A 144,179-nucleotide genomic window follows, 5' to 3' on the forward strand; every position below is an offset into this window, starting at 1 on the left:
AGGGGGCAGATGACCCCCTGACTACTAATCTGCAGTCCAACATTCATGCTGTTATGGTTTTCCTGTGTACCCTGAATATCTCTGCATTGTTTGTTTCATAAGTTTGTCCATTTGTCTGCTAGAGTCTGACACTACAGAACCTATTCAAACAATCAGTACTTGGCCATAAGTTTTGAAGGAACCCCAATACCAATAGGTGAATATTATAGGGGGAATACATTAGTTAGTATGTATAGATAAACAAAGGCTATTCAAAACAATCAAAACATAAAAGTATGAATAATACACAACTGATGGTCACCGAGTAGTATTTTAGAAGACAAAAGTTCAAAGTAGTTAAGGGATTGCTATAAATATTACTGTAGAGAGTCTTTATTAAAATTGCATCTAAGTGCAAATGTTTTAAACCTGGTGCTGTTCATGTACATTAGTGAAAGCTATTTTGCTAGTAAATGAGTCCCAGATGGCTGTACATTGAACTAATATTTTTTCCTTTTTGCATAAATCTGCATTTAATTCATGACTAGAATGTCTGCTGAAATACTTGAAAATGCTGCATTGCGCGTGCACCTAAATAAGTGATGTGTGTGATAAAGTAGATGCAATTGAATTTTAGCAACTGCACTTTTTGTCTAGCATGCAAATGACCATAATGACTGTAATACTATTTAAAATGCACTTTTCTTTCATTGCACTCAAAGTGCCTTATAAAATATATATCTTGCTAAAATAATAAAGAGTTATCATCCAGTATGGTATTGTGATGATGGACAGCCTTTATAAAGTGCTCATTTTAGCATTTTATGAATTGATTTTAGGATTTGTGTTTTGCTATTTTTTATGTTTTACACATTTCTGACTCCCTTATTGAATAATGTAAAGTATATTTAATAGCAGACGGCCATAAACGATGTCTCACTGCCTCATACATCTTAAATACTGACCAAGCCACGCCCCTTTTGTATTCTCCACCAAACTGCTGTTCGGGATCCCGCCTCTTCCATTTGATTGACAGCTGGAGGACCTGTACTATACCATAGAGACTTTCTTTCAGCCAATGAACAACTGGCGTAGGCATGTTCACAGTTAGGTTGTTGTATGTTGCTACCATGGAGTTGTAGTGTATCCGACTTTTGTATGTAACATTGTGTCAGTTACAGTTCATTCGCTGCTGCCACTCCGGCCCGTACACCCGCGGGCACAGGGTGCTTCATTCCCCGAGCGAGAACAACTGAGGAGGTTGGTACAAATTATTTTTATCATCATCACGAACTAATACTTGCACATCGACGGTCATACACCCAGAAATGTCAGGGCAGAGGGAGATCACAATATCAAATAGCACCCTGCAACTTGGCAAACCCTGGCATCTGAAGCAGAGAAGCCAGACAGGACATAGTATGGCACCAGTGCCATGGGTGTGAGCCTTGCACACACTGAGCAACTGCTAGTTGAGTCTCACACACTAGACAGAAGCTGGTACATCTAGTCAGCTAGTTGAGTCTCACACACTAGACAGAAGCTGGTACATCTAGTCACAATGGACACAAGCTAGCACTTCCACGCAGAGTGCTGAGCTTTTATCACACTGGGCACAATCTTGCACCTCCACAAAGGAGGCTGAGCCTCTCATACACCTAGCATTGCCAGGTACCTTTCCACAGGAGAGTGAGCTTTGGGCACAGCCTTGAACCTCTAGCCAGAAGACTGAGCCTATCACTATCACACACTGGTCACAGCCTGGCTCCTCCACCCTGGGGGCTGAGGATTTCACACATCATCATTTATTTATATAGCGCTAATTCGTCAGCGCTGTACAGAAACTCACTCACATCAGTCCCTGCCCCATTGGAGCTTACAGTCTAAATTCCCTAACACAGACTCACACAAACTTGGGTTAATTTGACAGCTGCCAATTAACCTTCCAGTATGTTTTTGGAGTGTGGGAGGAAATCGGAGCACCCGAAGGAAACCCGCGCAAATATGGGGGAACATACAAACTCCACACAGATAAGGCCATGGTCGGGATTTGAACTCATGACTCCAGTGCTGTGAGGCAGAAGTGCTAACCACTAAGCCACCGTGCTACTCACACACTGGGTATAGCCTAGTACCGCTCACCAGGAGATTGTGTCATAGCACATAGCCTGTTACCTCTCACCAAGTGCATGCACGTACTGGGCTTACTCTGGTAATTTTTATCAGGAGGCTGAGCTTCTTGCACACTTGGCATAAACCTGGTATCGGTTCTCACACTGAGTATAGCCTGGTACTTCTTCCCAGGAGGCTGAGCATCACACACACTGGGTATAGCTTGGTACTTCTTCCCTGCATCAAACACACTGGGCATAGCCTGCTATTTCTTCCCTGCTCAGGGTTTCACACACTGGGTATAGTTATGTACCTCTTCCCAGGAGGCTGAGCCTCTCCCATACTTGAGCATATACTGATACTTCTTTCCAAGAGGCTAAGCCTTTCACACACTGGGCACAAACTTCTATGTGTACTCTGGAGGCTGAGCCTCACATACTAGGCCCACAGCATGGCACCTCTTCATGTGGCTTTTGCTCCATCTCCCTTATGTATAGTATAAAGACTGCTAGACCTTTGTCCCTTTATTGTGGCATGGACTGATTAAGATTTCCATACTTCTGGATTTATGTGCACTTCTCATATTACTGAAACATGTAAACAGGTAAGCACAGTTACAGCTTTTCACATCGCTTGTGTCCTGATTTTTTTCAGGACAGTGGTCCCCTTTTTCACCAAAAGTCTTTAAGACACAAAATTATATTCTTAAAATTTAACAGTCTAATGAATAAAATTGGATAGGTTGGAATTGGCTTCTATCATCATCATCAACATTTATTTATATAGCGCCAGCAAATTCCGTAGCGCTTTACAATTGGGAACAAACATTAATAAAACAATACTGGGTAATACATACAGACAGAGAGGTAAGAGAACCCTGCTCGCAAGCTTACAATCTATAGGATAACTGTTTAGCTTATTTTGAACCTGAAAACAAGTATGTGCTTTATGGCCAGAGCAAACATTAGATCAAATGGATGTCTCACTTTTTCATTTCAAAATTATGGGAGCCCTACATAAGAGTTGGTGGGTAATCTGTGAACAAATGTTAGCTACATATTTATCCAATACTCAGTGCTTTTTTTGTAAGAAAAAATGTGCCGTAACTCACATCATGTAGTCAATCACTATACACACACCCACACTCGTCAGTTGTGTAACGAAACATAACGGTCACCGCCCGCAGTGAGCACTCAGCGCACGACCGCACGACCACACGACCAATCACAAGCTGAGCAGCGCCACAAGCCGACCATTGCCATCACAACCAGTTCGGACGAAGCACGTATGCATCACACTCGACACACAAACAAGTCCGCGTGCACCGTTTTAATGTTTTTGCCACGTTACTCTTAAAACTTGGAAAATCCGTTGAAAAAAGGTGCCCGAACTCTGTTCCGGTGAGTTCTATGACATATAAAGCACTGCCAATACTCAAGACAGAGGTGTAAAATGCAGAAAATACATGTAATTTGTCACATGCGCCCTTTCTTTAGTCTTCTCTTGTCTTACATTGTGTTTACATTGCATAAGATACAACAAAATGCGACCATTTCATATGCGTGAAAGAGATTTGTCACATGTAACAGGTCTAATAAGACAAAGTTGTATCACAATACAAATACATGACCGTTTGCAAGACAGCTGCATGTGGAGCAGGTCCCATTGGTTGATGACATTTGTTATACAGCATCATGCAGTAAAAATAAAATATCACATTATACATAATAATTTATAGTCGTATGTTAGATAGCACATCATTTCCTCAAATAACATAAATAATAAAATATGTATTTGTCAAAATGTTGCAAGGAATAACAACAGATGATCATACCATTAATTATAACCTTAATTGCACACATGGTACTTTTCTACCTTAAAGGTGTTTAAAGCACTGTTGTGGTCATAAACCTCTAGTTGTTTTGAGAGCTGGCAAATGTTAAAAGTTTTGCCAGATTTTCATGTTATGTCATGAAAGGTAATGTGCAATTTAGAAGCATTGTAATAGAAGTATAATTATAATATTGATATTAAAATGATTCACAAGGCTAAATTGTTTCAGATCTTATAGGTTACATTTAGAACCCTAAAGGGGTTGTCGTTGTTGGTAAAAGTTTACATTCCACAATCCCAGGAGTGAATGGACAATTGAACTTATATAAACACTGTTTCAAGCCATGTGACCCTTTACTACATCATTGGGCAGCTGTTATGTCTTAAAACTTCTGCTACCCTCATATAGTCCTTGGTTATTTATTGGGAGTTTGACGAATATATTTTTTGCAATTTAACAGCAACCTGTAAACTGCATTGTGCCTGTGTCTTTAAATTTCTCTTTGTTTAATTTCTAGGAGGTAACATTTATGTCTGTAGAGGATTAAGAAATAAATGCACAAAAATATATACTCCCATTCTCCTTTCTAAAATGCTACCTATTGTTGAAAGGAAACTATTCCTGTTGATGAAAGTGTTAGAGGAGTATTCTTTTTGTGTAATGTTTGAAGAAGTCTTTGATGAAACAGATGGTTATGTAACTGTGGTGTATGGTCAGTAATACTTTTTGTGTAGTGCCAATGTTACTATTAGCCTGCTATCTATCCTCAGTAATAGATTTGTAGCTGTGAGCTTTTCATATCTTTTTGTCACCAGCTAATATTATTTCAGACCCAAGTAGGCCATGTGCATATTATGTAGTGAACAGTGTTTTAAAATGTATTGTTCATGCACTTGTTCCAGGGTGTATTGTTTCCTAGGTTATTAAAACCTTAGTTACATGGTTTGTATGTTGAATCTCTATTTTAGTCTTTTAATTCTATGTTGTCTGTGTTTATGATCATGTTCTTAATGGACTAGTTGGTTGGTCTGCTTCCTTTTGTGTCCTTTTGCAGTGGAGAGGAATATGACTTGTTTGTAAAGATATGCATTCACTGCTGTCAAAAGAACTATCATACCCATAGTTGGGTCTTTGAAATATCAAACAATGTTTTGTCTAGTAGAATTCTAAACAAAAATCCTGTCAGCGGAGACAGATAACATCACATAAGTCCCTGTTTTATGTCTGTGTGTGTATATATGTATGTATGTGTGTGTATGTGTGAATATATATATATTTTATTATAATACATTTTACAGTGGTTAAAAATGTAACTGAAATAGATGATTGCAAAGGAGAGTAGTGTCACACTAATCATAGATGAAGACTACTTACTGATATCAGCGCTGCTGAAACTGGAGACGCGGAGTCTAACGTGCCCCTGGTCTTCAACAGGGACCAGGAGAAAGTTTGCATTTAGCTGTGACGGACGTGCAGGACGCAGTTCTCCAGTACAGCCACGAGTGAAGCAAAAACAAAATGGTTAGGCAATCTGGGTCAGAACTGAACAGGCAGAAACCATACCAAATCAGGATCTGAGGGGAGCATCTAGGACAGGCCAAAGGTTAGGTCTAACGAAGATAATAGAGATAATTCTCCAATGGCGGTGAGAGTCATTTTACCGATACTGGAAACGCTGACAGTTACTATACTGACCAAAAAATACCGATCATTACATGTCCTACAATTAATAAATCTCGACTGACCTTAAAAATGACAAGTAACGTAACAGATGGTGTTGTGGAACAATCCGAAGAGAAGAAATCGTGATACGTCATTTTAAAAGCGCTAATAGGACAGTCGCCATTTTAAAGTGCAATACTGTGTCCTGCCGATTAATTAATTTAAAAGCGCTAATAGAACAATCACCATTGGAAGTGATATGTAATGATTGGTATTTTTTGGTCGGTGTAGTAAATGTCAGCATTTCCACTATCACAATTCCGTACCCAACCCATCCAATGGATGGTCAGAGGGTAGCTGAAGTCAGAACCAAAAGCAAGAGGGTAATCTCCACACTGGAACGCTGGAGCACTGGTTGGGACAAATACTTTGGCAGCCTAAGGGTGCCAGAGGCTTCCTTAAATAGAGAGGGGCCACTGCTAATTACCATACTTCCGGCTGGCCAGCCGGAAGTATGGCATCTGGATGCCAAGAAATCAGAAGCAGGAGGAGAAGCATCAGGCGTCCGTCCTGAAGTGGATGCAGAGGGACGGCGCCTGACAAGTACCTTACACACTAGTGTAGGATGTTTAATATATAAAGTCCTTTAAATTTGCCCTGTATGTAACAAATTTACCTCCGCACACAATCTCTTCCTCTCAAACAACCTCAACCTTCTGGCAATAACGGATACCTGGCTTACACAATCAGACACTGCCTCACCTGCAGTCCTTTCACATGGTGGGCTCTATTTCGCCAACACCCCCAGACCTGGAGACCGGCAAGGAGGTGGGGTTGGACTACTTCTTTCCCCACATTGCACATTCACAGTGTACCATCACTTTGAAGTACATGCTACTCAAATTTGTAAGAAATTCTCTATGCATGGTGCTGTGGTGTGTCGCCCCCCTGAAGCGCACAAACAATTTCTTGAGATGAGAATTTCTCTGCATGGTTCACTTCTTAGCTTCTGACATCCCCATCATCATCTTGGATGATTTGAACATACCCATTGCTAATCCACATTCCATTGCTGCTTCCAAACTACTCTCTCTAACCTCCTACCTTGACCTCTCCCTGTGGGTTGTATCCTTTACTCATTGAGATGTCCATTGCCTTGATCTTGTTTTCTCTAGACTATGTTCAGTTTCCAATTTCCTTAACACACCTTTATACTTCTCAGATCATCACCTTATCATCATTTATTTATATAGCGCCAACATATTCCATAGCGCTTTACCTTATCGTCTTCATGCTGACCCCCATTATTTTAACCTCTCTGCTGTCAAACTCAAGCCTCCTCGTACCCGCAGAAACCTTAACTCTATTCATTTCTACAGTTTTCCACCTCTCTTCAACACCTTCTCTCCCCAATAGCTACATTATCCTCACCTGATATGGCAGTACCTCACCATAATCTAGCAACAGCCCTTGATCAAGTGGCTCCTTCAAATATTCATACTTCATGTCGACTTCGATGTCAGCCATGGCACACTAAAGTAACACAAAATCTTCCAAAACTTTCCCGTAAAGCAGAACTTCACTGGCGTAAATCTCGTACCTCTAATGATTTCATGACATATTCTTCTATCTACCTCTCCTATTGAAATGCTGTGGATACTGCAAAACAAACATACTACCAATGTCTCATCTATGCTCAGGCTTGTAATCCCAAATGCCCTCTCTCCATTAGATATCACAAGTGAAAATGAAATATCTACTCTCTTCTTATCTTCCTACTCTACCTCCTGACCTCTTGATCCTATACCCTCATAAATTGGTAGATTCCTGTCTCGTGTGCTCATTCCAATTCTAACTAAAATCTGTAACCTCAGTGATTACTCTAATTCTGAAAAAAAAATGTTTTGACCCAAACACTCTTTCAAATTACCATCCCATCTCTCAGTTCTCATGCCCCTCCAAACTTCTAGAGCAGGCCTGTCCAACCTGCGGCCCTCCAGATGTTGTGAAACTACAAGTCCCAGCATGCACTTCCAGCTATCAACAGGTTGTCTACTGGCAAAGCATGCTGGGGTTTGTAGTTCCATAACACCTGGAGGGCCGCAGGTTGGACAGGCCTGTTCTAGAGAGACTTGCCTACACTAGCCTCACATGCTTCTTTTCTGCATGGATCCTCTTCAGTCAGGCTTGCGCTCTCAACACTCCATAGAAACTATGTTGACTAAGGTTGTCAGTGACTTGATCACTGCTAAAACCAAAGGCTATTACTCTCTGCTAATTCTCCTGGTTCTCTCTACTGCATTTGACACACTGTTGACCACTCTCTTCTTATACAAACATTACAATCCCTAGGTTTTCAAGACATTGTCCTATCCTATCCTGGTTTTCATCCTACTTTTCTACTCACTTTTTTAGTGTTTAATTTCTCTGGATCCAACTCTGCTTCACTTCTCTTATCGTTTGGAGTACCACAAGACTCGGTACTAGGTCCTCTGCTGTTCTCTATATATACCACTTCTCTTAGAAAACTAATAAGCCCCTTTGGATTTCAGTATCATCTCTCTGCGGATGATTCCCAAATTTTTCTATCCTCTCCTGATCCCTCACCATCTGTATTGTCCCGCGTTACTGCTGTCTTTCTGCCATTTCATCTTGGATGTTCTCTCATCAACTCAAACTTATTATTTCAAAAACAGAGTTAATAATATTCTCATCTGCCAACAGGAGTTACCTTCCTCACATTTCTATTTCTGTTTACATGACCTTAAATCCCAACCAGCAAGCTCGCTGCCTGGGTGACTCAGAACTATCGTTTGTTCCCCACATAGACTCTATATCTAAATCATGTTACATACATCGAAAAATGAATACGCACATATCTTACACAAGACACTGCAAAAACTCTCCTAAACAGACTCTCACCCCTACGATCTATTTTGCATGTAGCGGCTTTGCAAATCGTACTTCTTCTGCTGAGCCACTCCTCTGTCAGTCTCTACATTGGTTGCTTATTTTTTACCGAATCCAATATAAAATACTTCTACATACCTACAAAGCCATCAACAGAACTGCTCCTACATACATCTACTCACTTGTCTCAAAATATCTCCCAACTCGACAACTCTATTCTGCACAAGATCTGCATCTCTCTCCAACTCTCATTTCATCCTCATATTCCTGTTTACAGGACTTTTTTTGAGCTGCACCCACTCTGTTAATTTCCCTCCTTCACACAATAAGACTTTCTTCTGGTCTACAAACCTTCAACGTTCTCTGAAAACCTACCTCTTCAGGCAAGCTTATAATATTCCTTAAGCACCCTCTTAACTTCACTAGGTTAACCTATTATCACCCTTTACACAGTTCACACAAGACTACAACACTGACCCCTGACCAACATTGCTGTGTGACCGGATCATATAGCATACTAAGCACTTTTTACCTTTGCAATCTGGCTGGACCGAAATGCAATATCATCATCAACATTTATTTATATAGAGCCAGCAAATTCCGTAGCGCTTTATAATTGGGAACAAACATTAATAAGACAATACTGGGTAATACAGACAGAAAGGTAAGATGTAGATTTAACCTCATGTTTCTGACCCCAGTGACCCATATATTGTAAGCTTGTGAGCGGGGCCTTTTCACCTTTGTCTGTTTGAACCTAGTATTGTTTATTTCTGTATTTGTCCCCAATTGTAATGCACTATGGAATTTTCTAGTGCTATATAAATAAATGTTGATGATGATATGTAAATATTTGCAGTTAGGACCATTTGCAACTACAAATATGAAACATTGTATTCAGAAATGATCATCTACTATGTTAGGTTTAGTGGCCATATAGTATGACAGATTTGCGAGCAGTCATATGGAATTTGTCCAGTTTTCTGTCTGACAATCTTTTGTATGCACAACATGCTTTCAGCCATCCTAGACACTGATTACTGATGGGCAGGCTGGTGTGCATAGAAAAATACCTCCCCCACAAAGCTCCATCTCAAAAACATTTAGTTCTGAAACTTTTGGTAAAATTTTGAGATAAGTTGAGCTTGTGCTGCACAAGCTACAAAATGCTAGCATGTGAGACAAGAAACCAGGAACGTATATAAATTATAATGGGCAGGGGAAGTGATAAAACACTGGAGGGGCCTGAGTCATTAAGGCATACTGAACGCATTCTAGTACTCTCGAAGTCAACAAGGAACGGATCTAAAGATACATGTGGTGTTGACTACGGGTGTAGGTTTACTTTGCTCTACTGGACCAGACACTGCAGGATATGTACAATACCTATGTGGAATATAAAATCTCTAAAGAACCCACAGAAAAAAATTATTAAGCAATTAATGTTACCTGTCAATAATATAGGAAGTTATGATTATAAATTTTAAAATAATTCTTGTTTTCTTTTTATATTTTATTTTCCCTTGGAAAAACATTTATTAGGCAGTCTTTAATGTCTCCTGTACATAAAATATATATTTATAGTTGCTCCTGGTATTGACAAACCATAAACATGTGTGCGTTCCTGGAAAGAGTTTGCTTAGACACCATCTTAGGAACTGGAGTTCAAATACACCTACAACTTATTGGAAAATGATTATCCACCATTTGGGTTTTTACAGGGTTTGATCACAAATACATACTCCATACTTGCCTGCTCTCCCGGAATTTCGGGGAGTCCTCCCGGAAGAGTAGGCAAACCTCCCGGACCCTGTAAAATGCCGAAATTCATGGCTGTCACGGGCACTAGGAGTTGCTTACCCGAGTTTCACCAGATGGAACTCTGTTAGAGAGGCGGGGTTATGGCACGCACCTCAAAGCAGGCAGGTGAATGATTGGAGCGACACAACAGCAGGAGAGTAGAAATAGTCTGAGGAAGTCAGCGACTTGCAGCTATGGTTAGAGGAAAGTTAACGACTTGGAGCAGTAAACTGGAGGCTGAAGATAATGTAGACACGAGGAGTGGACGTGGATAGGTGATGGTAGGTAGAGGAGGAGTCAGTGGTCTGCGTACAGCAAGTTGTACCACTGCAGTGATGGGAAGAAGAGTACTGGTGCAGGTAGGAAGCAGGGTAGTCGGTGGTCTGCGTTCAGCAAGTTGTATCACCGCTATGGTGAGGAGTCTGGTCCAGGTGTAGGTAGGTAATAGGAGAGTCAGTGGTCTGCGTATAGCAAGTTGTACCACCGCTGTGATAGGAGGACTTGTCCTGGTGCGGGTAGGTAGCAGGGAAGTCAGTGGTCTGCGTGCAGCAAGTTGTACCACTGCTGTGAGAAGGAATGAGGACTTGTCCAGGTGCAGGAGAGTGAAGTTGAAAGGCAAACTGTGGCTGTATGGAAACAGCGCGAGTAGAGCAATGTCTTGTGAGGCAGAGATGAAAGGTACAATGAATAGTCTGTATGGAGTAGATGCCTTGCAGGGAGGAGACGCTGGTCACAGCAGATATGCACAATAACGCTAAGTAGTAGCGTGAGGAGATATCGTAGCTTGAGTGAAAGCTTGTCCTAAATGAAGCAATGCAGTAACACAGTCTATATGGGTACTTGTACCCTGTGCAGTAAACAACAATGGATACAACTGGTATGCGAGCAATAGGCAATAGTCAGTAGAGCATACCCAGTTGTGTAGATCCGGAATCAGCTGAGAAGTGAAGCGTTGTAGCGGTATGGGAACCGCCGCTGAGTTGAGCAGGGAGCAGCGTGGAAGCTGAAGCACGAGTAGAGCTGGAAGCAGTTTGGAAACTGCACACAGGAGTAGAGCTGGAAGCAGTTTGGAAACTGCACACAGGAGTAGAGCTGGAAGCAGTTTGGAAACTGCACACAGGAGTAGAGCTGGAAGCAGTTTGGAAACTGAACACAGGAGTAGAGCTGGAAGCAGTTTGGAAACTGCACACAGGAGTAGAGCTGGAAGCAGTTTGGAAACTGCACACAGGAGTAGAGCTGGAAGCAGTTTGGAAACTGCACACACCTATAGAAGTTCACTGGGAGTGAGACTTCAAGATCAGGCCACTACCTAAGGCTGCAGGTGCCTTAACTAGGGAGGGGTGATTGATCCATCAATCACATTAGTGGTCAGTTGTAGTTGTTAAAGGGACCTGCGCATGCCCAGTGCGACAGGATGGCGGACGGCCGCGGTTCCACACAGGTGTGAGCGGGAAAGATGGAGAACCACGTACCAGAGTGGAGGCACTCACACTCTGGTGAGTGACGATGGCATTGATTAGCGGGCGAGGGGGGGGGGCTTAATCGCCCCACTATTCAATGTCGTGAATTTTTGTATTTTATGGTAGGGGTTGGGCTATAGTATAGTGACGTAATGACGTTGGCGAGCCCCCTCCTACCCTCTGTCACATGATCTGTACTCCGATCTCCCGGAGTACAGATTTAAAAAGTAGGCAAGTATGACATACTCCTAATTGAGGGAGAAATTTGCCACAATGTCCATCCCTACACTAGAAAACTAGTGTTAAAGTTGAATCAAACCTGTTCATGTAAGAGGCATTCGTCTATACCTGTAAGATTCACAATTTGCTGATTGAGAGACAGAGATGGAGCATCTTTCATTATTTTGGTTCTAAAAAAAATGGGTAACTTAACTTTATTACAGTGTGCCTCTATTACTGAGTTATATCCGGTCATTCCACATAAAATCAACAAAGGGTTTCACACTGAGTCAGATTGTAATGAAATTTGGTATAATAAATGCTGCCATGGGTGTAAAGAAAACCCCCAAATCTTAGGCTGATATGTACACTGGTTTTGATGTTATATGCCTTTTAAAGCAGCAACTTTGTTATGATAATTTAGCTTTTAATGATTTTTTTCAAATTGCATTTGTAGCTACCCTCATTGAACTAGAGGGTTGGGCAATGTCTCATTTTAAATCTATTTTTATAGGATTTCATATGATATATAACATAGCAATATGTTTTTTAATAAAAAAATAAATTTAAATTTTCAAAATAAAAATGTTTGATTTCCTCAAAAAGCCATATTTTTGAATGCCTCGCCGTGACCATTAAAATAGATGGGGGACTGAATACTAATTTATGAAGGGAGATAGAAGCTTTATGTAGGATTTGCCATCCTGTAATGCGAACTCAATATTGCTTCATTGCCAAGTAGCTCAGTTAGACAGAGAACTTGTAATTATTATATTCAAACCATCTCTTATACTCCTAGCATTAGCAATGTCTCTTTTGGCTCGTATACTCTCCCAAGTGAATTTCAGCCTAAACCCTATGTATTACCACCAGTCAAAAAATACAGTTGATGTTTTGAATTTAACAACAATCTTGGACTAATTAGGTGGTTTAGACATCTCTATTTGTGTTAATATGTCGGTCATAGCCTAAGGACTTTACAGATATATATTAAGAAGCTACATATTGTTTATTATACAAAATAATATATTGACCAATCATGAACACAGCGCGGCTTGGTGGTATATCTTCCATGTTATGCCTATTCTTTTATCAGTCTATCTCTTTTTAACACTTATTTTTAATATTTCACTACAAGTTATAATCGGGCTAATTCTTGGGAACATTACACTTATAATTATTTTAATTGATTTAATAAAGTTTATGTTTTAATATGAAACTAACTATTATCAATCACAGAGTGCCCCAATAAAACATGCTCTTCTTTCTCTGCACTTTTTGTTGTTCATACTAATTATACATGCATTGGGTGCACCACCCGAGATCTGATACTACTATATGATGAGTAGATAAAATTTAGATCAGTAATGTGAATACCTTGTTTGTGGTAATTATTTTCAGTATTCATTTGAGTAACCAACATGTCCTTTTTATTCTAAATGCACAGGAGGTCATTACTGTTCTTTCTGAGTGGCCTTTTGTCCACTGTTTGAACATTGTAAACTAGCACTAGTAAATGACGCAACTCTCTTTTTGCTGCTGTTAATGGGGTAGCTGGCGGCAGCTGTACAATATACATGCATTTGTCAAACAATATTTTACATCCGCCACCTGCTTCTATTAACCCCTTAACAACAGCAATAAGAGAGTAGCGTCACAGAGTGACGTAATTTCCTCGTGCCGGGATCTTCACTGATCGCAATACTTTCATGTCAGTTTGGCAAACAGTAGGAATTCTGAGTAGGAAATGACAGCATCACCTTCAAGTAGTCAGGGTAAGTCTTGTCAAGTGTTCCGGTCATCGGGAAAGGGTACCCAACCCTTTACCCCCTGCTAGGCTGTGTCCAAAACTGTATAAAACAGCACTAGATGGTACTGAAATGTATCATTATTGATCCATTTGACTTTCTGATCACTGGTACCTTCAACTAGTGTGAACTGCCCTTGTCAGGACAATGGAGCTAATACACATCACTTGCTTCAAGATCCTGCATTAACAACTTATTCCCTGCTGTATTACCTGTGACCTACAGATTAGACCCAAATCTAATGCATTTCGCTCTGTTTTGAGGTTTGCACTCAGCTTTCCAGTACCATCGCTCTGCCCGCTACCCATCAGCTCTGGCCAGTGTGATAGGCCAGTGGGGATCCATCCACAGCAGTCCTGATCTATAGAAAGAGGTCAGGGATACCAGCCTAAGTGCACCAACAAGGGGGTACACTAGCAGCGACAGTTACCCAGAGGGAATGCGGTTCTGGATTCCGTTAAGGAGTCCAGTGATGGCAGCATTGTAAGCCTCTCCTGCTACGGAGAGGACGCAATTGGAATTAATAAAGGGAACAGTGGCAAAGTAAGCCCAGCCGGTTCCCAGCAACAACAGACAGGGTGGCATAGGTGGTCCATCCTGTCACACACATCAATTGTGTTGGATAGGCCCGTCTTTTTACATTTCCCTGGATCACTACAAGTGGTCAGGTTAAGTTTGGGTGGTGTGACTGGATCACATATAAACAACTTATGGTATAAATTTATTTAAAGTAAATAGCGCAGGGCGCATATTTATATAAATTGCCAATGCGCTTATTTTTAATATTGTGTATATTTTGTGTAAGGGAAATCTTTAATTTCTGAGACTATGGTAGAAAATTAGTTTTTTCTCTTTAACCTTTCTAAAGCAAATGCCTTTTCTGATGTATATATCTGATACAATGAGTATTTATTTACGAAGCCTTTGTGTATTGTGATGTGAGGAAATGGCTTGTTTTGAAGTTTGTACTTTTTCTTTTGGAATGAGTATTCGGCAGCTGTCTGAAGTATTCATGCCAGTTAGACCTTTTGACTTGCTATTGGGTCTCCTGCCTCTGAAATAAGATGCAGGATATCACAGCAAGGTTTTTAAGAATTTCATACAAGTGTAAATATTATTGGCTTTGCAATGCATGTAAATCCATGTTTGGTTAAACAGGTTATAGCCTGATGCTAAAAACTGTATAAAAGGCACTAGCTTGTATTGGAAACTTATTATTCAAATAAACATCTTGCTTCAAAGACCTGCTTGGAAACATCTTCAATATTGCTGTATTCCTGCGACCTGCAGATTAGACCCTAAATCTAATCCGTTCTCCGGCTGTTTCTGAGGTTGGACCCAGCTTTTCCGATACCACCGCTCTGCCTGCTACCCTACAGCTCTGGTCAGTGTGATAGGCCAGGGGGGATCCATCCACAGCTTCCCTGATCCATAGTAAGAGATCAGGAGTACCAGCCCATGAACACCAGTAACGGGGTACACTCGCAGCGTCATTTACCCAGAAGAAACCCGGTACTGGCTGCTGGTAAGAAGTCCAGTGGTGGCAGCACGTGTAAGCCTCTCCTACTGCGGCAAAAGGGCGCATTTGGTATAATGAAAGGGAATGGTGGCAAAGTTAGCCCAGCCGGTTCCCAGCAACAATAGACAGGGTGGCATAGGTGGTCCACCCTGTCACATGTGGCCTTTAATTAGTGAAGAAAAGCCACTTGGTCACTAATTTAAGCCCACCCAAATCTAACCTGACCCTGGACCATTTATGTTACATTTGAAAAAGTGATGTGTTTAATTATAGTGGAGTATCATACTGGGAGAATGTGTGCTGGGAGTAGGGAGGAATAGCAACTTGGTGAAGGGCTGCTGGGAGGGAGAGACACAACAGACTCGGAGCAATACTGTACTCACAAAAGGAAGCCTCAGTCACCCAACCAGGCAGAGAAGAGAAGGCACAGCCCATGAGGCTGCTGCTGATCTCCACGGATCGGAGGAGCTCGTCCAATCAGAGCTCAGCACATGCTCCTCTCATCCCTCAGCAGAGGCTTATGGGAATTATTTATCCAACTATGTGGCAGCCTAGTCCAAGCCTAGTTTGTTGTTTAAATTGGTTTTAAGCAGTGTTTGCACTTGTTTGTGTTTAAATAGGTTTAGAGAAGTAAAGAAGAATAAAGATGGAGTAAAGTGATGGGTACCTCAAGTTGCATTGTTTCAATCCATTTAAAAAGGCTACTCATACTTCTAATACGAAGGGGTTGAGAACTGTTTCAGAATAGATGCGTAAATTATTTTCTGAAATGCCAAAAGTTGTAAAAGTTTGTGCCAGCTGAAGAAAACAACTTGTGACTTTTCGATAAGAGCAATAGGGTCATTGTTCAGTTTCTCAAGATAATGTACTATCAGCTCCCACTTGCTGACATCAGAGGACATGTAACTGCTGTCGATGAAAACAAGTGGTGGCTCGCATTTATTCTGGAGAAAGATGAAAACATTGATGAAGTGAAAGTGACATTCCTCCATCCAGCTGGTCCATCCTCATCTTTTTCATACCCAAGGAAGCCAAAGATAATCTAACCACTTTGTCTGGTACCAACAATCATTCCACGGTCAAAGTCACATTGATCACATTTCTTTCCCTTCCGGTGTTTGATCTGAACAACAACTGAACCTCTTCACCATGTCTGTATTGTATTGAGTTGCTGGCACATGATTGGCTGACTAGATATTTGCATTAATTATTTACATTATTTATTTCTGTGGCACCAGATACAGAAGCAAGTAACAAATTGATGAGGTAATACGCATAAGTAGCACTGATGAGTGTGCGTAATGCTATGGGGACTTACACAGAATGCAGCAAAAGACATGACAGAACATATGAGGGAGTCAAACAGTAGACTGACATGGGACAATAGGTGGAGAGGACCCTGCCCATAAGTTATTACACTCTAGACAGGGGGGGGGGGGTGGTGGTAAGAAATAGTAGTACAGAATGGAAGAAAATGGAGATGACAGGCAAAGGAAGAGGAGGTGATGGATAAGATGGTCAGGAGGTAGTAGCATAGGCAAGCACAAAAATGAGAGTTTTGAGTGAGTGTTTGAAGGATTGAATGATGGGGGAGTCGAGTGAGGCGGGGTATGAGTACCAAAGATTGGGGGCAGCATGGCAGATGTCTGGAGGTAGGCATGGAGGAGGTAGTGAGAGGTAAATTGAGGCAGAGCTCAGAGGCTGAGCGGAGTGGCTGGGTAGGTATGTACTTCGAGGCAAGGTCAGAGTTGTAAGGGGGAGAAGTGTGAAATGGCTAGTGAGACAATGAAGGGATTTACGCAGGAGTAGCAGAAGAGGAGTGACGGGAGAGTAAGATCAGCCTAACTGCTGCTTTCTGGATGGATTGAAGGTCAGAAAAGTGAGAGACAGGAAGACCAGTGAGAAGTAGGTTGCAATAGTCGAGACAAGAAATGATGAGTGAATGGGCCAGGATTTTGGTTGCTTTCTGAGAGAGGAAGGGACAGATTTTCGTGCTGTTACGGAGGAGGAAGTGGCAGGATTTGGTGAGAGACTGGATATGATGGGTTGAGCTGAGGGCAGAGTTGAGGGTGAGTCCAAGGCAGGAAAGAGAGTTATGTTTTCAACCAAAAGCATAGGGCATAGCAGGAAAGATAGAATTGCGTGTCATCAGCATAGAGATGGTATTGAAGAACAAACGATTGAATAAGTTCACAGAGAGAGGTGGTGTAGAGAAAGAAGAGCAGAGGGCCAAGGACAGAGCCTTGTGGGACTCCAATAGAAAGAGAATAAGCAGGTGTGCAAGTGTACCTAATAAATAATATGCCTTGAAGTTTTTAACTAATCAAGTTGTGCTCCCACTTATTATAATTCATTAATAATTGCAGACGCCATACCATTGTGGATTTTAACGGCAGCTGCACCAATTATTTATTAGATTTGGCTTTATTAACAACTATTTTTACTAACTAGAAGTAGTTAATATAGGAGTTTTTTTGTAATTGCACCAAGATTTTTATATTGTGTGACAATAATGGTGTGTGTGTGTGTTTGTGTTGTGTGTGTATATATGTGCAACTCAATGCACCTCTTTTATGTTAAAATTAAAATAAGACATAGCTTAATGTGCACATCTGAAAATAGCATAAATAATCAATACACTGTGTGGGCGCTATTTTGTGTTTAGGAATAAAAAGTACTTTTTGGAGGCAGTTGATGGGTTTTTGCATATTATCATCAACACTTATTTATATAGTGCCAGAAAATTCCATTATGCTTTCCAATTGAGATCAAACACAGTAATACAACAATACTGGGTAATGCAGACAGACAGAGCGGTAAGGAGTCCTTGCTCCCAAGCTTACAATCTATCGGGCTATCTATAGGATACTAAAGTGGGACAGTATGGAAGGAATGTGGAGAGCAGATTTTTGGTCCAAAAGAATGACTGTATGTAAATGTGTGTGTTTATTTTTTTATTTTTTTTTCAATTTTTGTAAGTTTTACTTGATACTATTTATGTTATAATACTTGCATTGCTTATTTATATCTACATTTTCAGCAGTGTTCTTGAAGTATTAAAACATGATTTCATGTGACATATTTTTATATTCTGTTATCCTCTGTGCTATAATGATGTGAAATATATTTGTTTCTAGAAATAATACTTATGATGTCCTTGTATATCCAACATTTTTATCTAATAAACTGGATAACACAAACCTCTACCTGTTATCTTTACCACTCCATCTCTATGTTCCCTAATGTGTTTTATGCTGTGGTTTACTTTTTGGCCAGACATGATAAAGCTGTGAGAAAAGTCTAATGATGTGAGTCATTTAGAAAGTACAAATCAAGGTTTTAATATTTTTGTTTCCAACAGGTAGCCATGCAGAGTTCACTTGGCACCCCATCCCATCAGGGTGGGGGAAGTAACGGTGACCTCGCACTCACAGGCTCTCAAGTCTCGGTGACCAGACGTCCAAGCAGTGCAGGTAGCACCAAACACATTTCACGTTCCATCTCTGTTATCACTGATACCAGGAGCAAAGGAAACTCAATGGTGAGATTAGAAAGCACCCAATGTTCTGTCACTTTACAGTGTGTTGTGCCCTTCTACCACCTTGCTCTTTACTCTGCAATTTCTATTCTTCTGACCTTCATCAACCAATTCCTGTATGTTATGTCTCTTGAACAGAGGGACTCACCCCGAGCTATCAATAACCTTCGTAGGTCCAACAGTACAACTCAAGTGACTACAGGGAACAGCTCGACGCTCAGGTAATGCAATAAGACTAGTACACTATGACAGAAAAATGACATTACTTTGTGCTGCCTGAATGTGTTGCATATGTTGCCAAATAAGGATATTGGACAATAATGAAAACTTCATGCTGCAGGGCCAAACTGCCTTTTCCTGATATGAGCGATGGCTATGTAACCTTGTAGTAAAATGTTACTGCTATGATTTGAAACTGAGAAATCTCTGGCAGTCTTTTCATATTCTGACCTTTATGACTCCAGCTGCTGCTTCCTGGAGGGATAAAATACAAGAACAGGGGGTGGGGGCTCCACTGGAATGCGGCAGATGTTCCACAGGGTGGAGGGGAAGTCATGCTGCTCTTTATCAGACCCTGTGGATAATCCCTTTTCACTCTTTACATTGAAGGGTTCTTCTTCCACTGTGTTACAAAAAGATGAGGAGATGTGAAGGTTGTACCTCTGATCTTGGCATCTCAAAAGGATTTAGGGAGAAGGGGAGCTAAGTTGGTATCAAAAATGGAGAAGAGACACAGTAGATTCTTAGAGCTGGTTCAGGCAACCTGTGGCTTTTCAGCTTTTGTGGAACTACGGGTTCCAGCATGCCCTGCTAGCATTTAAATAGCAGGGTATGCTGAAACTTGTAGTTCAACAGCAGCTGGACAACCATAGGTTAACTAAGTCTGCCATAGACTCCTAGATTTAACTGATATTTAAAAGTCCAGAATTTATCTTGTGCAAAACTGGTCCTCACTTTTGGATACTGTCAAGTGGTGTTAACACTTTGAGAATTCCTTATTTATAAAACAAACATGAACTCTGTTAGTAAACCGTAATTTTTGTTCTAGTTACCTGCATTGTTTTCCATTAGTTAATATTATCAATTACCTCTACTGATAAGAACAATACAGTAATACAAAGTTACTCCAGAAAAAAGGGTGTTAGAGGCACCCAGGAATGATAAATTTAAATATTAAATAATTTTAATCATTCATTAATATGTAAATATATCCAATTAAAATGATACAATGTAATTCTTAACTGTATAACCCACCCTAATAACCCCTGTAACTAAAACAAAAATCAATGTGAACTTCTCTGCATATAAATAATTTGCTGTAAATAAAGAACGGCACTTCATTTTTCACCATTCCCATAAGTTGGGCAAATTCTTTTCTATTTCAGTTTTTAACCCATTTTAGCAGCTGTTTTAGTGATCAATTACTGGCTGCTGAAATTGTTTTTAATGAAGGGGAAGAACACATTCAATCACACATTACTCTGAAGTTAATTTGTTTAATTGTATTTCCATGTTTCGTATATGAGATTTTCACTTCCTGGAGTTTGGTGTCTTTAATGAGAACCCATTACATGCAGTCAGGGCTGCCAACAGGAATTCAGGGCCCTGGTACAACAACTTCATGGGGCCCCCCTTATAGTTGAGCATGTAAAAAACAATTTGTGCCACCACGCAAAAGTAGTAGTGTGTGTGTTCATACAATTGGGGGCTTGGCTATGCATCATTGGGGCATAGCTAGCAGGTGAAAAGCGGTAAGCTACGCTCCTACAGGAAAAAAACCCCCTGCATTGTTGTGTACACCATCGCCACAAGGGTGCAGTGATCGACATATGTCACAGCACTCCTGACTTTCAGGACATCTAGTACCATAGTGTAGTACATAAAAAGCTCACAGTCTTGGCCTGCCCCTTACATTGGGCAGAACACTCATCAAAAATTGGGATTTTCCCACTAGAATCACAACATTTCACAGACTATCCTGCTCTCTCCTACCTGTTCTTGTCACTTTCACCACCTGTGACTGCTGGTTTCGTTAGTTGTGGCTTGTCTGGATCCTGGAATGTTGGGAGCCCTATTTGGAAAACAAAATGGGTACATTTAGAAAATTCCAACCAGCCCCGGCGTTAAATGAATAAAACCCACGAGTAATAATTAGGCCTTCCTCTAGCCCCAACGTTAAAATAGGTTTATTTATTAAATGGGAATACTATCTCCCTCACTGCAAACAGCCCCAGCAATAAATTAAAAGTGTTTACTTTTCATGCAACCATCACTTCCATTGAATACTTCATAGTCACATTTAATAAGGAGACCTCATTCTCCCCCAAACCACCCCATCTTAAATTAATAGTTCCCACTATTAAATTGTCCCACCATCACCCCACAATCAAAATTGCACCCATTAATTAGCCACCACCTACCTCACACTACATTGCCACAAGCCCCCTGTGCCATCACACACACATTACCACAAGCCCCCTGTGCCATCACACACATTAGCACAAGCAACCTGTGCCATCACACACACGTTACCACAAGCTCCCTGGGCCATCACACACACATTACTGTGCCCCTTCATCACCACGCTGTGCCTCCTTATGATCACACTGCGCCCTCCATGCTGCTTTTCCTCTCTTCACCTGGCCCTCCTTCATCACTCTGTGCCATGCTGCCCCCCTCCCCTTCATCACACTGTTTCATGCTGCTCCCCCCCTTCTTCACACTGTTTCATGCTGCTCCCCCCCTTCTTCACACTGTTTCATGCTGCTCCCCGCCTTCATCACACTGTTTCATGCTGCTCCCCCCTTTATCACACTATTTCATGCTGCTTCCCCCCTTCATCACACTGTTTCATGCTGCTCCCCCCCTTAAACACACTGTTTCATGCTGCTCCCCCCTTTATCACACTATTTCATGCTGCTTCCCCCTTCATCAAACTGTTGCATGCTGCCCCCCTCCCCTTCATCACTCTGTGCCATGCTGACCCCTCCCCTTCATCACATTGTGTCATGCTGCTGCCCCCATTCATCACACTGTTTCATGCTGCACCCCCCCTTCATCACACTGTTTCATGCTGCTCCCCCCCTGTCTCCTTCATCACTCGGTGCCTTTGTTTACCTCCCCTTGCCTCCATTTCTTTACTTCCCTTTGTATTGGCTTCTTTCATCTCTTCTCTTCTCTCTTCTATCTTCTGGGTCCTCTCTGCTCCTCACTGAATGTCGGGCATGATGTGATGATGGCACGCACGACATTCAGTGCAAACGGAGCAGAGAGGAGGGAAGAGGAAGAGGGAAGCCGGCGCCGCGATCATGTGAGTTTTTTTTTTCTTTAGTATCCTGCTTTCCCACCAACGAAGGGGGTGGAGTCAAAAGCCCTCCCGCCTCACAGGAAATAAACAAGAAAGAAGAAAATATCGGTTTAAAAAAACAAAAAAACAGTCGGCAATGAGGGCCCGGGGTAATTAGTACCCCCCACCCCCCGTCGGCCCCAGGCACAGTAGAGGCAGTCAACAAACAGTCATGAGAATTCAGCCTATCAATTTACCAAGATCAAGAGCCAAATGGATATTGGTCATGAAGTGTCTGAGTGAAGTTATCACTTCCTCGGGAATTGATAGGCTGCTTTCACGCAAAATCTGAGTCTGCTTCTACTTTGTATAGAAATAGGGAATATTGTGTATTATGGGAATGGTAGCAAGCTGGGCAGATTGTCACTTAAAAACATTCCAAATATTTAATTTAGCTCTATGATATACTTTCTTCAACTAGTCATATTATGAGTCTATTCCCCTTTCAAATAATGCTTTAACGTCTGTGTAAAATATTAACGTTTGAGTGCATTGTTAAATATGAGTTTGATCATTGTTATTGATGCATCATATGTTGCTAATGTTGCCCAGAATAGTACAGTTGAAGAGTTGTATGTGACATACAAGTTTAAATAGTTCCAGAAATGTTGAATTTTAACTAACAGAAATTAATTTGGATTATTTTCATATCCCTAACCCTTGTTCTATTCTCATTTTTTATCAATTAGCGGGGACCATCATGAAGATTTCTTGGCTTTTTTTGATGGCAGCTCCATTGGGCGAAAAAAGCTGCATGGTCTGGCCAAAACCCCCCCAGAGAAGAAGACCACATGGAATATTCTAGTAAGAGTTACCAGATAATTTTAGTTTCTTCAAAATCCACTGTAGAATGGGCACATATTAAACTCTGTCAGTATAATACAATTATAGGGGCTCGCGAGCCATGTTAAAAAGTCTTCTATCCCACTTCCTCTTTACCCCCCAAGTCATGTATGACATCATCATAGTGAAAGCTGCACACATCTTCCTTCCCTGCTTATTAAGGGGCAATCACCTGTTTTGTATGTTTTCTAAAATGTTGATATCTTTGCATAAGATAATTTAAATTGTGTGGGCTAGAAGTAAGATGCAGCCAATCAGAGCATTAGGACCTTTGTGAATGAGCTTTGTACAGTGCTTGCACAACTTCTATATCTGTTCATATAAATATGCTTGTAAAAATTTTCTGTATGTTTGTGTATATATGAAGCGTGTCTGTGGTTCGTATCACTTTTTAAAAGGTTTACGCGTAGACTTCTTTAACAAAGGACCTCTCTCAAATAATAAAACAGCTCAAATAAAAAATATAACACCTGGAAAATTGTCCTGTTAAATATCTACAATGAATTTGGTTAACTCCGGTCTTCAAATTTTGTTTCATTGAACCATTACCAAAGCATGTCTCAAGTACCTTTTTTTTTTTTTGTGGAAAATAGCATGAAGCAACACAGTCTGGCTTTGTAACAAGGAAACCTATAGCGTTGGGTTCCCCTGTCATAGTGTGAAACAGCCCCATTTTGGTCAGTGCGAGAATGGAGCCTACATGACCACCCTCCCAAAAACTACTTGCTTTGTGCTCTTCTAGTCACCCTTGGGCTATGGGTGCTATGGTAATTGTAAAAATAAATCTGAATCCTGGAGTTGCAACTTTTCCACCCCAATGGACCAAGTATAATCACTCCCCATTCTATTCATATATAATAAATTCAGAATTATAGCACATTCACAAGGGTTAAAACAAATTTTCTTTATATAAGGGCCCACTAAACTCACTTTTGCCACCTTGTGAAAAAGTGGTAATATTGATAGTAATTTAGAGGGACCAATGTACAAATCATATTAAATGACACAAAATGCTTGCGAGGAGCACTCTGTGCTGAATGACTAAAATGAACTGACCTGGAAAACATTCACAGCCCAGCCACAAGTGGTAGGGGAAAGCTGCTCATGATTGGCTGGACGTTCTTTGGAAATTGTGTCTGGGACCTAGGGCTAATACTAGGACCACAGGAGTCCCATACATTTTTATTACCTTGGCCCCAGGGCTGTTGGTTTTTTAGTGAAGGTGCACACTGTTGTTTGCTTCCATAGACCTGCACTGATCAGCTGTGGGCTGGTTTCTAGTGTAACTATTTTGCTGGCTGAGGAGTTTGGGGTAGCACACTCCATTATTTTTTTTAAATTATTTATGTATTTACTAATGGAGCTTCTCCTATTTATTTTAATATCCCATTCATTTGATTGTGGTTTCTACAAACTAAACCTTACCTTCACCCACCCCAAAAATCCTCAACCAACTCCAGCAACCAGCCTCACCATAAAGATTACAGCCACACTGTCCAGACTGTGTCTGATTCCTACTATGACAGAAGGATCCCATGATATAGGCTTTTATGATATAATGTAATTTGACCCAGATTGTCTGGAAACATATTATTTCCTATTGGACGAACACAAATCAGATTTTATTTTATGTTTAATAATGATAAATTGGAATTTGTGTAGTGTGGTATTTAAATTAATATTCTTTTTTAATTTGTGTGTGTGTTTATTTTCTCATTTAATATAATTGACAAGGGTCTTCCGAGCCTTGACCTACTATACTGTGGGTCATGATTTTCAAAATGTATTTTTTACATTGCCCACAGCCCAGAGGTGCAGGAAAGAGCACAAGTGGTTTTTAGCGTGGGGCTGCTAGTTTTCATTGAGGGAGGGCAGGGTGCTCATTTATTTGATTTTCACACCAATGTCCCCATCCCCTTCGAGTCCCACTGTCATCAGGCTGGGTAAAGTTCCCACTATGACAGGGATTCTGTAGCTTGATGCTGTGGCAGTCACACTGTAACAGGGAAGTTGATGATGACATTCACAATTGTTATCTTGTTTGCCTTTTCATGGTCAAAGAACTCCTTGTTGGCTTCATTATTCATGGGATTTGTTAGATAGAGAATTTTTAGCTACCATAAATACTTATTGCTGTTCCCTTCACAGGATGAACAACATCGAGCTTTTCCCTTACCCTCAAGTGCCCGCAGTGCCAGCTCCGTGCTGAGCATGAAGAAAAGAGAGATGCCTGCTCTGGCCCCCAGCTTTCCAGCCAACAACAGGTGATGTGTCTCCTACATAATGAGTAAATTAATGGATGGCTTAGAACAGATCCATTGGAACAATTCCTTGTGCTGATACAGTTTTTCTGAGATAGGCGTGTGATACTGAAATAACTACTAACTTTTTTTAAGAAAAAAAAAAAAATATATATTTTTTCCCCCTGTAGGAGCAATAAGGGAACAGTAGGCAACACTGTAACCACCATGGTGCATAATAACTATTCATCTGGAGAGCGAGGACTCAGTGCAAAAAGTTCCAACCAAAAGCCACCATCACTCAAGTAAGAGAAGTGATCATAATTCAGTAGAAAATTGTGCCAGTACTTGGGTAACATGAAATCTCTTTCAGCCTAGGTTGACCCCATTTGCCTAGGAGAAAGCATTGAACTTAGCACTTTGGGGGGATGTCACAGGGGGCACTCTGCGGAGATGTAACATCGCAGATTTCTCCTTGCATCCTATTGAGATGTGCAGCAAAATCTGCGATGTTGGGGTACCGCAGTATTCGGAAATGTGCGCACCCAGACCTTGCAGCTATATCCGGCGGCATATTGCGGACAATTGAATTTCCCCCTTAATGTACTATGTTGTTTAACCTGGCTGACTACTTCCAAACCGCACAACAGGAGAGCTGTGGAGTTCCTCTGCACAGGTCTATCACAAGTGTAATTTTTTTTAAGGAATTCTATCTGTGAGAACGGGTTGGATATTTACTGACCCAGCCAAATAGATTTAAGTCACCTGTCTGTAGTTAAGGAAATCCTGAAAGCATGTTCTGTTGGGGGGTACTTGAGGATCAGAGTTCAGAAACTATAATATAGATGAAGCTGACCTTGGAGCAAACTCTGTATCTGTAACTGCAGTATCTTGGGTGACTAGGATCATGAAGCAACACTGTTTTTTTATTTTTGTCCTTTTTTTTGAAATTATATTTTTATTGATTTTTCAAATAAAAGGAGAGGGTACAGAAGACAAAAGGTGGTGTGAATGGTTAATCAATAAAACATACTCCTCCATCAGTACATAGATGATTGTGGTTATCAATTCTAAATATTGGTCTATAAACCTGAATTCTAATCACAGTAGTGAGGAGGGAAACAAGACTGTGACCTAGGTGAGGAAATTTGGGAGAGGGAAGGAAAAGAGTAAGGATGCTCTTACCTTTATCTAAGGGGAGTAAAGGGGGGAGTAGGGGGAGGTTAAACACATAACTGGGAAGCATTAAAGATAGAAAGAAAATTGGCATATCCTGAAGACATTTTGCTTCCATATTTGTGCCCTTTACCAGTTAACCCTGTTTATTTATCATTTTGTCACTTTGTTATTTTACATTTTGCCATCCACAGGACATAATCATGTATCGAGTCCTATTGCTTATAGAGGAGAGGAGAAGTAGATAGTACCTCTGTTGTTAAAACTAACAACCATAATTTGTGTTGATTAAAAAAAGAAAAGCTAGATGGGGCTTCATTAGAGTGAAGCCATTTACCCCACACATCTATAAATATATGAGAATCTATAGGTTGGGCATATGTGAGGTGCAGGGCTGCCAAGAGGAATTCAGGGCCCCGGAACAACAACTTCATGGGGCCCCCTTATAGTTGAGAACGTAATTTTTTTTTTGCTGTGGGTGTGTTCATACAATTGGGGGCGTGGCCAGGCCACCCCTCCTACAGAAAAAAACCCTGTATTGTTGTGTTCACCATTGAACGGTCACCAAAAATTGGGATTGGCCCACTAGAATCACAACATTTCACACACTCTGCTGATCTCTCCTACCTGTTCTTCTCACTTTCACCACCTGTGGCTGCAGATTTCGTTAGTTGCGGCTTGTCTGGATCCTGGAATGTTGGAGGACCTATTTGGAAAAAAAATTGGCTACATTTAGAAAATAACAGCCAGCCCCGGTGTTAAATCAATAGCACCCACAATTAATAATTAGGCCTTCCTCCAACCCTAACATTAAAATAATAGTATTCCCATTTAATAAATAAATTTCGCTTCCTGCAAACAGGCCCAGCAATACCTATTTCCCGCAGCCATCACTGCCATTAAATAATTCATAGTCACATTTAATAAATAGACCTCATTCTCCCCAAACTCACCCTCACATTCAATAGCCCCCAAACAACCCCATCTTAAATTAATAGTCCCCACTATTAAATTGCCTCACCATTACCCCGCAAACAAAATAGCTCCCATTAATTAGCCACCATCTATCTCACACACACTACATTGCTAAAAACTCCCTTTGCCAACACACACACATTACTTTGCCCCTTCATCATCACCACGCTGTGCCTCCTTATGATCACACTGTGCCCCTTCATCACAGCCACACTATGCCCCCTTATGATCGCACTGCGCCCTCCATGCTGCTTTCCCCCCCTTCACACTCTGCCATGCTGTTTTTGCCCCTCTTCATCACCCTGTGACATGCTGCTTTCCCCCCCTTCTTCATCCCCCCGGAGGTGCAAGCAAAACTCAGTGTTACTTTTTATCGAAGTAATGGTAAAAAGTAATGCTGAGTTACTTGGGAACATCGTGGACTATTGAATCTACCCCTTATTGTCCTTGACCAAAAGTATTATTTCATGTAACATCTGCTCCCTGGAGGCACCACACCTCTAATGTTTGTGACTTACTAAAGGAAAGATGATATGAAGAGCAGTGAGGGTTCTATACCACCTATAAAACAATTTGTAATTGGTTTCTTAAATTCAGATTGATTCTAGAAGATTTATGCAAATTCTTTATAATTTCATTCCAGTGATCAGGTGATTTGGAGAATCCCAATTATTTTTGCTAACTGCTTGATATTAACTGTACATATAAGTGAGATTGCAAGTGAGTTCTGGCTATCTCTTCTTCTACTATTTCTTTCAAAGTGAGAATAGACTCTTTTCAATAAATGGCTGTTTATAACATGGCACACTGGAAATATTTTCAATATTCTGTAACTGTGTTGCCGTTGGGAAAGGGGCAATAAGTGATTTGCGTACTAAGCGGGCCACCTGGTTTGTTTCAAATGGGATAGGGTTGTCTTCATAAACCTGACTGAAAATATGGACTTTATAATAAATATAAGAGTTAGAAGCCTATTCACCTTCTTATGAGAACTTATAATGGGTTATGGTCTTGTCCCTTTTATAACTGATACCAGTTTCTCTAAGAGGGAAAGGGTCGAGTACAACATTTGCGGCACCATCAGAGTCAGATTGTGGGTGGGAGAGTGTGTCTATGAATAGCTTCTTATTGGTCCAAATGGTCAAACCCCTGTAGGCTGCGCGCGCAGCTCATGCTTTTGATAAAACTGCACATAGGTCAGAACACTCACGTCTTCTATGCTGCCCGTGCCGTCTGAGGGGAAGGCCATAAGAGGCAGGCGCATCGGCTGCTACAGATACTTTATTTGCGCCCTTGCCTTTAATGTCCACCTATCTTTTGAGACTCCAGCTTGATTGTTAATCACAGAGCCTTGCTATCAAATATACTGCAATATGAAAAAATTTCCGGCACTCCAAGACCCTCTTTATTGCAGGAAGTGCACAGTGCTGTCTTTTTAATGTTGAGGGCATTATTCAATCACATCAATGTCATAAAAATAGTTTAAATGCGCTACAGATTTTTCATGGAAAAATAGATATTTCAATTAGATTAATATTCCCTACCCCTGAAATAAATGGTGCACTATTTTGTAGGTCTTTTGTGACTTGAATTAACAGAGGGAGGGAACAATCTAGAGAGCATAATCATTATCAGTGTTTTTTATATAGGACCCCACAGATTGCTTATATATAGGGCCCCTAGAATGCTTAATGCCAGGCAATCATCATATTGACATGACACACGTGAGTACAAGCTAACAATTATAGCTAGCATGGATAGTAGTATGAATTCCAGGTGTGTGAGTAAACAAACAGCAATCACTTCAGCATAAGACATGACATCAGGGATTTACGTAGAGCATGACACTTAGGGGGCAATTCAATTGACCGCAGGTCATTTCTTCATGGAGAAATTTTACACAGTCACATTTTATTTCTGGCTGCAATAAAGCGTGTAGGAAAAATTCTATGTCAATTATATAGTAAGTCTATATTTAATCCTTGTCGGGCTGATACTATTCAGAATATTTATGTCGGCCTAACTATTGTCGGGGTTATTGCAGCCGAAAAAATGTACCCCACCCACTGTGTAATCATTGTGGTGTGAGATGGTAGACAAAGCATTTTGTGAGTTATGCCCTTTTGATTTCCCCTGTTCATGGTTAGGGTTCAGGAGTATTTAGCCCCTTATCTTGCATCTGGCATCGGTGGCATAAATGTTGTTAGGTAAGTTCTCTCCACAGAGCTTCACTCCTATGCGGCCATTTTTTGAACCAGTGGGACATTCTAATATCACTACAGATAAGAGGGGAATTTTTCTGGATGCTAGGACGTGCTTCTGAACTATGTAAGGGTCACCTTTCATTTTTTTTTTTTTTTTTTTTATGAAATTATTCAGAAAAGTAAAATAAATCCTGGTAAATCATGGACGTTTTAGCTATTCATTTTAACAGTTTTACTTTAATATGCTTTGAAGCTTATCCACTCTCTACAGTAACCAGAGAACCCCCAGTGGTGAAGAATCCGGGAACAGTTTCCAGAAATCGCAGAAGAATCTATCAAGCACTAACAACCTAGGGCGCAGTAATACAGAAGGGAGCACACCACCAAAGAAGAAAGAGGTTACTGCTGAGGAGGCAGAACGGTCAGTACCAACTTGGGGCTCATGCACATGAAAATAACTGGTACTTGGGGACAGATTCAATTCTTAAAATATCTTGCCTCCGGAACGCCCGCGAGACACCTAGCGCGGATATTTTTTACACACGTTTTTGCTTGCGCCCCCAAAGTGGTGTAAGCAGAAATGAATGTTACTTTTTACCGTAATATAAGTAACAATTGAATCTGTCCCTTAGTGTCCTCACTTTAACAAAGCATTTGATTTTCCTTCGTTACCGCGTCACAAATCCTCCATGCAGCTTTATTTAACCGTGTATTAACTCATTACTTAGTGAGTAATCCCATGAAGTGCCACCAAGCAGATAATGTTGAAATTGAACCAAAGTGAAAACTGTTGCTAAAAAGTGTGTGTACACGCTTACATTATCTTTTGGGCAATCGGCATCAAAATGCATTTAGTAAGCTTTGATAATGTGCATTGAATGCTTTAAAATAACGTCTGTATGCATCTACATCGAGAACGTTTCACAATGTTAGAGGGCATCTGCCACCATACTATTCTTTTTTCCAATGTTGTACACTTGCAGTGTTTATATTTACAGTGTTTATATTGTATGTTGCATGAAAAAGTCCTCCCTAATAAGTTATTCACCTTTAAGTACTTCCATTTTTAGTTCTGGCACTTACATTGCCAGGCTTTGCTGATCCTGGTAAACAACACTTTGGTATGTAACATCCTATGAAAGTTATTGTTGGTTACAGGAGTTGTGGGCTAAATAGTTACAAATATTTCACCTACAAAACCTTTTCAAATACTGTAAGCAAATAAATGATTTTTATCCCATTAATGTCCACCCAGCATCCTTTGTCGTTGCTTGGTCTTAAACCAAAAAATGTCCCATAAGAATGGTGTCTGCACACCTGTCAATGACAGCCCAGAACGCCAGGGAGTCCGCATACGTTATGAATGGTTGCTGACCGCTCTTCTGCACAGCATTCATTAGAACACTATGCAGTATATATAGGCTTTCTTAATCCTGCATCTTGTATCCCTTCTACGGTGATCACTGGGGTGCTCTTTTGCAGGAGAGGGAGCTTCTTGGTCTCGGATCACTCAGATTAGTGGTTACACAATAACAGTTACAGGAGAAAAGGGCACATTTTGCAGGAAGCTAAATCTTGTCAAAATTAATAGAAACTCTTTGTGTTCTGTATGAAAAATACTTTAATGATGGGATCATTAAACTGACGCTGAGCATATCTTATCTGTACAGATTTATTTTGCAAGTAAACAACGCAGCAGTCACCATTCAGCGCTGGTATAGGCGCCAGCGTCAGAAGCGTCGATCAGGGGAAATGGCTGTACGACACATGCTGGCTTCTAAAAAGGAGGTAAACACTACCAATTATTATTCTTTAAAGAGCAACATTCACATTTGGTCAACCCATATCCTGTACCAGATGTACACAACACTGACTTAAATTTATCTTACTGTATGGGCAGCCTTCAGAAATCATCTCATCATCATCACTTTAACTACAATGCCTATTGATTACTTTGAGATATGCAAAGTTTCTGCTTGTTTAAGGTGAGGCAGCAACAAGCAGATGTAGACGGTTTCTTGAATTTCCAGGAAGCAAAGGAGGGTCAACGTCGGAGAATCCGGGAAGAGAAAGCGCGGCAAGCACGGCGGGCTGCTATCCAGGTGGGCAAGTGTATCTTTATTAGTTTAGGGGGTATTTTTCAGTTAAGTTAATTACTATACCTAATTTGTTAGCACAAAAAATGAAAATGATTTAATAGTTCAACATTAGCTGTGGTGCTTGGGTTAATAGATTACATATTATAGATTGATCAAATTGTTTCTTTTAGTGGACTTTTCTGCTAGTTTGCAAGAGCATTATAATGCAGACTTTAATATACCTCTTGATCTGTCATTTAGACTTGGCTCACTGACATCTGCAAGCATTTTCTGGGGCATCCCACTTTGGAGCAACCCTTGCACTATCTTTATGTATGCTACTAGGTGTTCTATATGGCTCTGCATTTGCTAAAATGGAGCTTGGCATTTTGCTAGCATGAACAGGTTTTTTTTGTTTCATGCCAGCTCAGTTGCATATAAGGCCATGCACCCAGATGTATATATATTCTGTGTTTAGTTCACAGAAGAAAGGACTGGAACAGACTTTACCAAAATAGCTAAACTGGCCTTGTGCAAAAAGGTACAAGCAGCAAGTTACAAAGATTACAATCCTGAAATACTAGCACCAAGAAATAATGGCACAAGAAGGGTGTATAGGAACATGATTTTTTTTAAATCAAATATTTTTATTTACATTTCGGAACAATGTAATAAATCAAAACAAATTACCATACATTTCCAAAGGTACATGTAAATCGACAAACAGAAGAGAAACGCACAGTACATAGGTATATACAGGGTAGTGTGTTGTCCAGTTTGATAGGCAGGCTCAGCACTTCTCCCATTCCCACCAAATATGGTAACCTCTACAACCATCATCCAGAACAGGTTGAAAAAAATGGGCGGAAGGGAGACTTTGAGGGTGGATCAAAATCTCTCCGCTAGAGATGTTACTGCATATCCGGACTACGCCCATCGAGAACAAACTTTATAGTATTTGGGCATTGTGTTTCTGGATTGATAGGTAAACTGTTCGTGGCCTATTGCTTCATTCACCAGCACCACCCAGGCAGCGAAATTGGCCCCATCCCGAGTCATCCACGTCTGAGCTTTAATGAACTTAGCCAGTGCAAGTAGATTAATGAAATATCTGGTCGCATTCGTGCCAAGTAGTAGGTCCACTCCCAGACCAAACACACACGTTCTAGGGGAACCTTGATACCCGTATCTTGTATTCCACCACCTCCAGCCAGAAGTCCCCAACCACAGGGCAGCCCTAGAGGAGATGTCAGAAGTTAGCAGGGCTCCTCCACATTTTGGGCAATTGGAATCAGTTCTGACACCCATCTGGTGCAGCCTGTGTGGGGAGTAATAAACTGTTATGTCAGGACCGGACTGGGACTAAAAATCAGCCCTGGCATTTGAAGCATACAGGCCCACCTCTGTTGAGGAGGAAAAAACTGTGTGCTGCTGCGCAGCGGTGGCACCGCCAAGGACGTGGCCACATTTTGTTGGGGGTATGGTCAACATGGGGCAATGATACATACATTATAATAAAACATTACATTTATCAGGCCCTCCCCATCCACATCACACCACTCCTATCCCAGAAACACATTACAACACCCCAGTCTACTGTACTTATCTATGCTTCTGATGCTGCTGACATCCATCAGGGTGGGAATTTCCTGTAGAGTGACCAGGGAAGCTCTTAGTCTCATAAGATTAATAAATCTCATGAGACTTAGAGCTCCTCGGCTTGCTCTGCAGGCTGTGTCCTGTCCGGGGACTGGGAGCAACTATCAGATGCCTCCTGCTAACCAGAGCTTGATTAAGGCTCGGGGGGCCCTAGGCACTTAAGACAGGGGGGCTCATATGATGTAATTTGGTTATTAGACACATTTTAGACAAATACACAGGCAATACTGTGAGCACTACTGTTAGGTGCACACAGTTCTGCCTTCACAAGCAGTACAATGTGAAGTAGGACATACCTCCCAACTGTCCTTGCAGTCAGACCAAATCCTGACTAAGCGGGACAGTCACCCACCAAATTCAGGACAGACTGTCCTGCTTTCTCCTACCTGTCTTGTCATTGTCACCACTTGTGGCTGCTGATGTCTTTAGATCAGTTGCTACTTGTCTGGATCCTGGAATGTTGGGGGCCCTATTTGAAAAAAAAATAATGGGTACATGAAATTCAGAAAACTCCAAAAAGCACCGCTAAATCAATATAGCACCCACGTTTTAAAATTAGGCCTCACTCCAGCCCCAACATTAAAATAATCGTATTCCCATTTAATAAATAAACCTATTTCCCTCCCTACATACAGCCCCAGCAATAAATTAATAGTATTTACATTTCATAAATATAACTATTTCCTGCAACCATCACTGCCATTAAATTCATAATCACATTTAATAAAGAGACCTCATTCTCCCCAAACTCACCCCTACATTCAATAGCCCCCAAATCACCCCATCTTAAATTAATAGTCCCCACTATTACATTGCCCCACCATTACCCCGCAAACAAAATAGATCCAATTAATTAGCCACCATCTATCTCACACACACTACATTGCTAAAAACTCCCTTTGCCATCACACACACATTACTTTGCCCCTTCATCATCACCAGGCTGTGCCTCCTTATGATCACACTGTGCCCCTTATCACAGCCACACTATGCCCCCTTATGATCGCACTGCGCCCTCCATGCTGCTTCCCCCCCCTTCACACTCTGCCATGCTGTTTTTGCCCCTCTTCATCACCCTGTGACATGCTGCCTTCCCCCCCTTCTTCACCCCCCCGGTGTTTTTTATCTTCCCCCCCCCCCCTTTTCTTCATCCCCCTGAGCCTTTTATTCCCTCCCCCCCAAGTGCCGTAACTAGACATTTTAGTGCTTGGGCGAGACACGGCACCGGTGCCCCCCATCTAAGTGGGAGTGGCATTTGCTAGGTGGGTGTGGCCAACCTAATGTGGGGGTGTGGCTAGCACTTTGCTGAAACAATTCTGTTACATGTCTGCGGACCCCAAACATGAGCACAAAAGCATGGAGGAGAAGAAGAAAATCCTCTGTAAGGTGAGGTGCAAGGGGTCTCACAGGCGACCACCGCCTCATTCACCTCCAGCTATTAGCTATTATCTGCTGTCGGTATCACTGATTTACATCTCTTCACTGGGGAAATGTCAGATAACATGTAAACTTGTGTTATCCATCTCTGATATTAGTTATTGCTGCCACTACCTGTAGTTTGTATAGCTTGTTCCATCATATACTCGGTTGGATAGAGATCTGGCTTATGTTGGACACATGTTTGAAGTTGCCATGCATGAAATCCCCAACAGTGTTTTGATTCCTTATGCACTCTTGAGTACACTTTAATGTCTTGTTAAAGTCATTTAAATCTAATGTCTTAACTATGCTCCCTCTGAATCACACACATATAATACATTGATATCTCTCTACCTATTTTAGATAGCATTGTTGATGATGTTGCCATTAATGAGCACTCATTAACATGGACAGGATAGGGGCACTTAATGAAGTAGCTACTTGATAAGAGTCTTCCTGAATTTAATAAGAAAAAAAGTTAGTGGGGGATAAGTAGGATGACTGTTGCATTCTTTATTTGTTACAGGGACTTGTTATAATTGCTATAACACAAATGCAGTCCTGGATTTAATTGCTATAACACAAATGCAGTCCTGGATTTAAGGTGTCAATACAGGCTGCAATTTAGCTGGACAATTAGCTAATTTTAGACCTGATTGGTCACAGATTGCAGCATACATAGTAAGACCAAAAAAACTGTCAATACATCATTCAGATATCGACCAAGATATCTAGAAAATTTGGTCAGATGGTGACTGCATTTGACAGCATAGATTCGTCCTCTAGCGTTTGCACCAAGTGACCTGTTTGGCCTGCTTATTCTGACCAGATTGCTCACAACCTTCAGCTCCGTAACAGAGAGCATCTCGGCCGACCGGCTGTCATGTGACTCCTCCAGGTCCTTCGCTAAACATTGCCTTTATTTGTCGAAGTGAACCTCATCTTGCAGCTGTGACACCTTCAGCTTTTAACTTCCACAGTGGAACACATGTGCATTCCACTAACAGGAAATTCGGCATTTGGATGCCGAACATGTGTTCCACTGCGGAAGTTAAAGGCTATAGATACAGAGCCAGGCAGCGGGCGGCTGCTGCGCCCCCTTGGGCTTGCGCTCTGGGCAACGGCACCGCCCGCACATGCCTAGTTACGGCTCTGCCGCCCCCCCCCTTCTTCATCCCCCTGTGCCATGCTGCTCCCCCCTTCTTCATCCCCCTGTGCCTTTTATTCCCCCTTCTTCATCCCCCTGTGCATTTTATCTCTCCCCCCCCCTTTCTTCATCCCCCTGTGCATTTTATCTCTCCCTCCCTTTCTTCATCCCCCTGTGCCTTTCATGTCCTCCCCCCCTTTCTTCATCCCCCTGTGCCTTTCATCTCCCCCCCCTTGTCTTCATCCCCCTGTGCCTTTTACCCCCCCTTTTTTCATCACCATGTGCCTTTAATCCCCCCTTTCTTCATCACCCTGTGCCTTGCATCTCTCCCCCTTCATCACCCTGTGCCTTTCATCTCTCCCCCCCTTTCTTCATCACCCTGTGCCTTTCATCTCTCCCCCCCTTTCTTCATCACCCTGTGCCTTTTATGTCTCTCCCCTTCTTCATCCCCCTGTGCCTTCCCCCCCCCTTTCTTCATCCCCCTGTGCCTTTTATCCCCCCCTTTTTTTCATCACCCTGAGCCTTGTTACTCCCCCCCCCCTTTCTTCATCCCCCCCGTGCCTTGCCCACCCCCCCTTTCTTCATAACCCTGTGCCTTGTTTCTCTCCCTCCGTGCCTTGTATCTCTCCCCTCCCCTTTCTTCATCCCCTCTCTGCGTTCCTCCACTCTTCTACTTACCTCTGTATTTCCTTCTTTCATCTTTATTTTCTTTTCTTATCTTCTCTTTTTTGTATTCTCTCTTCCGTGCGCCGCTCCTCACTGAATGTCGATCATGTGAATATTTGTATACTCACATGATCGCAGCGCTGAAGTGCCCCCCCCCCCAGCTGCGCAAAGACAAAAAAAAAAAGGATTAAAAAAAAGCTGTAAAGAATTTTTTTTAAAAAAATAATCAGAGTATGAGGGCGGGGGTCTCCCGCGCCGCGATCATGTGAGTATACAAATACTCACATGATCGCTGCGCAGGGTACCGGACCGGCCCATACAGCCATCGGCCTTTCTGGCAAATACCAGAAGTGCCAGATTGCCAATCCGGCTCTGCTCTATGTAATATGTATAATTGCACTTGTCTAAACCTTGTATAGAAGGTGGCCTCCCTGGCACTGTCAAGCATGAAACTCCAGTCATCGTCATCCAAGGGGCCCAAGTCATAGAACACTATTTTACTTTACTTTCAAAATATAAGTTGGTCAAAAATAAATGATTTAGGTTGCGGAGACCCTTTTTAGGGTGTTTACCTTGGATGTCTGTGCTTGACTTGTGTATTTTGAGGGTTGTTGCTGCCGTTATGGATGATCCGGGCGTTGTTTCTGCCGAGGCGCAACCTGGGGTGGAGAGAAGAGGGGTGTGGGAGAGGGAGAAGATTAGGGGAGTGGGGTGTAGCAATATATGCGGTACAGAAAATATACTTCAGTGCTAGTGAATTTAGCAGATGATTATAGGTTTTTTTGCAGTTTTGGATGTTATAGCTCTTTTGCTTTATGTTTATAGCTCAGATGCAGTGTGCGTGGTTTTGTGTACTGCTGATTTCTAATATCACTAGTTTATGGCCCTGGGGATTATATGGTGGTATTGTTAACGTTTATAGCTCTGTGCTAATAGCCTTGTAATTGAGGTAATTACAAGAATGCTTCAGTTTATTGCTCTGAGAGTATATGGTATTGGTGGTTCCGTATGTAGCTCTGTTATTATAGACCCTCTTAGGGTTATGCCATATAATTAAAGTCTGAAGGGGTTGGATGTCTTGGGGACTGTGTAGTGAAAATGCCTATATTTGATTTTAATTATGGTGTAATATCTTGTTTATAGCTCTGGGCAAAATAAGAGGATAAATAGATCTCCTCTTTTTGATTGTGTTGTCAATGCTTTCTGTTATTGTGGGTGTCTGATATTGGGCAAAAATATATGTGTAATATCTAGCTTTTACACGGACGAAACGCGTTGGCAAGGAAACAGCAGTGACCGGATTAGAGAACCAAAGACTCCACAAGCTGCCACCCACCCTACACCGACCCTCTCATCAGACCAAAGCCACCGATAAAAAGCAGGAGACATAGTGGCGATTAGATCCAGCAGTGGAACGCAACTGCGCCGGTGCGTTCCACTCGAAAACCGGAAGTTCGGCATTTGGAACGCAGAGTGCGTTCCAACTGCAGAACCAGGAAACCACTCGGCCAAGCTACCGCGTCCCCTCCCTACCTCTCGGAAACAGACAGAGGGCATAATCCAGCTATAAACATAAAGCAAAAGAGCTATAACATCCAAAACTGCAAAAAAACCTATAATCATCTGCTAAATTCACTAGCACTAAAGTATATTTTCTGTACCACATATATTGCTACTCCCGAATCCCCTACTCTTCTCCCTCTCCCACACCCCTCTTCTCTCCACCCCAGGTTGCGCCACGGCAGAAACAACGAAACAACAAATAAATGTTCTCCAGATTGATTCATGAGGGATCTTGTTCCAACCCTGCTGCCCATCAGATTTGGATCATGCGTCATAGAGTCTTCATGGAGGAGAAAGTGGCACAATGTTTCTTTTCCACAGGGATATCCAAATTAATTCTCCTCTCTATTTATAGCCTTTTCAGTCTGGACTAGTGTTGACTAAAGCAATACTAATTTTGGACAATAGATGGCAGTAGTACATATATCTATAATATAAATGCCTAGTGGCGTGTGTTAGTCTGTTTGTGTGTGTGTAGAAAAAATAAAACCAAGCTGCAGCGCCACCTGCTGGGCGGAGTTATACACTGACCTACTAAATTCTTAGTGTGTGTGTGTGGGAAAAAAAACTCAGAAAGGGCTGAAATTTGGTATACTAAGATGTTTTTAATTTGTTAATTTAATTTGTTAATTGTTAAAAGTGTTTATAAAGATTTAAAAAAAAATAAATATATATTTCTTGAAGGAAAAGTGACAGTTGGGAGTGGTTGGTGGTTGCCGCGGGTGACAGTGGGGAGTGGTTGGTGGTTGCCGGGGGTGACAGAGCGAGAGGAGTGTGATACTCAGGACCGCTGAGAGAGATCCCTGTGTCTGGATAGACATCCGGATAGATGTGGCGATAAAGATGAAGGATGAGGTGATAGAGAAAAATGATGAGGTGGTGACATGTGGCAAAACCACGTTAAAAAAGGCGCTTGCGTCGGGAAGTAACGCTCTTCCCCTGAGGAGGCCTGGGCTAGGGCCCAAATGCATGACAAGAACCTTTTTAACACCTTAAGTAGCTTGATTTGACTAGAATGTATGAGTATCATGCACGGGTTAACTTGTATGTATGTATGTATGTATGTGTATGTACATATATATATATATATATATATATATATATATATATATATATATATATATATATATATATATATATATATATATATATATATATATATATAATGTAATATATATGGATTATATTGATGGAATTATAGTTACTTCTTCTGAAAAGAGGAAAGACCATGCTAGCCTATTTCAGTCCGTTCCAGAATGGTCATATATAATTTTTAATCTTTTCTAATGCTTAACATCATGGCCTGAGAATGTGAAATGTTGCCTCTATTGTCTGGTCTTAACAATCAACAAAGATGCTCACATACACTATACTATATATGCAGTGCCAATATATTAAAGTATACATACAATGTTCAAAAGACGTGCGTATGTGTGTTTTACTGAGGGCTTCAATGAGGGCATACAGTTTTATGCAAACCTGTATAATGAATTAATTTTTTTCAATGCAAGTGGGGTATAGACTACTATAGCCAATCCAGTATAGTAGTATACAATGGTAATTAGTTTAGTCAATTCAGCCACTAATTGTATTAGTTATAATAGAACATTTACAAACATCTTAAACAGTATCCTGATCATAGGAACTGCAGTTGAAGCGGGCACAAAAAGTGCTGGAGACCCAGAAAGTGGCAGAGGAGGAACTGGCTCTGCTGGCACAGAGCGGGAAGGTGGGAAAGAAGAAGGTTAGCAGGAATCTGGCCAATTCTCCAGTGGGGAAAAGCAACAAATCCAATAATAACACAGGTAAGATACATTACATGGCTCCAGAGCATTGCGGTTCGATGTAACATATTGAAATGTTGATGTTCCCATGTAAAGTAAAATGATCAAACTAAATGTTTCAGGTTTTTTTTATGTATTTTACATAAACTTCTATAATACTTAAGCACAAAAAAAAATTGCTGTTCCTTTTCATGCCTTTGCTCTGTGATATAAATAAATGATTGCTCCCTTCTGTTAACCAATGGATGCCATCTAGCATTTGTACTTATATGCTATTCTCCTACACATGGTGGAGGCAGGCTTTTTTTTTTTTTTTTTTTTTTTGCAGTGAACCACTACTATTGGCATGACAGCCCCACTAGAAGCAAGTGATCTCACTAAAGGGCACAAAACAATTGCCATAGTGATAGGCTGTATTCTCTTAAATGTTGGTTCATCCCACAAAATGGCGACCCCCACTGTATGCATGCAACAAGTCCATTTTAAAGTCTGCAACTGTCACTTTTGTTTCCATGAAGTCTGTCACCTCAGTTGAAAATCCTAAAACGCAACATAAAAATAATAAAAATAAAAATAATGTTTGTATCTACACCTATGCATTTTATCTCCGAAAATAACAAAATAAACTTATAGGTACATGTTGTATCTTGGTCATAGTTTTGTTTAATCTTTTTTTTTTTTTTTTTTAAGTGACTAGGCTGTAGATACAATTCAAAGCAGGAAAACAAAGGTATTCTCTGTATATTTGACAGTTTGTACACAAGTTGTGCTTCATTTGTTCTGTTCAGGTTCCAGAGTGCAGGAAATATTGATAAATGACAATTCTGTGGTTCCGCTCTTCAGGCCAGCGCCAGACTGCAGTGAGAAAAGTGTACAGGTGTGTGTCTAAAGTGAAACTGCTGGTTTATTGTTTGTTTGTTTTTTTTGTAAATTTCCTTTTTAACATGCTTGCCCATTGTTTAGGTACTCTCTCCTCCAGACCAAATATTGGGGAGTGGGCATGTTGCTATCTCTGCACAGTCTAAAACCACCTTAACAGATCTGCTGGACACACTGAAACAGCTGGAAGAGCCTGAACCTTTGCTTGAGATTAAAACAGAGAGCAAGGATAAATTTAATTGGATTGATGGGGTAAGAAAGAGCATTGTCTGGGAATTAATGGAAGGGCCTATGTCTGTTTATTTGTAATTTTATGTTTCGTTGTTAACTGTCTTCTCTTCTCTTTCAGGATGCTGAAACATCCCTTACTGCTGATAACATTGAGCGCCTTAGTCAAATGATGCGCAGTGAACAGGGTGAGCAGAAGGAGATCCAGGACAGGGCTTTACTTTCTGAGGCCAAGTTGCAGAACATCATTAGCTTTCTGGATGAGATGGAAAGGGCCGAACAGGAAAGGCCACGGTCTTCTGCTTCCAACACTCATAGAGGGGTAAATACATATCCATTATTGTATAGTTACTTTCAAGATTTATCTATTTACATTTATTTAAATCCAGGATGAATAAAATGTTATGAGCTAGCTTTTGAACGAATCAGGGACCACATGTTAGTCCCCCTAAAATCTAGTAGTTTCCCCACCACTGAACTGGCCTTTTTAGAAGAGGTTCCATATGGGCAGTTCCACATGCTCCGCTTCAGGGTGATATACTGCACTCATGGAACAGGTCATTGAAACACTTTCTGATCTTGGTCGTAGAGACCCTTGTCAGTCCGTTAGGCAGATGGTCACCACAGATGCCAGCCTTTATCTAATGGAGTGGTATACCTTTACCAATATGTCCAAGGGACATATTCCACTCAGAAGTCCTCCCTACTGCTCTACATCTTTGATCTTATGACCATTTATCTTCCTTTGAATGCCTGGACATTGCTCCACAAGGACCAAGCAATCTGGTTTAAGACATACAGTGCGATTGTGGTGGCTTACCTGAACCATCAGGAAGATGGGGCACCCACAGCATCTGAAAACCTGCTATGAGCAGAGTGGTTTCCAGCCATCTCGACCCTTAGTAAATTTGGCGGTGGATTTTTGGATTCATTGTAGATTCAGGCAAGTGGTCTGTCATGGGTGTTTAGGGTCTCTAAAGTTCTGGTTGACCAGTCATAGTGTCTCCCTCATCAGTCAGACCCTCTTTCCCAAGGCACCTTTTTTTTTCATCAGAACTGAAAGGAGCTAGCTTTAATGGTGTGGCTGTTGAAGCCATAGTACTTTAAAGTAAGGGCTTCACCAATTTGGGATTCAGACAATGCTCAAGGTATGAAAACCTTCCTCTTACCCTGTCTTCCACAGGGTTTGGAAAACCTGTATTGTCTGGTGCAAGAAACACGGGTTCATAATCTTTTGGTGGGAATCTATCTGCTCCTATTCCTCCACGGCAGTCCCTAGTCAAAATTGACCTTGAGCACCCCCAAAATGCAGATTTCTGAGCTTCTTTAGCATTTGTTAACTTTCATTCCATGGTTATAGGCATCCTTGCAAGAGACTAGCTATTTCTCTTTCCAGAGCAACTGGCCAGTTGCTCCACCACATATTCTATTTCAGTTGCTCTGTTGGACCATAATTTTAATTATAAAGGTCCTACAGAATATTCACTTTTTCCCCTCACGCTTTATAATCTTTCTCCTAACTATTGTTTCTCTTTCATCCTATCTGGGGGCCACTGCTACCATGGGTTATATGAGGGGAGCAAGGAGTTCACACTCAAACATTTAGTTGTTTTACCTACAGACAGACTCCTTCCCTCTGCAACCCCCTGCATCCTCAGTGTAATTTGAGTGCCCAAGGAGCTGGGCTGACTCTGTGCTGCTCTTGCAGCATTTTCTTACAGACTTAAAATAAATGAAAATAATAGAAATTTCTTTATCTTTCTTTACCTAAGATTAGGTGCAGGTGCAGCAGCTGCTACTTACTAGGACTGTGTTGGAGACACATTTCCTCACAGGACCTGGGCTGCTGCATTGCCAGAGCTCAGATGGCTCTGGTACTACAGATCATTATAAGAAGTGACAGGAGGGTGACCGGCGCTGCTACTCAGCGTGTTTTGTCTTCGTGTAAAATCAGGAAAGGCGAAGTAGAGCAGAGCGCTGCTAATTCCAATACTCTACGAAGTGACGAGATAGCTAAGAGGAATACCGTCTTCCAAGTGAGATGGCACAAATCCACCGAATCTAGAGGTTCAAACGACGGGGAGATCCGATGCCAGTCTCAGAATGTCTGAAAACCATGCCCTGCGTGGCCAATGAGGGGCTACCAGAATTGCGGAAACCCGCTCTCTCTTTAACTTTTTTAGTACTCGCGAGAGCATGGGAATCAGTGGAAACGGGTACACTAGCTGGAAGTGCCATGGAACTGTCATGGCATCCGTGAAATGTGCTTGAGGATCTCGAGACTTTAAGCAGCACAGGGGGACTTGATGGTTTAGTCTGGATGCCATGAGATCGATCTCCGGCATACCCCAGCCCTCTACTAGGAGAGAAAAGACCTGCTTGTTGAGAGCCCAAACTCCTAGTCCCACTACTATACCCCAATATCTCGCAGTGTTCCCCAATGGAGTAAGAGAAATCGATTTTACGGTGAGTAAAAGTCTTCTTTTCTTGGTAAAATCATGGGAGTACCAAGGGAGACTCGGGAGACTCTCGCTCTCCCGCCCACCTCCCCCAAAAGAAACCCTCCCCCCCAAAAAAACCAGAATGGCGCTGCGACTTAACAAATGGAAGCAAGCGCATCCATCCGTGAAGTGAGGACATGACAAGCGGCTTGCTAATGCAGACAAGCATGCCATTTGCCAGTTCTCCAGACTGAAGCTGATGTGTTGGATGACTTACAGAGATGCCACCCCTACAGATATGGCGGTCAGTGGTATCTCCCAGGAGTCTGAAAAACGGCAGATACACGTGTAGCAGAGACCTGAGACAAGCTGTAAATTCCACAGGCTGCATACGTCTTCCTCAGACTGTATCAGAGGGTCTAGGGCCTAGGAAGCTGGCTTGTGCCTGCATTTATCACCGAGTGCAGTGTATCTACATTAGGTGGTGCGAGCATCGCTCTTGCCACGCGGGGGCTTTTGACTTTCTAGTCTCTTGGCCTTTCTCCAAGATGGTTTGTCCCCAGGTCTTAGACAGCTCTCTCTGAGAGTCCATGTATCTGCCCTCTCTGTCTATTTCCAGAAGAAAATTACGGAGCTGCCGGAAGTGAGGATCTTTCTTCAGGGGGTCTTGCATATCCAGCCGCCTTACATTCCACCCACAGCTCCCTGTCATCAGGACCTAGTGCTAACTATGCTTCAGAGTACACTCTTTGAACCATTGAGCACGGTCGAGTTCAGGTTGCTCACGTGGAAGGTGGATTTATCTTGGCCATAGCATCTGCACAGAGAGTTTCAGAACTTAGAGCCCTTTCAGGCTGCTTGCCCACGATAGGGTTACACCTGAATCAGGAGATCGTAGTCCCGACTTTCCGGGTGCGGGATGGATCTTTGGGCTTACGATCTGAGGAATCCTTGGATGTTGTTCGTACCCTTCGCATATATGTTAGACAAACTTAGGACATTTGCAAAACCGATTCCCTCTTTGTGCTGTTTCAGCTTAGAAGAGGGGGTGGCCGGCTACTAAGCAGACCATCGCCAGGTGGATCACATCCACTCACTCAGTGGGTGCTTCTTGGGCTGCACAAAATGGAGTTTTAGCGGATCAGCTTTGCGGAGCGGCTACCTGATCCTCTGTACATACATTTACTAAGTTTAAGGTTTTTGCGTCCTCGAATGCCAGTTTTGGGCGCGGTGTTTTGCGTGCCGGGATATCGGAGCCCTTAGGGGGTTGCTTTAGAACATCCCCATGGTAGCAGTGTCCCCCAGATAGGATGAAAGAGTGAGGATTTTTTATACTTGTGATAAATCCTTTTCTCTGAGTCCATCTGGGGGACACTGCGTTCCCTCCCTTCTTCTCTTCTGCCTTCTGCTCTTTTCTCGGTTGTCTTACCCTTCCTTGGGGCCTTATAAATACACTGAGAATGCAGGGGTTTGCAGAGGGGAGGAGTCTGTCTGTAGGTTAAACAAATAATTGGCTGTTTGAGTGCCAACTCCTAGCTTCCCTCATACAACCCATGGTAGCAGTTTCCCCCAGATGGACTCAGTATAAAAATCCACCTTTTGTATTGAGTGTCACAAAGCAGTCAACACTTTCCAACCAGTCTCTGTACCTTGTGTTCCAAAAGGAAAGGCTGTCCTACAGAAGGTCACTTCCATTTAACCAGGGTTGATTTGCGGCTTCTAAGTCAACTGTGAATTGCTGGTGACATCTTTGTGTTGCTATCATTGAAGGCACAAAGGAAACTTCTCTTCTCTTTTTTTTTTCCAGGATGGCGGAGTTCTGTTACTTGGACTTTTTGTTGGCTGACTCTGATGGCCACAAAAAAGGGTTCAGCACCTCCACACTGTCCATATTACCATTTGCCAACATTACTCTGTGGCGAGTGTACTGTTAGCTTCTGGTGCATCCGACCAAGGCACGTTGTCTAAAAGACTTTGGTGGACCAGTTTTACAGAGAGGCCATCTGGTTGACCATGCATTTTTTTTCCAAGTTCTATAAGGTGAACCTTACCACCTGTGTAGAAAGTTCTCCAGGTGGCTTTTACTTCTCAGACATTCCTTCCCCTCCCGTTGATCATGGTACTGTTGCATCCTTTTCTCCAGTGCTATAGGGGAGCTGAGCCCTGTCTCCTCCAGGTATATGGACACATTATCCTTGCAGCTGCTCCTGTTTTGATTTTTTTCTCATTGCTGTGCTAGTGGTTAACTGGAGAGGAGCAGGGGGCAAGGTTTATAAACGAGGTGGGGTCAGTTGTTTTGTACAGTGTCCTGCCCTCTAGAGCGTGGAATAGAAGACTTCTTCCTAAAGCATTGGAGAACAGGAATATCATGGAAAATACTGCAGATGTCACTAGGCTATCATTATGAAATCAAAAGTTTTCCCAGACATGGGACTATTCTTGTTTAATTCCGTAAAACAAGCTCTACAAAATATATTTTTAACAAGTAATATTTCAATGCTATGTTCATATTTAATATAATTTTTATCTTTGCCTTGGTCACAAGGCTTTGCTCTCTGAGGATGAGTTGACACATCTAGAACAGGCATCGGCTGTTGCTACAGAGGTGACAAGTTCCATGCTGAAGATGCGATTGGAACTGGAGGAGAAAAGGAAAGCAACGAGTCTCCTGCAGACCGCTTTAGTGGGTATCTCTTAACAGTCCTCTTCCATGAAGCTGCTTGCTTTGTTTACTGTGGACTGTAAGCGCTGCATAGCTGTTACACAGAACTTTGAGAGTGTATCTGATTTTACACATACATATAATGCAGATCATGTAGTCTATAAGGAATGAGATTCTTAATAGATTTCCCCACATTCTCTGTTCACAGGCCCAGCAGCGTGAGCTAACTGTACGACATGTAAAGCAAACAGAAAAAGAGCTGGGATATCAACTGAAACAGCAGAGTGAGCAATATGAAGCCACCATACAGAGACACCTGACATTCATAGACCAGGTAAACAGGTTTTAGGTTGTAAATAGCGGACCAGGTCACAGGAAAGTATTTAGTGCCTTACACTCACCCCACTTACTCTACCCACCTTTACCTACACTCCCCAATCCACACTTTAATCCTTCTCTCCAGTAACTGCAGACGAAGTCTCTGCACTCATCTTATCATCTCACCCTACAACCTGTGCACTCAACGCTATTCCCTCCCAACTTCTCCGCTCTCTCCTCCACTACATGCCCACTTCTAACTTGCCTCTTAATCCTCTCTTTCCACTGGCAGATTTCCATCCTCCTTTACACATGTGCTCATTTCACCTATTCTAAAGAAACCATCTCTCTATCCAACTACCGCACTATTTCTCTCCTCCCCTTTGCCTCCAAACTACTTGAGCGATTAGTGTACAAACATCTGTCTCACTTTCTCTCCTCTTATTTAATTCTTGACTTTCTGCAATCGGTCTTCCGCCCACCACATTCCACTGAAGGTGCTCTCACAAAAGTGACTAATGATCTACTTACTGCAAAATCTAATTTCTCCATACTTAATCTCCTGGACCTATCTCCTGCTTTTTATACTGTTGATCACCCTCTTCTCCTACACACACCCTTCACTCCATTGGTCTTCGTGACAGTTATTTCTTTTTCCTACTCCATGGCAGCCCTTACAATGGGTTAATCCCTGATCAGCTAGTGTAGACAGGAAGAAATTTGTCACATCTGGCCCTTATATAAGGCAGCTCCTCCTCTTCCTCAGTGTCTTTTCTTCCTGTCTCAGCAGTGTTAGGACAGGATAGTGTAGTGAGCATTTGTTATTTTTGTTTGTTATTCGAGAGGGCTGACCTGAGGTTATGTCTTTTTGCTCTGGGCTGGCTGCAGGGCAGTTTCAGCTGGGCACGGGTGTTCTCTTTGATTGAATCTTATGAGACTCCCGGGGTTGTGCACACAGGAGGGAGGACAAGGCGCACAGAGGACAGTGCACGCGCTATACGTTGCCAGCGGTGCTGATTCTCTGGCAGACTCATCTGTGGAAAGAATCAGGTGATAAGTATGCTAAGACTCACTATGATGATGCCGAGAGCAGGCACTATATTAAGCAGCTGTAGCCCATTATCAATGAGGTTCAGTCTTTGCTTCGTGTTGGAAGCTGCAGGACTTGGCAGCTATTAGTGCACTATGGACCAAGAACTCGCCCCAAAAAAGCCGAAGGACACCCCAAGGTAAGCCCTTAGTAAGGGGTCCTTTTTATTCCTAAGGATAGGTTACTTAGTTTCTTTTCTATGTGTTTACAGTACCTCTGTGGAGCTTGTGCAGGGAAAAAGGAAATGGAAAGTGAACAATCGTGTGTGTGCAGCCTGTGATGGCAGGTTGCCGAAGGATTGTACTGACCCATTATGTGTATCATGCACCCCGGAAACTAAAGAGGAGCCTGCCCCCCCCTGAACAATCCAGGCAGTTCTTTTCATGGATGGCTAAAGCAATGCAGGAGTTTCAGGCCCCAGAACAAAGAGCTACAAGGGCCAGGGTCCCTACAATGGAAGATATGGAGGAAATAAGGCCAGAGCCGTCCTCCAAAACATTCAGCTCTACTCATTAATGGGACTCAGATAGTAAGATTGAGGTGAAAGAGGAGCCCAGAATGTTTAATTTGGATACTGTAAATATTATACTATTATACTGAAGCATTTTAACAAATCATTAGGTATTGAAGTGCCAGCAGTACCAATCAAACCGCAGGATGCATTCTTTGCAGAGCACCAAGTGAAGTCTAGAGTGTTACATACGCATAAAGTAGTTAAATTTTTGATTACTAATGAACGTCAGGCTCTAGACAAAAGTAATCCTAACATGGGGAGGCTAAATCGCATGTACCCTTTTCAGGATAAAGTTGCTGAAATGGTGTTCAGTGTCTAAAGTGGTTTCAGCTATAGCTGGCCTATCCTCAAGGACCACTCTCCCATGGGATGATGGGGGTCCATTGAAAGATGCTATGGATATGAAAATGGAGACTTCCTTCAGGAAATTATCTCCTCAGGCATAACCCTAAAATCTGGGGTAGCCATGGCTTCGGTAGATAGAGCCCTGAGACTATGGGCCAATACTCTATATACGGATATCGAGGATGAGATAAATAGAGTGTATCTTCTCGTATCCCTAGAGATTATGCAAAAAAGTATTGATTTCTTGTGTGAAGCTGCGTTGGATACGATTGTGTTTTCTTCCAGGAGCATGACTTCAGCAGTAGTAGCGAGAAGGGCGCTCTGGATACGTCCGTGGGCGGCAGATCACCAATCTAAAAGTCGTCTGACAACTCTTCCATATCAAGGCAGTTTTCTGTTTGGCGAAAAACTGGACAACCTTATGCAGAGCAATTTAAGGAAGCCCGTACCTACAGGCCAGGGAGACGATATTCTAGACAACAGGATAGTATGGCAAGACAGTCCTTTCGGCCCTTCAGACCAAGAAGGGGGATGCAATGACTATCTACGAATCCAGTCCCCACTAACTCCAGTGGGTGGCAGGATATCACGCTTTGCAAAAGTTTGGATTCAGACCACACAAGACAAATGGTCCAGGAGATAGTCACCAAGAGATATGCTATAGAATTCCATACATACCCTGTAGACAACAAATTCATTCAATCAAGAAGTCCCTCGTCTAACCTAGAACGGCAGGCATTGGAGGAAAGTCTCAGAGGCCTGGTGAGAACAAGAGCTATTGTATCAGTACCGTCAGCACGAGAAAGAAAAGGGTTCTACTCCAGACTTTTCCTTGTCCAGAAAGCATCAGGGGCCTTCAGGACAGTGCTAGATTTAAGGGCTCTCCGCTGCTATGTGCGAGCAAAACATTTCAGGATGGAATCTGTCAACACAATTCTCAAAGCACTAGAAACAGAAGACTTTCTAACGCAATAGACTTAAAAGATGCATATTTCCATATTCTGGTCACATCCCATCACCAACAGTTTCTAAGGTTTTGCATTCTAGGGCATCACTTCCAGTTCACTTGTCTTCCGTTTGGCCTTTCCACGTCTCCAAGAACATTCACCAAAGTCCTTGTAGTGCTAATGGCGGTGCTCAGGGAAAGAGGAGTGACCTTGTGGCCATATCTGGAATATATTCTAGTTTCGGCAAAATCAGAAGAAACAGCCTGGAAAACTACATCTCAAGTGATCCAGTTTCTGCAACAACATGGTTGGTTAGTCAATATAGAAAAAAGCCAGTTGATACCATCACAACAGCTTGTATTTCTAGGAGTGCAAATAAATACATGTATGGACAAAGTCTGCCTCTCTCAAGAAAGGGCCGGCAAGATCCAGTTGTTAGCACACCTGATTTAAATCCAACTTCGTGTGTCAGCGAGAACATATCTACGCCTCCTAGGAATGTTTTCCTCAACTATAGGAATACTACCATGGGCGAAGTGGCATATGAGAGTACTTCAAGCAAACCTCTTTGCGCAGAGGGATCATACAGTGGGGTCCATAGCTCCAAAATCAATCTCTCAAGGTCAGCCAGACAGTCCTTACATTGGTGGTAGCTCCCAGGCCTGAGAAAACAAGGTGTGACCCTTTCGGTACCAGACTGGTATATCCTTACCACAGATGCCAGTGCACTAGGTTGGGGTGCTCACATGCAAGGTATGGTCACGCAGGGCACTTGGCGAGACAAAGAGATAATTCTTCAGGAGAACATCTTGGAGATGAGAGCAGTCTGGCGGGCGGTCCAATAATTCCAGTCCTATCAAAGAGACAAGCATCTATGAGTCTTCTCCGACAACAGGACTGTGGTTGCCTTCATAAACAAGCAAGGTGGTACCAAGAGCAGAACAATGTTGGCAGAAATAACCGCTCTGATGGAGTGGGCAGAGGCGAATCTGAGATCTCTCACAGCCCTTCACGTAGCAGCCAAAGACAACGTAGTGGCGGATTACTTGAGCAGACACCAAGTTCACCCAGGGCAGTAGGAGCTGCACAAAGCAGTCTTTCAGCTGGTACAATGTAGATTTGGAACACCAGAAATAGACCTTATGACCACAGAAAGCAATACCAAGGTACCCCTCTTCTACTCCCGTCACAGAGACATCAGAGCCCTAGGGATGGATGCCCTATCAATACAGTGGAACTTCAAATTGGGGTACGTGTTTCCTCCCTTTCCACTCATCCCTCAGATACTCCGAAAAATAAGGATAGAGAAAGTGGAGGTGATAGCGATCCTCCCAGCGGGACCAAGGTGTCCCTGGTTCGCTGTAGCACAGAGAATGTTGCTGGAACATCCATGGCCGGTACCGATCAGGCCAGACCTCATACATCAGGGTCCAGTTTTACATCCAAATCCAAACTCCCTGAGTTTGATGGCATGGAGACTGAGAGGCAATTTCTAAAATCCAAAGGGGTCTCGGATGAAGTAATAGACATTCTAATTCACGCCAGGAAGAAAATCTCCTCTGTGATTTATTACAGAATCTGGAAAAAATTTATCTGTTGGGCAGGAGACATGGCGAAGGATCCCATATCTGCCAGTGTGCCCGGTGTGTTAGAATTTCTCAAAGATGGTTTTGTTAAAGGAATAGCACCTGCTACGCTGAAGGTACAAGTATCGGCCCTTCGCATCCTTCTTGATATCAAACTGGCGTCTCAGGGTCTTATCTTCCAGTTTTTTCAAGCACTAAAGAGGTTACGCCCAAGACGGAAACCATTCTTAGCCCCTTGGGACCTTAATATTGTTTTGGATGCCTTAACAGCCGATTCGTTTGAACCGTTACAAGACCTATCTCTTGGATGCCTCACGCTAAAGGTACTCTTTTTGGTGGCTATCTCTTCGGCTCGTCGAATAGGGGACATGCATGCTTTATGGTGTGAAGAACCCTTTCTGAATATCTATGAAGACAGAGTGGTTCTGAAGACGAATCTGGATTATTTACCCAAGGTGGTATCTTCATTCCACATCAATCAGGAGCTGATTCTGCCATCTCTTTGTCCTCATCCCGCTAACAGTGACGAAACACGTCTCCACACTCTAGACCTAGTGAGGGCTATATCTACGTACATCATCAGAACAAAAAATCTGAGGAAGACAAAGCAACTATTGTGCTTTCGGAAGGTCCTCGCAAAGGACAGGCCCCATCCAAACCCACATTGGCAAAGAGGATCAGATAAGGGATTGCACAGGTCTACAGGCGGAAATGGCAGGAGGTACCTAGAATAATGAAAGCACATTTAGCTATGGTGGTAGCAACCTCCTGGGCACATAGAACACATGCATCGGCAACTGACATCTGCATGGTAGCCGGATGGTCGTCGGTGCACACTTTTTCTAGCTATTATCTTCTTGACGTTTCAGTCTCTAAAGAAAGACAGTTTGGGAGAAAGAGTCTCCAACAAGCACTGTAAATAAATTTTCTGTTTGACTTTATTAAGGTGTTGGTTTTATTGCCCTCCCAATTTTTGTACTGCTTTGGTATATCCCATTGTAAGGGCTGCCATGGAGTAGGAAAAGGAAAATTAAGAATTATACTCACCGTTAATTTCCTTTCCTTGAAATACTCCATGGCAGCCCTATATTTACCCACCCTTGTTCTGTAGTTATGTATAGGACAGCTTGGGAAGTTATGAAAGACACTGAGGAAGAGGAGGAGCTGCCTTATATAGGGGCCAGATGGGACAAATTTCTTCCTGTCTACACTAGCTGATCAGGGATTAACCCATTGTAAGGGCTGCCATGGAGTATTTCAAGGAAAGGAAATTAACGGTGAGTATAATTCTTAATTTTCCTGGGTCACTTCCTACTTATCGAACCGTTCCTTTAGTGTTTTTAACTATGGCATATCCTCCCTTCCACTCCGACTATCTGTTGGGGTCCCACAAGGCTCTGTTCTTGGCCCTTTACTTTTTTCATTGTACACCTCTTCTTTTGGGGCACTAATTCGCTCATTATAATTATTATCGCCTCCAATACCACCTCTACGTTGATGATACCCAAATCTCTATATCTTCCCCTGACCTCTCCTTCTGTACTATCTCATGTTACCAAATGTCTTTCTGCTATCTCCACATGGATGTCCCAATGCTACCTAAAGCTCAACATGTCCAAAACGGAGCTTATTATCTTCCCTACTGCCAGACTCACCACCTGTTCTCAAATCTCCCTCTCTGTTAATAACACCACAGTTTTTTCAGTCTCCCAAGCCCACTGCCTTGTCACACTTGACTCCGCCCTCTAATTCATTCCTCACATCCAGACTCTCTCTCAGTCCCGTCGACTCCACCTAAAAAACATTGCCAGAATGCGCCCTTATTTTACTCAACATGCTACCAAAACTTATCCATTCTATCATCATCTCCCGTCTTGACTATTGCAACCTCCTGCTATCTGGCATTTCTGACACCCATATAGCCACAATCCATCCTAAATGCTGCTGCAAGACTGATCTTTCTCTCTCACTGCTCCACATCTGCTGCACCACTTTGCAAATCCGTGCACTGGCTCCCTATGTCCTCCAGAATCAAATTCAAATTACTCACCCTTACCTACAAAGCCCTCAACAACACTAACTCTGCATGCATCTCAAATCTCATATCAAAATACTCTCCCTCTCACCTTCTTAGATCTACCTCTGACCTGCGCCTTGTCTCGTCTTTGGTAACCACCTCTCACTCCCGCCTACAAGACTTCTCCCATGCTGCTCCCCACTTATGGAATTCCCTGCCACGCTCAATCAGACTTTCCCACAGCCTTTAAATCTTTAGATGCTCTTTGAAAACCCATCTCTTTTTTTAGAGGGGATCTTATCCTCGATAACACTATTCACGCTAATGCACCCTCACAGCTATCCCAATCTCCACTCTGAGACACATTTACTCCTCTTGGTTCAGCTATGCCGTCTTCCACTTAGAATGTAAGCCCTCTAATGAGCAGATTCCTTCATACCCTTTGTTTTCATGTCTGCGTTTGTTTTGTCTGCTTTGTATGTCCCTGTTTTATCTATGTACTGTTTTCGCTACTGTACGGCGCTGTGGAGTACTGTGGCGCCTTTCAAATCTACGATAAATCTACGATAATAACAATAATATTGCCTGATGAGGAGAGAATGCTTTTCAAAAATTGCAGTGGATGTGGAATCCTTTCTGAAATGAACGAGCCATGAGGAGTATCCTCACTGTTCACTGAAGAGCTCCCTTTTTTAAAAAGAAACGAAAAAATCTTGACACTTTTATGTAAACTTTGCTTAGTCTCTTCAGCCACCTAATGTACCTTTGGCATTTTCCATCTAAATTAGAGGAGTAAAGTTATCAGTGTCCTATCCCCTGCCCCTTACGCTAGGTTAGTACACTGGTGAAGGTCCCTCCCTTTGCATATTTAGCAGTTTAATGCAACAATGGTTGAGGTAACAGGCACCTGCATGTCTTTCACCCAATATTTAAGACCTGAAAACCTTCAGATAGTGGACTCAATAGAAGAAATTTTATAATCACGCTATTTGGGGGATATCAGGAGAGAAACCACAGCTGGTGGATTAGAGGGGAGTTGTGATGAACCCTCTCATCCCAAATGTTGAAAATCCTCTTTAATGAAGGTTCCTATGGCAAGTGGACCCCTTGTATAATGTGGCACCCCTGTTTGTGAAAGTGCATTCTATTGATTGTGAATGAATGACCTCACTGTGGCAGCCATTGATTGGGGTTCATTCTTCTGAATAACAAGCTTCTACTATCATGTCTTCCATATCTCTTCTAATAATGGAGAGTTTTCACAGAGTTGTACATGTTCTATAAGCCAAGCAATAGAGAAGATTTTCTAGAGATTTACTCATTGTGGTGACGGTCATCTTCTATCAGCCTAAGTACCCAATATGCTTCATTTTTCCACAGCTCATTGATGACAAGAAAGCCCTGAGTGAGAGGTGTGAGTCGCTAGTAAATGAGTTGAAGCAAGTGGATCAGAAGTATGCCACCAAGATCACCCAGATGCAGGATCAGCATGAAATGGTGAGAGACACCGCTGAACAACTCTCGTGGTATTGTCAAGAGATTGATGTCCATTACATAGTTTGCATTATGTTGGAGGTAACAGGTCACATTGGTATTCTTGTGTAGGCCTCCACCATTGTCTCTTGCTAATGTTGTGTTGTACTCCTCTAGGCAACTTAAAGGGACATATTCAGTTTAGTGCAGGGTGTTGCAGTGTGTCTCCGTAACAGTCCGCAGAGACGCATCGCCTTGATGTTCTGACTGAAATCTATGCTCGTTTTCCCTTGCGTCCCATAGAAGTGCACAAAAAAATAATGGAGACTCCTTACAGGGATATTTGGAAATATGCGCATCCGAACATTGAGGCGATGTATGGCGGCACCTTGCGCTGAATTGAATCTGCCCCTTAGAATATTGTTGCTTATTATTTCCGTATTTTAGCAATGAAGATTTAGAATGACATTTTCTTGTAAAACTGGGACATGAATGTGGATTTGTTAAAAAGTAAACTACACATTGTGCAGCCTAAACACAATGGCTAATGAGCTGCTGAGTTGATTGAAATGGCAAAGAATTGTATATACCTTCAAGTGTGCAGTGACAACTCAGGTTGTGCCCCTGTGATTGAAGCCAGAAGTCTGTGGAGAGCATTTCTATTACCTAGGAGACTACAAGACAATCTCTCACATAATTTAAGTCCATGTCTCCTGTACACAGCCTCATTTACCCTGCACATTGCAGAATGATGCCAAATAAAGTTTCAAGTTCTATATAGTCAGCTATATTTAACAATTTTCTTTGACATTTTGTGGGTATGAAATGTTATAAGGAGTAATAGCTGCATCTTTTATTAGAGCTCCTGAAGAAACTGTCATACAGCATTTTTATCTTGTGCGCTTTTTTGTGGGCTTGTACAGTGCCAATTTACATATTTTACACTAAGCAAACAGACCTCTGACTTCCAACTCTGCATCAGTCCCTTTATGCCCAGAAAATGGCTTCCACCACTGGGTGAAGGCTACATGTTGGCTTCAAATGAAATGATTCAACTGTCCTTCTGTGTTTATAGAAAGACTGCAGTGCCTTGCCCTAAGTATATGTTGCCAAAATCCTTTTCACAACTTCTACTGGAGTCATTTCCTTTGTTACTTACTATATGGGTTTGTTGATTTGTTACCTCTTTCCCCCTTTCTTCTTCTCTCTCTTTTTCCCCAGGTTTGGCAAACTCTGGGCCCCCTGTGTGAGGTAATAGTGTGAGCTAAATGCACACTGCAAATTGTTTGCGCATCCCTCTTTCCTCTAACGCCTCCATCCACCTTCTGACAGGAATCCCTGTTCATTGCACCCGTGATTATACAGATGCTGTATACCCTTCTGTGTGTGTGTGTGTATGTTAACGCCCTAAGAAATTAATGAAGAATTTCACCCAGTTTATGTGTGTCCCAGCATGTTTCCATAACACTGTGCTAACTCAATTAGTTCTACTTGATATCTGTTTCCTCAGTCCCTCTATCACTTTGACTTTCTTATGTTCTATAGCCTAGAAGCGGCATGTCATTTTAGAGAAGAATAAATACAACTCCCAACTTTTTTGAAGGCAGCATTGGGACGGTGGCAAGGCCACGTCATGCTGGGGGCTTGGTCACACCCAATGGGGGTGTGCCTAGCGCTTTTTGAATCACCATCCTTCCCCGTTCTTCCCTCTAAACCCCTTCATTGCTGTGTGCGCTGCACCCATTCACTGTTCCTCTGCCATGCAGAGCAGCGGTGAACAAATTACCTCCCATCTTTCCCACCGATTAGGATGGCGGGACAGAACCATAATTCGGGACAGTTGGGAGGTATGCAATGTGTATATTGGCCTCCCTGAACAATAATTTATTGCAAGGATGATTGCCAGGGGTAATAATGAAGGATTGTCAACTAATCACTAATTTCTGAAAATGGCCAAATGAATATTCAAAGTTAATTGTTTTAAATAATCATTTTTGAAGTCACCCAGTGCATTTTATAGAATGAAATTTACTCATAGGTTAAGGTTTTGATGTTATCCCTGCTTATCTGCCCTAATAAACATCAGTAAATTTAAAGTTGAGTTTGTTTTGTCTCCAGTGTAGGTTTTTTACAAAACCCAAAATGACCAAAGCTCAGTGCAAAATCAGATTTATTCCCACTATGAGCCTCTGTTTGCGTGCGTGCTCCTAGATTTCCGTCAAAGTGCATATATACTAAGATTGTGACGTTTGCAAAGGAGCAGACGTCTGCACAGGCTGGGGGAGGAATTGGGCAAGTGATTTCATTTTGGGAGAAAAGCATAAAAGTATTTTTAATGAAAGGGTCGTTCTAAATGGGTCAGCGGTTAGACTTTACATTTTTGCACAGTGTGCCTCTTCTGCTAGTTAGAAGTGCACCTCTGTGAGAAACACAAAAATCTGGAACATGTCCAGAGAGCGGTGAGTAGCCGTGCACAGAAGAAGACTCTGCATTTCCTCTCTGAAGCCATGCCAATTTTCACTGTGGTTTTGTAGCCTGTGGTGACCATTCGTTGTCGCAACCTCTCCCCCCAAAGTCTATGCATAAAAAAATGCCTTCACACATGCCCAATCTCACTTCCTTCCTTCACACACTTCCCTTTCTCTCGTAGCCCTGCCCAACAGCCTATCTACAATCACCATCAGCAGAAGCAGCTCAGATGAAGGGTGTAGGACAGACAAATCATTGATATTTGATATGTCAGCCACTATTTTTCCTTATACTGCTTTCCCACTTTCAGTTTTTAACTTTTCATTTAGAAAAACATACATTTTAAATCAGGCAGCACTATACAATCATATAGGATCCAGGAGTGTACAAAAATAGTCAAATATAAACTTAAGAAGTTTTAAGATTAGGAAACGGGCATTTAGGATTTTTTTATTTAGTTTTTGTTTAGGCGGGTGTGAGGGATGTTTAACGGGGTTTGGTTGTCACCTATGTGTATTATAACATAAGGAAAATATTTAGAGATTAGGTAGTAAAAGGGGCCTAAATCCTTTGAGCAAATGAGAGCGTGATATGGGGTAGTGCAGAAGTAGTATGGTTAATGGGAGTTGGGTGGATGGGAAGTGAAGGATAAGAGGGTAAAGTGTATGGGTCCAGGGACAGACATGAGAGTTAGTCTTGTAGGTAGAGCCGAGGGGCCCAAATCTGGTGGAATATATAGTCTGTCATGCAAGTGGTAGGTCATTTTTCTTAATGCGAGCCAAATATAGGACTTCTAGGGAAAAACATGTAGGGGGGGGGGGATCGCTTTGCTTCCAAGTCCTAGCAATTAAGCAGAGGAGGAACGACCATTGGAGGAGAGTGGAGAGAAGATATCTCTCCCCATCCCAGAAGGAGGAAATCTTGGGGCAAAACCATCAATTATGTAGGAATGTACCCAGTTGCCCACATTCACGCCAACAATCGGTGGTGGTGGTGGTGGTGGTAGTGGGATACATTTTAGCGAGTTTGTTGGGGGTGAGATACCATCTGAAGTTAACCCATTTCCTGTGGGTTTTTTTTTTTTTTTAATCTACTTCAACCCCTAGTTTTTTTTCCTTTCTTCTTGTCCTTTCCTTGATTTAACACAGTCTTGGCTGCCATTTTGTTGTGCATGATATAACGAATGGATAACTTTCCTTTATAGCGTCATTAAAATTGCTTGCAATCACAGTTATGCATGTAAAATGAAATGGTCGGTCTTTTACAATGATACAATTGTAATAATGCAAGTTAGACCAGAGGAGCCCAAGGCTGCTCAGAGCAGGAGGTCACGGAGCAGGAGGTCACGGAGCTGTAATTTGAAGCTTTTTTTATGAATACAGTTTTATATTTTTAAAGCAAAGGCTTGTCATTATTAAATATTCAAATGCTGTTTTCTTTTTTGTTTTGTTTTCTGCTCAATATTCTATCTTTAGAACTGGGTGGAGGACTCTGTATTGATAACACACATATCATCTCCCTCAAAAGTTAAGCGCATTAGTGCATTTACCTGTTCCTTATAAAACATCTCTGATATTATTTTCTGAACCCAAAAATGTTTAGGTTCAAATATAATAACCTAAAGTAGCATAAAACGGAAAGCCAACTCACCAGCCCTAATATTTAGATCTCTACCTTGCACGATTCCCCCGAGCGGTATCAATTGATATTGTCACAGGACAACATAAGGTGTTATAGAAGACTATAATTATATAATGTCACATCACATGAGGAACCACTACATGCGCTGACTCTTCCTGAGCTCGATGGGATCTGATAACAGTTTATCAGCCGAATAAGCCTAATAAAGGCTCAAAAACAGGTATGGCTCCACAGTCAAATACAGTAATAGATCTGGCTTACCGCTTCTCTGCCTTTTGATTAAGATCAAGTGTAGATACCCATGTAAATACCCATGTAAGCATTGGGGCTTAAAGGTGCCCCCTATTGGTGATGGGCTGTCACCTGAAACACTGGGCAAGAGGTGGGGGTGTCTGAAAATGCACTAGGGGATGGGAACACCTTTGCACTAGCACGTAACTTACTATTGCCCTTTTTTTTTTTCTGCCAACACATTTATGTCTTTGCCCTGGCCTTATGGCTGGGCAGGAAACAAATGTGTGTATATATATATATATATATATATATATATATATATATATATATATATATATATATATATATATATATATATATATATATATATATATATACCAGCGATAAGCCTGGCGCACTTTTTTACTTTCTGTCTTTTTTCTTTGTATTTAACTCATTGACACCAGCACTTTTTTTCACTATGTGCTCTTCTATGTTTTATGTGTGTGTGTGTCTCACCTTTTCTTTTGTGGAGTTTGGGCAAGACCCTTATGAGTAGTCCTCTCTGCATGTTCTAGGAAGCTTCTTATTTTGGGTGGAGCTGAAGACCCAGTTCCTTGAGTGAAGCTTCGGTTGACCTTGGGGAAAAGTGTCAAATCCAAGACTTGCGGCAGTGTGGTGCTGAAGACTCTTGCCCCCTAAAGGACCTTATTGATGGGGAGGAACAGGGCACTTTCCTGTTAAGGAAGGTTCCAAAGATCCAAGCCCCTAGTACAGTCACGGCACTGTGATTGGAGTAATCACATTGGACTTAAAATAAAATACAGTAATAGATCTGACTTGCAGACATGATGCATGCAAATTTTTAAAAAGTAAAAATCACACACCATATGACTCCCGGTTTAATAATCAAAGATACAATTCAGATTGAATTTCATTATCAAAGTGAGTGTACAGGAAACTTAAACCATGGCAAGAGATTCCAGATGAAAACTAAATGGGAGATTCCTGGTGGCTGCAAATGGCTGTTAGAAGCCTGATAAGCTACCTTGATTCTGGTTTTCAGGTATGCATTGGTTTAAAATGGCTATTCTGTCAGAAGATTACAATTACTCATATTTTACATTAGGTAATTTTTCTTAATAATAGGTTTTCTATTAACAAGAAAATTGTCGTTTTAGGCAGTATTAAGTCTGTTGTTGGCCATAATACCACCTGAAACGGCCAGTGTTGCCGCCTTCCTGTCTCCACCCCATCACAAAGTAAATTATGGGTTTTTTTTTTGTTTTTTTTTACAAGATTAGTGTGGAGTGTGGCATGAAGCTTATCTCTTCTCTGTGCCCCGTAACTTCCAATTACATAATCCTCAAGATGCCAGTGCTTAGCAAGAGGAAACTCAGAGGGGGTAGGAGTGCTGGCTCCACTTGGTTGAAGGTGGTTTCTTATAAAAGTGACCCAGACAAGAAGTAAAATAAACTTTTTTTTTTGGGTGTTTATTCACATCGCTCCTTGACGCCACCTTCATTCTGTTGTCCTTCACTCTCATGGAAGACTTTCTCATAATCAGTCTTTTAGACAGACAGAAGGATCATAGGATAGCAGAAATGGTGATTCTTATCTATAGCATAGTGTACCTAATACACCAAAGACCATGCTTCCATAAGTTGTAATAGAACAAATAAGAATAAACCAAGTAAACTATTTTATAAGATTCCTTTTATACTTGTCTTCCAGGAGATGAAGAAGCTACAGGAACTTATGAGTGCTACAGAAAAAGTGCGTAGGGAGAAATGGATTGATGAAAAAACTAAGAAAATTAAAGAGATCACAGTGAAAGGTAAATTTGGGCTTTTTCTTCCTGTATACATTTTAGCTTCAAAGGCCTAATATTAGAAATTCTTCTGGTCAGCTAGGCTCACATCTCTGAGAGCTACTTAGTTCTAATGTTAATCGCTTATCCAGATATTTGACCATGTTATGTCAAAGTGCTTGCTGGTGATGATGCTGATATTAATATTTTCAACCTTTTAGGCATCCTGGCTCTTAGGTATACCCCCATCCCCGTCCCTGAGTTCTTTTTAGAAATGTTTTTATGAATTGAGGGTTTCCAATGAAAAAATGTCCTTCACGTTTCTGGAGGGATCAAACGAGCAGGGTCAGAGCCGCTTTTTATCACTTTTCAGACCAAGGACTCTCTTCTCCTTCTATGCAGTCTAGCCAATTTAAAGTCCCAGAACAAATTCTTTACTGCACTGGACCTAGGCCCAGATTTAAGTTCATTAAGCGTGCACCTCGGGGTAGAATTAAATGATGATGATGATGATGGGGTGACAGGGCTTGAGGTATGGCCCTATGACCACCTGCATCAATCATTCCTCTGTGATCTCCTTTCAGCACTGACTTTATATGCAGTTGGGAGATGGTGGATTATTCCTGCATCTGCACTCACCCTTTTCAGTTATAGTTACCACCAGGCAGAAGACACAGTGGTGTGTAAGGCAGCACTGTTTTACTGGCATGGAACCGGCATGTCAGCTGACTATGCGGAGGTGTTCTAGACATCTACTAGGAACACCTCCTTTTCTTTGTAATACACGTGTATATTATACAGCAGAGAGGCTTTGATGGTAGTAGTTGTCTCCATTTCCTTCGCATAGTTACCTGATAAGCCCAGGATTCATCAGATTGGGCATCAGGTAAGGCTCTACATATTTGCATGGCACCAGATTTGGCTGCCTATTAGGCTTTTTAGCTGTTATGGCTCTGTATGTTAGGCAGGGCACCTGTTATGGCTCTGCATGTTAGTCTGGGGATCAGATATGACTCTGAATATGGTACTGGGCATCAGATAAATGGAACTGAACCCTGAAGCTACCAATTAAGTAGGGAGGATTTTGTAATTCATCTAGTATAAATAATATTTACTCTAGGCTTTTAATTTGCATAGTGATGGGCTGTTTGGTGTCTTTGTTTAGTAACCCTTTTATATCCATTATTTTATTCACTGATTTGAACATTACATATGGAGATGAAAAACAGCGGTAGATGTTTTGTGGCTCCAGGGAAGTAAAAACCTGATGTCCTGGTCATCTCTCATTATGTTGAGGGATGGAATTATTTCCTATTTATTTCCTATTATTTCCTATTTTCTTGGGTTCTCTGGTTAATAACTGAAACATTTTAAGATTCTTAATGCAAAAAACCTTAAAAGGTCATGGGGAAGGACCTTGGGGTAGGTTTGGGGGGTGGAATTGCTGACAGTAAACACTTCCTTTCATTTTACCTTAATCATTTAAACAATATGGCAGCTCTCATGCAGATTTATAGATACAAATTAAGCAGATTAGCTTTGGTCTGTATGTTTTACTGAACTTGCCAGTGTGTCTGTCTTATTGTTATTAACACAAAAAGAAAAAAAGATTGTGTTATGCATGTATTCATTATTGTAAACTCACACAGACCAGAAAAGGGAATGTTGTCTACCAGTGGATAATACATGAAAACACCTGAGCTTGCATCAGTTTAATGGGAATAACTGTGTTGCAATAAAAAATTGCACTGACAACTTTACTCTCGGTGGGCATAATGTTTAAGACTTATTAAGGTTTATTGCAACAGTTTCAAGCTGTACAACCTTGGAAAAATATAAGCATAGAGACCTCAACAAATTTTTAGATGCAAGTTATTATTTTTTTATTTTTTTTGTGCACAGCAATGCGGTTTTTCATGTGGCCAAAGTTGTATAAAAAGCTGCCCTCTCTGCTTTTGCCACTAGATGTCCCTGTGGTTTTTTTTTGCCAAATGAGGTTGTTGGGTTTATAGGACTGTACCCAGTGAATAATGTGCTTCAAATATTGGAAAATAGAAAATATGCTGGATTAGCACATTATTTAACCTCAAAATGGTGAGTCTCGCAATAAGTCACCTTATTTAGAGTGTGAGCTTTTTAAGCAGGATTCTTATTACTATTGCATCGTTTTTGTGTAAATGTTTAAATCATGTAACTGTTATGATGGTCTGTGTATGTTACTTGCTACAATGTCGGTGCTTTATAAACTTACGCCTGAAGCGTGTCATTTTTTAGGCTATATAAATGATGTGTCGACATTACTTATAATCAAGTGGTTATTCTAGTCTGTATTTTTCACCGTTCTAAAAAGTATGTATGTAAAGCAGCCACTGGCAATACTGAAACGTGGTATTCTGAGCTGAATTGTGAAGCACCTGCCATGCAGGTGTAAATAACGCCTTTGTTTGGTGTTGGAATCTCAACATGAGGCTACAAATGAGGATCGGGGGAGAGAAGGGGAAGAAGGTATTTTGCAGACACATGATCAACTAAATAATGTCAGAGTTAATTTAATCCAATCACAGAGGTTAGGTGCTTTAGGAAGCAACATGGTTTTTACTTCCCTGATTGAAAAGGTGTGTCTCCATAAAAGATATTTTTACAGTTATCCAAAAGGAACTAAAATAGAGACTGTAAATGTGTCAAGGATACAATATTTTTACTTTGTATAATATACGACGCATGCAATCAAATACTTGAGAACATGAATAAATGTGTTTTTTTTCGGCTTTTGAAAGTGATAAATGGTTAATGTTTATTAACTTAAAGTTTGTTTAAACTCCAAAATTTTAATTTTTCATATATGAATCCTGAAGGTAAATTATATTGTTCAGTTTTATCATAACATTCCATTTGTGGCTCTGTTAAAATGTGAAGCATTACCCACTCCATTACAGACAGCTGATGATTCCCCTACATTGATAGAACAATGTCTTCGTGGGATCTCATGCAGATCAAAAAGCTGCTTCTGCAGAAATTTTATTAAATGTGATATCACTGGCCCTCCCCTTGTGTATGAATCAACCAATCCACACTGTGAATTTATGCATAGCAAATCTTAAAAGCCCCTTCCTCAATACACATGCTGCTGAGATCCTTTTTCACAGCCTATCTCTCAGGCCCCCTCTATGGCTCCATTGTGTACCCCCTTTGGTGGCAGTCCATTGTAGCACACCATTAGAGATAATCTAAGTATATAGATCACAGCACATCTTTCTTATTCAATATTTTTCTTTCATTTGCCCTTAGATTGGCCTAGCTGTGATAATTGTTTACTGCATGATTGTTTACTGCATAACCTACATTTAGGCAGTACATTGCCAGTTTGAAGGGACTGTTTTGCTGTCCCAACAGCCGGTAAGTTGCAAGGTATGTCCCAGCTCACCAATGGTGGGTGCACGCAACTAAACGTTTTTTTGGTTTTTTTTTTTTAGTGTAGTGGTATGTTGTAGCCTAGCACTTTAGAAGTTCCTTGTATCCCCACAGGAACATGGCTGGTCCCCATGTGGAAAGACCATGCCACCAATCTTCAGCTGTCCTGTTTGATGAGCATGTGCCCACTATAGCCTCAGTTTCCTGTTGTTAGCTGGCAAGATTGGAATTTGGTGTGGTCTTCTGCTGCTGTAGCCCATAAACTTCAAGGTTCAACATGTTTTGCTTTCAGAGATGTCTTTTGCATACTATTGTTTAATGCATGGTTATTTGAGATACTGTGACCTTCCTGACAGCTTGAAAAACTGTCTATTCTCCTCTGATCTTTCTCATTTGCAAGGTGTTTTCACACACAGAACTGACACTAATTGGATGTTTTTTGTTTTGTGCACAATTCTCTCTAAATGCAAGAGAATGTTGTGCATGAAAATCGCAGAAAATCAGCAGTTTCTGAGGTATTCAAACCACCTTGACTACCACCAACAATCATTCCACAGTCAAAGTCACTTAGATTACATTTCTTCCCCATTCTAGTGTTTGGTTTGAACAACAACTGAATCTCTTCACCATGTCCGAGTGTTTTTTTTATGTATTGAGTTGGTTGCTGTATTCGGGCGCTTGACCATTACACCAACAGGTCCAGTAATGACCTTGTATTCAAATACATATACTTTAATATGGAATGGTTCCCCTTTTGCAGGGAAAACAGCTTCCACTCTTTTTGGAAGGTTCTCCACAAGTTGTTGGAGTGTTCCTGTGGGAATATGTGCCCATTCATTCTGTAGAGCATTTATGAGGTCAGGCACTGATGTTTTCTGAGAAAGCCTGGCTCACAATCTCCGTTCTAGTTCATCCCAAAGGTGTTCGATAGAGTTGAGGTCAGGGCTCTGTGCGGGACAGTCAAGTTCTTTCACACCCAACTCATCAAACCATGTCTTTGTAGTCCTTGCTTTGTGCACTGGGGTACAGTCATGTTGGAATAAAAAAGGGCCTTTCCCAAACTGTTTCCACAAAGTTGGAAGCATAGCATTGTCCAAAATGACTTGATATTCTGAAGCATTAAGATTGCCCTTTACTGGAGATAAGGGGCCTAGCCCAAACTCTGAAAAACAGCCCCATACCATTATCCCTCCTTCACCAAACTTCACAGTTGGCATAATGCAGTCAGGCAGGTAACGTTCTCCTGACATCCGCCAAACCCAGACTCGCCCATCTGACTGCCAAACAGCGAAGCGTGATTCTTCACTCCACAAAACACGTTTCCAATGCTTCACAGTCCAGTGTCTGTGTGCTTTACACCACTACGTCCCACGCTTGGCATTGGTCTTGGTGATGTGAGGCTTGCATGCAGCTGCTCGGTGTCACGGTAGAACTGCAGGAGGTGCTACCAACGGGTATTGACACAACTGAGCAAGGAGGCGCCGAGTCTAGCGTGCCCCCATTATTCACCAGGGACCCCCGCAAGGAGCTATGGACTTGGCTGCGCGGGGTGCGCAGGTCGCTGTTCTCCAAGTTAGTCATCAGTCCGGTAGTGTGGAACAGGAATAGTCGAACTGTCTGGGTCAGAAGCCAAACAGGAGCGATGTACCCAAGGATAATGAAGAGAATGATCAGAGGGAAGCCCAAAGGTCAGAGCCAGAACAAAAGGCTGGAGCTGGTGATCCAACACTCTGGCGCCAGATACAGCCACAAGGAGGTTTAAATAGAAGTAAGTACTCCTTGATTGGTGCTGCGTTTTTTTTCGGTCAGAACGCAACAAACCGCAAAGCAGGTAAAGAGAGTCTCTAGTTGCTATGCGATGGAATGCAAAGCTCTGCGCATGCATGCGCAGCATGGTTATCTGGAACCAGGAAAAGCGTCCTGTTGCTAGGCAGCGAGGCGCCATTAGTGAGAACTGACAGGTGTCCGCCCCTGACACCTAGGAGAAGAGCGGGGACGGCGCCTGACACTTGGCCATGGAAATCTATTCGATTAAGCTCCCACCGCACAGTTTTTGTGCTTAAATTAATGCCAGTGCAGGTTCGAAACTCTTCAGCTATGGAATCGGCAGAGCTTTGGCAATATATACACACCATGCACCTTAGCAGTCATTGACCCCGCTCTGTGATTTTACACGGTCTTCCACTTTGTGACTGAATTGCTATTGCTCCTAAATGCTTCCTCTTTCTAATAATATCACTTACAGTTGACCGTGGAAAATCCAGCAGGGATGATCATTCACAAACCATCTTATTGCAAAGGGGGCATCCTATCACAGTGCCACGCTTGAAGTCACTGAGCTCTTCAGAGAGACCCATTTTGTATCACAAATGTTTGCAAATGGAGACTGCATGGCTAGGTGCTTGATTTTATACACCTTTGGCAACAGGTCTGATTGAAACAACTCAATTCAATAATTAACAGGTGTGGACAAATACTTTTGTCCATAAACTGTATTATATAGTCCAATCGTGGTGCCACTGAAGGATTTTCTCAAATGGAAAAAAAGCTATATTAGGCGCCAGAGGATCTAATAGTTATTAATTATAAAAACAGATGACTGCTGCTCCTTGCGGGCAGATATCTGAATCTGTCTAAATGGTATGAATTATATATATAATATATATATATATATATATATATATATATATATATATATATATATATATATATATATATATATATATATATATATATATATTATAAAAATAGGGAAGCGCTAATTTACCTGTAGTATTTATTTAAAAAACAATATTACAACACACATATATGTGTAAGCTTACACAGCTGACTAAAACCTCCTGAGACAATAGGATTTCTTAAACACAAGACATAGTGTGTCTAATTGTAGTGAAACACCAATTATTTAAACCACATAGATATAATCTTATAATATGCATAAACAATTGCATTAATGTAACAATTAACCATTACTATTGATTCATACGTGTGTTACACTGTTACGTTTACAGTGGTCCGGACCACCCCATAATATCAGATTCAATAGATATACATAGTAATCATGGTAATTATACTAAATTCCAATTAAAACAGCCACATTCCAGCAGTGGTCAGTAATTGTAGTTAGTTAAAAACCAACTACAGGATCTCCTAATTTTCAGTGTCCATTTAGCGCATAGATAATGGATCCCAAAATGGAAATCCCATTTGTGTTTCAAATATCAGTGCCAGCGTATTCAGCGTTAATTGGTATATCAACCTGAAGTTACAATCCTCAGAATAGAGACATCCGTTAGACTCAATGGCTCATAAAGTGCAACAGTTAGTTCTCGAACATCAGTTTTGGCATGCAAAAATCTGCAGCAACAATCGAAATTAGTAGCTAGATTACTTAGCTCAGTCTGTGATCGATTTGCACTTAGCTCGTTCAGCAGCCAATTCGTAAGGATAGAAAAAAGCTGGATGCCACAAGGAGATCCTCCAGAGAAATAATCATGCAATACCCCGGGGTTTGAAGGAGCAGAGCCTGTTAGTCAGCTGGATAAGTGACAGCCAATTCTGACGCGTTTCCCTGTTACAAAAGGCTTCATCAGAGGAATGGTAACTTGTCAAAGGACGTGTTTATTTATGGCCATAAAGAGAGTCACATGACCAACATTATCCAGTCAAAGTCTGATCCAGATTGTTCATTCATAATAGGTACAGCTGTTTTAGTGTAATTGGAAGCACTTTCATGGAGTAAATAATTATACATAAAGGGGCATATTTAATTAGCTTTTGGATTCGCGGTAACGCGCCGGAACAGCCGCGAAACGTAATACACGGTACCGCAATAACGTGGATTTTCGTTCGCAGCCCATAGGGTTGCGAACGAAAATCCGCGTTAATGCGGTACCGTAATACCCGCAAGAACGCGCACTTTTCACGGCAACGCGCGTTACCGCGAATCCAAAAGCTAATTGAATATGCCCCAAAGAGTTTATGTATAATAACGTGACATGTGAGGTTAAAATGTCAGTGTGGTTTGGATTCTCTTACTTACTCCATGAAAGTGCTTCCAATTACACTAAAACAGCTGTACCTATTATGAATGAACAATCTGGATCAGAGTTTAAAAAACAAACAAACCAAAAACAGATTTCATTTCTGATCTGTTAAACATTCTTTTTTATGCCAAATGGTAGATTGATTTGTTCAGAAATCCCAAGAGCTTCCTACCTGGGAGAGAGTTGGCAACCCTCATACAAATTGTCCATACAGGTTTGTAAAGATCTTGACAATTTAGACTGATTCCCCCAATATCGGTTGTCTGTTTCCAAAATCACAGATTGAAGAGGGGGACTCACTAGACGATATAGGTTTCAAGGTGTGTGTGTGTGTGTGTGTGTGTGTGTGTGTATAGTATGTAATTGGTTTGTTTCATTGTTACATGTTATTTTATGTTATTTTCTTTTCTATTGAAGCCTAAAAAAAAATCCCTTTTTGTATAATTCAACAACTAATTAAAAATATAATTTGCTTATCCAAATATGTGTTGCCTAATGTGTGAACACCTTCCAGAGAGAGTACATTTCTGAGATATTTCTCTACATGTTAATATTACTTTGTCACTTTTATAATAATAATGTACAAATATATCAATCTACAAAACTGTTCTGTTTGAACAAAAGCTCTGCATGCAGTAATCTTATTCTCTGTGAATTACAAATAGTTTGAAGTTGGTGGTATTTGTACAGTGCACTTATATATATTTTAAAGGTTATTAATGTCTTGTGTATCCATGCCTTTATACAAAGGCAAAGTGGAAATTCCTAGAACCTCCCACCATAAAAATCCTGTATTTGCCTGTGACTATTGTGTACATATTCAGGTGGACTGCTGCTATCTACAAGCATATAGACTCTTTTTTTTGCAAACACAGAACATTTTGTTACTAATCATTCAAGTGTGACAAAACATCACCTCGCCTACTGATCTTTTTTTCCTGTGCACATTTACATCATCTTCTCTTTACCATGCCACTTGCTGGAGTCATTTGCACCATGCCACAGCCTCTTTTGCTACATTGTCTTTTTTTGTTCTCACGGTGTCTATTCTGACATGATTTTTTCCTTGCTACATCATGCTCCATTCTAAGTCAAGGCACACTGTATGCCACGTCACATTCTCTGTGCCATATCACTCTGTATTGTTGTGCCTGCCATGTCAGTGTCTCTTCTGTACTGTGTCTTTCTCTTCTTTATGCTGTACACATAGTAAGATATAATAGAAATAAAGCAAAGCAGGGGGTGCGTCTATGGAGCAGGACTTTTCACTTTTTGTGGAATAAAACTTTAAAATGCACGTGAACCACAATTAGACAAAATTTAAGTATGTCACAGCAACACAGACTGTGCATTATAACAGCCTCCCCCTTAAAGACTCAAACAAGGCAGGAACAGCAGGCTTCCATACAAAGACCAGCTCCAAGCCAAGCCTCAACACATTTCGCCATAGAGCTAAATAAATAGGTGTTGGTTAATTGAACATTCGTATGCAATGCAACCAGGATATTAGAAGTGTGTCATTCAAAATAAAAAAAATATTTAAAACAAATTCATAGTCATTCATCATTCACACATGAGACATAACCCACACAATTTTTTTATAAACAAAAGTGACTAAACAGAGTTCGCATGTTATAAAATGCTAAATTGAATTTATATCAATGCTACAATCTAACGTATTTTTATGTGAACATCAAATTGTTGCATTAGTGGAGTTTTATAATATGTATGTTCAAATCAAATAGGTTTTTTACCATTCCACGGTCAGTGTATAAAACTTGTCACAGTTCAAACATATCATAGTGCTTATAATGGCTAATTGATTCATTACAGTTGCAAATACTATATAACACCAGAAAAATTGATACAACCAATTCTGGCACTATCTTATAATAATATATATATTTAATCATCGTGCCTTTAATCCCTGCCGCTCTCAAACAAATAGTACTGGAGCCCTTCAAAACTCATTGTCATAGAAATATTATCGGTAATCAGTCTTGTGTTATACTGACACCAGTGGCGGAACTACCATTAGTGCAGCAGGTGCAGTGCATTGGGGCCCATGGAGATAATGTGGCCCTCTGCATGACAGATGCAGAGGGTCGGGGGCCTCGGTTCCCTCTTCCTCGCCTACCTGCACCAGGGCCCACAGTTCGCTAGTTCCGCCCCTGACTACTGCGTTTCTCTGCCTTGCTTCTCTGTAGCGGTTTCATCAGGAGAAGGTGGAGAAATACATCAGGATATCACATAACTGATTGCTGACACGAAAGGGAAGACCTTGAGTAAGACAGTGCATGTCCAGATCGGAGTGCATATTGTATGTAACGGCTCGCAAGTGGGGAAATAACATTACATATGGACCAGACAGATCCACAGACCAAAAGTACTGCTGATAAGAAGCATAGGTGTGCAATATTCAGTACAGCTTTCTTACATCTCACATCTCACATCAGTGAGACCTCAGTTTTTAGCTAAGTGTAAGTGGAACAAATAATTAAGAACAATCGCTGGTATGTAATAAAGACAATCTAGAGTAATTTTCTCAACAAACTGAGTTCTTTCATTACTTATGGACTCCATTGTACATGTGGAGGGTCTGTTTAACCAACTTAATACTCATTTGAAACAAAATTATGCATGCTTCAAAGTTTGTGAAGTATCCTCACAATATGAATAAATTACCAAGTTACTTATGAAACATATTATAACATTGGGAATTGTTGTTCCCTAACTTTGACAGCAACAGCTTATTATATGAATATTGTGTTTTCTATATTTATACAGATTGTGGGTTATGTTCACATATTCTTATTGAGGTATATTATTATTGTTTTTAATAAATATTGGTTTATTGTATCTTAATGCTTTCAATTTGATAAATACTATATACGTATCAGTCATCTGACATAAGCCATATATTATTATTTTATATCTAATATTTATAATATATAATATGTTTGTAAATATGCAGTTTAATATATATTTTAAATTTGAAGTGAATTATTCCTCACAGGACTAGAGCCCGAAATCCAGAGACTTATTTCCAAACACAAACAAGAGATCCGCAAGTTAAAGGCTCTGCATGAGGCTGAGCTTTTGCAGTCTGATGAGCGAGCAGCGCTACGATATGTGCGCCAAGCGGAAGAGCTGCGTCAGAACCTGGAGCGTGAGAAGGAAGACGTGAGCCAGAGAGAGCGGGAGATGGCAAAGCAGAGGTAATCTTCAGAATGCCACAATTCAATAATGACCCTAATATTAAAGTAACAACAAGCACTAAAGATTATTTTCTTCATTATTTATTTTTTAAGACTCAATACTCTGTTTTAATATTTAATTAAGGCTTAAATCCATTTTTGTAATGTTCACAAGAAAATTGCTATTACTTTGTTAGAATTTGTATATTGTACTTACATATTCCATAGTGCTGTACAGAGACCTTTATTCAGGCACATCAGCCACTACTCAGTGAAGCTTACAATCTAGTTTCACTACCACAGACACATAAGCATACACATTAGGGCCAATTTAGACAGATACGTACTAGCCAACCAGTACGACTTTGGACTGTGGGAGGAAACCCATGTGAACATGGGGTTAAAGTACAAAGCACTATGCTCAGGATCAAGGCCCATCAAAGATGTAATATTGATCTACAATGTTTAAAACTAAAAAATTCAACTTTATTTAAACATAACGTAGTCAGAGCTGTGACAAGTTGTTCAGAGAGGCCAAACAAGAATGGTGAGGTATTCAGGATTAATTGCTGTGGTCAAAACATTACATTACTGGCTCTCATTCTGGCTACATTGTTCATTACTCTGCTCTGATAATGGCAGAAGTCCATGTCTGCCCATGTGCTTCCTTGCATTTCCATGTTCGATCCACCCAGGGCTGCTCACAGGGCCATGCGGCTATTACTGTAACTGTTATCGTTTGGTGCCGTGTGTTAAGACCATGTCATAGTGCCGGTCATGTGACAAATGGGCTGCTAGCGTGTCATGCAGTCTTGTCATTCTCAAGTGACAAGATCACTGCATCACCCCACCACTGATATACAGTTCTGCTACTTAATATACATCCTATATATTTGTTTTTTTTCAGTACAGTAGACATTACAGTACCATCTACAGTCTACTAGTAATCTTCTGACCTGCAGTAACTGGGAATACCCAGTTCCAAGCCTTCTACCCATCTGTTAGAAAACCACCATATGTGTATTGATTTCCTATAGAAAGTTCTCAATCTTCCCGCAGTAATTGTAAAGTGACTGAAAGGAAAAATACCCAGTGGCACAAATTTCATATCCGATTAGAGAGTCTAGTGGACAGAGCCAATGGAATCTTTTATATTAAACATCGAAGCCTGCATGGATTCATAGAGATATACGGTACATACCATTGCACCTTGGTTTGAAGTTTTGGAAGTAAATAAATTCATCTCAGAAGGAGAGGTGGACCCAGGATCAGAAATTGTCAGAAGACAGCACGGTGGCTTAGTGGTTAGCACTTCTGCCTCTCAGCACTGGGGTCATGAGTTCGATTCCTGATGACCATGGCCTTATCTGTGTGGAGTTTGTATGTTCTCCTCATGTTTGCGTGGGTTTCCTCCGGGTGCTCTGGTTTCCTCTCACACTCTAAAAAAAAACCCAAAACATACTGGTAGGTTAATTGGCTGTTATTAAAATTGACCCTAGCCTAGTCTGTGTTTGTCTGTCTGTGTGTGCGTATTAGAGAATTTAGACTGTAAGCTCCATTGGGGCAGGGACTGATGTGAGTGTGTTCTCTGTACAGTGCTGCGGAATTAGTGGCACCATATAAATAAATGATGATGATGATGAAGGCCCATAATTCTTCTGAGCAGCCCTGGGTCCACCTTCAGGCAGCTTTAAATCATGGGTTTGTACATATACAACTGCATCATTTACTGAATACTTTATTTTTATGGCTTTTTTTTCTGTGCTTTTTACCCAAGACTTTATATAAAGTCGACAGATTTTTATTATTTTTGCTTTTAGATATGACACAGAACTGCTTTGCAGGTGAACTATATCCAATACACAAAGCAGAAATGAGATATAGAGATTTAAAGGTCTTGGGAAAAGCACAGAAAAGAGATTGAAATATAAAGCAATGTTTTTAGTAAAAAGTGTTATAAGTGCATATAGAAGCCAATAAGTAAAAGTTATTGCAGGTGAAAGCCCCCTTTAGTGTTTTTTTTATGTTTTGGTTACTGTGGTACTATTAAATGTTAACATGAAAAGAATAGCTGATTAGACCATATGGATGCCTATTGCTCCATCTATGTTAATTCAGTTGTTATAGTCACTGATTGTAAATTGCAATATACCTACATAGGTATTGAAACTCTGTGTGTGTGCAGGTATGAAAATCAGCTAGTGCAAGAGGAGCAGTCGCTACAGGAACAGCGCAGGCGTCTGTACAGCGAGGTATCCGAGGAAAAGGAGCGTTTAAACCAGCAAGCAGCCAGGTGAGATATTCTGGAACCATTGACTGTAGCACATAGCGGTGTCCACACACACTGCCTATTTATTTACTTTGCAGAAGCAAAATGATTTTATTTCTCTCAGTGAAGATAAATGTATATTTTCTTTTGGAAAGAGTTGAAGAGGAAATAGCAGTTACAAGAGAAGATACATAGTAGATATTGGAGGAAATTAATATTTACAGTATATTTTCTTTGTTTCTTTATTCATTTTATTGGACATAGGTATCAAATTCTCAGCTGTAACCTAGAACATATCTTCGTTTAAGGTGATACACTGTGCATTTAACATGGAATAAAAAAACCACACAAGTATAGCAAGAAGTTTCCTTCTCTCCCACATCAACATCACAATCTTATTTTATTTATATGGAGCCACAGAATCCACAGCACCACATCTCCAAAAAATCACCATAACAAAATATTGATAAGTAAGGGGAAAGAGAGAGAAACAATAGAATTTGTAAAAATCAATATAAGAGACTATAGAGAAAGCAACTACCTAAGACGACACAACTAGAACAATGATGAGGAGATAGGCAGTAGAGAGGTTCCAAACCTGTGATAGTTAATATTCACAAACAGAGATGATAGTGGTTGAGAGAAGTGAAAAGATGACACAGGTGGCGCTAGAGGAGGGGTGCAAATGGAGATAATAGGGGTTGAGCGGAAAGGAGTAGAAGGGGCAGATGGACCTAGGAGGGAATTGTTTTATGATGCGGTAGGCCACATTTGTATATCCAATTTAAAGATAGAATAAAAGGTACATTTTAGGATATGGAACAAGTCATTGATAATAGTTTGTTAGATACCGAAGACCGCCTCCCAACAAAGGTATATCAGAAGAACTTCATAGTCTCTTCACAGCTTTTATTACAAGATAAGGCACAACAAAGCAAATGAGAATGCAGTTTAGTCGTACTGGCCACTCACACATCTTTCAAGATGTTACCTGATGTTTCTATGTATGATGTTAGTGCTCAGCTCCTGGAAGCTGGTATATTTTTACCTTAAATATTAACTGTGTGTATCTTCTTTTGCTTAACATTAACTTGTGGAATGTTCAATATCCCATCTGCTAATCAAAGGAACTTAAAGGGATTGTCCTTTTTTAATGAGCTTTTCCCAGGGACTGTCACAGTTACATTGAAAGAACATATGGGTTTAACTGTACAGTAAGACACTCACACCTGCTAGGGACAGATGTGTCTCAGTGCATCATTTGACTGAAGAAGGCTTTATCCAATCAGAATCTGTGCTGAAACACACCTCTCATGCATCACCTTACACTATAAATGACACCTAGCTTTCACAATACCAATATTTTTCAGCCTGTATATGAGTTGAGTTCCCTATTTTCGTCTTTTGAAACATTTTTTTTCTTTCTAACAAGTTTAGAATGACCTGAATAATTTGTCAGTACATTTTATTTTACCCATCAGTATATTTTTTTTATAAAATTGACAGTAAAAATATTTCAATGGTTATCATTCCTGGCATGTGTGTCTTATTCCACTGTGTTAACCCATGGGATCATTGAAGTTTATGGGGGGATGGGTAGGAACATCCTCCTAAATTCTTAAACTTGGATAAAAGCTCACTAAATCTGTATCTCTAAAATGATGATGTGTCCAAGAAATGACTGTATCAAAGGATTTAAGTAAGGGCTGTATTGTCTTGTCAACTTTTGCATCCTGCACTATATGATGTTTATTCCTGTGTTTGTCTCACAGACAAAGAGCAGAACTAAATGAATTAAGAAAACAGCTGGAGGATAACTGTGCACTGTCCACCAGAGTGCTGAAAGAAGAGTATGAGAAGAGCAAAGAGGAACAAGAAAGGAGGCACCAGGTTATAAAAAAATTCTACGTACTCATACACTAATAACTGATGATACACATTACCCATAAACCATTAAAGACTAGACATGGGTAGTGTAAGCAGCAGTGATCGGGGTGCAGACACTTCCCTTGTTAGATAGACTCCAGTTATGTTTTAGCACACTAGTATGACGCTGAATCCAGCTCTGTCCATACTCTCTTATTTGAAGTCACATTTTTAATGTAATGAAATGGTCCCAAAAAATTGTTCTTAGCTGACAGGAAAAAAAGCTGCAACACTTTTTTTTCTTTGTGCTTGATTGCAGGTAGAAGTCAAGGCTATCAAAGAACGTTTAGAGATTGAGAAGGAGGCATGGGAACAGAACTATAGAAAGAAGGAGGTAAATGCACCTATACTCTGGACATCTGCTTCTTAAAAGGGTCATCATGTTTTATCAAAATGTGGCCCACAGGGATTGTTTGTAATAAAATAGCCTGATGTCTTCTGGTTTATGTTGCGCCTTGGTTTCTATGCCGGAGCACAGAAAGCATAGTTCGTATTGAGTTGAATTTACAGATTTTTGGACTAGTAAAGCTTGACAGACAGATGTATCTTGTTGGCATTATTACTGGAAAATCATCACTTGACCAGTCACCTAATTTACTGAAGTAATTCTATTTTAGTCCACCTATCCTGGATAAAAATCGTAATGAGGCAAAAGTCCACTCTGTAGCAGCAGAAGAGACCAAAAGGCTTTGGCTGACTATATTACATGCATTTATTTTCAGACATAGTCTGTATGTGTTTATGCGTACAGGATTAATGTGGTTAATTTACGCTGCCCTTCTGCACTGTGAGGTGCTGTATGTGTCCTACTGTCTCCTGCTTACACCTTCAGTGTTATTCCCCCTGAGCCTTCCCTCTCCTTCTCGTCCTTTGAAGTTCACTCCATCCGCCTCTTCTCTCCTCTTCACGTCGTGTTGCTCTTATCTATCACCCACCCTGGCCATTCCTCCCATTTTCTTGATAACTTTGTCGCATGGCTTTCCCATTTCCTTTCTTCTAATCTTCCCACTATTATTATTGAGGATTTTAACATCCTTACTGACTCTCCTATTACTACTGCTGCCTCTAAACTCTTAACTCTCACTTCCTATTATAACTTCTCCCAATGGACAACTTCCGACACCCACCATGATGGTCACTCCCTGGACTTAGTGTTCTCCCATCTCTGTGACATCTCCAACGTCTCCAATTCTGTCTTCCCCCTCTCTAAACGCAATCTACTTTCTTTTACCCTCACCTTACCCCCTGACTCCCCTGTCCAAAGTTGCTTGCACACTGTGTCCCATCAATAGCATTGACCCCATCATCTTTGCGTTCTCCCTCGAACCCTTACTCATTGCCATTTCTTCCCTATCATGTCCCAACGCTGTTGTCTCTCTTTATAAGTCCATGTTCTCTGTTGCCCTTGATACTGCAGCCCCCGCCACCCCCTCCATCCACGTCAATCTAAACCCCAACCCTGGCACTCCCCTCTTACTCGTCTCCTCCAAAAGTGCTCCCGCTCCTCTGAACGCCAATGGAGGAAATCCCTGCCTTCTCTCTTGCCAAACAAACCTATTTCACATCCCTCATCTCCTCCTTGTCCAATAAACCCCAACACCTCCTTGCTACCAATAATTCTCTACTGTATCTTCTCTTCTACTCACCACCCTTCACTCCCTAGGTCTTCACCATCTTTATACTGATGACACGCAAATCTATCTTTCCTCCTCTCTATTCTCTCTCCTGCCTTTCTAACCCAGGTATCTAGCTGTCTCTCCGCTGTAACTACCTGGATGTCACAGCACTTCCTGAAACTCAACATCTCCAAATCTGAGCTCATCATCTTTCCTCCTGCCAATATTGCTATCCCTTCCAATCTCTCTCTTGGTTGCCAACATCACTCTCTCCCCTGTCACCAAAGCCCGCTGCCTTGGAGTCACCCTTTACTCAGCCCTCAGCTTTACCCCCCCATAGCCAGTTCCTCACCAAATCCTGCCACTTCCTCCTCCATAACATAACAAAACTCCATCCCTTCCTCTCTCTTGAGGTAACCAAAATCCTGGTCCATTCACTCATCATTTCTCATCTCGACTATTGCAACCTCCTTCTCACTGGCCTTCCTGTCTCTCACATTTCTGACCTTCAATCCATACAGAACTCCTCTCCTGCTACACCTCATCCACTACTCCTCTATGTAAATCCCATTATTGGCTCCCTATCCTTTTTAGAATTCAGTTCAAGCGCCTTACCCTCACGTACAAAGCCCTTACCATCGCGTCTCCCCCTTACAACCTCTAACCTTTTCTCGAGGTGCATACCTACACGGCCACGCTGCTCTGTCTCTGACCTTCGCCTCAATTCACATCTCATTACCTCCTCCCATGCTCTCCCTTAAGACTTCTGATGTGCTGCCCCCATTCTTTGAACTCCCTACCTCATAACACTCGACTCTCTCCCCCAATCTTCAGTCCTTCAAACGCTCACTCAAAACTCACCTTTTCAAGCTCGCCTATCCTATCAGCTTGTAATCATTCTATCCATCACCTGCTTTCTTCGCCTGCCATCCCCTTTTTCTTCCAGTCGGTCCTATTTTTTTTCACCACCACTCCCTCTCGAATGTAATCTCTCATGGGCAGGGTCCTCTCTACCTATTGCCCCATGTCTGTCCGCTGTCTAAATCCCTTGTATGTCCTGTCCTATATTTTGCTGCACTCCATGTCAGTCACTATAGCATTACTCGCACTCATCTGTGCTATTTATGTGTATTACCTCATCACTTTGTCACCTGCCTCTGTATCCGGCGCTACGGAATCTGTGGCTCCTTATAAATAAATAAGTAATAATAATTATAATAACTTAGATCCTGTGTTTTCAGTGTTTCTTTAGTGTAATTAAGTTTTGTGGGATGGCTTATGGTTTGCGCACATGAATATTAGTTAATTCCATGACTCTTCAATTTTGTTTTAACAGGTAAATGTTGAAGATGTGCAATCTCGCAGAGATTATAGGTTTCTATGGACAGACACAGGTGCAGTCCTAAAATTGAAAATGACAGAGCAGGGACAGGGTGAAAGTAGAAAATGTTCTATGTCCCTATCTGTGTTCCATCAATACAGTTTGGGAACATGGTTGTGTGCACTGGACTTGCGTCTCCCCATAGGTATTAATGATCTCTTTGAGGTCCAGTTTCTACTCCATTCACATGTTAAAAATATGGGTGAGAGATGGAATAAGTTCATGCCCTTATATGCATATCTTCCAATTTTAACCTGTGAGCTCTTTAATAATGTTTTTTTGTCTGTTTGGTATTAACTATGACATTCTTAAAATACTAATGGCTCTAGTGACTACTTTCTCTTTCCTGCCATTGGAGGAAACTGCTACATTGGGGTATAGTAGGTGGATCTGGATCAAAGGCACTTTAACACCATTAAACATTTTGAGTGTCTATCTCCTCCCTTACAATGCCCCTACCATGGGAGCCATCTTCGGTTTTAGTAAAGTGCCCCCTCAAGTAGGGATTATTTTCAATGGGCTCTTGCCTGTGTTTTTATTTTGTTTTTACTTTTCTTTTTTTCTACCAACAGGTGCCTAATTGGGGATGCCTCCCAGGGGGTGAAGTGCCTGCCAGCTGCCTTCACCATGGGTCCCTGATCAGGGGAGAGTAGCCTTTAGGCTTCCCTCTCCCTGACAACCTGCCAGCTCCTTTTCTTATTGAGCAGTGCTTGCTAACTACTAGCTGCCGCACTGCTCCCACGGAGCTCCAGCGGCTGTCAGTGTGTGACCTAGCAACAAGCATAGTCTCTCGTCACCAAAGCAGATCTACTTAGTAGAAAGTACAGCTTCGGCGATTGCAAGGAGGCTGGCACAGACAAGCTGTACAGCTCGTGCTGCACAACAGCCTTGGACATTGCAACCGACACAGGTCTAGGAAGATGCCAGGAAGCCGTCCAGGGGAGGGCGGTGTTTCATAAGGGGCCACTGTTGGCCTTATGTGCTCAGCCTAGAAATGAGATTTGCCACTGTTGGCCTACCGTGGTCAGCTTTGGAATGAGATTCTCGCGTGGGGGTGTGGCCTATTTACATTGGCTATTCTCAGCAGGGCCCGACATTTTTATTGTAGTCCCTCTGACGTTCTCCTTTGTGTTAGCATGTTTGGTGTGCCCCTTTTATTGTCTTTTCAGCAGTATCTGGGTTAACATTTTGGTGTATAGGGTTTATGACCTATATTTAACTTAACACCTTATTATACCTTACTAGAGTTATAACACTATTCTCTGGTTTGTATTTATATTTTCTGTCACCATGTCGGAAAAAGTTCCTTCCAAGACTAAAGGGACCGCTGGAAATATGTGCAACACTAAACTTGTGCCAAATGTAATACTAAATTATCTTGTGGACAGTCTGACACGGATGAACGGTGTGTAGTGTGTGAGGCGGAGTTCCATGAACAGCATTTGCCCGCAACCTGCACTGGCATCCTTGGAGGAACCCGCTTGGGCTAATTCACTGGCATCACCCATAGCCGAACTCGCTTTGTTAATATCTCAGATGCAGATGACCCTTCTTATTCTCTAAATGCACCACACATTCCGTCTTCACAGCCTGTTCCACCCAGTAGTGGGGCTTCAGAGGCCGAGTCTGCCCACGGTCTGGCAAAGGCTGCTTTCTCATTAGAATACCTTATTAGTGCCTTGTGGCTAAGAAAATGACTTTCAAGGCTACAGGGCCTGCAGGAAAGTCTGTGCAACATTATACTAAATGTAATGTGAAATGACGTTGTGGACAGTCTGACCTGGGCGCCCTGTCAGCAGTGTACGAGACGGAGTTCCATGATCAGCCTGTGCCCGCTCCTGCATTGCCGGCCCTGGAGGAACCAGCTTGGGCTAGGTCACTGGTGACATCCATAGCTGAACTCACAAGGGTGATGTCTCGGTGATCCATAGCTATGTTCACTCCTAGTGGGGTATTATCTCTCCCCACCGAGCTGGCACAGCAGTCACATCAGTGCGCATTGACTGTTCTCTCCTGTTCATTTCCAGGGAGGTGTCGATGGGGCAGGGACAGTGTCGGGTGAGTGGAGGCGATACCCAGAGTGAAGGTAGCCCACAGGCTATTCACTCACTGGGTCTTAAAAGGGGGGTCCTTGTGCTGACACACAAAATTGGAGAGAAAAACATGATCTGAAAAGATACATAGGTAGGAGCCCATGCAGACATGCCCTACTAACTAGCACGTTAACTAAAACTGAGGTTGCTCCCAAATAGAAGCTAAGGAGTGTTTTCTAAAAGAGTTATGTTTAAAGTAACTAAACTCCTAGTCCACCTACTATACCCCGATGTCTCACAGTGTTCCCTGGTGGCAGGAAAGAGAAGTTAGTTGTTTTTTATAGGTTTATTTTTAGATCTGTATTCGCAATTTTTACAAAATAAGTTAGCAGAGACACCCTTGTATGTAAGGAGCTTATTACACGTGAGCATGGCTATTGTGGTAAAAGACCAGACAAGATCTCACCATGTGAAGCAAGTTATAAGATCCTATCATCTCCATTCACAATATTGCTAGAATACACCTTTTTCTTACTCAAGGTGCAACTAAAACACTCTCTAAAACATTCTCTCATCTTCTCCCACCTCGAATATTGCAGCCTCCTTCCATCTGTCATTTCCCTCACCATCTATCGCCGCTACAATCTCACTTAAATGTCGTGGCAAAACTGATCGTCCTCTCTCACTGCACAGCACTGTAGTCCATTGCAAATCAATGACAATAATTAGAATATTAACACTTTTCCTGGTAATCTTGTTGTATCTGGAGCCTGAATTCCAATTGGCATAGAGTAGGACTATGCTGGTACACATTAAAGCACTAAGCATAGGAGGTATTAAAATTCTATTTATCCCAAACACACTGGTTGAAAATCACGGCTCTGACACTGCCCCTCTACAGCTTTTCCCAGTGTTTCAATATTGCTTCCAGTTCTTGCAAAGTAGACACCTATGTAACTCAATCACATCGCTCAGATGACCATCTCACTTAACCCCTTTAGAGACGTTTTATAAATGTAAATCAAACCCAGTGGCCTGATATCTTCATTTTATCAGCTCTTAATTGCTCACAACCAGCTAGAAAAAGATAGATATGATGTTAAATAGGAGGGCGACATAGGGGAGACCTTAGAGTTACAGGAATAGTCCACAATTAAGGAATGAATTGCCAAGAGAGCCATATGTATTAAGATTAAGGAAAATGCTTAAAAACTACTCTACAGATGGTACTTGATCCACAGACGTTTTATCACGCTTTTTCGAAATCTTGCTGGTTTACCCATGGACAGATCTTTCATTCACATATGATGGACCTGCCCTAAAGTTTCTGGTGAAGCATCCATGACCTAATACAGAATATCACAAATCTGACACTTCCAGACTGCCCCTCTTATACTCTCTTGCACCGTTCCCTTGCAGGCACCGATAAATATACAACTTCCCTGATTGGCCATATTCTTAATGCGGCAAAATGTGGAGTGGCTGTTAGTTGGAAGAAAAGCAAACTTCCTGCCATTACTGCAGTAATTAATAGAATATGGCAGATTTATCATTTTTAATTTATAACTAGCATAATCCATGATCGGCCTCTCAAATTTCAAACTATCTGGGCCCCTGGCTTAATTTAATTTAATTAATTGAGTTGCTAGTTAACGATCTGGATCTCCCCACCCCAACACGTGCTTACCCATGCTAACATTCCCCCCCATACTCTTTCCCGCTTCTTCACACACATTTTTCACAGCTTTTCTGGGTTCTTACGAAATTTGATTCTACTTCCTGTTACACATGTATCTATGATAGATCGCAAAATTTTGGAACATGACACTATGTTCTGGAATGTATTACACTATTGGATTGAAATGTGTTCCCCTCCTTCACTCTTTCATCACTTGCTTTTTTTCTGTACCCCTGCAAGTTTATTTAAAAAAATATATATATCACAGCTCCTTCATGCATCAGTTGAAATAATTACTTTTATAATAACAGTATATCTTATTTGTGTCTGCGTTCGTTTTATGCAAGTCCAGGTACACCTGGTCTGAAGGGAAATATAAGACAAGGTTTCCCATATACTTAAAAGAACCAGGTTACATGTATCTTCCTGAGATTATGGGCTTGCTGAATGCAAGCCCATAATCTCCTCTAGCTGCTAATTTAAATTAAACAACTTGTTTGCTATCTGTGACTAACTACTTTGCGGTTTTGGTGCCAAGAGTACTGCAAGCATTGTGAGATTAAACAATAGGGCTTTTTTATCTTTCATCCAGTCTGGGGGACACTGCTTACCATGGGTTGTGGAGGGAGCTTGGGGAGTTGGCACCTAACTAGTTAACTTTTAGTACTGCCGACAGACCCCTCCCCTCTACAATCCCCCTGCCACTTCCTCTTCCTGTCAGTTTTTTTCAGGTGCCCATGGAGTTGGGCAGTGTTTTTAGTGCTTAGTGTAATTTTATTACTTTTATTTTATACTTTTAATTTTTACTTCATTTTTTCCCAGTAGCAGGCTGGAGTGTGTTCTAATATAGAGGAAACACTCACAGCAGCGCAGACGCTCCCCTGTCAGATGAGAGCCAGCAGTTCTCACTGACAGGGACAGGAAAGGAGGATGGAGGAAAGGGTGTCTAAAATTGAGAGTGACAAGCGGTCTCACGAACCGCTGTCACTTCTGAGCCTCCCCGATAACCGGCGCTGCCATTGCAGGCATAGAGTGCCGGTTATCGGATATGTCAGTTGATGGCGGCCATTTTGGATTTTGGGAAGGAGATCCTAGGAAGAAGGGGGCTATACCTGGATCCCCCCTCATGCATAGGAGGGGGCATCAGGTATTATCCGCTGCAGAGACCTCCTCTGGAGGTCTCCATTACTCTGCTACAGAAAATAAATTTTTATTTTTTAAACGCTGCAGAAGCAGCACTACTGAAGGGGGGGAGTTAACACATAGAGCTCCCCCTCCTTCCTGAGAGAGAGATGGTCTGTCCCAGTCTTCTGGCACCAAGGAGAAGCCCGGGAACAGAGAACAGATCTGAGGGAGCAGGCACCAGGATACTGCTGTTGGACTTCTCCCCGGTTTGGCCTATGGCTAAGTATCTGATTTATTTAAACACATGTGCTGTATTGCTGTGTACAAGAGGGCTAGTAGGAGTTATATTATAGTTCTCCTACCTGCTTAAATATTATTGTGTGTTTAAAATATTACAAGTACAACCTTTTATCTAGATTAGTTGATTCTTGTAGTTACACTTTCCTCTATACATATTATATCTCTCTCTCTCTACTCAGCTAAAATTTTTCAATTTAAGTCTGTGTGTTTGGTGTGCCTTCCTTTATTCAGAAATGTCAAATAAGTGAAAGGGCCCTAAATCAATATTTTTTACATGTTCTAAATGTCATGTAAAATTAACTTGTGGGCAGAAGGACCCGTTGGCGCTCTGTTTGTGAAGCAGGGGTCCCCCTGCGCAAACCCAACAGGTTTCAGCCCCTCCATCGTAGGAACCGGCCTGGGTGGCCTCCCTGACACAGTCGGTTTCCTCCTTAGCACAGATTGTTTCTCAATCCAATCAATTGTGGTCTAGTGGGGCAACTTCGGTGTCTAATAATCTAAATACACCATTGGGCCTCCCTGCTTCCTTTGGTTCCAGTGGAACGTCTATACCAGGAACTTCCTAACTACAGACTGACCAAGCCCCTGTTCCCACAGAGCCGCCATGGTCCGCAGCTTTTATAAAGGGTTTGGATAAACTGAACCAGTTACTCGAATCCCCAAATATTCCGCCTGCTAGAAGGAAGCAGCCTAGATCTGATAATACCCTTATGGTCCTTTCAGACTCTGAGGAGTTTTCAGAGGAAGAGGGGAATATTAATTCTGATCCTGACCAGGTTCTACCGTTGGGACAGGAAGAAAGCTCTAAAAGCCAATTTATTAACGATTTGGTTTTAACAGTAAGACAAGCGTTGGATCTCCCAGAACCGGAAGATCCGACTCCCAGAGACAGAAATCTTTTTAAGAAAGCCAAAAGAAGGGCTAGCCGTTTTCCCCCTTCTGTAGAACTTAGAGATATCCCAGAAGGAGCCTGGAAACAGCCGGAGAAAAGGTTCTCTGTTCCCAAAGGTTCTCTTCCCTGTATCCATTGCAGGAAGAGGATGTGGTTCGCTGGGAGAGCATTCCAAAAGTGGATATTCCTATAGCCCGATTGGCCAAGCACGCTTTACTCCCAGACCCAGGTTCTGCATCCCTACAGGATGTCAGTGACCGCAGAGTGGAATCCCAGCTAAAATCTATATTTGCGGCTGCGGGTTCTTCCTCTAGGCCCACATTTGCGTCAGCTTGGGTTGCTAGAGCCATGGAAGCATGGGCAGACCAGCTGGCAGAGGCATTACAGGATTCTGATTTACTTCCCCTGGCTTTGCATTTGAAGGAGGCATCGGGGTACCTGTATAAGGCGGCCCAGAATACAGCGGCTGTATCATCTTCTATTCAGGCTGCATCTATCTCGGCAAGAAGAAGTTATGGCTGAAATCGTGGGAAGGAGATGCGGAATCAAAAAAGTCCGTGAAAACCATTCCTTTTTCAGCGGCAGGTTTGTTCGGCCCAGAATTGGATACCCTGATCTCTCAGGCAACCGGGGGCAAAAGCACTTCCTTGCCAGTATTCCCTAGCAGGAGCCGGAACCCTCGGGTCAGCTCTTTTTCATCAGCCCTTTCGGGGGTCCTCCTTTCCTAAAGGACAGTCCTTTAGAGGCAGACAGCCCAATTCTCGAGGCTCCTCTGCTAGGGGGAGATCCTCGTTTGCAGCTAGGCGCCAGGCCTCTATGTCCCAGCAGAAGCCTGCGTCATGACGACCACTCTGTTCTGCAGGGGGCGCCAGTGGGGGGACGTCTGTCTTTGTTTCAGGAACAGTGGGCAGCGTCCTCCCAAGATTCTTGGATTCGGGGTATTATATCAGAGGGGTACAGGATAGACCTGTTGGGCCCCGCTCCACATCGTTTCTTCCAAACTCCGCTAACCCGAGATCCATCAAGAAGGCAGGCTATACAGGATTGGGTCGCCTCTCTTCTCTTTCAAAAAAGTTATCTGCAGGGTTCCAGATTACCAGAAAGGGCAGGGGTTTTATTCAAACCTGTTTCTGGTCAAGAAGCCGGACGGCTCCTTTCGCCCCATCCTAAATTTAAAGGGCCTCAATGTGCACTTAAAGTGGACAAATTTCGTATGGAATCCCTGAGGTCGGTGATAAACGGCTTAGAGAAGGATCAGTTTATGGCGTCCATAGACATAAAGGAAGCATACCTCCATATTCCCATATGGATTCACCATCAGTCTCTTCTAAGATTCTCGGTGGGATCCTTCCACTATCAGTTTCTGGCCCTCCCCTTCGGCCTCTCAACAGCGCCGAGGGTTTTCACGAAGGTCATGTCAGTTATGGCAGCATGTCTTCACCTTCAGGGAGTTCAGGTCTTATTTGCACGATCTGCTCATCAAATCCTCAGTAGATTGCTTACGTCATCACTGGTCCCTCATCTTGGTGGTCCTCGAGGACCACGGATGGCTGATCAATTTAAAGAAATCCCAGATGGTTCCGTGTCAACGCATGGTTTTCCTAGGCCTCATCATGGACACCAGCCAGCAAAAGGTGTTCCTGCCTGTGGAGAAGGTTGCTTCAATTCAGAGCATAGCAACTCAGGTCTTGTCTTCCCCCAGCCCCTCAATGCACTTGTGCATGCGGCTGCTGGGAAAGATGGTGGCCTCCTTCGAGACCATCCCTTTTGGTCGAGCCCATTCTCGTTGTTTCCAGTGGGATCTGTTGACAAAATGGTCAGGATCCCACCTTCGCTTAGATCTCCAGAGGATCTCTCTATCCCCGAGGACGAGACAATCACTCCAGTGGTGGCTGATTCGGGATCACATGACGGTGGGCAGGTCCTTCGCTCCATGGTCATGGATCATAGCCACGACAGACGCCAGCCTGAAAAGTTGGGGGCGGTGATCCTACATCTCCGGCTCCAGGGCTTTTGGTTGGTTCAGGAGTCGACCCTTCTATAAACGTGCTGGAATAAAAGGCTATTCTTTTAGCCCTTCGGGGGGCCCAGTCCCTCCTCCAGGACCACCCCGTCAGTCCGACAATGCCATGGCTGTGGCATATGTCAACAGACAGGGAGGAACCAGAAGTGTAGCTGCAATGAAAATTGCAACTCAAATCTTGATTTGGGCAGAACTATATGTTCCAGCAATATCTGCAGTATTCATTCCAGGAATAAGAAATTGGGAGGCCGACTACTTAAGTCGAAATCAGATGATGCCAGGGGAGTGGTCACTCTATCCAGAAGTGTTCCAGTCTCTGGCTCAGAGGTGGGGTCTTCCGGATATAGATCTCATGGCCTCCAGACACAACAGAAAGGTTCACACATTTTGCGCAAGGGCAAGGGACCCCTTATCGGTGGCAGTGGACGTAATGACGATGTCATGGGACTTCAGGTTGGGATACCTGTTCCCTCTGATTCCCATGCTTCCTCGTGTGTTCAGACAAGTAAAACAAGGAGGTCTGCCAGTAATTCTGATAGCTCCCTCATGGCCGCGCCGAGTCTGGTACGCGGACATACTCTCTATGGCAGAAGGACCGGGTTTCGTCTTCCATCTCGAGACAACCTCCTTCTGCAGGGTCCCTTCCGTTACCAGAATTACCTCAGCTCAGTTTAACGGCATGGCTGTTGAAGCCAGCCTCTGGAGGGCTAGAGGTTGTTTCCTCCAGTGTGGTAAACACTATGATGCGAGCCAGAAAGCCAGTCTCAGCTCGCATCTATCACCGGATTTGGAAAGCCTATATCAGATGGTGTGAAAATAGGACATGTCACACTTCCTCTTTTCGTCTCCCTCGTTTATTGGCTTTTCTTCAGATGGCCTGGAAGCAGGGCTTCGTTTAGGTTCCCTAAAAGTTCAGGTATCGGCACTTTCAGTCTTTTTTCACCTGAAATTAGCAGATTTGGCAGATATTAGGACTTTCCTCCAGGGAGTCTTGCATATTCAGCCTCCCTATGTTCCGCCTACAGCACCGTGGGATCTCAATCTGGTGCTGGATATGCTTAAAGGGCCTCCCTTTGAGCCTTTACTTGTGGCAGATTTGAAATGGTTGACCTGGAAGGTCCTCTTTCTTTTGGCTATTGCATCTGCACGTAGGCTTTCAGAATTAGGATCTCTGTCTTGTCGGGAACCATATCTGGTTTTCCACAAGGACAGAGCGGTATTAAGAACTCTCCCTTCTTCGTTCCTAAAGTAGTTTCGGTTTTCCATCTGAACCAAGAAATTGTAGTTCCGGTCTTCTCATCTACTTCCCATTCGGATCAACAGTCTATGGAAAAGTTAGATGTGGTTAGGGCTCTCCGCATTTATGTCAAAAGAACTTCTCAGATTAGACGTACTGATTCTCTGTTTGTTCTTTATGATGCTAATAAGAGAGGCTGGCCAGCCTCATAACAGTCCATTGCAAGATGGATTACGGCTACCATTAGGCAAGCTTACATAAGGCTAACCGTCCGGTGCCAGAGAGACCTGGTCCTCTGTTTACACCTTTACAAAATTTTACCAGTTTAATGTATTTGCATCCGCGGATGCAAATTTCACTCGTAATGCTTTGCGAGCGGGATTTTCAGTGTAGTCCCACCCTTAGGGGGCTGTCCCCATGGTAAGCAGTGTCCCCCAGACTGGAGGAAAGAGAAAAGAGGATTTATGTACTTACGTTAAATCCGTTTCTCTGATTCCGTCTGGGGGACACTGCGATCCCTCCCTTCTGTTTTTCTTCTGTGTGCTCTTGTTTGACTGCCCTTTTTTCTCCTTGGGCTTTTTAATTAGCTGACAGGAAGAGGAAGAGGCAGGGGGATTGTAGAGGGGAGGGGTCTGTCGGCAGTACTAAAAGTTAACTAGTTAGGTGCCAACTCCCCAAGCTCCCTCCACAACCCATGGTAAGCAGTGTCCCCCAGACGGAATCAGAGAAACGGATTTAACGTAAGTACATAAATCCTCTTTTATAACCATTTATTTATTTACTGGTTTTCCAGGTCTTATTCACAGTGCCAATATGTCAGCGTGTATCATGTTTGTGTATTCTATGTTTGTGCAGTCTCAGTTATTGTCTGTCCAACAGGGGACCTGAGCTTATAAACCAGCATAGGCCCATTAAAGACCAGCTGCATATACTATCAGAGTCCCTTGCTCAGGTGATGCACTGTCACTCAGGTCTGTCACTGTAGATCTCTTACTCCTTATCTATTTCCATGTGAAATGGATGGATTGCTGCAAGGTAAGATCAGGGGCAGAGGAGGCAGGCACTGACCAGGTTTTGGAACATTGTTCCTCTTAAGGTTAATGACTACCTTGTCCAGGCTGTCCTGAATACTAATGGTGAAAGAATCTTTTTTTACTTACCATTAAACCAAATGTAGTGCATTGTGTAGTGCATGCCTTTCCATTTTTTTTCAGTGGAGAGTAAGGCTGGGTACACACTCCAGGTTGTTCAGCCTATTATCGAGCCAATCACATGATAAACGGCCGTTCGACCAGATTTCGCGTTAGGGTGTACACTCCAACGATGAACGATTATGGTTACAAAGCTCATCATATAATTTCATTTGATTTTTTTAAAACTGGATTTAAAATCTTGTTCAACGATGGAACGATGTTGTTCCATTTCTGCAGTGTGTATGCACTCATGACCTGCAGCATCCATAGAGCTCTATGGAGTGTACAGAGCCACGATCTTTTCAGCCGATGGTTGACACATGAACAGCACAGATCTGAAGGTAAATCTTGTAAAACATGTGTAGTGTGTACTTTTTTTTTTTTAGTCGTTGGTAAAATTGTTAACGATAATGTATCAGGAGAAATTTTCTGTTGTGTGTACCCAGCCTTAATCTCTCGACATCTCACAGGGCTTTGAATCCGGTGGTAGTCATTTTCACAACACTAATATCCACGAAAGCAGCTATGCCTACACAAAAATCACGATGAGGAGAAATCTGATATCAATAAAACACATAACACAGTCACACACTATATCCGGTAACCTTCATATTAATAACGATGGAAGAAAACGCCGCCTGTCTGATTGACGTCACTGAAGAGCCCGACGCTGAGATTTATGCATTTTAAAGCGGCAATGCGTGGACTCAACGTCAACGTTAGGGTAAGGTTTAGGGTTACGGCTTATAGATATTAGAGGACATTGGTCCACGCATTGCCACTTTAAAGGCATAAATCTCAGTGTCGTGCTCTTCAGTAACGTGAATAAGACAGGCGCCGTTTTCTTCTGTCGTCATTAATATGAAGATTGACGGATATAGTGTGTGACTGTGTTATGGTAAGTCTGTGTTTTATAGATGTAGGATTTGTCCTAATCATGATTATTTTGTAGGCATACTTGCTGTAGTGGTTATTACAGTCAGGAAAACGTACCCAACCCCTTTGAATCTACTGTTATGTGAGCTTTATGTGAGTGGTTTTGCAAGTTATCTTTCAATCATAAGCTGCACACACTACAGTCTTCATTGAATGTCTCTATTGTCGCCTTCAATCTGTTATGGCCTATCTGGCTGTAAATGTTATACAAAGTCAATCAGAGCATTAGAACATTAACAGTGTTAGACCAACCTGTAGCCATTCAGAACATTAGAACATTCACAAGGATACACCAAACACCAACCTGTAGCTAATCAGAATATTAGAACATTCTCAGAGATAGAACAAACTGTAGCCAGTCAAACTATATAACATTCACAGGGTTAGACCAACCTTTAACCAATCAGATCATTAGAACATTCACTGAGTTAGACCATCCCATAGCCAATCTGAACATTAGAACATTCCCAATAATAGACCAACCTGTATCCAATTGCAGCATTATGACATTCACAACACAAAGGTTAACAGAACAAATTGCCACCTGCAACAGATACAGAAACAACATATATGTGAATTTATGTTCATACATCCAGCTTGTTCATGGCCAGTTTTATGTTGGTGATTGTTTTCATGACATTAAATGACAGTTCTTCTTTTACATGTTTTATGACTATAGGAGACCTGGCTTTTGACACGTGAAAGAGAGCTCAAGGAAGAGGTCCGGAAGGGAAGGGATAAAGAGATTGAGCTGGTGATTCAGCGCCTGGAGTCTGAGATGTCAACCGCTAGGGAAGAATGTGAAAGAGTTGCTGAAAACAGGTGCTTGAATAGCTGCAGGTCAAATAAAGAGGGATTGCAAAATTTATTGTAGGCTGACAAGTAACATAACTTTCAAATACATATGCAAAAATTTTTTGGGCTTTTGATTTTTTCATGGAATACATTAGCCTTTTGGCCTTTTTATACACAATATATTAAAAGAAGCTGGTTCTCTAAAACCAGGATCCCATCTTGGTACATATTAATATATACCAAATGTAAGAGAACCTACACTGATTCTTTTGTATTGTTCACAATAAATTTGTACATAAATTGTTTATACATAGAATTAGAAACATTTCTACACAACAAATTTCTTGAAACACACTGCAAATATATATCTAGTAATCAATGCTCCTATATATCCGTTTATCTTCTTGCAATATGTTTCAAATAACATATTGATTGATAAGCCCTATTTGAATACAGCATATGGAGAGGTAGCAATCAAAGTTTTCTTTTTTTTTTCTTTTTCTTTTATTCGTTATTTTATACACTGAATGACAAGGCACATCAGCAAAGCACATTGAGTCAAACATATTGAGATCCAGAGTAAATTATTTTTTTGTTTTCTGAAGAACAAAATAAATAACTGGGGAAGTGACAAACAGTTTGGGGAATACAGCAAGGAAGGAGAGAGAAAAGAAAAGTGAGAGGTAGGTCCAGGTCACTTGATGGCAGAGGAACCTGTGTCTTAAGTAAGGGAGGGAAGGGCAGGAAGAGTATATCAGAGGAGCATTCCAAAATAGTTAGGGAAATATAGTGGGTAAGGCAGATCAACTAGGAGGAGGGAGGTGTAAGTTGGCAATAGTAAGCCTCCAATTCCTTAAATTTTAGCTATTTCAACCAAGTAGCTATGAATTCTGGGGTTCGGTTAGATGCCGAAAGGATGATGTCATCCATAGAAATGTAAACGTCTATGCGTCTAAACCACTGGATCATGGTAGGGGGGAGGGTGACCTCCAGTGTACAGAGATCCGTGCTTAAGCTGCGTTAATGAGAGGTTTGAGGAGCGACTCTTTGAAGGCCTATATAGGAATATTTGAGATTGAAAGGAACCAGAAACCAGTTTGAGCCGGCACATCCGCCCCATGATAATTTTGGAGTGGTGAATTTTCTTGTTCCAATATAAGGTAATCTTGGGGCAACTCCACCAGATGTGTAGCTGAGAACCAACGTTGGCGTTACATCTCCAACAGAGGGAGGAGACCTGTGGAGAAAATTTAATTAACAACTCAGGGCAACTATACCACCCTGTTAAGATCTTGTATTGTATTTCAACTATTGAGGTGTTTAGTGAAGATGCATAAGTGGCTTTAAAGACTTTTGCTGAGGAAATAGGTCCTACTTTACTATGCAGATCCCCCTCCCAGACCTTGGTGAATTGGGGTTTGTGGATGAACCTATCTTCTAAAATAATCTTATAGATAGTGGAGGTGTTTAGGTGTGCTAGGTACTAGACGTGGCTCCATTGCTCCTGCTGGTTGTTCTCTCTCCTGCTGTAAACCTGTTGTCTGCAGAGCTAACACTTCATTATGTGCTTCGCCACTATCCTAGTGGTAACCAGTTGTCCGCAAAGCTGACATTACATCTCTCCTGCTGTAACCTGTTGTCCACAGAGCTGACACATCATTTCTCCTGCTGTAAACTTGCTGTCCACAGAGCTGACACTCGTCTTGTATTTCGCCACTATCCCAGTGGTAACCAGTTGTCCGCAGAGCTAACACGTCATCACTCCTGCTGTAACCTATTATCCGCAGAGCTGACACTCCATCATGTCATATCACCATCTACTTTATAATAAGCTTGTTGAGCCTGACGGATTCTCCTCTCTACAGTCCCCTATAGGTCTCGCCTGATACTTACAGTAAGGGCTGCGACCTGCGGTCTAGACACAGCTAAGACCAAACCACCTTGCGGAAGTCCCTGGTGAATACCTTCTGCCCGTTTAGACTCCGTGCCTTGCTGGAAGTTGTGTTAATTTTTTCAGATCTAGGATCCTAACCTACTGAACCATGACAGAAGTATGATCTTAGGCAGTAGATTCCTTTTGTGGTGAGAAGAACATAATTGTAAATATTTCGAAAGCTCAGTGGGGGAATAAGAGGACTCAAACCCAAATGCTCCAGCATCCCCCACATGAATTGCCAGCTAGGTCGTATCGAAGGCCTTCTCAATATCCGTGGAAAGAAGCACCAGGGTTTTGGTATGTGACAGAAGGCTGAGGAATGGGAGCTTTTATGCCTGGTCTCCAATGATTTGTTCTTAGAAAGAAGAGTATTCCTGAGAGCTTCACTTTAATGACCCCAGTTGGATACACTTTCCCCTAATGACACAGTTGTGGGCCTCCCAAAACTCAATCTTAAAAGTCCCAACATTATTGTTTAATGCGACATATTCATCTAATGAATCTTCTAAATGTGATTTACAATACAGGTCCTGTAACAATTATTCATTGAGTTTCCAGGTCCAATGCCTGGGAGGGGATGGGTCAAAGCCAATGTGAGGTGGATAGAAGCGTGATCAGACCCCACTATTTGCCCTATTTGTTAAATTTAGAAGAATGTTAAGGTGTCTGTGCTCAATTAAGAAGTAGTCAATCCTGGAATAACCAACTAGAATGTGGAGTGGAATGAAAGGTATAATCGCTCCCTCTAGGGTGCAAGATGCGCCAGGAATCAATCAACTGGTAATCATCGAAAATATCTCTCGGTTTTTCTGGCTTCTTGTAAAGGCAGTCTGTTTACCCTGCCTGAGGTATTAATCTGGGAATACATAGCCCAATTAAGGTCTCTATCCACCACTAGGACTACTTCTTTCTTGTCATCGATCATTTCTAATGCATGAGAAAAGAAAGTCGGCTGACCCTGGTTGGGGGCATAGAGATTGGCAAAAGTTAAAACTTTGTTAAATATTTTGTCCTTCACTTAAAGGCCCCTACCCTCCCCTATGGTGATTACCGTTGTTTCTGGCAAATGTACTCTTTGTGAAAATATGATCGCCAAAGAAAATTGGCGATTACATAGTGGACAAGCTGAGTGTCTTTTAAAGGGAGTTTCTTGGATGTTTCTATGTCAACTGTCTCTGTGTGAAGAGTATGTTACAGCGGTTAGTGTTTTTCAGGTATATTGAGACCCTTGTATTAAGAGAAGAAATGTGTAACTTATCCATTGGAGTGGAATTTGAGTGGGAGTCTATTTTGCTGAGAAACCTCTGTATCTGTCATGAGGTCTGAGGACAGTCTTCTGTATGACATGGTTACCCAAGGCCTGAAAGTGGGGGAAGAGTGAGAGAAAAAGAGGAGGGAGAGAAGGGGAGAGAAAGGAAGGCATCAAAAAACATTGCAAACAAAACATTTTGGTGGAAACAATAAAAAGATAAATCAACCTCAAAGAACATGGGGGCTTGCAGATATCCTATAAACCGTAATAACTTGTGGGTTTGAGTGTACTGGGGTATGGGGTGGTGGGGACAGCTCAGAATGGGTCGGGCCAGTGCTGCAAATTTGGAGTAAGTAATAAGAGTGAGTTGGGTGTATTGGTGAGGTGGCTACCCAGAGGAAAGTATGAACATTGTAATCTTAGAATCTAGAATAATCTGGAGTAATCTAGAAACCTAAAGATGCAGCACTGGTTTTTCGGTAGGAATATATTCTGAAACACATTAAACCTATACAATTTGGTAAATGTGTGAACTGAGGACCAGGTGGCAGCCCGACACAGCTGCTCAGTTGAGCCTTCATGCCAGGCTGACCATGAGGTCCCCACTGACCTGGTGAAGTGAGCCCCGATAACTTCTGGAAGTTTCCCTGCTCTCCTGAAAAATTCATAGATTACCGATGTACCTCTCAACCCTTCTTATGGGCCTCATACAGGAGCAAAAGACTTTTTGTCTTGTGGCTATTACGAGTCCTTTGGGCATAGGTCTTCAAAACCCTGACCACATCCAGATATTGAAAAGGGCCCTCTTCCTCTTGAGACTTACGTGGACCAAGGCCATAATCCCTATATCTTTATTATGGTGAAATCCAGAAACAACTTTAGACTAAAAGGAAGGCCTGGTCTGTATTCTCATAAAAAATAAGAGGAGGAGACTTGAAGGAACAAAGTTGCCAGCTCTGAAACTCTTTGTGCACTAGATATGGCTAAAAGGAAACCAGTCTTCCAAATCAGGAATTTTAATTCTTGTTCATACAAATGTTCAAATGGTGAATGCTGTACATCATATAATAGCAAATTTAGTTTCCATGGAGCCACAGATATAACATAGGGAGGATGTATATGCAGTACACCCTGTTTAAAATGTCTTAATATCTGTCAATAAAGTCTTCTTTATAAAAAGATAGGAAGTGCAGACACTTGAACCTTCAGGGAGCTAAGGCTCAACTCTGCATCCATCCCATCCTGTAAGAACATAAGGAGCCTGGGCAATTGAAAAGAAGAGGTGGGAAACCCCTTCATCTCACATCAGGCAATATAAAGTCTGAACTCTGTATTAATTTTGACTGCAACCAGTTTCCTCGTCTTGAGCACGGTTTAGAGCACACTATCTGGCAAACCCTTTGCTCTCAGAATCATGGTTTCAGCAGCTATACCATTAAAGCTAGACGCTGTAAACCTTGGTGCGGAAACGTCCGTTGACGTGACAAGTCTGGTATGAGAGGCAGACGCCATGACTTGATAAGGACATCTGTGTACCAGGATCTTCACGGCCAATCTGGAGCCACCAGAATGACCCAAACCCCTTCTCTCTTCACTGTCTTCAGGATCCCCAGAAACATTGCCACTGCTGGAATTAGTTAAATTAAGTGTAATTGGCAAGGGACTGACATTGCGTCTACTAAGACTGCCCTTGGATCTCTTGCCCTTGAAGAAAAACAGGTCCCCTCCGTGGTTGAACTGTGACGCCATCATATTGATGTCTGGCTGACCCCATCTGTCTACATTCTGGTGAAGACCTCTGGGTGAAGAGACCATTCCCCTGGGTGAACAGTCTGCCTTCTCAGGAAGTCTGCCTCCTAGTTGTATACTCCTGAGATGAAGACTGCCACGATGGCCTGAGCTTTTTATTCAGCCCAATGAAAAATCCTGCTGGTCTCGTGCGTGGAGGGATGACTTTTTGTCCCTCTTTGGTGATTGAAGTATGCCACAGACGTGGCACAGTCCTACTGTATCTTTACAGTTGCAGCCCGCAGCAAATGTTCTGCACTGACTAGAGCGCAGAACACTGCTTGCAATTCCAATACGTTTATTACCTGACTGTCCCAGAAGTAATTTGGCATTTACAATATGTAAAGATTTTTACGGAAGTCATTTTCACAGTCTTCACTCTGGACGAACTACCCTTGTCGGACATTGCAGCAAGGCAGAGACAATAGAATATAATAATAGAACACAATCAAACAAAGGAAAGTGAACTTGTTAGCAGACCAAAGCCTGGTAAACTAAGCTATATTTTGCTTGTAAATCACCCCCAACTACTACTCAGGACACATGGTGATATAGAAGGGGAGAGCAGGGATTGAAAAGGTCTGCTGCTTTTGGTGTGCTTCAATCACGATGAAAGAGTATGTCAAGGAGGAGGGCCTCCAGATCAATCTTGTGAAGGAAAAAAGATGGGACTTCGGCTGAGTAGCTGTGGCGGGCTGCCACCTGGTCCACACATTTACCAAATTTTATAGGTTTAATATGTTTGCATCTAAGGATGTAAATTTTGGGAGGAATATGTTCCACACTGCCTCTACTGAGTGTAAAACCCAACCGTAGGTGTAGCTTGTGGATGTTCAAGATTTTATACTTAGAATCATATTCTCTTAGTCCATTGAGCGACATCAGATGCCAACCCTCTTACGCTTTGGTACTCTTTCCGTGTTTATGTGTTCCTCCTATTCTGTCCTGTGGGGCTTAGTTAAAAAATAATTGCTCAGGCAGGTGTGGGGTATGGATTGGAAAGGGGAGGAGCTATAGTTAAATGTTGAAATTTAAAGTGCCCTAACTCCTGGCTGCACTCAATATGCCAATGTCCGGTGTCCCCAAATGGACTAAGAGAAAAAGATTTAACAGAATTATAAAATCTTGTTTTGTTAAAGTTTAACATTGTCACAGGGATTAAATTCATTACAAATTTTTACACTCCTTTTTTGTGGAATTTTGGGAGGATTCCCATATAGGATCAATAACCTCTTTAATGGGAACCTAGTCATATGATAATGCTAACATAGGTGATGTAATTTTAATGGCGACTGAGATCGTTTTACAATGTTTTTGATAGTTGGTACCATGTGTAAGTACTAGCAATGTATTTTTTATATCTATAATGACAAGTAAGATATGGAAGTAATCAGTGATGTTGGCTGAGTGGAAACAATTGTGAGGATACTTTTGACATTGGGTTTGTAAACCTATTTCCTCCTTTATGTCACAAACTTGAAATGTAAAATTCCCACAATCCTTAAATGCCTCTAGAGGGGGAAGCTCCAACATCTCATGGTTTACATCTCTTATATGGTAAGAACATGTTATAATACTGCTGTGGTTTCTGTGGCCAGTATTGGATAGAACAATACTTTCTTGATGTACTTCAGCTGAGTGATCATTGTGAGATGCAGGATCAGAAATGATAATGACATAATGAGTGTTTTGATGGCTCCAATATATTTAACACAACTTCCCCCAATATCCATAAACAGCAGTTTATATGCATGAGAAATCGCTTGTTGCATACGTGTTACACACAGATGCGATACATCATAAACTTCAGTCTAAAGAAACCGTGTCATTGACAAAACATTTAGAATCACATGTTCGGAATACAAATATTAGAAAAATGGCTAATTTAGGCACCTGTCGTTCCTTTCAGGGTTAAAAGAGTCCGTGAAAAGTACGAGTCTGAGCTGCAGGAGATGGAGCGATCTGAGCGGAAACTACAAGAACGCTGCAACCAACTGAAGGGTCGAGTTACCGAGCTGGAAGGAGAACAGATCAGACTTCAGGGACTTCTGAGGCAGAGAGAGCAGGAAGTTGAAGACATCAGGCAGGTGAGGAAGATGTTTCTAAATGGCAGCATGTGCAATACATATCAATGAATTGTAAATATGCTACAGTGTAAGCTCTTAAAAGTAAGTCACATGTTCATAATTGTGTCTTGCATAAGAAAGCATGTACTGGACATAGTTTTATATCATCCCTCTGTATAGCCCTGATCAAAGTCAGAGGATTCTGTCTACTACCCCTTTGTCTGCCATTGGTCATATTTTTGGTACTTGCTGCATCTGTCCACACCTCCCCCCCCATTATGTGATATCTTGTTTCAAATATTGTCACACACTCTTGGCAGTAGACCACACCCCAAAACTATCAAACCAGGAAGATTGAAATAACAGCTCTGGGAGACGGTAAAGTGGAAAGTTGCACATTTAAGGAACATACCTAAAAATGCACCATCCTATTTTATTTAAATAGTCTAACTCTGCAAAACAAGTTGCACTGGTTCACACATCCTGTACTTTTCAAAGAACACCCATGTTCCACTGATCACCTCTCATAGGCCTGTGCAAATCTCTACTCCTGCGTACAAGCTGCTATCTTGCTTTGCACACCCAAGCAGTTTGGTGACAAAATCTAGGTGCACAGCTGCACTAAAGAGATTTTGCAATTTTGTCCAGTTTGCTCATGTAGCGCTCACTGGAAAACCACTTCAGCCTTCCACCTTATGGCATATTCTATATCATCATCATCAATCATCATCATCATCATCATCATTTATTTATATACTCTATAGCAGTGTTATCAGTTGATGATAAATACAACACTTATTTGTGCATAAATGATTTCTGTAGCTTCAGTGAGCAGTGTCTGCTGCACAGCGATATATAGCCCAGTTGAAGCACCACCATTGTTCTTATTGTATTTTTTTACATGACCTTCTAGTACATATATTTTCTAGAACACTTCTATCTGCACCATCTTCGTAATTCATGTAGAAAGAACAACTTTATTTTTGACAAAACATTTGTTTAGATGGCAGGAAGATGAGGGGGAGCTGAAGACACATTTGAGAACCACGCATGACTGCCTGTTGTTTACAAACATACTCCCACAGAAATGTCCTTATCCAAAGGTAGAACATAAAAACAGATAGTAATTTCATATTTAGTTTCCTGCACACAGCACAAGTAATAGATAACAAAAGTTGTCCCTTCAGTTTTAATAGAGGATGACAGACTATGTTAACACTTACCCATACCCCTCTTTAATACATATAGTTTACGTATTGGCGTCACCTGTGAAGAACAGCCAGAGCGATTCGTGCTGGATGCCCATACTACAAGCTTCTGGCTCAATATGTAATTCATTAACTGTCAGATCAGAAACTGATTTTAGATATACATAATGGACAAATCTTCAGTCATCAGATAAATAATTTCTAGTCACAAGTGTGTATCATCAGCAATTTTCTAAGATTGTTGGTCGCTTTTCTAATTAATTAAGGCAGTCCCATATAAAGGTTTTGATCGCCACCCACACTTCAAAGATTTGAAGTTATTTGTTAATTATTTTTTTTTATCATTTTGGATGACTAAATCCATGGATATGTCGCCAGCCTAAGCGGTAGATAAAGAGAGATAGATGTATAGGGGGGAGACAAAAGGGGGATATTGATCAGAGCCTGATTATCCAATTGGCTGACTAGGCTGCAGCCTACGTCGCATAGCTTTTGGGGGGCGCACAATTTTTGTGGGTGCAATATAGGAGAATAGTTCTCCAAAATAAAAAGCAAACCTGAAAGAAAAATGTAGTAAGGTTTTAATCTTGAAAAAGCCAAGTAGAGCTGAGTTTCAGGGGGGTATAAAGGTAGCTGAATTTTAAATTAAGGACAAGTTTGTTTTTACCTACCATGTTTTAGGCTTGTGTGGAAGGCGAGGGGGCGCTATGAGCATATTGGCCTAGGGCGGCCTGAACCCTTAATCAGGCCCTGATATTTATGAAAGGTATCATAAAAAACATTGATGGAAAAGAAATAAGCCTGTTGATCCCAGAATGTCCAAGGCACAAGTTGCTGTAATAATAAAATAAATAAAAGCTGCAAATATAGTATACAGTATGACCTTTTGTCCTATGGAACAAGGAGGGTTGTGTAAAAATGTGTAGTAGCGGCTGCATTTTTTATAGAAATTCATATTTACTTTCTGCTTACAGATCACTGACCGGCTGACTGAGGAAAGGAGAAGTCTCTCCGATGTGATCCGTCAGGAGTTTGCAGACAGACTTGTAGTGACGGAGGAAGAAAATAAGCGTTTAAAAATTGAGGCATCTGAGGCACATGCACGACATCGTCTGGAGCTAGAAAGGGTGGCTCGTGAAAAGGAGGAGGAACTGGAGGAGGTCCATAAGCGGTCAGTATGAGATCCAATTGTTATTCTTACATATGAGGTGAAGGATTAATACTTTAAAAAGAGAACTCCATCTACATTTTTATGTTGTTTTCCTCAATTGATAAGATGACTTGCCAGAAGCTCACTAGTATAGAACAGCTCTATCATATCTGAGACAGGGTGCCTTTCGTACCGCAGTTTCTCCAGCAGTGATTTGTTGAAGTTGAGAAGATGGCTCGATACCGTAAAATCAAGAGTTTAATACAAGTGCGAATCAAGCACCTCGCCACACTCTCCCTTATTCACTTCCATTCTTCTAGCTCAAGAGTCCCCACTATGTTCTCCTCCCACCTCCACTTGTGCAACTCCTTGGATGGCTGTCCCTTGATTGATGAGAAGACAACCCTTGGAGGTTGTCCCCGAGAGCCTTCTCTGTTACCTGACAGCCTATTGGTGGATTCAGCCTCTCACAGCATTTCAACAGAGATCCATAGAGTTGTATTGCGCGCTGTGTATGGCTTCTAGTTTCCTGTTAAGTGAAATTTCTATGTTTGTTAAAAGAAGTTGCCACTTTCTTAAAGGTGTTTCAGCACTATACTACAAATCCACTGTGTCAGTTCACCCTCTTTTCAAATTAAAAACAATACGCGTCACGGTTGCTCCTTTTCACCCCCACTTTACACCCTAGACATACAACCGTTGGAAGGCAAAATCTGTAACAATGCAGACATTAATGGAATTAAAGCTGACCCCTGACATCATAAATCTAGCCCTCTATACAGACAATGTACTACTCACAATCACAGAGTTGCATATATCCTTCTCCTTCCTATGGAAAGCGATCCGCGACTATAGTCAACTCTCTCATTTTAAAATCAACACTGACAAATGGGGGCCTCACTCTTAATATGTCCTCAGAAGTGCAACAGCACCTCAAAGACAACTGCAACTTTCATTAGCAGCCCCAAAATATAAAATACCTGAGCACCTACCCGACCAGAAGCTATGATCTATGCTGATAATATCTCACAGCTAATTGTTTCAGTAACAGAATTTGAGGGACTGGAACTCGCACTATATTTTATGGCCATACGTACTATACTTATTTTAAACTATCTCAATTAGACTTCATTCAGAGGTTGCAACAATGCATGTTTAGATTCAACAGGTCAGGTAGAGGAGGCCTATGGATAGACATAAAGTACTGTATCGGCCTTCTAAGCATGGGGGTCTTGGCCTCCCCTGGTTAAATAAATATTACCTGGCTGCACATGTGGCACAAGTAGCCTTTAACTGCCGCAGCGCCCTAACCAGAACAAGTGTCGCCATATGCCTTATTCTGGCTGAAACCAAAAGATAAACCACGAATTGATGCGACCTCCCCCTCCCCTGAGCTTCTCATTCTCAATTTTTAACTTTTGCACAGGTGAAGATCACAGAGCATTGAGCAAATGGACAAAGAATAACATTAAATTCTTCACGAGCATGGCACCTTTACAGAATTTACTTATATCTGTGACTGTTTTAGGCAGCTGTTTTTGCCAGTACTTACAAAGCTTACAAACTATATTGTACCAGTGTCAAATTATGGTGCCCTTCCTAGCCATCTTCACGACAGGTCCTCTGTTATACGTGTTGGGTATGTTTGATTCAAGAGGCCCATAAACCTTTCTACTGAAAAAGCCATTTTGTGAGCGGCTAAATCAAACAATATTAGTGAAAATCCAGCCTACTGATTACTTGCAACCAATGGCATCACTGTGGTAATAGTTGAACTTTTAATAGCAGAATGTCTTCCATTCTTATCTGTGTTGGAAATGCATGTTAAGTACAGGTAATATGCTTCATGTATGGTTTTAGTATCCTCAAATATTTCAGTTTCCCTGAAAGTATGGCAAAAAAAAAAAAAATCAATTCAGGTAAGAATGGAAAATGGATACGTACCATTGTTCCCACCATTAAAGACTGGTTCTCAAGAATTAGAAGAACTTATGAATCAGTCTGATCAAAATAAATTATAGGATAATTCTACCCAAAACTGAAAATTAAAGTTTGGGTGGCACATTCTAAAAGAAACCACATCTGCAAATGGCTCCTGTGTGGCAGATTTTGCAAAACTTGTATTTTAGTGAGCTAAAACCGCATGTGTTGAGCATCTAGACCAGGCCTGTCCAACCTGCGGCCCTCCAGGTGTTGTGAAACTACAAGTCCCAGCATGCCCTTCCAGCTATCAACTGGTTGTTTACTGGCAAAGCATGCTGGGGCTTGTAGTTTCAGAACATCTGGAGGGCCGCAGGTTGGACAGGCCTGATCTAGACCAAGGCTTGATACATTTACCCTCAATTCCACTAAATCCACTATCCATGAATCTTATTCAAAAAGCATCAGGATCAGGATCATCAGTCGCATTTGATTTTGGCTCCAACTACAGCATTTTTTCATTGTCACAAGTGCTACAACACTGTTGTTGAGGTTTGGTGTTCCCTTTTGAATGAACTAGAAATATCACAAGGGACCAACATATTAGCCTGTTGGAGATTCTTGCCTTACAAAAACAAATATTCTATATCAGGAGTGGCCAACAGGTTAGAACCAAGAGCCAAAAAATATTTATAGAAACCACAGAGAGCCAAATTTACCGTTTATATGTGTGTGCATATATTTATACCCAGTATAAACACACGCATACATACCTTACACACATACATTGAAAATATAACACAATATACAATATCCTGCTAAACGAAAAAGAAAATATCCAACACATTACCAAAATATTCAGAATAATCATGAAATCAGCACAAATCTGCACTGCACATCTTTTACTTTGCTGCTGTGTCCAGAAGAGGAGGGCAAAGAACTACTTATAGTCTCTTCACAGTAGCTCAATCTTCTATTGCATCCACAATAACTCAGACCTCTTGATATGCCCCTCTGACCTCTTTACATACCAATCGGATCTCCCCATATACCCCTTAAATGCACATCAACCTCTCCACATGCCACTGAATCCAACCACATGCCCCAAACATGCTCGTCCGATATTCCCACATGTCCATCAGACCTCTCCAAATGCTCTTCAGACATTCCCACATGCCTCCTAGATGCCATCAGACCCCCCCCCCACATGCCCCAATCATGCCCATCAGATCACATGCCATCACACCTCCTTACATGTCCATTAGACCTCCCCACATGCCCTTTAGATCTCCTCGAATGCCATTACATCTCCTTACATGCCTATCAGGCTCTTCACATGTCATCAGATCTCACATACCTTACTTACCTCTCCCACCCTCAGCTACTGGAGCCTGCGCAGATGGAGATGAAGAGCACACTATACACTCGCCTCCTTCTTCCCTGATTTGATTGTTTGTGACACTGTGGCTGCTCTCGGTCAGTTGAGCAGCAGATCTTTTTTTACAATCTGCCCCTGCCGGCACCTGGAACACTATACTTTGTGGATGCTTCTGGCCAGAAGCCACATTTCAAAGCTCAAAGAGGCTCTAGTGCCACTGGTTAGCCACCACTGCTCTGTATGGACAAAGTATTCAGACGCTTGACCAGTACACCAACAGGGACTGTAATGACACTGTATTCAAATACATATCCTTTAATATGGAGATGGTCCCCCTTTTGCAGCGATAAGAGGTCCCACTCTTCTTGGAAAGCTTTTCACATGATGTTGGATTGTTTTTGTGGGAATTTGTGCACATTCATTCTGCAGAACATTTATGAGGTCAGGCACTGATTTTGGACGAGAAGGCCTGGCTCGCAATCTCTGTTCCAGTTTATCCCAAAGGTGTTCAATGGGGTTGAGGTCAGGGCTCAGTGCGGGCCAGTTTTTCCTCACCGAACTCATCAAACATTATCTTTGTAGTCCTTGCTTTGTGCACTGGGGTACGGTCATGTTGGAATAGAAAAGGGCCTTCCTCAAATTGTTACCACAAAGTTGGAAGCATAGCATTGTCCAAAATGACTTGGTATGCTGAAGCATTAAGATTGTCCTTCACTGGAGATAAGGGGCCTAGCCCAAACCCTGAAAAGCAGCCCCATACCATTATCCCTCCTCTACCAAACTTCACAGTTGGTATAATGTAATCAGGCAGGAAACGTTCTCCCAGCATCTGCTAAACCCAGACTCACCCATCTAGCTGCCAAACAGAGAAGCGTGATTCGTCTTTCCACAGAACACGTTTCCACTGCTCCACTGTCTAGTGTCGGTGTGCTTAACACCACTCCATCCGACGGTTGGCATTGGTCTTGGTGATGTGAGGCTTGCATGCAGTTGCTCTGCTATGGAAACCCATTCCGTTAATCTCCTGCCAAACAGTTTTTGTGCTTACATTAATGCCAGTGGAAGTTCGGAACTCTTCAGTTATGGAATCAGCAGAGCTTTGGCGTCTTTTACGCACCATGCGCCTTAGCAGTCTTTTACCCCGCTCTGTGATTTTACGTGGTCTTCTGCTTCATGGTTGAGTTACTGTTGTTCCTAAACACTTCCACTTTCTAATAATACCACTTACAGTTGACCGTGAAATATCCAGCAGGGATGAAATTTTCGAACCGTCTTATTGCAAAGGTGGAATCCTATCACAGTACCACACTTGAAGTCACTGAGCTCTTCAGAACGACCCATTTTGTATCACAAATTTTTGCAATAGGAGACTGCATGGCTAGGTGCTTGATTTTATACACCTCTGGCAACGGGTCTGATTGAAATACCTCAATTCAATAATTAACAGGTGTGGACAAATACTTTTGTCCATATAGTGTATATGATGTTCTTTATATGGGAGCCATCTAACTGGACTTAGTCTATCGTCCGAAGTTACACTTTTTCATGTTTCCTGTGCAATTCACAAAAGCTTCTAACACACACATTCATTTTACTCAGCAGTGACTTCTTGTTCAGACATACCTGAAACCACAAGCGAAAATCGATGCATATTTTATAAGTGACACTGTGTTTCTGGCTGTGAGTTAAATTGCAGGCCTAAACAAGTATTGCGGTAAGAAAACCCAGAGATGTTCTAGGGACTTTATCAATTTTAGATGTTACAAAATCTGCTTTTGTAGTAGACATGGCCACCTTTTATGGAAAGTCCACCAGATAGGATGTAGGAGAGAAGAGGATTTTTTTCTACTTATCATTAGATCTATTTCTCCAGATCCATTTCGGGGACACTATGTTCCCACCCTTTATGCTCAATGAATTAATAACTGTATTTATGGTGTTCTCTTTGTTCAGGGTAAAGTCTGCAATAGTGAAGAAAGAAGAGACCATGAACAGTCTGCGGAAGCAGTGTGAGGTTAGTACAAATCTCCTTACATAATGTGAAAAGGTCCTAATCATACAGATATTCATTGGCTTGTATATGGCCTTCCACATCTTTTATTAATATGTTTGCTTATTTGTCCAGTTTCTTCAGTGTTTTTGAGCTAGATATTTATATCATGCAGCTCCAGATTAAGACCCCATGGGGCCCTAGGCAATTATACTGTTTCAGGGTCCACCCCCAACCCCACCTGAAAGCAGGATGCAGAGCAATAGGGTGCACAGCAATGCCGTAATTGCCGGGTGATACGGCACTATTGTTCTCTTGCTTTGGATACATCACAAAACTGCTCTCTAGATATAATGTTATTTAATGCAGGAGCTGTGTTTATTTTATTTGTTGATACAACTCTGCAAAATTATATTAATATATTGCAGAAAGGACAAAAGGAAACTAGTTTTAAAAAAATCGCAATGTATTTAAAGTTACAGGAAAGTGTATACAATCCATTACATTACAGTCATCGAAAAAGGGAAAACCCATTTAAATTGAAACTAAGCAGTATTAAAAATAATCTTGTAAGGTTGCCGAAATAGCAGGAGTGAGCTGGATCTGCGTGGCAGCTGTGGTTTCTGCTGGCCATTCCTTTTGTGCTTCTCAGCCGCCAGGCACAGCCAAGCAGTGTGCAGCTGCATAGTTACTGGGTATACCCAGTAATACACTAATTGGTGGATGGAGCTGGCAATTCATGAATTATAGTAGTGGGAGGTCTCCACAAACTGATTGATGAATGACAAACTATCCAACAATCAGAGTGCAGGATGCTGTCACATGGCCTGTACAGAGCACCATGAGACAGCAAGGAATTCCAGAAGGACTAAGTAGTTTAATTCAGTCATCCCCACATATCTGTGGTCTGATTTTTACACCAATAGTGATTATGGATGGGGAGGGAGACAGGCTTCTAGACCTCCTCCCTAAAAGAAAATGCCATATCCGCTCCTGCTAAGGATTAATGATATAACTGAGACATGAGGCACAAGATAATTGTTTTGTACTGGTACTTTGTACTGATACTTTGTACCTCATGTTTCAGTTACTAACTGCAAATGAATATGCTGAATATGGGTGTAACCAGTATATGGTTGCCTGTGATGAGTGCAGTCATGGAAACATAATATTGTATTTACCTACCTTTAGTATGTCTATTTGTCTTGCAGGCGGCAGTCAAACGAGCAGATCATTTAGAAGCCCTCCTGGAACAGCAACGCAAGCAGCTTTTGGCAAAGTAGTCACTACTTCAGATGTGACCCTCACTCCCCTTTACCCAGTGTGGCCCCCTCTAACACTACTGCAGGATTTTCAGTTTGTGCTTTACTCCACTTCCAACACTTGTGCATCCTGTTTCTGACTATAAAGCAAATATCTTTTTTTTACTATTAGTCTACTGTGTTTCATTGAAATCTGTATTTTAAATAGTCGTTTGAAATGTATGAAAATAATGTTACTTTACAATGAAGAGTGTTGAAATTATCTATAGATTGAAATTCTGATATTTATGGTTTAAGATTGTACTTCTGTGTAAATTACTGGGCTGACTCCAACATTGCCTCATACAATTGCCAATGGCCTTATCTGTGAGGAGTTTGTGTTTGCGTGTGTTTCCTCCGGGTGCTCCGGTTTCCTCTCACACTCTAAAAAAAAAAACATACTGCTAGGTTAATTGGCTGCTAACAAATTGACCCTCATCTGTCTGTGTGTGTGTGTGTGTGTGTATGTTAGGGAATTTAGACTGTAAGCCCCAATGGGGCAGGGACTGATGTGAGTGAGTTCTCTGTACAGCGCTGCGGAATTAGTGGCGCTATATAAATAAATGGTAATAATAATAATACAATTCTGCCAAGATCTTATTTAATCTCCATCACAAGATTATAGCCAACACATTTATAAAAGTTCTTGCCCTGTGTTGGTAAAACAGGATGTCAGGATTAGTGCAAAATGCAGTATTTATTTGTTCTTCAGAGAATTTGTATGCTTTTAATCAACTTACAGAGTATCAATTATGCCTAATTGATTTACTGAAGAAATCCATCCCTCATACTTATCTGTGATAACATTTGCTAAAGCTGGCAAATTGGTCAATTGGTGGCCTCAAAATAATCTTCTTGCCTGAGCACGATCCTGTAATAAATGTTTTTTTGGGGACAGAAATTTTCATATCAATTTCAAACATTTGACAGATGATTGCTTTAAGACTGTTTATGCGGTATCCCCCGGACTGCAAGAGCAGCCACAGTTTGTGATCCAGTTAAGGGTGCACTATTGTGCTTGACTATTGTGACAGATTGTGTATATGTACACTGCAAACAAAGAGGTTCCTCCAGCCTTTGAACCTGGAAATATTAAACTACCAACTTGTTATATGAAATGTACTATTTTTACTACATAGGCCTCCTTCAGAAAATCACCTATGAAATTGTGGCTCTCACTCTGTTTTATACTTCTTGCAAAAATGCATTTTCTCTATTCTCCTTTGGGGGACATTGGGGTATAGAGTAGGGACAGGGCGAACTGGCACTTTAAAACTTCTGTTAACTAAGCCCTAGCTCCTCCCTCGCCATACCCCACTTCCTGTTAGCCTTAGTCTAGTTTAAGTGCCCAGCGAATGGGCTGTGTCTGGGCTGCTGCACAGCCCAATTCTGTTTTATTTTCGTTTAGTTTTATTTTAGTTTCTTTGTGGAGGCTTCTGCCTCTTGTCATGTGACAACTGGCAGCTGTCAAAACCGCGGCTGTAAATCACCGCTGACAGCGAATAGCGTGGACTCCTGTGTGCTGTCTAGAGGGGGGGAATTGGAGGTGCCTCTTCTGCCAGACCCCTCCTAGGAGCTGATTCTGCAGAGACACTGCTGCAGCCACCACTGCGTGCAGGAGGAATAGCAGCAGGTAAGTGTACCCTCTCCCTGCACAGTGGTGGGAGATTGGGGGATCATTAATCGCAGTGGGTTTCCTAAGCTAGGCTGTCTCTTACTAGGGGCAGTCATAGGGTTAATTTAAAAAAACAAACAAAACTATTTTTGCTTAGGGGACTTGGTCAGGTTAGGGTCACTAAGTGAGTGAGCCCTGCTAGGCATTGAATTGGTGAAGCAGGTTGTCCTGATGGACGCCTGCCAAACCAGTGCTGGACCCTGGGGGGAGTGTTTTTCCTCTATTGCACTTCCTCCTTGGTGGTCACTCACTCCCTTGTGTGCAGACACCAGAATAGGCAGCCGTTTTACAGCTCCAGCTTCTCCCTTTTTCTGTCCGGTGCCCTGTAAGGTAACTGGTTGGTGGTGGTTGTTTCCCAGGGTTTTGTCTTTTAGGTTGTGGGGCTGTTTGGCTGTATTGCAGGCTCACTTTATGTACTAGATTTGTGTGCCGCTTGTCTTACATACTGTGTTTTTTTCACTGTTTATTTGACTATAATCTGTGTTTTGTCTCATCTGTTAACATGTCAGATAGGGAAAAATCCATGCGGGTTAAGGCTGGGGTAACTTCTATGTTGAAGTTCACCTGTGCCGCCTGTAATGCTAAGTTTCTGTCCGGACAGTCATGTGCGCACGCCTTGTGCGCAGCCTGTCCATCTCAATATCGCATGCCGTGTGCACTATCGGGTGCTGGTTCTGACTCGGCGGAGCCCTCCTGGGCTGGGTCTCTTAAGTCCTGGGAGGCTGATGTTGAGTCTAAAAAGGTTCTTGAGACAATTCCTTTCTCTGGGGTGTTTTGTTTGGCCCTCAGCTTGACTCCATTATCAGTCAAACAACTGGAGGAAAGAGCACTTTCCTTGCTGTTAATGCTCCCAAACAAAGAATGTCCAGGTTCCAGTCCTTTCCGTCTTCAGACAGGTCTCAAGGTCAATATTCCTCAGGCCAATCCTCCAGAGGTCAGACGTCCGCCCCCAGGGGTGGTTTGCAGCGTGGGCGTCTGGTCTGGTCTGCTCGACGTGTGGCAGCTAAGCCTACAGACAAGCAGTCCGCGTGATGGGCATTTTGCCGCTCCGCAGCTGTCAGTGGTGGGAGCCTGTCTTCTCTTCGGTGGTTGTAGCCTACCATGGATGCTTTGGTATGTGGAGTTGTGGGTACAAGATAGATCTGCTCGGTCATCCTCCCAGATGATTGTTTACCACAGGGCTTCCCGCATGTCCACAAAAGTGACTGGCTTTACAAGAAGTGATCCAATCTCTCATTTCTTCTGGAGTGATTATTCCACTGCAAGATTCACAAAAAGGTTTGGAATTTTATCACAACCTTTTTCTGGTGCCAAAACCAGACAGCTCATTCAGACCCATTCTAAATCTAAAATCATTGAACACCCAGGTCAGAGTGCCCAGGTAGAGTTCATGGTGGCTTTGGACATCAAGGATGCCTATCTCCATGTTCCTCCATGGTCTCATATGCAAGTAGTGATACAGACTTCAAAAAGTCCAAGTTGATCCCATCCCAGCAGGTGATTTTTTTTGGGACTTTTATTTGACACCCGACAGCAGCAGGTGTTCTTACCTCTGGACAAGATTCTGGCCTTCCAAAAGCTTGTGAAATCTCTTGGCGGCAAAGCAGACCTCTGTGTATTTCGGCATGAGAGTTCTGGGCAAGATGGTATCTACTTTCGAGGTGGTCCAGTTTGCTCAGTTTCATGCACGGGAGTTCCAGTTGAAACTTCTGTCGAAATGGAAGAAATCTCATCTGAATCTGTTGGGCCAGGTATTCCGCCTGTCTCCGGAATACCTCCCGCGGGTTTTTGACGGCAATAGCGACCGTTTTGTGTTAGTGCAGTGGGATAACTCGTGCAATTCAATTGAAAAAGAGGGAACGCTGCCCCCGCGCGTTAAAATTTGTGTTTGCGACATTTTAGGGGAGTTTTAACGCGGTCATGTATAACACAAAAAAAAGGTTTTGCATAAATTTACATACATTAGATTGCATTACACATTGATAATATCTACATTACAGTACTTTCTTTAGCATATTTTTTAATTGAACTATTTTTTACCATACAATTATCTATACCATGTCAAAACACATTTCTACATTCATATTTGTGCCAAAAACATACCTAAATATAATTAATTTGTGATTTTATTTTATTTTTTATGTTTATTTTATTTCATTATTTTTTCACAAGAAAATCATCTTACACAAGTTAGGCATTAGTGATAAACATAAGTTTAACTTTTTTTCCACATTATTACATGATTTCAAATACTTTTCAGAGGTTTTTTATTTTTAACACACCCCAAGGAGATGCGAGATCAAACAGCATCTTTTACTGTTTTACCCGCCACGTTAAAAAACAATTGAATAGCTTTTAACGCGGATTCCTCTCGCACATCCTATAATTTCAATAGATCTTTCACTGGAGAGCGAAAAAAACCCTGTAGCGTTAAAACTGGAATTGCATTGCGGGTAAAGTTAACCCGCTCGAAAATTATAAAAAAACAGCGTTAAAATGACTCAACGCGGTCAAAAAACAACTCGCTGACAATTGAATACCCCCCCTAGAATCTGATTGCTGGCTATAGGCAACATCTCCACTTTTCAAACTCGCCGAAAAACTCTCAGCTTGATACATTTACCCCTAGATCTTTTTCCTTCTCTATTCTTTCCATTATAATGGGGTTACGCTACTCATGTGAGAGGAGTCATATAATAGGAGAGTTTGTTCAGCCTGTCCCTAAAAGAAACTTTTATGTGCTTTCAATGACGAAGTAAGTCTGTAAGTGAGACACCACAAGGGAAAGCTACAATAGTGGGATACTTCTTGGATGGTTATGCTAGATATTTCCAATACACTCTTCGAGTGGCTATGCTGAATGCTTTTACACCGATGGTGATCTTGTAAGTGTATGCACATAAGGGGACCTCCTTTCGTCTTACATTGGTGGCGGAACATTATTTATTCAATAATTTATTCACTATGGAATTATTGTGCTAATGTGATTACAATTAGGGTGGAGTGTTTTTACAATATTACACTATATTTATATTCTTTCATTTTTATGTGACTGGATTAACATATTCAACGGAGACGCAAAGTGAAGAACTGTACTACATATTAATATAGTAAATAATAGTACCCTTTTTTTATTATATGTTTTTGAAATTTATGTGTATAAGGAAAACAAGCAGCACAGGAATATACCTTACTCCATTTTATAGACTTTTATTTTGCAATTAGTGTATATTGTAACATAGTTGATGAGGTTGAAAAAAGACACCAGTCCATCAAGTTCAATAGGTTATTTCCTACAACAGTGGGTAGTGGAGCGCTTATTCAGAGATTCATATTTCTCTTTCATCCAGTCTGGGGGACACTGCTTACCATGGGTTGTGGAGGGGAGCTTGGGGAGTTGGCACCTAACTAGTTAACTTTAGTACTGCCTACAGACCCCTCCCCTCTATAATCCTCCCACCTCTTCCTCCTCAGGTTTTTTTTAGGTGCCCTTGGAGTTGGGCAGCGTTTTTAGTACTCAGTGTAATTTTTAACTTTTATTTTATTCGTTTGAATTTTTATTTCAGATGGCAGTGCTGGAGTGTGTTCTACTATAGAGAACACACTCACAGCAGAACAGCGCAGGCGCTCCCCTGTCAGATGAGAGCCAGCGGCTCTCACTGACAGGGACAGGAGAAACGGGTGCCTGAATTGGGAGTGACAAGCGGTCTCACGGACCGCTGTCACTCCTGGAGCCTCCCCGATAACCGGCGCTGCCACTGCAGGCATAAAGCGCCGGTTATCGGACATTTCAGATCACTGCGGCCATCTTGGATTTCGGGAACCAGGAGTGCTTCGGTGGCTAAGAAGAAGGGGGCTATACCTGGATCCCCCCTCATGCATAGGAGGGGGCATCAGGTATTATCCGCTGTGGTCTCCACTACTCTGCCATATAATGTCTCCTTTTTTTTGTATGGAGAATTGCTTCAGAGGCAGCATTACTGAAAGGGGGGAGCTAAGAAATAGAGTTCCCCCTCCTTCCAGAGAGAGAGATGGTCTAACCCGGTCTTCTGGCAGAAGGAGGCCAAGGAGAAGCCCGGGAAGAGAGAACTGATCTGAGGGAGCAGGCACCAGGATACTGCTGTTGGACTTCTCCCCTGTTGGGCCTATGGGCTAAGTATCAGATTTATTTAAACACATATTCTGTATTGTATACAAGTGAGCTAGTAGGGGTTATGTTATAGTTCTCCTACTTGCTTAGGTATTATTTTGTGTTTAAAATATTACAAGTACAACTTTTATATGTAGATTAGTTGATTACTTGTAGTTACACTTTTCTCTCCACACATTTATCTCTCTCTCTACTCAGCTAAATTTATCAATTTAAGTCTGCGTATTTGGTCTGCCTTCCTTTATTAAAAATGACAGATAAGGGAAAGGGCCTATTGCAAAATATTTTAAATGTTCTAAATGTAATGTAAAAATTACCTTGTGGGCAGAAGGACCCGTTGGGCTTTTCTCTGTCTGCGAGGCAGGGGTTCCCCCTGCGCAAAACCAGCATGCTTCAGCCCCACTGACGGAGGAACCGGCCTGGGTGACCTCCCTGACACAGTCGGTTTCCTCTTTAGCACAGATGGTTTTTCAATCTAATCAATTGCTATCTACTGTGGCTACTTCGGTGGCTAATAATTCTAGTACTCAGTTGGGCCTCCCTGTTACCACAGGTTCTATTGGAACGTCTATACCAGGACCTTCCTCTTCTCATACAGACCTAGCCCCTGTTTCCACAGAACCGGCATGGTCTACAGCATTTATAAAGGGTTTGGATAAAAACTAAACCAGTTACTTCAATCCCCAAACATTCCGCCTGCTAAAAGAAGGAGGCCTACATCTGATAATACCCTTATGGTCCTTTCAGACTCTGAGGAGTTTTCAGAGGAATAGGGGGAAATTATTTCTGATCCTGACCAGGTTCAACCTTTGGGACAGGAAGAAAGCTCTAAAAGCCAATTTATTAATGATTTGGTTTTAGCAGTGAGACAAGAGTTGGACCTCCCAGAACCGGAGGATACTACTCCTAGAGACAGAAGTCTCTTTAAGAAGGCCAAAAGAAAGGCTATTCGTTTTCCCCCTTCCGTGCAACTTAAGGATATTGCAGAAGGAGCCTGGAAACAGCCTGATAAGAGGTACTCTGTTCCCAAAAAGTTCTCTTCCCTGTACCCATTGCAGGAGGAAGATGTCGTTCGCTGGGAGAGTATTCCAAAAGTGGATATTCCAAAACCCGATTGGACAAGCACACTTTACTCCCAGCTCCAGGTTCTGCATCTCTGCAGGATGTCAATGACCGCAGAGTGGAATCCCAGCTGAAATCTATATTTACGGCTGCTGGTTCTTCCTTTAGGCCCACATTTGCTTCGGCTTGGGTGGCTAGAGCCATGGAAGCATGGGCAGACCAGCTGGCAGAGGCCTTGCAGGACTCTGATTTACTTCCCCTGGCTTTGCATTTGAAGGAGGCATCGGGGTCCCTTTATGAGACGACCCAGAGCACAGCGGCTGTATCCTCTTCTATTCAGGCTGCATTTATTTCAGCAAGAAGAACGTTATGGCTGAAATACTGGGAAGGAGAAGCGGAATCAAAGAAAAGTCCGTGGAAACCATTCCTTTTTCTGCAGCAGGTTTGTTCGGTCCGGAATTGGATACCCTGATCTCCCAGGCAACGGGGGGCAAAAGTACTTCCTTGCCGGTATTCCCTAGCAGGAGCCGAAACCCTCGGGTCAGCCTTTTTTGGGGGACCTCCTTCCTAGAGGACAGTCCTTTAGAGGCAGACAGCACAATTCTCGAGGCTCCTCTGCCAGGGGGAGATCCTCATTTGCAGCTAGATGCCAGGCCTCCAAGACCCAGGAAAAGCATGCGTCCTGACGACCACTCTGTTCTCCTGGAAGGGGCGCCAGTGGGGGGACGTTTGTCTTTGTTTCAGGAACAGTGGGCAGCGTCCTCCCAAGATTCTTGGATTCGGGGCATTATATCAGAGGGTTACAGGATAGACCTGCTGGGCCCGGTTCCACATCGCTTCTTCATGACCCCGCTCCCCCAAGATCCATCAAGAAGGCAGGCGATACAGGATTGTGTCGCCTCTCTTCTTTCTCAAAGAGTTATCTGCAGGGTCCTAGATTACCAGAAGTGACAGGGGTTTTTGGTCAAGAAGCCTGACGGCTCTTTTTCGTCCCATCCTAAACATGGGCCTCAATGTGCACTTAAGGGTGGACAAATTTCGGATGGAATCCCTAAAGAATCAGTTTATGGCGTCCATAGACATAAAAGATGCATACCTCCAGATTCCCATTTGGATCCAACATCAGTCTCTTCTAAGATTCTCGTTGGGATCCTTCCACTATCAGTTTCGGGCCCTTCCCTTCGGCCTCTCAACGGCACTGAGGAATTTTCACGAAAATCATGTCAGTTATGGCAGCATGTCTTCCCTTCAAGGAGTTCAGGTCGTGCCCTATTCAGACAACCTGCTCATCAAATCTTCCACGGAGAATTGCTTACATCATCACTTATCCCTCACCTTGGCGGTTCTCGAGGGCCATGGATGGCTAATAAACTTAAGGAAATCCCAGATGGTTTCGTGTCAACGCATGGTTTTCCTAGGGCTCATTATGGACACCAGCCAGCAAAGGATGTTCCTGCCTGTCGAGAAGATCAATTCTATTCAGAGTATTACTACTCAGGTCTTGTCCTCTCTCAGCCCCTCAATGCACTTGTGCATGCGGCTGCTGAAGAAAATGGTGGCCTCCTCCGAGACCATCCCCTTCGGTCGAGCCCATTCTCGATGTCTTCAGTGGGATCTGTGGACGAAATGGTCAGAATCCCACCTACGTTTGGATCTCCAGAAAATCTCTCTATCTCCAGGGTGAGAGATTCACTTCAGTGGTGGCTGATTCGGGATCACAAGACAGTGGGCAGGTGTTTCGATCCATGGTCTTGGATCATAGCCACGACGGATGCCAGCCTAAAAGGTTGGGGGGGCGGTAATCCTGCACCTCAGGCTCCAGGGACTTTGGTCGGTTCAGGAATCGGCCCTATCCATAAACGTGCTGGAGTTGAAGGCAATTCTACTGGCCCTACGGGGGGCCCAGTCCCTCCTCCAGGGCCACACTGTCAGAGTTCAGTCAGATAATGCCACGGTTGTGGCATATGTCAACAGGCAGGGAGGAACCAGGAGTGCAGCTGCAATGAATATTGCAGTTCAAATTTTGGTTTGGCCAGAACCGGGGGAGTGGTCACTCCCTCCGGAAATTTTCCAGTCCCTGGTTCAGAATGGGGTCTTCCGGACATAGATCTCGGGGCCTCCAGACACAACAGAAAGGTTCACAGGTTCTGCGCAAGGGCAAGTGACCCCTTAGCGGTGGCAGTGGACATCATGACGATGTTATGGGAGTTCAGGTTGGGATACCTGTTTCCTCCGATCCCCATGCTTCCTCGCATACTCAGACGAGTAAGGCAGGGAGGTCTGCCAGTAATTCTAATAGCTCCCTCATGGCCGCGCCGAGTCTGGTACGCGGACATAATCTCTATGGCGGAAGGACAGGGTTTACGTCTTCCATCTCGAGACGACCTTCTTCTGCTAGGCCCCTTCTGTTACCAGAATTTACCTCAGCTCAGTTTAACGGCATGGCTGTTTAAGCTAGCCTCTGGAGGGCTAGAGGTTTTTTCCTCCACCCACTATGATGCGAGCCAGAAAGCCGGTCTCAGCTCGCACCTATCTCCGGATTTGGAAGGCCTATATCAGATGGAGCGATATTATGTCATGTCACACGTCCTCCTTTCGTCTTCCTCGTTTATTGGCTTTTCTTCAAGATGGCCTGGAAGCAGGCCTTTGTTTAGGTTCCCTAGAAGTTCAGGTATCGGCACTTTCAGTCTTTTTTTCACCTGAAATTAGCGGATTTGCCAGATATTAGGACTTTCCTTCAGGGAGTCTTGCATATTCAGTCTCCCTATGTTCCGCCTACAGCACCGTGGGATCTCACCTGGTGCTGGACATGCTTAAAGGGCCTCCCTTTGAGCTATTATTTGTGGCAAATTTGAAGTGGTTGACCTGGAAGGTCCTCTTCTTTTGGCTATTGCATCTGCGCGTAGGGTTTCAGAATTAGGAGCTCTGTCTTGCCGGGAACCATAGCTGGTTTTCCTCAAGAACAGAGCAGTTAAGAACTCTTCGTTCCTAGAGTAGTTTCGGCTTCCATCTGAAACAGGAAATTGTAATTCTGCTCTTTTCTCCCACTTCCCATTCGGATTTAGAGTCTATGGAAAAGTTAGATGTGGTTAGGGCTTTCCGCGTTTATGTCAAAGGAACTTCTCTAATGAGGCGTACTGTTTCTTTGTTGTTCTTTATGATGCTAATAAGAGAGGCTAGCCAGCCTCAAAACAGTCCATTGCAAAATGGATTACGGCTACCATTAGGCAAGCTTACATAAGGCTATCCGTCCGGTGCCAGAGAGACTTACGGCCCATTCTACCAGATCGGTAGGGGCGTCTTGGACAGCGAGATATGGGGCTTCTGCAGACTAGCTTTGCAGGACAGCCACCTGGTCCTCTGTCCACACCTTTTAAAAAGTTTTCCAGTTGAATATATTTGCTTCTGCGGATGCAAATTTCGCTCGTAATGCTTTACGAGCGGGACTTTCACAGTAGTCCCACCTTTGGGGAGCTGCTTTAGAACGTCCCCATGGTAAGCAGTGTCCCCCAGACTGGATGAAAGAGAAAAGAGGATTTATGTACTTACGTTAAATCTGTTTCTCCGATTCCGTCTGGGGGACACTGCGATCCCTCCCTTCTGCCTTTCCTCTATATGCTCTTGGTTGATTGACCTATCTCCTTGGGGCTTTTTAAATAACTGAGGAGGAAGAGGCGGGGGGATTGTAGAGGGGAGGGGTCTGTAGGCAGTACTAAAGTTAACTAGTTAGGTGCCAACTCCCCAAGCTCCCCTCCACAACCCATGGTAAGCAGTGTCCCCCAGACGGAATCAGAGAAACGGATTTAACGTAAGTACATAAATCCTCTTTTTCATATCCGTAGACGTCGTGTCTGTTCCTTGGAGGTACCTCTTAGTGTACCTTTTCCCACCGGTAGCCATGTTTCCGCGAGTGTCAAAAAAGGTAAAGAGAGAGGGTGTTCAAGTCCTTCTAGTAGCGCCTGATTGGCCTCTGAGGGCCTGGTACACCGACGTGTTCTCCATGGCGGGAAGTCAATCATGGCGTCTGCTGCTATGCCCAGACCTATTAACTGAAGAACCCTTTTGTCATCTAGGTTTGGAACGCCTGACTTTAATGGCGTGGCTGATAAAGCCATGATCTTACGATCTAAAGGTCAGAGCGTATGGTGGAAACCATTCTTTGGGCTCGTAAACCAGGTTCAACAAAAATTTATCATCGAGTCTGGAAGACATATATTGCCTGCTGTGAAAAGGGGTATCCTACCTCTTCTTTTCATTTATCCAGGTTACTTATGTTTTTGCAGAATGGGCTGGACGCGGGTTTGCGCCTTAGTTCTCTTAAAGGTCAGGTGTCGGTCCTTTTGATTTTCTTTAAAAGAAGACTCGCTGTCTTGCCTGATGTGTAAACTTTCATTCATGGAGTGCTCCATGTGCAACCTCTATATATTCCTCCAGTAGCAACATGGGATTTAAATTTGGTTTTGAATGTTTTACAGAATCCGCCTTTTGAACCCTTGAATATGGTGGCATTCAGATTTCTAACCTGAGAGATGGTATTCCTTTTGTCCATCTCTTCGGCAAGAAGAGTTTTCAGGATATGCGCAAGACTGAGGATATTTTGATTCTCTATGATGCACACGAACGAGGCTGGCCAGCTTCCAAGGTGTCTATTGCGCAGTGAATTACGTCTGTAATCCGTCAGATAATCTTCTGGTGCACTCTGCAAGGTCTATAAGTGCTTCCTGGGCGGCACGCCAATGTGCCACGAGTGAACAGCTGTGTAGGGCAGCCATGTGGTCTTCTGTACACACATTCACTCGGTTTTATAAGTTTAATGTGTTTGCATCCAAGGATGCAAGTTTTGAAAGAAAGGTGCTTTGTGCCATTTCTTCTGAGCGTTCCCTCCTGTGATGCGTCTTTGGGATGTCCCCAATGTCCCCCAAAGGAGGATAGAGAAAATTGGATTTTCATACTTGCGTAAAATCCATTTCTCTTAGTCCATTGGGGGACACTAGGTGCCCACCCTTAACGTGTCAAACAGTAGGATAAACCAGAGCGTTGTTTTGTTTTTTGAGAGAATGTTGTTTTTCTCTGTTCCTGTTTTCTCTCTATCTCCGCTTTCTGTGGGCTTGGTTAAACATAGACTGAGGCTAACAAGAAGTGGAGTAGAGAGAGGGAGGAGCTAGGGCTAAGTTAACAGAAGTGCCAGTTCACCGTGTCCCTACTCTATTCCCCATTGGACTAAGAGAAACAAATTTGAAATAAGTATAAAAATCCAATTATTTAAATTAGCTGCTGGACACTAATATCATGTGATCACTTAGAGCCAATATTCTGAAAGCTGACAGTAGACTTATAGTTACAGAAAGTCTTCCAGGAGCACAGTGAGCATGCTTCTGCCTGTACATAGGCTGTTCACAATCTCATTAATACTCATGAATATTTATAGCTGCCTAAAACTTCATGCTGATGTGTGTAGAGGTGAATATATAAGAAGCCAAACGGCTGTGGCAGCACAAAGCAAATGTTACATTTGTTTATAGGTTAGATATAATTTTATTGTGAAATAAATCATGCAAAATCAGGACTAAAGAAGCTCCATCCCCAGTTCATCAAGCACCTAGTTTTTGCAGAGCTCTGTCCACTTATATGTAATATCTACCCCTCTTTAGAGGTCTGTGAATTGATACTGTTGCACTGAAATCAGAACAGTTGGGGCGCATGATGTATGGGTAGGTGAAATTCTGTAAAAGGTACTGTTAACTATTTGACAAATACCATGGGGAAATGTAAATATTAATATTAAAGAATGATTGTGTAATAATATTTTTGTTGGAGAACGTTACTTAGCTTCTACGTTGATGCTGGTTTGAGGTCACCATTTGGTTGAGTTCCATTATTTGCTTTCTCTTCGCCCTAATCCCTTAATCCCCTTTCTAAACTCTCCTGTCAATCAACAGGAGAGATAATTCTCTCATAATACAAAAGCCTAGGATCGTTTCCTAATAACAAGACTTATGTGTAGCACAAATGGTGGTGAGGTATGACATTATTGAAGAGGTGGTGCCAGGTCAGAAAATATAATACTACGCAGTTACTTTAGTCTGGCATCTCAAAGTCTGCTCAGTATAGTGAAATAATGAAATTGTCTACCATGTCTACCTATGCAATGCCCAATTAAGCACAGAAAATATTTTAGGTTAGTATCCATTTAAATGTATTAAGCAAGGTTAGTGTACCTTTACAATTATTGCTGCAAATTATTTCAATAGGTATTTAGACTCCTTAGTAGTAAGGTTTATATCCACTACAATTATGTATACTTTATAAATATGCATCTGGATATAATTTCCCTACACAGTTGTATGTATTTACACAAGTTTGTGCTATCATTGCCATTTTCCACCCAAGATTACATATCATTTAATGATTCAAATTACACAATGCCCCAGATGAAAAATTTGGGAATTCTTTACATTACAAATATTTTCATAAAATATACAGTATGTCAGACATCAGGACACCATTGTTTTACACATCAATATATAAATTAATGTTTCATTGTAATGTCCATTTAATGGCAACATATATATATATATATATATTTTAGTGATAAGTAGGGTTTAATGTTCCTGTATTTTTTCATGACTGTTCAGTAAATCCAAAGAACTGAAGTGACTGTGCACACAGAACGTAATTCTCTGAATATTTGTATACCAGCCCTGAATATATCCCTTTCTTAGCCAAACTGGTGTACCCACCCACTACTCTTCCACTACACACAAAAATAAAGATATATATATATATTTCATATGTCACAACTACTTCCCATTGCTTGCTTCTGCCCAGTGATCTCCTTCTGTACAGTTGGTTTTCAGGGTCACGGCACTCAGCGGTCACGGCCATAATTCCAGCACTGTAAATGTCGGCACTTAAGGCTAAATGCCCACAGTTCCATTGTGCTGACAGTCTCACAATGGCGCTAATGTGATTGGCACCATTGACAATGTCGCTAAAAACAATGCTGACATTAAAAGACTAATGGAGGCAGGTCTGGGGTATAGCCAGATTTGTCCAAAGTACGAACCACTGCACTGGCACCATTTGAGAAAATGAAGTTGTTTATTTTTTTAACTTAAAAGATTTTTTTATTGAATTTTAATAGAATTTTTATAGAATTAGAAATAGAATTTTAATAGAAGAACATGTGACAAACATAGCAGTAATTACTGGTTACAGTGCATAATGTAAAACTGTATGCTCAATCCACACTGCCAGCAAACAGACAATACAGAGAATAAAAGGAAAATAAAAACACATAAAACATTAAATTACATTAAGACACAAACATCAAGGGGGAGGGAAGGGAAAACAGACAAGGGTGGTAGAAGTCTGAGCCAAACCAATCAATAAAGTAAATGAAGTTTAATGGAACATGGTGTTTCTACACCCAGCACCCAACAATCGTTTCAGTACAATGGACTTTCTCCAGGGGCGCAAGGTAAGTAAATGGGACAGACATATATACAAGAATGTGTGCCAAAACATTAATTACAAGTTATGGGTAACAGATATATAACACATTAATAGAAAGAGACAGAAAACATATGGTTCATTAGTAAATTACATCACAGGCAATGCCCATTAGCTTAAAGGCAGTTCAAGTGTTGAAAAGGAATATAATCAAGCATAAATGTTATACATCAGAATAGACAACATCAATATAGCATAAAAATGCAAATAGCACAAGTCAAAAAAACCTCAGATTGCAGCAGTATAATATTCAAAGATATAACAGCAAGTGTTAAACTAGTTAATTAAAAGTCCCCTTACACAACAAGTCATGCAACCAGAGGGTTACAATTGAAACACCTGTTTCAGAGCGAAAGCTTCAGTCAGGGTAAGTATGCATAGTTCCTATAATACAGTAAATAGTATATCCACCTCAATCTACAACATCAGGAAGATGCAACTGAGAAAACTCTAATTTCAGTAGCAAAGTGATCCATTATATAAATCGTCAGACAATGGATGTAAACACTCTTATTAGGTGTCCAATCTTCTTAGTGTCTAATACTATGGAGAGAGGAACTCATGGCATGGAGTGACCATTGGAATCAGCAATTACCAAGCATCACCATGACAACAAATAAGGGGGGATATTTTAATTAAGAGAATCACTAGAAGTGTAAACATACAGTGCACATATACTAAGTGCTATAAAAGTAAATGACTGGTAATGGAGTACAGAAAGCGCAGTTCATTATAAAACTAGTCTAGGCAAAACAAATTAAATAATAAACATCTGCAAAACAAAATATAGTCAGATATTCATATTAACGAGAAGATGCATTGCAATAGCAAAGCTATAATAGAGGTTTAAGTCAAATAGCTGATAATAGTGTACATATAAATGCTGCAGTAGAGCTTGATAATAAAGCTGTAACAAATGTCAACACTAAAAATAAATTTGTGTAAGTAGGTTAACAAGTAGCAATAAGAAAATCAGGGATGTCAAAAACAGACCCATAGCATCAGTAAAGTAATCAAAGTCCTTGCTATGATGGCTTCAGGCTCCAAGTCCTCCATAACAGCCTTTACAATGAGTTAGTCACTTCTAGTTTTAGGTTAAGACAGGAAATTACAAATGCCCCAAGGTAGATTATATTGCAACGCCTCCTCTTCCTTTGTGTTTTTTCCAATCCCTAGCTGAACTTTGAGAGGGTAGGTAGCAGTTAATTAATTGTTTAGCTAGACTCTGCCAATATCAGTACTGTTGTAGAAACTGTGGAGGTAAGAAAGAAAGTCCAGCAGCATGGCGTCCTGTGGAGCCTGTGAAAACATGTTCTCTCCAGCTTATGATTGGGTCTTTTGTGCAATATGTATTTTCCAGCCCCCTGAGCAATTTAAGGAATTGATAGCCTGGATGACTAAAACATGTGCGACTAAAGACCATTTATATACTATACAGGGGATGAAAAGAACAAGGTTCCAAAAAAGTATGGGCTTCGAGGACAAGGGCTCCTAGTCAGAACCGGATTCTATAGAGGATATGGATGAAATTTCGGTAGTGAATCAGACTTTTTAAGGTGAATAATGTGGAGAGTCTACTCAGGAACATAGCTACATCTAAGGAGAAAAATAAAGCCTCATCCTCCACTTCCTTTGGGGATCGTAGTAAAAGAGAGTTTTACTGTGCACCAGGTAGTAATGGATTTAATTAATAAAGAATGGGATCAAGTGAAACAGTCTCAGTCTAACTGTAAAAGACTAAAATGTATATATCCCTTCAGTGATGAGGGTGGTCCTCTAAGACATCCTGTGTATATGAAAATGGAAAGTTGTTTATAAAAGCTTCATATTTCCTTTGAAACTACATTGAGATCAGGGGCAGCTGTAGTTTCAGTTACTAGAGCACTCAGACTGTGGGATTGGATTCTTTATACAGATGTCCAAAAACAGGAGAGCTCCATTGCTAATTGTCATTGCTGAAATAGAAATAATAGGACTATCAGTGTTCTTCAGTGTTCTTCAAAATCTGCAGTCACATTGTACTGTGTTATCCAAATGGCTTCACAGTACACAGAAGACCAGGAGCACCAAGCAGCTGCTGGCACCAGTCATGATGATAGTAATTCCTCTACGTCATCTGCTAAAGCCTATGTTAAAGTGCATAGTGTTTTTAAGTCAGGGAAGCAAAAATGTAAAAAAACACCTTTCACCTTGGTAAAGAAAAAAAGACCTGTAATTCAAGCAAAGTTAACTGCAGAAAAAAATAAAATTGCCAGCATGCCATTCTCCACACGCAGTGGCAAGGAAAAAAATCAGGCCTTCGCCTTTCTCTATGAGTGCTAGTTCTGCAACTGTCACTGAGCCATCTTCTCGTAAGGTCAGTCATTGCCAAGCAAGACCTTGTCATTCTGACTCAAAAAGTGGTGCCCAAATACTTTTATGTATAAAAGCCGAGTTGGAAGAAAACAGCAAGGCATTTGAAGAAAATGTATGTTCAGATTCAGAAATGACACAAATTATTATTATTATTATTAATTTTTATTTATAGGGCGCCACAAAGTATCCGTAGCGCCGTACAGGGACAAACAATGGCACAGTACAAGGTGAAACAGTACAAGTAACAGTAAGCACTATAACTCTGGGGGCTGAGGAGAATCCACAAGTGCTATGTGTAAGCCTGACATTGAGATTCTCCTTAACCAGTGGTCAGTGCTGGACTAGGGGGGGAGAGGGAGTTGGAGAGGGGAGTGAAGATGAGCTGTCCTTCCACAAACAAAACCTCCCCTGTTAGATTGCCTGTCTGTACTGGCCTGGTGAGAACAATGGACACTAATTAGTTTTCCCACTCCAGCATCTTACAACCTTATCCCTACCCATAATCCCCCTGGCTTCACTTTAAAGACAATGAATAGCAACCTTACTGCAAGTCATCAATATACAATACACAATATACATATGTACACTGAACTACAATGTCCCCTTAACCACATGTTATTGGACAATGCAGTTGTAGTCTGGTGAGCTGGGAAACAAAAGCATGGGCTATAAAAAGTACTTGCTATAATCCACATTATGTGAGAAATGAGAAACCGAATGCTCACAGGTTATCACACTCATTTCGTCACAACATCTAAAGGATGGTGGAGGATTATTTTAACGACAGCATAGAAATAAACACATCAGACCGTCCCTTAACATACTGGGAGAAAAAAAAAGGAATTTGGAGACCTAAGTACCAAATCGCTTTGCACTACCTAAGCTGCCCACTCTCCAGTGTATACTCTGAAAGAGTTTTCAGCACAGTCAGGAACTTTGTCAGCGATCGGCATAGGAGGCTACTTCCTCAAAATGTTGAAAAAATGATGTTCGTCAAAATTAACTACCATTTCCACGAGGAAGGCCTTTCTTGCCAATTACATCAGAGACTTCTCTAATGATGGATTCTAATGGGGATGAATTAATAATGTGTGAGGATGATGTACACACTGATGAGGCGGAGGGGGAGGTTGAGTATGGTGACAACAACATCTTGCCACAGTAACATCTTGCCAGAGTGCTTTAACAGCATTGTTAGCTTGTTTTGTGGGGACCCAAACAAACCAAGCACTTTAGCCACAAAAGTGGCACTCATTGTCACTGAAGTGCTTGGTTTGTTAGTGTGCATGTCCTTTTTAAGATCCAACATAAAGGTGGGTGGGAACGTTGCTTGCAGAAGTAATGTAAGCATGAATGTCTAAATAGACGTGTATATGTATTACTCAAACCTTCCACTTTGTTGCTGTTTCATCAGTATTGCACACAGTGTTTGTAATCTGCACTTTACATCAAAGGTATCTAGCTATATTTTATTTTTTGGGGATTAGGGCTGATTCTCAGCTCAGTGATGGCCTTGCTTTTTGCTATGAATGTCAATGACTCTTTTTAGTGCATTGTCTGGAACAAGATCTGATATACTCATGTCAGAGTGATTCAGCCAATTTTTGGACAACTGGCAGATTTACCCTTCTGAAGTTTGCTTTCAATCATTCTTTCAATTGCTTCTCTCTTGTACGTGTGACCACATACTTTGTTTTTCACTGGGTTCACCATCTCTAACTGTGTTATAGGAGTACTCTGGGTGACGGCGATCTCCTTTTCTTCATCTTCCAAAGCTTTGTCTGCAGGGGCACGTGACACACCTATTTGTTTTCTCAGGTCTCTTAGCTGTTTTTTAAACTAGACATATTTATCATCCTGCCTCTATATTATTCTACTAAAGCGCAGTGTATCTCTTGTGTACAAGCTCTCTTAAATCCGGGATCTCATCCGGTGGGTCAAGTTTTAACTTAAGAACGGTCTCCTCAACTGCATCTGTATATTGATTTAAAACTCTGTTCAATGCAACGTATTCCAAGATGATGGATTCCATGCTACCCACATGTTCCGTGTCACAGTCTGCCTGAAGCAGATCTAATGCCACTCTAGTTGTAATATCCATTGCTGTATCTACTAAATTTGGCAGTTCTTCTGGGATGAGAGGGAGATATCCAAAGAGGAGAAAGAGATTAAAGATGCAGCACGAGCAGACATGGTTTAATAATGTAGAGTTCATTGACAGCACTTTTGGGCTTAAAGCAGCTAAGCTGTTGGTAGCCTGTTTTGTGGGGGCCCAAACAAACCAAGAACTTAGCCACAAAAGTGTAATTGCTTGTCGCTGGAGTGCTTGCTATGTTAAACTGTACATGTCCTTTTCAATATCTTACATAAGGGTGGGTGCGAGGGCCCAAGGACAATTCCATCTTGCACCACTTTTCTTTTCTGTCACTGCTGTGTGGAAATGTTTCCTAGATGTGCTATAAACTGCCGTGTGTTTGTGTCGTTACTCTGTAGCTTAGCATCTAGCCAGATCGCTGCAGTCTTGGTCCAAAAGTGGATGAAAATAATATTGTGACCTGTGAGGTGATCAGAATTGACTGGAAATTTCTGGAAATTAGTGTTATTGAGGTTAATAATAATGTAGAAACAAAAAAAGAGCAAAATTGTGTGATTTTAGCATATTTTAGCTATTTTTCTAAAACAAAAACACAAACTTAATCCAGATCCAAAACTGTCATGGACATATAGAACTTACATTTATTTATAAAGGTGAACCCATCACATAATTGGGGGGGATAAGGCCTAAAATCATAGCTGCAGTGTAATTATGTTATATCAAATGAATCCATTGATAAGTTTAGCTACTAAAGTGTAAAGGTTGAAGACAGAAAGTCTGATGTATGTGTATTGGATGGCTTTGCACATTCCAGTGTGAGAAGATAGGAGTGTCACCTGTGGCAGCTTTAAAGAGCCCCTGCTGTGAGATATAGCCTGGCCTGGGATGGAGTTTAACACCTGAATAGACTTTTAGGAAACACTCAGCATGGTGTCTGGATCACAGAGCCCATCTGCTAACTTGGCTATACATTATATACACAAATAGAATTCAGTTTTAAAATATGCCACTTAAAATTAATAAAAGTAGTGATCAACCACATATTCCTCCATAGCATGATGAGGGGCAACTCATATGTCAAATTCAGAATTCTGTCCCACAGAGAAGTTAAAGAAATGAGTATAAGCTCTACGATTACACTGTATCTGGGCGTGTTTGATATAAAAAAATGGACAAGTTCATAGGGGATTTATTAATAAAATTGGATCTGTGTGACGCTCCCCAGAAAAGTTAGGTCACATAGTAGAATGGGTTAGTAAATCAGGAAACATGCAAATGGTGATTGAAAAAAGTGCCACAGGCCACAACCCCTGGGGGTAGGAAGAGGTGTGGAAGTGTCTTTAAAAAGCTGAGACCAGGTACAGCAATTTGTCAGACTTTTGGGAAATTAATTCACATTGATAAGCTATCCACCTTCCAAGCCAATTTCCCTTGGCCAGAATATACCACTTATCTGAAAATTCTGGGCTGAATTCTATTCTTTTTTATTTTAAACGATTATGCTTGTGTGTGTTATGTCAATTTATTAATTGTTAATTAATTATTTTTTATATCTGAATACTCTGTACTTTTGTATTTTAAATCTATAATTTAATATGTTGCGTCCTTGATACTCTAACGAATTCATTAGCCTGTTAAGAAGAAATAGCTCGACCAAGTTAACCCTTTGAATGCCAGTGTGTGATTTGTTGATAGATTTGATTAACAAGCTAAGTATGTGCTTGTATTTACATTTGTGTAACAGTCTGGAGGTGTGAAGAGTTAACTCTGTTTTCACTGGTGTGTACCCCTGAATATGAATATTCAGAACTATTCTCCAGCATTCAAATGTAGACAGATTGTGCCGTTCCCTCTTACCTGTTCTTCTTCTACTCTCTTGCCCGTTCTTGTTCTACTCTCTTGGACATTCTTGCAGCTTTGTTGTCCTCTCGCTGGCTTCTGGAAAGTTAGGGTCCTGTTTTGAAAATGCAAAAATTGCATTATAATGAAATTTGTTAACAAACCCTGTATGATTAGTCTCTTTAGTTCAAACACAACACTCCATTATGACTAGATAAAATCACTCTTTTGTACAGGCGTATATAAGCAATATGTGAACATTTTTGGTCAGTCAAATAAAAACCTCTACCAGCCCCATCTCACTAGTATTTAGTATTCTAGTAATCGCTGAGACCACAGAGAGCATCCATGTAATCACCACACAATAAAGAGATCATGCCCACCCAAACCTGCTCTATTTTTAAATACCACCCTCAGCCATTTCATTACCCACAGAAAACCTTCAACGAAGGGAATAGTTTCCTGCGCTAATAATAGAGTAAACTAACATAAAAAATTAATGAATTAATAATTTAATAAACTCATCTATACACAAAAATAAGTTGTGTACTTCCAAAATAGTTATTATTTCCCACAGCAGCTGTTAAAAGGGACTCTAACAAAACCACGCATCTAAACACAAGAAAAAACAGCGCTGTGGGGTGTAAAGTGTCTAAAAATATATATAAATAATAAATATATATAAATGTATTATATATATAAAATTTATAGATAGATAGATATAGATAGATATACATAGATATAGACGGGTTTAAGAGCACAGAACAACTCTTTGTTATCTCGACTGGATCTAGAAAAGATGTGCCCCATCCAAAATAGTTAATTTCGAGATGCATCAGAGAAGTTATATAAAACAATCGGAGGTGCCAGAAATCCTGAAGGCTCACTCATGTAGAGCCATAGCAGGCTTCAACAGTGCATCTCTGCAAAGCATCTGGAAGGTTATCTATTCATATCTTCACCAGACATTATTTACTGGATGTACAGTTTGGGAGGCTTATTCACCACATGGCTACTTAATAATATTGTCCTTGATTATGCAGAATACATGACTGACCTAGAGTTTATTGCCCTCCTGTCTCTCATTGCTTGGTTATATCTCATTGGAGAATAGTAGAGGAAGAGGCAAACTTTACCTACCAATAATTCCTTTACCTCGGGATACTCCATGGCAGCCCAAATTTCCCATCCATATTGATCAATATATTTATACTTATATATTTCAGGAACAGCTTGGGAAGTTGCTTATATACAAAGGGGAAGAAGAGGAGCTGCACTATATACTACCTGGGGGTATTTCTAATTTCCTTTCTCTACCTAACTAGAAGGGACTAACCCATTGTTGAAGTTTAATAATTGAATGAAAGTGGTAATCAGCAATTTCTGTACACCAATATCAGTTGTGATGCAATTAGAACGCAATCAAACAGTTATTTTTTAGCAAATAACAACGTGAAATTAAATTTGATCTATTTATTTCAGTTAATATAAAATATAATGGGGCGAAGAAGGTAATTAATGTTTTCAACATGTTAATTGCATCAAGTTTGGTTTCAATCTTTTCGTAATCGCATGAGAACATTGCTGTTGGTATTTATGAAGGATTCACACTTTGCAAATGCTAGGCATAACTACACCAAATAATAACTCCAGAGATGCCATAAAAGAACCAGTTTATACAGGTCCAGGGGGGAGCCCGAGGAAGGACACCTGGCTACATATGGAAAGATGACCCCCAGAGATGGCCTCACTGATTTTTGTGACTGTACAGTGTATAAACTGTTCATCTCTGGCTTTGGAAACCAGAGCGTTTTTTTTTTAAGCTTGTTGTCGATGCCGACTGCGCAGGCGTATGTATGCGATACATTTGCGCTGTAATCTACATTGCAAATAACACTCTTGTGCTTTGGAACAACAGCGATCGCATCAGAAAATCTTTTATTTAACACAATACAACGGATGTATCAGCATTGTAATGGCTGCCATGATTTATATCAAGGGAAAGGAATTATTGGTAAAAATTTGCCTCTATCATCAGTAAAGTAAGTAAAGTTCTAGATGTTTCAGGCTCCAAGTCAACACCTAAACATGACAAAAAACATTATGCAGACACTAAGACTGTCCGTATTTTATAATTTTAATACCTTTTTTAAGGCTCCTCTGGAGATTGGTGTATGTAAATAGCGCGGGAGTAGGATGTACTCTCATCTCTGTTATTCAGAACAGTGCCTCCACCCAAAACTTGACATTTGGCTTCTTTTCTGGGGAGTGTCCGGGACCATGAACACCATTGACCTACAAAGATTGCTTTGGCGCTATTGGTACATTGTACAACAACAATAGAATTTCATTAATTATACTGTAACCTACACCACTTGCTATCTCCAGGTGGTCTCCCCTCCAAGTACTAACCCAGCTCAATCCTGCTTAAGCTGGGTACACACTACACAGTTTTCATCCAACAATCGGCTAAATCAGCCGACATACGACCGCTCGTTCAAAAGTCGGGTCAGTGTGTGCAGTGACACGATGGTCGAAAGTCTGCCCAAATGGACGATTGTCGCCTCATTTGGTTAGTCGTACCGTTTAATATTTTCGTTCCAATCTCATTTCCGTTGTGTAGTGTGTATAAACTTCCGACTGATCCACAACAGTGAGTACAAAATTACAATCATTGCTCACGCCAACATGGCTGTAAAAATTCGCTAAAGGGACGTCCGCTCTTCCCTTTATCGACCTAAACAAGGCTAGTGTGTATGTAGTCCATGGACCGAGCGATCGGACCATTGATCGCATGTAAAATCGCTCGGCATAAAAAGTTGGTTGAAATTTCTGTAGTGTGTACCCAGCTTTAGCTTCCAACATCAGACAAGATTGGGCTTGATCAGAGTGGTGCAGCTGTAGGCATATTTAACACAATAGACAAAGCAAAAAAAAAGGGAGAGTAATCCTACTAGAGGATTAAACCGGCGCTCGCAAAAAAGGGGGCAAGGGGAGGGCAAAAAAATACAATGAATAAAGGAAATAAATGTACAGAAATAATATAAAAAAACATATAATATGCAACAGACCACACAATCCACTACAGCTAGTTAGGGGCTCATTGCAAAACCCAATACACTGTAAACCAAGAAAAAACAAGAAAGACGGCGCTGTGGAAAGCAACTGAAGTGAAATGAGATGTCAATAATAAAATATCTCCTATGCAGAATAAAATAAAATGGAAAGGCTCTTAAAATTAGAAAACAATTTAAAGGCCAATATTTGTTTGCTTGTTTATATTGTAACACTGGAGGAAAAAGAGGAAGTGACACACTTCTATTAAGAAGAAAGCACACATCAATTTAAAAGGACATTGTGTTAGCCTATACCTACAGCTGCACCACCCTGATCAAGCCCAATCTTGTCTGATCTTGGAAGCTAAGCAGGATTGGGCTGGGTTAGTACTTGAATGGGAGACCACCTGGGGATACCAATTGCTGTAGGCCAGTGTTGGCTAACCTGTGACACTCCAGGTGTTGTGAAACTACAAGTCCCAGCATGCTTTGCCAATATATAGCAGCTTATTGCTGAAAGGGTATGCTGGGATTTGTAGTTTCACAACACCTGGAGTGTCACAGGTTAGCCAACACTGCTGTAGGCTAAAGTATAATTAATGAAATTCTATTGTTGTACAATAGTGCACAGTACACTTCATTTGTTTTTTGGATATTTTGTAATATTGGATGTTAACCTAAAGTGTATATTGTTGCAATTGGAGGTAGTACAGGGGAATCTAAAACTTATCTGTTACAAAAATTACTTTAGTGGACACAAAAATGGTGTCCAAGCCTCTCCCGCACATTAGATGAGGATTGGGCAGCAACTAGTTTTCTGTATTTTTCGGCAAAAATATATTCTTAACATGAAATAATGACGGGCATATAAAAATTCAACATACGGGCATAAATTCAACAATTTCTTAAATATTAAAATACTAACAGTTTGCATACCAACTCTGATTATTTCACTTGTGCTACTACCTTTACCTGTCACTTAGAGTGCCAGAGGCACCTCATCTATAGGCACTAATTACTCTAGCTGGTTTGATTGAACAGCAGTCTGCAGCAGAACTTACCATTTTAACTCTTTACATGTTATACAATAATTTCCCAGAATTTTACAGAGTTCTCAACATGCTCAGGGGCAAGCGCACAAGTTTTAAAGGGGGTTTATAAATTATTCCCAAAATAATGAGGTAGCTTGGAATGTATGCATGTCACAACTTTCAAGGTAAAACTGCCAAGTCTTACATGGTTATTTAGTATCGGAAAAGTAAACTATTAGATATTAGACCACATAGGGACAAAGAGACAGAGCAACAAATATTGAAAACCTCATGTTTTGCTTCAAAACAATTGTTTGACTGCTGAAAGGAAACCTTGCGACGATATAACAACAATACGACAAAGCAACAAATCTTATTTTCTAAATAGCACATTTGGTCTATTTAACAAATGATTTGTAAATATCTAAAAACTTCTACACAATACAAATTGGACCGAGAAAGCTGGGTGACTCTGTGTGTGTATTTATATGTGTGATATATTATAATCTCAGATAAATCTAGATATAAACAAGTTTCAGGTTGTGGAGGGGGGTTGGCTGCTGAAAAACCCTAAAGTATGGGCTTGACACTGTATTACACCCAAACCCTTTAACCATGTAAATGCACAAAAATACTTTTGCTCTCTTGTTGGTGCGTACTGTTGGCCTGTGATCCTTCACAGTATATGTGTATGCTAAAACTAGTCAGTTAATCCTTGGACACAGTTCTTTATCCCTGGTGATCCAATTATCTCTCTTCCCTAGAAAAAAATAGCACAGTTGAACCCTCTCACTCTATGCGGATGAGTGACTTGAAATCAAACACAGTCAAAGGTGACAGAATAAATCACTTGACTCTAGAATAAATGGAGCTACAGATTTCTATAGCAAATAACATAACTTTCTCTGTAAGCTCAAAATGGCTGCACTTCATGGACTGAATTGTGTTCACACAATATGGTGGTAGCAAGCTCAGTTCTGTCTGTTTAGCAGCTTCATTTTTCCTGTAGTCCTACTACAGACATCAGTAGCAATTTTTTATCTCAGCAAACATCTATATCACTTGAAGCAGGACAAACCACTCTTAGATCTCATTTTCTGTTTGGACCTATAAAATACACTTCCTGTTTTGAAGCCTTTGCTTGAGTAGTGTGTTTGAATCTGAGCCAGATGCTTCCACAGAACCTTGCTCTCTCTTGTGATTTGGATTGCAATTGTTAGATACTTCTACCAGACCTTTATCAACCTTGGAACTATTGACTTCACTTGTTGAATACTTTAGAATTTAGAATCAATCCAGTTTACTTTAGAACTACCTGGCTATTGGATTGCATCTATGATACCAGAAGTGTAACACCCTCTTTCCATAATCTCTATTGCAATATAACCAGCTTTACTTATCTGGAAGTCCTCCAGTCCTAAGGTCCTTGTTTGAACTCTCCTTCAATGTCTGCTGTCTTTTACTCTGTCCAAACTGGCAACTTCAGATCTGTTTTTTCTCTCTTCAGTGTCTTTCACTGCTTTGCTGCTGTCTCTCTCTGCCTCAGCTAAGTTTTCTCTACTCTCACAGACTGTCTTCCTCCCTCAGCTCTTTCTTCACTCTCTGCTCCCTCAGACATCTCCTCACACTCTTTGCCCCTGCTCCCCTGTTTTGGTGCCTTTCTCCCTTCCTTTGAGCAGGCATATACACTGGGGTGGCTTAACTTCTCCTCTGGCATCTTCCCAGCAGCAGTGGTGCTTACTGATGTAGTTTTTCTCATATCCTTGCGCATAAGCAGCTGCACAGCATCATCTGCATCCCATGATATTTAGGTGCAACTTGGCAGATTCACCTGTAGAGATACACAACACATATATGGATAAATTGATGGTCACATCACTTTTAGATGTGCCCCAGAGGGATAAAATAACTTTAATCAGTGTCAAATAGGTCCATTTTCAACATATTTTGTACATACAAGTTAGGTGAAACGGCTCATTTTCATGTCCACATTAGGCCATTAGGGGCAATTGTATTAAGCCTATGCATCCACTTGTCTGTCAATTGCAACAACTTTTTATTCCTTATCTCCACCTCGCTTTAGAGTGTGTGTGTGTGTGTGTGTGTGTGTGTGTGTGAGGGAGGCGATTGGTTAATGCATTTGTGTTGTGACTGAGTATCAGCTTTCTGGGTAGGGAAATTAACACCTTGAGCACTTGGGTCATTTTGCACCCATACAAAAGTCCACAGGGGCACTGTAGAACTTAGACAAAAACTCTACTAATTGAGAATTATACTCATCGTTAATTTCCTTTCCTTGATCCATGGCAGCCCTTACAATGGGTTAATCCCTGATCAGCTAGTGTAGACAGGAAGAAATTTGTCCCACCTGGCCCCTATATAATGCAGCTCCTCCTCTTCCTTAGTGTCTTTCGTAACTTCCCAAGCTGTCCTATATATAACTACAGAACAAGGGTGAGAAAATATAGGGCTGCCATGGAGTATTTCAAGGAAAGGAAATTAATGGTGAGTATAATTCTCAATTCTCCTTTCCCTACTCCATGGCAGCCCTTACAATGGGATATACCAAAGCAGTACAAAAATTGGCAGGGCAATAAACCAACACCTTAATAAAGTCAATCAGAAAATTTATTCACAGTGCTTGTTGGAGAATCTTTCTCCCAAACTTTCTTTCTTTAGAGACTGAAACGTCAAGAAGATGATGGCTAGAAAAAGTGTGCACTGACGACCATCCGGCTACCTTACAGCTGTCAGTTGCAGATGCATGTGTTCTATGTGCCCTGGAGGTTGTTACCACCCTAGTTGAATGTGCTTTCAATCTTTTAGGTACCTCCTGCCCTTTCCGCCTGTAGTCCTGTGCAATCACTTCTCTGATCCACTTTGCCAATGTGAGTTTGGATGGGGCCTGTCCTTTGCGAGGACCTTCCGGAAGCACAAATAGTTGCTTTGTTTTCCTCAGATTTTTTGTTCTGATGATGTACGTAGATATAGCCCTCACTAGGTATAGAGTGTGGAGACGTGTTTCGTCACTATTAGCGGCATGAGGACAGAGAGATGGCAGAATCAGCTCCTGATTGATGTGGAATGAAGATACCACCTTGGGTAAATAATCCGGATTCGTCTTCAGAACCACCCTGTCTTCATAGATATTCAGAAAGGGTTCTTCACACCATAAAGCATGTATGTCCCCTATTCGATGAGCCGAAGTGATAGCCACCAAAAAGAGTACCTTTAGAGTGAGGCATCCAAGAGATAGGTCTTGCAACTGTTTAAACGGATCATCTGTTAAGGCATCCAAAACAATATTAAGGTTCCAAGGGGCTAAGAATGGTTTCCGTCTTGGGCATAACCTCTTTAGTGCTTGAAAAAACTGGAAGATAAGACTCTGAGACGCCAGTTTGATATCAAGAAGGATGCTAAGGGCCGATACTTGTACCTTCAACGTAGCAGGTGCTAGTCCTTTAACAAAACCATCTTTGAGAAATTCTAACACACCGGGCACACTGGCAGATATGGGATCCTTCGTCATGTCTCCTGCCCAACAGAATTTTTTTCCAGATTCTGTAATAAATCACAGAGGAGATTTTCTTCCTGGCGTGAATCAGAATGTCTATTACTTCATCCGAGACCCTTTTGGATTTTAGTAATTGCCTCTCAGTCTCCATGCCATCAAACTCAGAGAGTTTGGATTTGGATGTAAAACTGGACCCTGATGTATAAGGTCTGGCTTGATCGGTAACGGTCATGGATGTTCCAGCACCATTCTCTGTGCTACATCGAACCAGGGACACCTTGGCCCCGCCGGGAGGATTGCTATCACCTCCACTTTTTCTTTCCTTATTTTTCTGAGTATCTGAGGGATGAGTGGAAAGGGCGGAAACACGTACCCCAGTTTGAAGTTCCACTGTATTGATTGGGCATCTGTCCCTAGGGCTCTGATGTCTCTGTGATGGGAGTAGAAGAGGGGAACCTTGGTATTGCTTCCTGTGGCCATAAGGTCAATTTCTGGTGTTCCAAATCTGCATTGTACCAGCTGAAAGAGTTCTTCGTGCAGCTCCCACTCCCCTGGGTGAACTTGGTGTCTGCTCAAGTAATCCGCCACTTCGTTGTCTTTGCCTGCTACGTGAAGGGCTGAGAGAGATCTCAGATTTGCCTCTGCCCACGCCATCAGAGCGGTTATTTCTGCCAACATTGTTCTGCTGTTGGTACCACCTTGCTTGTTTATGAAGGCAACCACAGTCCTGTTGTCGGAGAAGACTCATAGATGCTTGTCTCGTAGATAGGGCTGGACGTATTGAACCGCCCGCCAGACTGCACTCATCTCCAAGACGGTCGCCTGAAGAATTCTCTCTTCGTCTCGCCAAGTGCCCTGCGAGACCATACCTTGCATGTGAGCACCCCAACCTTGTGCAATGGTGTCTGTGGTAAGGATATACCAGTCTGGAACCGCAAGGGTCACATTTTGTTTTCTCAGGCCCAGGAACTGCCACTAATGTAAGGACTACCTGGCTGATCTTGAGAGATTGATTTTGGAGTCTAGGGACCCCACTGTATAATCTCACTGTGCAAAGAGGTTTGCTTGAAGAACTCTCATATGCCATCTCGCCCATGGGAGTATTCCTATTGTTGAGGAAAACATTCCTAGGAGGCGCAGACATATTCTCGCTGACACACGAGGTTGGATTTGAATCAGGTGTGCTAACGACTGGAGTTTGCCGGCCCTTTCTTGAGAGAGGCAGACTTTGTCCATACGTGTATTTATTTGCACTCCTAGAAATGCAAGCTGTTGTGATGGTATCAACTGGCTTTTTTCTATATTGACTAACCAACCGTGGGTTTGCAGAAACTGAATCACTTGAGATGTAGTTTCCCAGGCTGTTTCTTCTGATTTTGCCGAAACTAGAATATATTCCAGATATGGCCACAAGGTCACTCCTCTTTCCCTGAGCGCCGCAATTATCACTACAAGGACTTTGGTGAATGTTCTTGGAGACGTGTAAAGGCCAAACGGAAGACAAGTGAACTGGAAGTGATGCCCTAGAATGCAAAACCTTAGGAACTGTTGGTGATGGGATGTGACCTGAATATGGAAATATGCATCTTTTAAGTCTATTGTTGTTAGAAAATCTTCTGTTTCTAGTGCTTTGAATTGTGTTGACAGATTCCATCCTGAAATGTTTTGCTCGCACATAGCAGTTGAGAGCCCTTAAATCTAGCACCGTCCTGAAGGCACCTGATGGTTTCTGGACAAGGAACCGTCTGGAGTAGAACCCTTTTCTTTCTCGTGGTGACGGTACTGATACAATAGCTCTTGTTCTCGCCAGGCCTCTGAGACTTCCATCCCCCAATGCCTGTCGTTCTAGGGAAGACAAGGGTCTTCTTGATTGACTGCATTTGTTGTCTACAGGGTATGTATGGAATTCTATAGCATATCCCTTGGTGACTATCTCCTGGACCATTTGTCTTGTGTGATCTAAATCCAAACTTTTGCAAAGCGTGATATCCTGCCACCCACTGGAGTTAGTGGGGATTGGATTTGTAGATAGTCATTGGGGTCTTTGCTGTCCTTGCTTTCCCCTTCTTGGTCTGAAGGCCCGAAAGGACTGTCTTACCATACTATCCTGTTGTCTAGAATATCGTCTCCCCGTCCTGTAGGTACGGGTGGTTTTGGAGAATAAGAAAAGAAACGTCTCACCTTTCTGTCCTGTGGTAACCCAGTAGCTTTGCCACTCGCTAACCTCTGCATAAGGTTGTCCAGTTTTTTGCCAAACAGAAAACTGCCTTCATATGAAAGCGTTGTTAGACGGCTTTTAGATCGGTGATCTGCCACCCACGGGCGTAGCCAGAGCGCCCTTCTCGCTACTACTGCAGAAGTCATGCTCCTGGAAGAAAACACAATCGTATCCAACGCAGCTTCACACAAGAAATCAATACTTTTTTGCATAATCTCTAGGGATACAAGAAGATACAGTCTATTTAACTTATCCTCAATATCCGTATATAGAGTATTGGCCCATAGTCTTAGGGCTCTAGCTACCGAAGCCATGGCTACCCCAGATTTTAGGGTTTATGCATAAGGAGATAATTTCCTAAAGGAAGTCTCCATTTTCCTATCCATAGCATCTTTCAATGGACCCCCATCATCCCATGGGAGAGTGGTCCTTGAGGATAGGCCAGCCATAGCTGAATCCACTTTAGGCACTGAACACCATTTCAGCATATCTTCATCCTGAAAAGGGTACATGCGATTTAGCATCCCCATGTTAGGATTACTGTTGTCTAGAGCCTGACATTCTAGTAATCAAATCTTTAACTACTTTATGCATATGGAACACTCTAGACTTGCCTCGGTGCTCTGCAAACAATGCATCCTGCAGTTTGATTGGAACTGCTGGCTCTTTAAAATGCTTCAGTATAATATTTACAGTATCCAAAGTAAACATTGTGGGCTCCTCTTTGACCTCAATCTCACTAGCGGAGTCCGAATCTCATTCCTGAGTAGATCTGAATGTTTTGGAGGAAGGCCCTGGCCTTATTTCCTCCATATCTTCCATTGTAGGGACCCTGGCCCTTGTAGCTCTCTGTTCTGGGGCCTGAAACTCCTGCATTGCTTTAGCCATCCATGAAAAGAACTGCCTGGATTGTTCAGGTGGGACAGGCTCCTCTACAGTTTTCGGGGTGCATGATACACATAATGGGTAAGTACAATCCTTCGGCAACCTGCCATCACAGGCTGCACACACCCGTTTGCTCACTTTACATTTCCTTTTTCCCTGCACAAGCTCCACAGAGGTACTGTAAACACATAGAAAAGAAACTAAGTAATCGATCTTTAGGAATAAAAAGGACCCCTTACTAAGGGCTTACCTTGGGGTGTTCTTCGGCTTTTTTGGGGCGGGTTCTTGGTCCATAGTGCACTAATAGATGCCAAGTCCTGCAGTTTCCAACACCAAGCAAAGACTGAACCGCATTGATAATGGGCTACAGCTGCTTAACATGGTGCCTGCTCTCGACATCATCATAGTGAGTCTTAGCATACTTATCACCTGATTCTTTCCACAGGTGAGTCTGCCAGAGAATCAGCGCTGCTGGCAACGTATAGCGCATGCGCGCGCACTGTCTTCCATGCGCCTTGTCCTCCGGGCGCTCCTGTGTGCACAACCCCGGGAGTCTCATAAGATTCAATCAAAGAGAACACCCGTGCCCAGCTAAAACTGCCCTGCAGCCAGCCCAGAGGAAAAATACATAACCTCAGGTCAGCCCTCTCGAATAACATAACAAACAAAAATAACAAACACTCACTACACTATCCTGTCCTAATACTGCTGAGACAGGAAGAAAAGACACTGAGGAAGAGGAGGAGCTGCCTTATATAGGGGCCAATGGGCAAATTGCTTCCTGTCTACACTAGCTGATCAGGGATTAACCCATTGTAAGGGCTGCCATGGAGTAGGGAAAGGAAATAGTTTTTATGCAAGATGATTTCAGCTTATAATGCCACCCCACCTGATCTTCTTAGGCTTTTGATTGAACTGTTAACAATTGCCTTACTACAGGCCAGGGGCAGGGGGGCATATGCCCACCGGGCCGGTCCCATAGTGCACTACCTTGGGCTGGGTCACTGGGCCGCCTGCATTTTTTTCCATTAAAATAGGCAGCTGATTCTACTCTTGCCAGCCCTCCACTGCTACAGGCCTCCATACCAAGCACATGGAGTAAATGAGTTCATAGACTTGCGATATCAAGTGCCACAAGTGACCTGCGTGCATTATGTAGCTCTACATTCTTTATCACTAAGGTTGGAAAAAAAAAAAAAAAATTTCTGTTTTTTAATAAAGGGTTCAGTACCCTTTTCCAGACTGTTATAAATTTTTAAATAGAAGGATAATTACAAAATGGTTCAAATCTACTAAGGCTCCTGAGTGAGTTAGATAATAGGTTAGCTGTACTGTTCATGCCACCACTTTAATTTTCTTATTTATTAAAAAAAATGTTTAGTCTTAATTGTCTATCCAATCTATGTACTTTTACCTGGCTGTTTAATAGTGGCAATAAGAGATAGCCCTTTGCCCAAGAGCGAAATTTCTCAGTACGCAATCTTATAATCAGAGAGATTAAATACCACCATCATCATCATCACCATTTATTTATATAGCACCACTGATTCCGCAGCGCTGTACAGAGAACACACTCACATCAGTCCCTGCCCCATTGGGACTTACAGTCTAAATTCCCTAACATATACACACACACACACACACACACACACACACACACACACACACACACACAGAGCGAGAGAGAGAGAAAGAGACTATGGTCAATTTGATAGCAGCCAATTAACCTACTAACCATAGATAAGGTTTCTTGTGAATGCAGCTTTTGTAATGCTTACATCCACCCGCCTAGCTTGAAGAAACAAGCAGGTGAAATGATGGAATAAAGAGGGGAGCAAATCAGCACAAGCTGAGCCTATGTCCAGAAGCATTAGGTTTATTTGATCGTAAAATACGTGTAGTTCCTGTTCTTTGCTGTACACCTGTGGTTGAGCTGTCAGATTAACAGCAGATCAGACATCTGCCAGTTACTCTGACCGTACTAAGTAAAGTTCATTATTTAGTTTGTTAAAAGGTACTAGGGTCATCCCTTTTTACCCTCCTGTAGACTGTTTTCTTTATAATCCTGTTTAATGGCTTTGTATTGTCTTTTTTAAATTTCTTGTCTACTATTATGCTAGATGCACAATGCTTGAAATGCAGATAGAGGTATCAGGATAACCAGGTTAGATGGTATGCTGGAGCAGTAATAACTGGTGTTCAGGTATGCCAGATGATCTGCAGGCACAAGGAGGCTGGATTATCAGGTTTAGCCAGGAGGCACGAGGCACTGGAAGATCCATGGGAGAATCAGGCAAATGGAAGGTCAGCCAAGCCAGGGGTTAGAAGCCAAAAGATCCACAATATATCAGGGAGTAAGCAGAAGCAAGGTCAAACAAAGCTGGGATCTGGGTCTCAAGAAGAGTTGCAAAACATAGGAACAAAGCAAGTCTGGATCCAAACAGAAGGCTCCGAGAGACCAGAAGCAGCAAAGAATTGATGAACTTGCTCAGATTGCTGGGGAAGGCAATCTCTTGAAGGCCAGCCACAGGTGCTTAGGATCCAGGAGTAATGATGAAGGCATAACCCCTTGCAGGCAGGATCAGGAAGTAAGTGTAGCATCTAGGGTGGAGATGCTGAACTGCAGCCTGAGGCAGATTATGATATATATAAAACGTAATAAATGATACAAGGCTGTCCTCACCTCTCCTGTGTCTAATATACTTCTCCCCTTTGTTTCTCCAACTGTCTCATGTCTCCATTTCCCTTCATATATATATTATATATCCCTTTAACTTTCCATAATGTCCCTCCTGTATTTTTCACCTCTCCTTTATATCTTCCATGTATTTTTCACCGTTGCCTTATCAATTTCCTTTCTGTCCACTCTCCCCATATGCTGATCAGGGCTGTAGTGAGGGCGGTTCAGGTAGTGTGACCGCCCAGGGCACAACAGCCGCCCGCAATTCCTTCATGCTGTTTCAAGTTATGTGAATATGGTGCTGACACAGGGCAGCACCACATTTCAAAACCTGCTCAGAGAGAATATCCAACTACAAAATAAATGCAGACAAATCAGGAATTTTATATTTGAATATACCCCCACATACACTGTACTCTCTAAAACTCAACTATAACTTCCATTGACAGAGCCAAAAAAATAAATATCAATTGTAAACTGCCATCTGTCCCAAAATAAGTAAAACTCAGTAAAATCAGATTTAACAACCAAGAATTTCTTGGTCATACCGCTGCTGTCAAAATTAGTGCCCTTTCCAGACACCTGTAACTGTGGCAGACACTCCCATTACATGTCCTGGACAAAATCCTTGAATGCTTAAGAACATCCCACAATCCTTTTTCAAAATTAACTTTGTCAGACAGAAATCCAAGAATGTGAATGCAAGTTAGGTATAAAGACTACAAGGATTAGAGACTACGAGTCCCCAGCCTGCTAGAATATTAACATGCAACACATGGCCCAGTGCATTCATTGTTACTCCACCCCATACCACAGAGTCTCCCCATACCATCTGCTGTGAAATAAACCACACAGCCGACTTTATGACACAAATCCTCTGTAAAGTTTTTACTCTCAATCTGGGACTGCTGCACTCGAACATGCCAAATGCTATAATTAACCAGTGTGACTGACCTTTAGCTGCAGCAGTTGCTTAAACAATATCATAAAAGGATTATAATCGATTTGAACCGCCTCTTTATCAGCTTTTGGTTGGTTACTTCCCCAACTGCAAGCAAGAAAACTTGACAGGTAGTTAGCAATTAACTCCCCATCACTAAATGTTTATTTATCCTTCTGAAACAAGACTAAGGCTCAGCGGAGGGCTGGCAAATTTCAGCCCGAGAGGCAAGATTCGACTCGGCAGCCTGTTTTAAAGGAAAAAGAATGCAGCTGACCCAGCCCAAGGTAACCCACCATGGGCCTAGCCCATGGGACAGATGCCCCCAGCCCAGCCTGCTCCTGCTAAGGCTATTGTCTCAGCAACCTGCTTAACAACTAAGCTATGCCACAGGTCTGATTATCTAACTGCATCCTGTGGATACTATATGTTTATTCCGAACAATATTATGATAGGAGAACTAAGCAATAGTAGCTTCTTTATGATTTAAACAGCTAACCACTTGTCATATCAGCTGGTACATTTGAATTTCAAATAAGAGACCCAATACTACACAGTGCACCTTTAAGATCCAGTTCTTTTTTTTCTTCTTTTTTTTTTTTACTTCCCTTACAAATTTTTCCTGAATTAAAAAAGACCTCTACTCCCAATTGCACTATTCCATAGCATTTTATTCCAATAATTCATTGCGCAAACCAGATCCAGTGCTTTCTGTTAGAATTGCTCTGTCACCATCATCCTTCATGCAAAGGCGTAATTACTACACTATACCAATTTACATTAAAACATAACCAACAGAAAAAGACTCTCACAAACTAGCTTGGGAGAGAAAAGCGTGGTAGACCCTGGACCCTGGTGAGTGGACAATGCTAATCAAAACTATCTAGCCAAAAGCTCAATCTTAGTCAGGATTCATTAAAGCTCTTGTTTAGATGGTATTGCGTCCCAACACCCCTCCATTCTATGTTCCTGAACTCTATAGATTTGAGCTTGAGATTACGTGGTCAGAGGGGTGTCCTGCTGCACATATGGTAGACTTGCTGCAAAATAAAATGCTACTGGACAAAAATTCATGATTTTTATCAAGTCCATTACAAATATCTGACTCCTCCCTCTACTCCCTTCTGCCCAGACCCATATGAAACACTTAACAACATATTCAAAAATTCATAGGACAAATTCTTAATGCAACCAAGTGCTAAATCACTTCCAATTGTAAAAAAAAAGATTCACCAATGCTAATGTTCACAATCAATCGAATATGGTCAATCTATCACATGGAACGTGTCACAGCCATATTACATAACACCCCCAACAGGTTAACAAGAATATTGATACTTCCCTGCTATTTTATTATTTTTATAGCTGAGCGGTTTGGATTCGGAAAAACTCGACAGATCTGAAATTTGTGGATGCGAGTGTAAATAAAACACAACTCAATTCTTTGCGCCAAATTTGGATCTGAAAACGAGGCAAAACATCAGTGCCAGAATTCCCCCCCTCCCCCAAAACTCTTGCGAGTTTTGGATCAATATCTTCTGTATATTTATAGCCCTCCCCTGTTCTCATCTGCCAATTTAGAACAGACAGCGTGTAGGGAGGAAGGTGGCTTGCAGCCTGTGCTCCCGAAATAGCATGTAGAGTGACTACAGCATTAGAGAGGGTGAAATAGGGAATTTTACATAGAAAACAATATATGTGCCTATTTTTAACGCAGCTTATTTCTGTAACAATCAGTCAGCTAGAATAGTCTGCTGATCAATTGGGTTTCAGTCTGTCAGAGCACTGCTTAGAGTACTGGCTACTGTGTATAGTGTGTATGGGTACATGTGTGTATGTATGTATGTGTGTATATATATATATATATATATATATATATATATACATATACATATATTTTACATGTTTTCTCTTTTAACTTTGGTGCGGGGTTGTCTCAGTGACCCCTTTAATAAGCATGCAAAAAAAAAGGTGTTGTTTTTGAATATGAACAGGAGTGTAGCAGGACTCCCCCCCCCCCCCCCCCCCAAAGAAAAATAATATATTTCTTTCTTCTAGAGGCTAAATTTTTATTTGCTTTATATTTTGTACTCAAACCAAATTTTGTCAGGGGCAGTTAGTGACATCTTTATTAAGCGGGCAAAAAACATGGTGTTCTTTACTTAACAATGAGCATCACCGCCCCGACTCCCCCCCAAAAATATAAAATATGTTTGTTAGGAAATAAGAACAAATTTTAGAAATTAGAAGTATATTATGGAGCAGTGTCCTAAGAATCACATTCCCTCCTTTCCTTATCTCACTGGGCATTCCCTTGGTGTGTTGGCAGACAGCTACAAGGAGCTCCAACTTCAAGTAGCATTACTCCTCTTGGCAACCATGGATTACTCTACTTCTTTACATTCTCGTTCAGAATGTAGGTCTGTCACTGTTAGTTCCAAAACAGCCAAACCCGTGTCTGAATATAACACTGAGACTGAAGAACAAATTGGGCACTCACAGAATCCTGTGAAGAGTCTAGGGAGGGTATCCATGAGTGCTCTATG

General features: G+C 41.7%; 1 protein-coding gene and 1 pseudogene across 5 annotated transcripts; both read left to right on the forward strand.

Moving 5' to 3' along the window:
* The first annotated feature begins 1,054 nt into the window (after positions 1-1,054).
* CEP131 (centrosomal protein 131) lies at positions 1,055-106,748 on the forward strand. 5 transcript variants are annotated; one of them, XM_075216893.1, is made up of 27 exons: positions 1,055-1,239; positions 18,665-18,844; positions 18,980-19,062; positions 22,877-22,991; positions 25,179-25,294; positions 25,462-25,575; positions 29,879-30,046; positions 31,296-31,413; positions 31,611-31,727; positions 39,800-39,962; positions 40,730-40,818; positions 40,905-41,072; positions 41,170-41,370; positions 46,035-46,172; positions 46,360-46,485; positions 54,349-54,465; positions 55,663-55,692; positions 60,499-60,601; positions 71,048-71,249; positions 73,414-73,521; positions 75,270-75,387; positions 75,683-75,757; positions 90,517-90,659; positions 97,518-97,695; positions 99,857-100,053; positions 105,284-105,344; positions 106,532-106,748. In XM_075216893.1, the coding sequence occupies exons 2-27, from the start codon at positions 18,671-18,673 to the stop codon at positions 106,601-106,603; spliced, it is 3,294 nt and encodes a 1,097-aa protein (XP_075072994.1). In that variant the 5' UTR covers positions 1,055-1,239; positions 18,665-18,670; the 3' UTR covers positions 106,604-106,748. The 5 variants fall into 5 exon arrangements, with proteins under 5 accessions (XP_075072994.1, XP_075072997.1, XP_075072995.1 ...); XM_075216896.1 differs by having other exon boundaries at positions 31,656-31,727; XM_075216894.1 differs by having other exon boundaries at positions 29,897-30,046.
* Positions 106,749-130,678: 23,930 nt separating this feature from the next.
* LOC142095585 (5S ribosomal RNA) lies at positions 130,679-130,797 on the forward strand (annotated as a pseudogene).
* Positions 130,798-144,179: the final 13,382 nt, after the last annotated feature.

This window comes from Mixophyes fleayi, chromosome 6, assembly GCF_038048845.1.
Source record: "Mixophyes fleayi isolate aMixFle1 chromosome 6, aMixFle1.hap1, whole genome shotgun sequence".
In the NCBI taxonomy this organism is placed as follows: Eukaryota; Metazoa; Chordata; class Amphibia; order Anura; family Limnodynastidae; genus Mixophyes; species Mixophyes fleayi.

Bases quoted from the DNA above. Each gene is read 5' to 3' on its own strand.
- CEP131 (XM_075216893.1), top strand. From the start codon at position 18,671: ATGCAGAGTTCACTTGGCACCCCATCCCATCAGGGTGGGGGAAGTAAC. The intron at 31,414-31,610 runs GTAAACACTACC...TGCTTGTTTAAG, and splicing joins TGCTGGCTTCTAAAAAGGAG to GTGAGGCAGCAACAAGCAGA. The intron at 75,388-75,682 runs GTTATAAAAAAA...GCTTGATTGCAG, and splicing joins AACAAGAAAGGAGGCACCAG to GTAGAAGTCAAGGCTATCAA.